Source organism: Astatotilapia calliptera, chromosome 1 (assembly GCF_964374335.1).
Source record: "Astatotilapia calliptera chromosome 1, fAstCal68.1, whole genome shotgun sequence".
Lineage (NCBI taxonomy): Eukaryota > Metazoa > Chordata > Actinopteri > Cichliformes > Cichlidae > Astatotilapia > Astatotilapia calliptera.
Genome location: NC_137422.1, coordinates 9,623,264 through 9,758,819, shown reverse-complemented (window position 1 = coordinate 9,758,819; position 135,556 = coordinate 9,623,264). Strand labels below are relative to the sequence as shown.

The following is a 135,556-nucleotide window of genomic DNA, read 5'->3' as shown; positions in this document are numbered from 1 at the left end:
AATGGTACGTGCCCACATCATTGCTGAACAGCGCTGTCCAACAGTCCTTGTTTCTCCAGAATACATTATTGTGATTAATTACACCAGGTCCCCATTGAATTTGAATGACCTCCAAAAGAGTGCACAAAGTCCTGGTCATGTGACTTCCTGTACGGTGCCCAGATTTCTATAAAGAATGATAAGGAGCCTTATTAGCATAAATGTGAAGACAGAGAAAGGCTTCTAAAACTGGCCAAGGTGTTATATCTTTTATCTGGCAACTTTCAACAGTTTTACCACCTCACACGGAGATACAGCTCGGAAAAAAAGACAACAAAATCATCCAAAAAAAGAAAAATGCTGAACACATGAGGAGGGTGATTAATGCAAATGCTTTACGCGTTGCACAGGAAGGCATAAAGATGGTGGTTAAGGGAAATTTAGTGTGCTCTTCTTTTTTGCCATAAACATCATAACATGCCACAATAAAGCAAACCAGTGCCTTGTGAATAATGACGCTCTCCTGCATATGCAGCCCATGAAGCAATGAGAAATCAAAATACCGGCTCATGCATGTTGTCATATGTGATGTGCAGGTTTGCAGTCCTATGCATAAAACATCTCTATACTGAGAAATGCTCTCAAGAGTTAAAATCATTAGGAGTGAAACAGAATTGCGGATGAATAATGGATTTTATGATTTGATAACCTTCAGATGGAAGTTATAATATTTTAATGTGATGGGTTTGCTTTAGATTCAAGAGTTAGAAAATTCTATTCACCAAAGTATAGGAAAATTGTTCACCCTCTGATGATCAGGAAATCGCAGATGTTTTTAGTTATCAGTGTAGATGTGTACTGGTTGTCTTACTGCTGTAGCAGTTCAATGCTTCTCTTAATCAGAACGGACAGTGGGTGCTGTGAAGGACTGAAGCAGTGACCTTCCATTTGTGCGATTGCTTCTTGCAAGCCCTTGCAAGTCTTCTGCATCATTGATCTCTCTGTACTGAATTTTATATCTTAGCAAAAATGTCTCTGAATAAAAAAAAAATTGTATTGAATAATCAATGCCTAGAGGGCATGGATATATGGAACTCATGAGCATTCTTTAACTGTTTTAACAATAAAAATTTCACCTTAAAAAGGCCTTTTTTGTGACTTTTTCTATCCTGAAATCCTATCAAACCGCTGCCGGATGACAGATATGATCAGGTGGTTGTATTAATCACTACACAGGATCTTGTGTTACAGTCTTTTGTGGCATAATCCAGACTGAGCACCCACACAGCAGCCCTATTCAGATGTCAAAGCAGAAGGCTATACTCACCTTCAAATGGTGACTGAGGCATAAATCTATGTGACAATTAGACAGGCGACACAATTCATTATGTAACAAACTAATCTAGCTGCTCTTTCCAGCAGCCAACTCATTTAATTAATAAAAGTTACGTCTCCTTGGTTATCAGATATACATTCTTGTTTTGGTTTTTTTTGCAGATCTTATGTTACTACTGTGCCCAATTCATCACTAATAACGATTCCTTCTAAATCAGTATTTTTCTCTGTCCTCAGATACGCGAGGTTTACGGAATGACTAAAGACCACCTGGAGGCCTCTTCACCAATCGATACCAACCTCATGGTTGACGTTATCTCCTAAGGAGGGGAGTTGAGATTGATTGTTGTTAAGCACTTTGCAGGATGGAAAGAGGATGAGGACGGATCATAAAACGCCCACGCACACCTACCCATCCCTTTTCAGCCGCAACAGAGTGCAGCCAATCGATAGAAGCAGGATCAGCAAAAACAAATAAATAAATAATATTAAAGGAGTAAATATGTGAATAAACAGGGGGGCAGCAGTTAAGAAAACAAGAAATTGTATCACAAATTACTCGAATCTATGACAGTAAAATGCTAAAATCTTATGTTTTTTATATTCCTTCCAAGCCAAATAAATAAACATAAAAAATTTGTTATTAATGAGGTCAGGTGAATTTTAATTGATCCCTGTAAGACTGATTTTGCATTTTTATGAGTATTATGTAACCAGGGGAGTCTGCGTTGTGCGAGACAAAGAGACTAGAACCACAGATGTCTTTAGAGCTAACCTCTGTGTATTCCTGACATGAGAGAAAGGGAAAGGCAGATCTTCAAATTAAATAACCACGACCCTCCAGCTTCGAATTAATAAAGCAAAATTGGGGGATTAGTTTAACTCACTCAGGAGGTAACAAAAATATGCACAATGGATTATTAGAAAGCATGGGAAGGAATTATGACATCACATTATGGGTAGGAGGTAAAATGGGTACACACATGAATTGGGAGGACTTAATCAGTCCGGTTACTGCTGTGTACTGACAGATTTTGAGTATATAAAAGTATATTTTAGCGAGAGCAGAGCGCTTTACATTTTCAGAGCTTTTATAGCAGCCTTTCAAGCCTCGGTTGTTATTATGTGACTGAAATGACTCTCATTGGTAAATAAGGTGTTTTTTTATAGGCACATGGAGCTTTACTGGAATACCTGAAGAATTAACCAAGAGTCAACATTACATAACTGCACCACCTGACAGTCCTCATTCATGTCACAGCACATTACTCCCGCTGTTCCCGCTTCTAGCAGATATAATCAGCACAGATATCTTAAAATCAGCAGCACATAAACCTGGGGAAACTGTTGAGTACGTTAAAGCTTTAGAAGTCTCTTCACGGCCACGCTGGAGGTCTCAGTTCAGTATTTACATGTTGTCTTGGAAGGGAGACGTCTCTTTTCACTCAGTCGTAGTCAAACGTGTGTTTTACTCATTTGACAACACTGATTTTAAAAAACCATTGATATCCATTATTCATTAAATTGCACTAGTCATTCGATACTGGCAATAAATAAATAAACAGGTGACTACAGTTTTTATTTCTTCTTTTTTTTTTTTTATTGCACTGCTTCACTTATAGTTTGTCTGCACTTGGACACGGCCTACCATGATGTTGGTAGCTCCTCGATTAGCCCTGTGTGTGCTGTTGACTTGGTGCTATTTTGGTTTTAGTGCCTTCTGTTGATGACACACAGTCTCAGTGCAACGGTGTCTCTTTTGCTTGTGGATTAATAAACCCACAGATTTGGCAGTGTTTAATAATTTGAGGACATGAGATTCCCCTCAAACCACCTGTGCTATAAATACAGTGACATTGCTGTCATGGTTGCTATGATTCATATGTTCTCGAGGGGTACAAACCATTTGCGATAGAGAGAGAGAGAGAGAGAGAAAAAAATGACCACCAGTTTAAAAAAACCCCAAAAAACCTCAATGATACATAATGCAGCAAAAAGTATGATTTTGTTATACTGCACTAAATAGAACACCATGAAATTGTTTAATTTGCTCCAGATGGCAACAAATGATTCATTCCTCAGTCATTTTCCACAAGACAGTATGGAGGATATATACAAAGGAAAGATGTTCCCCTTTATCGCCCAGTTTGTTCTCAGACTGAAGCAACACAAGGCATTGGATAAAAAGTAAATCAACAACAAATGCACACAACATAGTACAGGAGCAAAGACCCATGATTGTTTTCTTTTTGCACGTTAGCAATGACTGGATTTGGTTATAAAGCACAACATAAAAATACTACAGCTGTTTTAGATTCAAATAAGTATTTTTTCTCTGTTCTCACTAAATGAACTCTTTAGTTCAGTAAGGCCACGAGAAGCACAGGCACGGCAATTAAACACTCGAAGTAGAATGATTTGCAAGTCACTTAACAATCTGCAGTTTTCAGGAAAAGGAAAAGTGAAGCAAACCTGTCTGTGACAGGTGGGCAATCACAAAGACTCCAAAAAAATAATAATTGTGAAAGCACTGTGCATCTCACGGCTTCTTAAAAGAGTGAGATCATTACAGCTGCCAGCTGCACAAAAATATTTAAAATTAAGTGAGATGGGAAGACTGATTCACAACATGTCTGCCTCACAAAAGTCTGACAGTCTCAATGGTGAGGAGGACATTAAGTTAAAGTAGCTCAAAAGTATCAAATTAAAGTCTGGCATCTTTAAAACTTTGAGCAAAAGATCAAAAAAGAATAATTTGACAGTCATTGGCTTAAACTCAGGTGAAATACACAGAATCAGGCAAAGATTAGGAAACACACTTTAAAAGATGCTTTCATGACCTATTACAGTCAAAACCCAGGATCCCACAGTGAGCCACTATTTTTAGCTTTTTCAAACTTATTTTTTATTTTGATGCCGGAAGCAACATTTTAATATGCTAATACATGTTTTTCCCACTTAATGGCACCAGCTCTTTGATACCGATGCATCCACTTGCAATTAGAATGGCAGGGGCTAAGATTAGAGTCACAGAATAAGAGTAAAAATGGAGCCGAGTGTGCCCTACATCTGTCTGAATTTGTTCACAAGGCTGGTCAGGATAAGGACAACGCTGGGATCCACCAGCCAGAGAGCGCTCACTGGTAATGGTGTAGGTGTAAATGGAGTCATGCTCTGTTGAAAGAGTAAGGCTTGTGTGTTCGTTCGCCTCATCCATCATATTTGAGGGTGTGCGTGTCTTGTCTATGTGGGCAAGGAGAGACGGAGGATGCTCTCCAGCCGGGCCCAGGAGATGGGCTGAAGGGAGGATGACAGATGACGGATGAGGTGCCGTCATGGTTTCCTAAGAGCTCAGTAAGACCTGTCTTCTGGCGGCACGTCTAAATTATTACCTCAGCTTCTCTGCCGTTTGTAGCGTTCAGCCCTGGTCTTGTGTTATTCAAGCAAAGCTGCAGACCTTTAGGTTTTCTAGGCTTGAGAGCTTTCTTTCTCCTTTTTTTATTAACATTTACCTACAGGGAACAACACTCCTCTGAATGGCTCTTGCTCTTTAACAAAATCTGTCAATTTCTATTTTCTGTGATGTTAGTTGCACATTTGAAGGTTTATCTAAAGTGATGAGTTAATACGAAGCATTAAAGGCAGTGCTTTTTTGTTGTTGTTTGTACACAGGTTCAGTGAAAATTCGGATGCCCAAGTCATCTATTTTTCCATTTCTGCTCTGGTGCCAATGATAAGCATATATATTTCAAGATATTTTACCATCACTTGCCAAGATGCATTGCGATATGGATTCAGCAGATGAAGAAGTGGTATGTAAAGCAAATGTTCGTGCTCTTTGAAGAGCTGGTCTCAAGCCAACGTCACTATTATAGAATGCTTGACACAAACAAGCTTTAATGATGAATCCTCCTGCACACTCATTAATTCAAGAGTTTACTGAAAAAAAATCTAAGTGAAATAAATAAAAACATGCATGGAGTGTGATCTGCTGCTTGAAGGCAGACTCTCTTGCCGGGAGCTTGGATAGCGAAGGGCCCCGATCCGTCGAACGTGCGACTGTGGCCCTAGACAGTACAACTGGCAAGGACGCTCACAGAAATGTGAGCTAGACGCACGTATCTGCCAGACACTGTGTGCCGGTGCTGAGTAGGAGCTTCAGCGTGCCAAGTTGATGTGGGAGAAAATAGAGCGCACAATGCTGTCCAAAATACAACAAAGTGGGCCTCTCTTTTTGCTGAGAAATTACACAAATGTAAACTGTCAAAAAGATTTGCATATATTTGCAAACTAAATGGCGACAACAAGTCATTGTTATAGCAAGTGCGGCTTTGCTGCGAGCCCATGGCACATCTGCGGTATCACAGTCGCCAAGAAATTTCAAAACAAATTGCGGAAATGCAGATTTCAGCCAGGATCTGTTTTAACTGGGCACGTGGAAGCTTTGTGTAAGTGAGGCGTGTTTCCAGAGGTGCTTTGTACATATTCAGCACAGTGTTCAAGATGATATGATTCTTTCACTACACAATGAAATATTTAGAAAGAGGATGAAGAGAATGGCCGCAAATCTGTGAAAACTTGAAGTGTAAGAAAATAAAGCCTCTGCTTTCTTTCATTAAAGGTGTAAATGATGTCCTACACCTCTGCGCTCTTTCATACGAAATATCTGCTCTCACTGGCTGTCTTTTACATGGTGACTTTATTTTCTTTAATTACCCAGGCTGATCTGAAAAAGGTTAAATAGTACATAACACTGAACAATCTCTGCAGTCTTACACGGGTTTTGTGCGTGTCTGTCCCGAAACCATGGATTTTCCTCCACCCATTTATATCCTACCTTTGAAACTCTGAGAGAGGTTTTACACTTGCGTGTCGTGGGACGTTTTCACACATTTTCATGAAACCTTCATTATAAAGTTTACTTTCGCCAACTGTGTGAAAATGACCAACTTTTTTTTACAGTAGGCTCGGTACAAAAAAAATATTGCTGCCATATTTTCATATCATAACAATTGTAGGAGGATGATTGTTTGTTTTGTTTTTCCTTTAATATAAACACTTTATTGAGAAATATTTATCATTATGGGCACATCTGCTTTGACAGCTAAGTTTCCTTTTTCAGTTTTCAGGTGGACTAAAAGATATTTGAAGCTCACTGTTTTTTTGGGTTTTTTAAAAAATACATTTAACCCTAAAGGTTATATTAGTAATAAACACCCCAGTTAATATAGTTGTTAAAGATAAGTCATGAAGGAACGGCTGTAACGGCTAAAACGTGCTAATATACTCTATATGGACAAAAGTGCTGAGGCACATACAGATGTGACCGAGGGCTGACAAGCCATGCAATGTGTTAACTTTGGAGTGATCGCAGGGAGGAGACAACCCCACCTAACTCCACCCACTCCTGCTGCAAATGGTGTGCATGATTCTGTTTGAACAAATCTACTGACAACAAAAGCCACTCAGTGCAAATGAAGAGCGAATATATATCCTTCTGAGAGTGGGAAAAAAGAACCAAGAAGAAGAGAAGGGGGGAAAAGCCAATCAAGAGTGGTGCAGATAACTAAATGCTGCTTGTCTAGCTTTAACTGTGTGAGAGAAACACTTGAATAATGCAATTACTACTAGCAACACATGATTTCCTTTGTTTACTTTGACATTTAACATTAATTAACTTAGCTAGCAGAGCAACCTAGTGTGTCCAGCCTTGCTGGCCGAGACCTGACCTAGATGAATGTGCAGTTTGGGGGTTTTTTTTGGTGTCAAATTATTTATAAAATAATGATGATGAATACTAGTTGGAAGAGCTTTCTGTGAATTTTTGTCTAGAGCTCCAACAGACACTGGAGCCACCACTGCCTACAGAAGCTCCTCAGCCATAGAAACCTATGCCATGAAGTTCCCAGGGCACACTTTTTGTGCTGATGTTAATGCCAAAGGAGCTTTGGAACCTGTTGGTAAACCCAGTTTGTAACTTTACATTGTCTGGCACTTTGTGGCCGAGACAGGACTTTGCCATAATACCATTTTTGTCAATGACTGTCTAATATCCAGATGGGAGGAAATTTCACAAACTTACTTATTGCAAAAGATCAGTTTATTTACTATTACCTCCACTGAATTCAGTGAGCTCTTTGAAACGACTGACTCTTTCACAAATACTTGCAAAGGCAGACTGCATGCGTAATTTAGTTTATGTAAGGATAAAACATAACTAGAGTTTCAGTCACAGATGTCTTGGAAGATGTGCTAGCATACTTAACAGGACAGGAGGCCATAATATTGCCAGATAACTGCTTTGAAAATACTTTGAAAAGAATGTACAGACACTACAATTACAGCTGAGAGGTTCAGTTAGGTGACTCAGCTGAAGTGAGCAACTATAGCAGTCTGTATCAGCGCCCTGGTGTCACTCAGAGCAACCAAACCCATCCCACAGTGTATAGCCCCCAATCCCAGAGGAGGCTATGCAATAAAGAACTGAATCAGGTTTTTGTTGCAAAGCATTTGCAAACACAGGTCTTTGGGGACTTACTTGCTTTCAATCTAAAGTGCACATTTGAGGACCTGCAGTTTTGGCATTTCCACATTGGTTTCATTTGGTCAGTAGTGCCTTCTTTCACATTAACAGCAGCTATGTGATTAACAAAACATCGATCTGGCATGCAGTAACATTTGCTGTTGAGAAATCAATTGTTTAATAGATAACTATGGGGAATCACTAGCTATCATTAACATAAAACAGCCAACAACAAGGATATTAGCAACAAGGATAATACATATATTTCCCATCAAGATATTTCAGCACTTAGGTATTAATATTTTATTCCTGTCCACACTTACTGGTTTGGAAATCCCAATGGTGCAGGTGGTGCAATGGTCCAATCATGCAGGCTGAGTGGTGTTTTTTTTCCCCAGCATAAATGGTCTAACCTCAATATGAACATTAAATTCAATACATTAAATGGCATTTGTATTAAAGTGTCTAATGCCTCTCATGTTCACTTTCATATATGAAATGATTCTTCAGGCATCTTATAAGCACACCTCTGGAGGCCGGAGACTTAAACTAGTCTGCCTCAATGTGTCTCGTGATGACACTACAGAGAAAGCAGCTTTATGGTAACAGCTCAGAGGATATCAATTTCAGCCTAGTTGAATAAAATGAGAGCATTTTATAAAATAGAAAAAAAAATCCACTGCAGTGCTTGTGATAATGCAAGAAATAGTTTTCTTCTATTCGTTTTTAAACTGAACTGAAATAGATTACAGCATCGTTATAAATACCATCCCATAAGCAATTAGCAACAACAAGGAACCAGCAGAGGGCAACAAAAAATCATCATCTTCCCAGTCTCCCATTTAGGGCACCTCCAGCAGCTACACTTTATAAAACGGATGCACTGGAGTCAGCCAGGAAGAAAAGAAGAAGAAAAATAAGTAAACAATGTGAGGCAGCCACATGCATATGGGACCTGCATCTGACAGTTAAGCAAGGCAAACATATTGCTGCAATATTGTGCGCAGTAGTAGAGCTGTCAGTTTGCTTAAATCTAAACGCACCAGCAGTGCACAACTAGACTGTGCTGGCTTTCACAAAAGCACAAACTTCAGAAGCAGTTGAGTTGTTTATGCTTTACAGCTGTTTGTTAGTTTCTGTTTTTTAATCTCTCTCAAAAAAAACCCTTTAATTACCACATTTCAATAAATTTGAGGGGGAATTTGGTACATTGCTGAGGCACATTGATTTAAGGCAGCACTGTAAAAAAAACAAAACTGAAATTTTTTTTGTTTTAAATTAACAAATAATGGCACAAGCAATGAAGTAACTTTCTAGTTACATAGGAAATGGCAGACTATCACATTTTTTTTCGCAAAAACATGCACAATGCATATTTGTAACATTTGTTCAGGTTTTCAAAATAATTTCTGCACATACTTTTAAAATTGTAGCATTTACAATTTCAACTTAACAAGCAATAACAACAGTGTAATCTATAATTTCGACTTGGACCATGAGAAACACTTGCTAATACATTGCATACTTAAGCGTGACAACATGAATTTAACTGAAAAAGAAATTATTGGAAATACACCATGTAATATTAATGGAAAAGTGAGAATGTTTGTGGGGCTAGAGTACTCTACAAAAGTCTTGAGCCACACCTCATTTAAATTTTTTATTTTATTATTTTGCTTCCAGGTGGATTTTCCTGAGTTTTTTTGGGTCTTGAAACAATAGTTCTTCAGGATCTTTGAAGGTCTTTCAAAAGTTTTCTTTGGACATTGGCTTGTTTTTTAGCCGAGATCTTGTACCTGACCATTTTCAGAGGAATTGTTTCTTGTTAAGCCATTTAACACTGACCTGTGAATAATTCAAGGACAAAAAGGAACCTAATTTGAGGGATGAACCAGTGTCTACACATAACAGGCAACTTAGCAAAGATTAAATTTGAAATTATATCTTAGCTCTGGCATGAATTGGTGTGGCATTTCAGCCAACATTGTTGAGGAAAAGTCAAAATGAATAGAAATATGAAAGCAGAAAAATACTATCAGACTTTGATTCACCATGCAGTACCTTCTTGAAAGTGTCTTATTGGAAAAGGTGTCATTTTTCAGCATGGTAATGATCCCAAACACGCTGCCAATGCAGTAAAAGGATACTTGGATAGAAAAAAAAACACTGTAACACCGGGATTCCCACATGCCGCCAGGCAAGTCAGGCAACAGTTTGGGCTCCCAAGGCCAGTGGGAAGCCTCAGAAGGCTGACAAACTTCAAGCTACATCAGTGGCAATGCACATTCTGTTTAAACAAACCTAATCACAGCAATGAAAGCCCCTCAACCAAAATTTAGTTATTCATCTAAAAGAGGAAGAAAAAAAAATAAAATAAGAAAATGATTCAAAAAATGAGACAGTGGTGAGTGGCGCAAATAACAGCAATTCATTTTAATGCTAAAAGACTAAATGCTGCTAAACTATCTGGATGACAGACAGTTGAATAATGTAACTTCAACTAACATAGGATCATTTCTTTTACTTACTTTAATTCAACTTTAGTTATCTTAGCTTACAAAAGCCTACAGTGCTTAAATCTGATATCTAGGATTTGTGTGGGTTGAGCGGGTGCTACTGAAGTCAAAGTCTGGACACTGGCAGTCAGCTTGTTAGTGCTGTGTTGTTAGTATTAACACTTCATAATCAATCAGTTCTTGTCTTGTCTTGGCCAATGTTACTAAAATAATAAACATAGTATCTGGTATTTCTAGAATAATGGTTTACTTCTTGTTTTATAAGACTGCTGATGCAGTTTGTGGCGCTGTCAGAGTACTTATAACACACGGTGATGAAAATTGGTTGAAAGGGCTTCTTATCAATTTTTCTCTAGGGTCCCAACAGTCTCTAGACGCTATCAGTCATGGATTGGTCTCCCCAGAGCCTGGACCTCAATATTATTAAAGCAGCGTGGGATCATCTTGAGACAGACATCCAAAAAAGAACTTTGAATGCTAGCTGGAGAGCTATTCATGAAGACTACTTAAAGAAATGATAAGAATGCTTGCATAAGAGAGTTCAGGCTGTGTTGAGGAATAAAGGTGGTCACATCAAATATTGACTTTCAAGCTTGTTAGATTTGTACAAATGCTGTATTTCCATTAATGTTTGCACGTTTCAATAAATTGGTATAAATGTCCATTTCCCTTTTTCCTAGCAAAATATAAAGAAATGACGGGTGGCGCAACTCTTGCACAGTACTGTATACGTGACTGAGTGAAAACTAGAAAAGCATTTCTATTGAAGCAGTTCTTCTGTTAAAGCAGAGGCAGAGACTTTTAAGTCAGAGCAAATGACGCTGACAATGCCTTTGCTGACAGGATTTTTGTTTTTATTCGTCATCACTTGACCTTTACTCATCTTCAGCGTCATTGTGAAAATGATCAATCTTGACCTTTTTACACCCTTCCCATGGAACACTGACACATTCACATTCTAAACAAAAGAAGTACTGTTTAAAAAATAAATTAAAAAAAAGGTAAGCATGTCTGTGCTTTTGTATATTGCCCCATTCGTCTGCCTGCCCCTACTTACTAGTTATTTTGTTGCACAATTTTGCAGTCTGGAAATTTATCTAAGTTACTGAATAAAAACAAAACAATTAAATTGGAAAAATAAAGCCATATCACAGCATACGACAGAATTTTTCAGTATTTTTAAAAATGCTGATATAAACTCAATTTGGAGAAATCTTTGGAAATTCAGGAAAAAATATTTTATTTTTCATCGGGGATCAATTAAAAGAATTCGGAGACTGAAATGATGTGGAACCGGACCCAAGTTGATAGCTCGTTCGTTTAATGCCCCATCTCCAACAGAAAGGTTTAAACATCAGGAATTTGCAAAGAACAGATGTGCTAGTCTGCAGCTCTTCCACGACTATATACAAGGACACAGCATTTTACCTTTAAGGTTCAATGTAAGAAGTAATGTAATAATGTAAGACATCCCAATCATTTCACCAGAGAAAACAATCTCCATTCCTCAGATGTCAGATAAACCCAGTTTTGCTTTGATAATAAAATATGTGTAAAACAATGTATCATCCAACATCTACTTGGCTTGCAGCTCATTTAACCCAGATGTGGAAATAACAAGATTAGAGGCAAGCCTGCCAAATCTCCGCTGGATGTATCCAATCACATTATGTATGAAATACACTGCGGGAATACAGAATATTTCACTAGTGATAGCTGAGATGTGTGGCGGCAGCTGCATAGGCACTCTGTCTTGTGGCTGCTTCTTGAAGCAGGGATGTGCGCCAAGAAGGATCTGAGTCCCTTGCAAATCCATTCACTGGGAATGGTTGTCATCCCTCCAATCCATTCAAATTTGATTTGGCAAAAAGTAGTTTGCATGACAGAACCTTGAGCTTCAATTGGGGGAGGTGATGAGGGGGAGGCAAATGACGCACATGCCCAGGAAGCTAAATGAGTCAGGAGGAGGATTCCCAGTGTTCATACAATACACTTGGTTATTAAATTTAATCCCTCATTTTGAAATGGCAGTTTATTCAACAAGGACATAGCCAGCATTTGTTGTGTAGTGTACACTAAATACACGGAGTGGCAGAATGCAAGAAAATAATAATTAAGGTACAGTATGCAAGTATAGCTTGAATAGTAGCTGTTCTATGCAATTCTGCATTCTGCTATTCTGTACTATGCTAAAAATCAACTAATGCACTGTGATAATTTATTTTAGAAAATTCAACAGGCAAGTGGGGCCATGCTTTTCAGTACACATAGGGTATCCTTTCCTTGTCTTTCTTCACTGAACCAAGTAGCAGCATGTTAAGCAGTTACACAAAGGTGGTTATCAACCGTGGTTTCCCAATCTAGCTATGGTGACAAAGAAGCAGTGTTTGCCGTTTATGATAGCAAACATAGAAAAATCTAGATGCAGCAGAACAGCAGATTTTTACAAGCAAAGAGCAAAGCATAAAATTTGAAAACTAAGATGACTGCTTGTTGTGTAAAGTCCTTCGAATAGTAAGAAACACTATTTAAACAGCACTTTCTTCAAAGTCTATTTATTGATGGCCATGGCTCCGACTGTAATTACAGCTGTGAATGTCTTTAAATAAATGTGTTGTAAGACATTTCCACCCGCCTTCTTTCAACTGCAACCCTGGTGATAATAAACTGTCTTAGACCGAGTAAAGAACAACAAAAAAAGAACCATATTTAAAACCAGTAACTTGCTGACTTGCAAATTTCAAACCTCCCCAAATAGGTCACAAGGGGTTTTTTTTAGAATGATATTGCTATACAGCAAAACTACAGTGGAATAGCCTGAAAACTGCTTGGAGCCAGCAGAAAAAAATAAATGTGAAGAATTAAGTCACCATCTGCCAATAGCTTGTATTTGTCATTCATGCTCAGAGACAGGTGAAGGGTTTATAAAAACTACAGACTTGCTTGGTTCTGTATCCAAGGTCTGAAGAATCACTCTGGAATGGTGACGCTGTGTTCCAGACACCTGATTAGCCAGGAAGAGGTACTTTTGTGTCTTGACTCGAACATAACCTGCTCCAAAGCAAATCAGCTCTATAACATAAGGTAGCAGAAATAGTCCAATAGGTCAACCGCTTTCATAACTTTGGAAAGCCAAGTACCCAGGGTTAAAGAGTTAGAGCATCTTTGCTTAATGGGCGACAGGTTTGTGCTAGAGTTTTGTTGCTGCATCTGACCCCAACTACTATATTATATTATTATAGCTGGCGGAAAGACCCACTCCAGTCATGGTTGCTACTGCTGAATCTCTTGTCAACAACGGTGTATTTGCTAAAACATGTGTCCCTGACAAAGACAGAGAGTGAGGGCATTGTGAATTTGCTGCCTCTGCTATCAAACTAACTTGATCATATAGACAACACATGTTGCAATACACACCCCAAACCACAGACACACAAACAAACTGTTAGGTAATTCATGAATGTACTGAAGCATAGTATTTGGGGCTTTAACGTGCTTCTTTTTTCAATCAGCACCAACCACCTGATTTTCTTTTTTCTGACAACATGTATATATTCCAGAAAACAAAACAAAACAAAGGACTAAGGCTATTGTTTGACTTGCAAGTCAAGACAAGACTTGACCCGAAGTGTTTGGCTGTCTTTTACTCTGTAATTCTATGTGCATTTATTAAACATGCTGATCAGTACAGGGAAAGAGTAAACTGCAGAGGAACATTGCTACTCTTGTAAAAGAGATGGGAGAGGATGCATTAATTGAATTAATGATAATAATGTAGGTAAGACATATTGTGCAGTGTGCCTCAGCACTTTCAAGGAGAATTCAACATCATAACTTTGGCTTTAGGGTCTTCATAAAGTCAATAAGATGGACCTGGTATAATGCCCTGTCAGATTTACATTATAAACCAGCTTGCAGTTTTATATAGCAAGCACTTTATGAGATTAGCACTTTTTTTTTTCTTCATGAGCTGCTTCTGGAACAAAGCACAAGCTGCATTTAGCAGTATTATTTATGGGCTTTTCTTTGTTCAAATGTATATTTCCAGCTTAGATTTAGAATAGAACAGGTTGATGCTTTGGACCCTGAAAAAATCCAGTTGATGAATTTGTGCTGTCCATGACCTGCCAATAGGGCTTTGGCATTTCGTAATAACATTATCAATTAATGATAAGTGTGACTCGTAATCTGTGCTCATTTCTTCCCCCTGTTTAGGCACATTCTAATTATCCATGAAATAAGGGACAGGTGTTGCTGTATGTAATAAAAATAAAAGGCAGCTATGGATTTCTATTAGCACATGAAAGTTATAATAAATTCAGTATTTTTATTGATGATATTTCTAGTCCAATCTTTCCCGTTTGAGGAGGTTTTCAGAGCCTCGGGGAAAAGAACCTTAACTGAAGAGAAAACAAAAGAAGAGTCAAAGCAGTGTTCTCAAAGCCAAAGTTATAATGAAGTCCGCACAGACGTGCAGCTATCTTCTCTAGCTGCAAAAAACGCCCCCCCCCCCCCCACAAAAACCCCCCCCAACTTATTCACAAGGGGTTGCCACAGTGGAGTAGCCTGTATGTATGAATTGGCAGGTTTTAGACCGGATGCCCTTCCTGCCGCAACCAAAAAGGGATTCGTCTCCTCCCAGGACTGAACCAGGGATCTTTTACTTGTTAAATGAAAGTGTAAGCTCAAATATAAAATTATACTGTATAAAAACAGTTGGTGGATATTGTATAGACTTTTATGACTCAATAGAAATCTTTTTTTAGTGGAAGTATACTGCATTGAAATTTTAAATCGGATATCGACTATTTTAATTGTTTCCACCAACCATTTCACAGTTGCTTCTTCCTCATAAATATCGGCTGTGTGGGTAAAATATGGCAATATGTCGTTCTGCATTCTAGACACAATTAGCAAGTTGCCATGCAGTCACCAATTAACCCAACAAGCACAATGTAGTTTTGTACTTTAACCCAACCAAGTAGCAAATAAAAAGAAAGACAGGAAAAAGAGGTCCAGGCTTTTGGGAGATTATGTAACTTTATATTAAATATTCCCTACTGTTTTTTGGTAATCTTTGATAATGCCAAGCTCAGACTGCACACACCACTGGCTCTTGCCTGGCTAGCTGAAGCTGTTTTGCTTTGATTTCTCTAATGATTCTGCCTAAAATGTGATCTAACTCAGTCAAACAGTACTTTTTTTATGTGTTTAAATACAAAAAAAATAAATAAATAATGAGAGGAAGAAGAAAAAAATAAACTGCTTAACTCCTGTATTAGCAACAGCCTTCATCAGACATTTCCTGTTGCTTCTTATGCAACTTGAACATAGGGTGAAGAGAAATTTCAGAGTATTCTTCCCTGCAAAAATGTTTTATTTCATCATCATATTTCTGGGATGTCTTGATTAAACAGCCCTTGTTAAGTCATGCTATAGCATCTCAGCTGGGTTGAAAATTTTTCCAACCATCCTGCTATTGATTTACTTGTGTGCTTTGGTTCATTGTCTTGTTGCATCACCCAGTTTTCTCCTAAGCTTCAGGTCCAGGCTTGCTGCTCTTATGTTCTCTATTCCCCCTGAAAGACATTTGAAAACCAAACCCACTACAACACAGTAAAGTATTCATAAAGCAGAGAACACACACACCCTTTTCCCTGTGCAAGCATTCTACAAATAGACAAATGATTGGATTTAAAGCACATTCTCTAAAGCATTAGCATATCTAAAGTTTAGAGAAAATAATTGCATTTGTGGATGCAAACAGGTTTTTGGGGTTTTTTTTGTTTTTTTTCAAAGCACAAGAAGTTTATTACGTTTATATCGGCAAAGTCAGAGCAGGCAAAAAAACAAAACAAAACAAAAAAAACCCAAAGTGAGGCCTGAGTGAAAGGATTAAGAGAAGAAGAGGGCCCAGAGCAAGAGCTGCTGCTGGTCTGATAACTTTGCTGAGGAAACTGATTCACATTGGCATTTGGCAGACATCAAACCATTACCACTCGCAGAGGACATAAGGAAAAATAAACCGACAGTTCACCCGACACCCGCCCCTTCAAAATATAGCTTGAAACCACAGCACACACTGGTTCAAATATTCTTTTGTTTTTAGAGCTGCAGCTCACATCAGCTACAGCCACTTAACTTGATTTATACATGGCTCACCAAGCTTATTTAGCCAGCTCCCCGAGTTAGTTTATATGGCATTGATGATCAGTAAATTAACCTGATAGAAAGGGTTTATTTTCAGTGCCAACCTGAATAAGCTACAGCACTTTGCCTCGAGTCCTTTTTTTCTGTTAGGTGCTAGAAATGAACGCCTAAAATCCTACACCAAAACATTTAATTGTCTGTGAGCACAGTTCATGTTTGCACTCAGTAATTACTGAATTACAAGTAATGACTCCTTGAAATTAAACAGTGATGGATCATTAAGATCCATTTGGGATTTTTTTTGTCTCTAGATTTAACATACCAGTAATGACTATGGCTCAATATTCAACCTATTACCTTTGTTCATTTTAATGGTTTTTAACAAGTAGTGGTAGAAAAATCAGCATAAGCTTTAAATTTGATTTAGTAATTTAGGACTGACAGCATGCATAGGAGTAAACATGAAACATAAGCCTAACAGTCTCAGGCGTGAAAACAATGATCTTAATTGTCTGTATTTGGAAAATGACCAAATAAATGCAGAATGTCAAGAAGAGAGGAGTCAAAGAATGTCAAAATACTGAAGAGGTATTTCATAGAGTATACTTATATCATACCCTGATCTAAATGAGTGATATTCAAGTGTTGAGTGAGTGACTATGTGCCATGTAGGGTTACAGTACTGAACGTCAATAATGTAAATTCAGGTGACCATTTGGTGTGTCATGAAGCTTTTACTGAAGCTAAAAATCATAAACTCAATTACACTTTAATCAATGAGGAAAAAAAAAATAATTTATGGGTCGAGTGGCACCTCTACAGCACTTGACCTATTAAACATCCTTCATCTGATAGAAAAAGCTGGGCAAAACATAAGGAGATGGCCTGTGTAACAACTTGTGTGTTCTTGAACAGGACTGCTAGCGGTTATACTGATAAATGAGAAAAGGAGTCGAATGATGTGATTTCTAGACCATTCGGCTACAGTCATGAGCCCCTTTAGAGACACCTGTTCAACTACTCGTTGATGCAAATATCTAATTAGCAAATCACACTGCAGCAACTCATGGTATACAGACATGCACAAGACAATCAAGACAAGTTCAAATCGAGCATCAGAATAGAGGAAGAAACATTGTCTGCATGACTTTGAAAGAGGGATGGTTGTTTGCGCCAGACAGGCTGGTCTGGGTATTTCAGAAACTGCTGATCTACTGGGTTTTTCCCCATGCAACCATCTCTTGGGTTTACAGAGAATGGTTAGAGAGAGAAAATGTCCAGTGAGCGGCGGTTCTCAGACAGAAAATGTCTTGTTGATGCCAGAGAATGGCCAGGCTACACATGGGCTAGGCTCCAGTCGTCCAATGACCCTGAACTGGATAAGGACAAGATAGCTAGTTGGGTGGATAGAAAAAATAAGCTCCAAGATCGTGACACTTTGTCAGAAAATCTTATGGTGAAAATTAAGGGGAAAAAAAAAGACCCATGGAAAATGAAATTGAATATTTCACCACTGAGACCTCTAAATACTTGTTTAAAGAAAAAAACCATCAGCAGTTATGATGTGCATTTTGATGTCAAAAATGTTAAATGCCACAAGTGAGATATTGCCTCAGGAGCAGTTGACTGTACCGGCTGGCTGTGATGAATCAACAATCAATACGATAACCTGTGTGAAGCTTAATCTGAAGATAATCTATCCCAATTTTAGCAAAGATTGAAAAGAATTTGACCAATGACTTTGACCCTTTGCTTAGACACTATAGCACTTGGATCTAGAGGTGTTAAGAGACTTCAGAAAAGAATGGGTACCTACACAGCTATGCTGCTTGGCCACCAATAAACTTTTTGAGGGAATTCAAACTGAACCAGTGAGCAAAAACAATCAATTATCTGAGCTTGTTTGATTGAAAGCTTAAAGGTTTCAAGGGTTTGTGCCTTCAGCCATTTAGAGCCAGTACCCCTCAAAAGCCGGTCTTTGTATAAAAGTGGTTCCTCAACAGTTATTGCAAACTTTTTTGTAATGTAATGTCATTTTAGGCCAAGATTCAAGAGAAACACACACAAAAAAGGCTTCAAACAGCACAGTAGCACCAAGATCCAATAAGCCCTCATCTTCACCCTTCAATTACATCCTTGAAAATGGAGCTGATGACACTCCAGTACTTTTGCTATTTAAGGCCTTTTAATACACTTTATAGACACTTAAAAGGTAAATTATTAAATACTAAAACAAATACTCGCTTTGGGACAGAGGTCTTCTTCAGAAGAGATGCCATGATTTGATAACAGAACGTAAAATGTTTGCAATCCAATTATTTTTTTTAAAAATACCTTGCCTTTGCATTTTATTAAACCTAAATGGCCTTTCCTCCCAATACGTATTAGAGTACAAGATCATCCTGGTCACTTACAATACCAGTAGTTCTCTGCTCCTGATCTCTCGGGGACAAGTTCATACTTCATCCTAATCCCTCTTCACCATCAAAAATAAACCTGTATGTGTTTAACTTTGTATTTGTGAGTCAGGTGTCTGTACCCACTCAGCCCCACTTCAGCGTGGTTTAATGTGCCACAGCAACCCCCTGAGCTCTAATATCATCTGAGTCTTTCTTCATATTCTATTCTTAATGCGTCTGTTGCTGCTGAACTTTTCAGGCTGACAGGCGATAAATATTAATAGGAATGCATAATGGAATGAATATTGGGAATTATAATATACATAATATTAGGATGAGCAGTCTGAGTCTATCAAAATGATATTGTCAGATTTCAGTCCAACTTTCACATTGCTTTATACTTTTGAGTTTTTAAATGCGAATGATTTTTTATTTATTTTTTATAGATAAAAATCACTGAACAGCAGCTGCATAGAAAGAAAGAAGTAAAAATCAGAGAACTCATTTCCGTTGAGACATTGTGTCTCTGACATTGTGAGCTTCAGAATGTCATTTTCTGTGTTACAGGCTGGTGTTCGGTTTCTTTTGCAAATGAGCTTACCAGAGATCCTCATTAATCAGTTTTTTTTTTTTTTGGGGGGGGGGGGGGGGGGGGGGGTCTTGGCAGCGTTGGTGCAACACAAAAGAATATTTTTGTTTATGTTTTCTGTACATTTCTTGTTTTCACCAATTTTAAATAAGCCTGCGGCACATTTGACAGTGTTCTGTTTTGAATGAGTGTAGCGGTGGAAACAATGGGATAGTGGCAGCAGAGGGAGCTTGTTAAAAGAACAACAGCTCTGGCTTTCATGAGAAATGAGTATGCCGACGACTGAAGTCATGCTGTGCGAGGATCCGCAGACGCCGTGAGATGCCTGCACACAAATGCACATGCCTGTTCCTGGAATGGTGGTGTGAGAGCGAAACAACGTCCACGGGTACAGAAAGAGTTCTTTCATCCAACATGTGGTCACTTTTGGTAAACAGTGTTTGAGAAAAATGAGCAGCCATTTCTGTCTATGCTGTATTTTTTATAGGTTAAAGATGTGCTTTATTTACATATACAGAACGTCAGGTGTCTCCCTGGGCTTGCATTGAAAAATTAACATGAGAAAGATCGTGTTTTAGAAAGGAAAACTGGATTTTATTTAACTATAGCCGAAAACTTAAGAAACAGAAAACCTACACTTATTTTACACAATTACACATTTTATTGGCTTTTTTTTTTTCTTTTCTAAATCGATTGAAGCAGTCAGTGAAATGCAGCGTGATGTTCATGCCTGGCATACACCGAGACCTTGATTTCAGTCCAGTCAGACTTGAATAGAGAAACATTTGAACCTAAGGACATTGATTTGACAGCTGCTCACTCATGAGTTGTCCCACAGTGCTTCACAGTGTTCCTTCAGATTCTTCCAGATCGCAGGCATTCAATCTCCTTCAACCCTGAATCTACCCTTACCATCAAATTTCATCAAATTTGAAGCAGGCTGGCATGAAAGGCAAATGATTACAATCTGCTCTCCTGATTGAACTCCACTAACCTTTCTGCCACAAATGTCTCTTTGAAAAGCACCATCAAATATCAAACTATTCCTTTTTCTTCCATCGGAAGGGCTGAGGGGTCCAGTCCACATTGCTTCATCTGGACTGCAACGTCAAACAGGTAGTCGTAGCATTCGCACCTGGAAAACACAGGAAAGATGCAACAGAAATTATTAAAACTAATATGCTTTTGCAAGATTATGACACAAAATAAATAAATAAAGCCATAAGCAGAGATGGTCTGACCTTTGCACTTTAGTAGAGGGGATTTGTGCAGTCAGGTAAAAGTCTTAAGTCCTGGAGTCTAAGTGGGTGTTGTACAAATTAGTTGCTTATCACGTCATGTAACCACTAGGTGGCGTTTTAGAGCACCCGCCATTTATATTTTACTGTATATCAAATGTAGAACAAACAATGAACATTTGTATCTCTGATAATGTTTATCACATAATGCCAAATTCCTGTTGAGAACAGGTGAAACTATATCAGTGAATATTGACATTGACAAAATTTGCCATGCTGCCACAGACATGCCTTGCAACAAAACCTCGAAATTTTTACAAGTTAGCATAACAAAAGCTTTTAGATTAAACTAACCAAAGAACAAGTATATAAGATTCAATCAAAATGGGGTGTTATTGTGTTTATTCTGTCACACAGGCCTAGAGAATGGTCAGCAACCATTTGGCAACCAGTCAGGAGGGAAAAGTGTTCATCACCCAGCTGGTTGCATACTGGTTGTTGGGAACAGTGATCAAAGGGGAGGTTTGGACACTAGCATGTGGCTATGGTCACCACTAGATTGGTTGGAATATGCCAACTTGTCGGCAAACAAACAGCTTGCCAAGCAGTATTGAAACTGTTGAAAAATGTGATGAACTGGAAACCGAGAACGTTCACCTTGAAAGTGAAAGTCCATCATGCTCCATCAATTTGGAAAACATTCCCTTGTACTCAGAAAAAAGTCAGTGTCTTGCATGCAAACTATAGCCGACTGCAGGAACTTCTAAAATAATCAGAAACCAATCTTTGAGACAGATTTCACCTGATGAAAGCCAGCAACCACTTGGGAGTACACATTTTTCGTTAGCAACCAGAGGTTGGCAGAGGGTTGCCTTTGTGACTGTGGTCTGAAAATGGCAAAAACCTGTTAAATTCAAAGTAGTGAACTTCCTGTTATATTCAGGGAGTGGTTTCAAAAATATTTCCTTTTTCAAAGCCATTCTTCATGATGGCATGGCGTTAAATGAAAATGCAAATTTTTCATCATAAAGCATCATCTAGATCTGAAGGCTCTTCTGAGTAAGCTGGTAACTGTGCAGGGGCGGGTCTAGCAAAGTGTTGGCAGGGGTCCATGTAGGGCATTAAAAGGGAAAGGGGGGCACAAGGAAATACTTTCTTATTCTCATTTAAAATGTCTCACTTTTAAAAAAATAATTATCTGAGTCTTACAACAAACGATTGATAGATTGATACATACATACCATCAGAACAGTGTACATCACAGTCACAACAGTGTTTGTTTTCATTCAAAGGCTTTATGATTTTTCCTATAATGGCAGGCCGGTCTCTAGTCAAAATGCCCGGGACGATTTTTTTTGTCCCAGTCCAGCTCTGTATGCAGCTCATCTGCAGTCTGGTGTTACCTACATCTTCCTATTCAGAAGGCAGAATTTCCGAGTTCTGAGTACAATCGAAAGCACCACGACTGCAGTTTTTTGTGCTGCATGTAAAAAGCGAGGATAGAATGGCTAGGATAAAAATCAGGCGTGGGATTTCTCTCGTGGAAATGTGCACATTATTTTTTCCTTTCTATTGGTAGGTGGCACAGTGCACTTGTGGCAAGTAAGCAAGCTAGAAGACTGGCAATCTTGCTGGGTATCCAGTTACGGAAGCAACACATTAACAAGAGAATTCTGAGTTAAACCAAAGTTACTTTCCCTAGTAACTAGTTACTCTGAAAGTAACGAGTAACTTGAAGTAACTGAGTTACTTTTGATAGAAGTAACTAGTAATGTAACTAAGTTACTAATTTAAAGTAACTTACCCAACACTGCTCATTAGTGATATGTAGATATGTTCGGGCTATCTTTTCATTAACCACAAGAGGTTTTGGACTGATTGGACAACGTATGTATGACTTACAACAACTTAAAATTTCATGGTGTAAGACAACCCTAATGGAAACTCCAAATCTTAACAATTCACCTTCTACGGAAAGTTTGACAAACTATACTAGAAATGTCAAAAACTTCATCAAAAGTCTTGTTTTGCATATCTTATCATGTTTATAGCAACAAGTGGAATAGTGCAGTGAAATAAATGCTCACATAGTCTTCGCTTTTTCCCACGACTCGCCCCACACATAGACACCATGCCTGCGGACAAGAACTGCACATGAATCTGGGTATTCTTCCATTGCCCGAGCCATCCGGTCTTTCAAGTCCTTCTCCTCTGGTGTATTTTCAATAATCGGCACAACCAGGAAGTCATCATACCTGTGTAAACATGACAAATGACACAAAGGCTGATAACTGCTAAAGTTGTTCCTTTTCACCCTTTTCCCACCAGAGTACAGTCAGATACATGCTCTATATGCTTGTTCTCGGAGGCTGACGCTGCCATCAGCTTGCCAGAATCTTTGATTGGGTGGCAATCAAAAGGAGGCAACACAGTGAGGGTAAATCAAGCTTTGAACTTAAAATAGTTGAGCATGAACCCTGTGAGGAGTTGCTGTTTCTCTTATTTGCATTTTATAACCAGGTTTTAGACTGCTGATTAAACAAAACAACCTCAGACCTGTGCAGCATGTTAAAAGCTAAACAGTTCATCATTTAATATAATCTGCTGCCACCCTATTTCAACAGGGTTTAACCATGGTGCCAAAATTTCCTTCATTCATTCAGCTGTGTGGTTAGATAGCTATCAGTACATAACAATGAACACTGCATAAAAGGTTTCCTGACCAACATCAGGGTTATTGGGAAAGAGATGGCAATAAACATGGGCAAGATGATGATGTATAAATAGCCAACATATTAAAAAAAAAAAAAAAAAAAAAAAAAAAAACCCTCTTCAGCACATACTGCGGTTATGCTTTTCTTAACCCCGACCAAAACAATAAACCAAACATGTTTCCACGGAAAGCTCGCTGAACTACTAGGCAAATGCTGGAAATTTCTACTGCCAGATTGAAAGTACACGAGCTTGTGCCAAAACCCTGCCTTGACTTAATCATTCTCGTTGGACAGGTTTCCACTTCATTTACCGTAATTGTTCTCAGCTCATGAGTTTGTTTGGGATACGTTGGATAACATAAAAATAAATAGTCTATACCAGGGGTCGGCAACCTGCGACTCTTTAGTCCTTCTATTGCGGCTCCGCGTGGTTTGGGAAAATAAATTACAAGTACTTAGCTGAAGTGTATTTTTTGTGTTAGTTCTTTTTAAACTTGTAGTTCTAAATTGGAAGATTATTGTGATTTTGAAATATAAAAATAAAATTATATTTTATTATTTTTCGTCGCTCAAAATAAGTGTCACACTCGCGGAAGCCGGTATACACGCTGAAACGCCATGCATTTACAGAGACTTTCAACCCCAGGCTGGCCAATTATGCACTGCAGACCACGCCCCGCCACACACATTTACCAGGTAAAATAAATATAAGTAAATAATATTTATGCAGAATTTTACAAATATTTATTTTTCATTTTTTAGTAAATGGCCTGTATTTGTATAGCGCTTTACTAGTCCCTAAAGACCCCAAAGCGCTTTACACATTCAGTCATCCACCCATTCACACACTGGTGATGCAAACTACACTGTAGCCACAGCGCACTGACAGAGGCGAGGCTGCCGGACACTGGCGCCACCGGGCCCTCTGACCACCACCAGTAAGCAACGGGTGAAGTGTCTTGCCCAAGTGTCTTGCCCAACGACCGAGACTGTCGGAGCCGGGGCTCCAACCGGCAACCTTCTGATTACAAGACGAACTGCCAACTCTTGAGCCACGATCGCCCCGTTGCATAGTAGCATAGTGCTTTATTCCGATATAAGGGTGGCGGCTCACAGCAGTTTTTGTTTGCTGGATCATTTTAGTTCAGCTGGGTGTCTTTCCTTTTTGTTATATTTCTTTAAGAGTTCAAAATGTGTTCGTTACATAAATAAAATGTAATTTTCTCTGTAGCACTTCATGGATTTCATAAGCAACACACTTTAGTTGTTCACAAAAAGCATAAAGGTAAAAAACAATACATACAGTGTTATCTTCATTTTAGATGTCAAAAAGTATTTGCAGCTCCCAGTGTTTTCCTTTGCATAGAAACCGGGTCCAAATGGCTCTTTGGGTGTTCAAGGTTGCTGACCCCTGGTCTATACGTAGCCTCAAGTTTAACATATCTAGTGTCAACCACTTCATTCAAGTTTGTGTTTCTACTCCTTTTCCGTGACCATATTTGCATAACAACTTTGTTACACCATGAGAAAATAAATAAATAAATAAATGCTTAGAAGCTCGTTGGACTTCACTAATCCTTGCTGCTTGATTACATACCGATAGTTTGTGCCTGAGGTGCCCTTACGAATCCCCTTGATCATCTCCTGGTGTGTTATCCTGAACTCTTTGCCAGGATAGAGCAGCGTTGCCATGACAGCAGCCTTCGAGTGGGTGTGTATAACTGCCTGTGCCCCTGTATTTTAGCAAAGGAAGAGGAGATTTTGATGTGTGAGTGTTGTCTATTGGTACAGTCTTTCGCAAACGATAATTTAAAATAAAATAAAAAGTTGTACCCTTCCCCTAACAATGACCTCAAGTTAAACTATGCTTAAGTTACAACTTAAACTGTAATAGTTTTATGTTGTGGATCTCTTTTAAAGTTATTATAGGGTAGGCTATTTCATTAAAGGTTGGCTTCTTATTACAATTCCTTTATTAAATACTGCTTTCATGAGTCTGAGCTTGTCTGCTTGCTAATAAAATCTGTTCCATATGGAAGACATTTATTTTGTAGACAATCTTGTGCTCGTCAATTCACATTTAATCTCTAAAAGAGAAACCTTTCTGGGTATAAAAACAAACAAACAAAAGGAAACTTGACTTAAAATAAATAAAAACAGAACAAACTTCTTGAGAGTTTATGGTTTTCTACAATTGAATTTTGTTTCCATGACAAAACGGTGTACCCACTTAAGTGAACATAATCACAGCATTTAGTACATGAATCAGGAGCATGCACCACTCCCACATTTCATTTAGCTTTTTAAATTAGAAAACATCTGTAATTAAAGAAGTCTTTTCTTTTTTCTGTGTACTGTACTAAATCATCACTCAGACTAAAAGAACTGCTTCATTTAAAAGATCACTTACAGATCTTTTTCTTTTTTTAATTGGTGTATGCAAATAGTGGCTAACGTGGGTGGTAAGCATTGTGCAAAGAGCGACTAACCTCTCATAGTATAGGCGTTCATAAAAAGTGGTGTGCACTGGCTCTTCTTCAATGTCTTCCAGGCAGGAGGACAGCTGATGTCCCTCTCCTCCATGTCACAAACAAACATATCTTCTGGCTGAAGAACAGAGTTTCAAAACTGTTGATCACTCACATCAATCTGCTCTCTATTGGGCAGAACAAAGTTTCACACCACTTACAGTCTCCTCACCTGGATTCTCTCTTTCTGAACACCTGATGGTGCAATGTAGATCTGGTCTCTGTAAGTTTTACAGCAAATACAGTTAATATCATGAGGATAACGTAGTACATCCTTCTGATGTGAACCTAGAAGTTATTTCTTCATAACTCCATGAGAAACTAAGGGTTTCCACGTCAGAAAAAAAAAAAACTAGTAACTTAAATTTAGAAGGTATTGCATGGCGGCTCAAAATTTGACGTTACTTTTCCATGTTCATAATTCCATCAATTTTGGCACAATCTCCAACACCACTGGCTCAAATGCAGCCCTGAACCAAGACACAGCCTCCACTGTGTTTTACAGATGGCAGAAGACAATGCTGTAGCTGTCCCCATGCATTTTTAGTCCACTTCCTGTATACCACAGCCTTTTTTTCTCCACCCTTTCCCTTTCTTAAGAACCATTTCTGACGAGTCTTCTGCAAACACTAGATGGACCAACTGAGGGCTAGAGGCATCTCCAAGTTCCTGCATCAAGTCTTTGCTTTTCCTATTTCCTAAGGACATGACTCAAAAAAAATGTTTATCTGCTGAATATCATCTGCTTGCATTTTTAAGCCAGCTGCTTCTTTTGTCCTTTACTTGTCCAGTTTACTCAAATTTTTTAAATGACACTGTGCACCATGTGGACATACGTTTTCACTTAATAGCTTTTTTAAGAAATCACGTCACTGGTGCAAAATCACTTTATATTGTACCATCTTTTGTAGATTCACCTAAAGAAATTGGAACAAATGATTTCCAAGACGTACAAGAAAGTCTGTCTCTTGGAATCAAACTATATCCAAGGACAAAAAATATGAAAAGGGGTGGTTCAAGACTTTTGCAATCCAATTTCACTTTTTTCTTTTTCCACCAGTTAAACACAAAGTTGGCTCAGAGTTTGGCCGTTCAGCTGGAGCACTTTATTGCTCTGCCTTTCCATTTACTTGGAACCGTCTTTGAACTGCAGTGTAAATATCACAACTGTTATGTGTGTAAATATCATGTGACATTTCCCTAATACAGCATTCTCTTTGTTAGAAAACCTGGTATTCTATAGCCTTGTTCACAAGACCTGATGGAACAAAGCCTGGAGTGAAATGCAAACAAATGCAAGTGGCAGTGTTAAATAGAGAAACTCAGCTGATTCCCTCAAAATCTCTGAAACAACCTTTCTTTTTGCTTAAATGTTTTGTGCCTTGACATTTCCCAATAGAGTCTAGTAGATGGAACCATTGTTCCCGTCTTTATCTAGCAACAAACATTTCCAGATAGAGGAGTAGCTTATTGATTTTGAGTGCAAGTTTCGGTGAGGCTGCCTCAGGCTGTGAGTCATTTCTGAGTCAAACCAAAGCAGCTGTGAAGAGGAGGGTGGGGGGCAGGAGAAAAAGGCAGAAGAGCTTAAAATTCAGCCCTGCGCTTACAGCAAACAAAAAAACCCCGAACAACAACACACTTTTGTGTAAAACAACACTACTGCATAATGTATTCTGGCTGCCTGATCGATTCAACATTAGGTCCAATACATATGATTTGTGTTGTTTGGTGATATTTTCTTTTTATCATCACAAAATGCACTGAGGTGATAAATGTCATGGCCGTAAATTACCACGGCATACTCCATCTGTAATGACACAAGCCTGCGTCAAATGTGTCCTATTTTTAAAAAAAAAAAAAAAGTCAAACTGAAAGATAGTTATTCTGTCAAACTGCAGGCTTTTTGAGGAATGATCCAAAGTGGAGCTTACAACTGCTCATTTTCTATTTGAATCTAAAGGTATAATCATTCAACAAGATGGAAAACTCTCCTTCAAATCATTTTAGAGTTGCCAGTGTGCATGAAGCTGTGGCTGAATGGTTATCTGGCTTCACTGGAAGTTTCATCAAGTTACCTTGCTGGCTTAAATAAATGTCTGCCATTCCACTCTTCAAAGAGATTTGCTAATGGGAGGTGCTTTCTTTGTAGCTGCCTTCCAAGACAACATAGTTCAAAGATGCTTGTAATAACCTGTCAAAGCCTTCGGTTTGAATTCTGTTTCATTACAGCAAAACTACGGCCTTCTGCTTTTAACCTAGATTCACACACACTGTCAAAACTAATATAACAAACTCCCTATTAGCCTCACCGAATCCTGAATCACTGCCATGCACACACATCCACCAACAAAAAATATTTTTTGGCATCTTCGGCGTTTCCAAAGACATTCGTATTAACGGTGTGCCAATCAGTAATTTTAACAGGAAATATCCTTCACAGATGAGCAACAGAGGATAAGCCTCAACATTTCCAATATTTCACAATGCTCTGCATTGTAAGTTGAAAAAAAATTAAAAATTTACATACGAACCCTTGTTTCAGACTTATCCCTCCACCCGTCCCAGTCACCCATCCCAGCTGGTAGAAGAGCCGACATAACTCAGGAATGAGGACACGTGGATGGTCCTTGTCCTGTAACAGACGCAAAAGTGTAACTTGAGTAACAACAGTTGAACACGTTGCGTCAGCCAGTGTCAAGAAAAGTAAAAACTCATGCACTGCATTTTAAACTTTGAACGCTACAACATTTACACGGCGAACTTCAGTGTCTGCTGATGCTTAAAATTGAACGGTATTTGCACATAAAGATAAAATTAACTAGATATTCACAGATAGGGTGGTTAAGAGCCAGATACTTTTTTCCCCACCTCAATATGAAGCTTTGTTTCCCCGGCACAAAAGAATAAATAAATACCAATTAAATTACAACTACCAGTAGCCTATTTGCTTTTAATGTTATACCAAGATACAATCACTTTTTATTGTAGCAAATCAAGGTTTAGTAATGTGGCAACTACATTAACAGTGGAATTTATGTCTGTAAGCAGTACTTCAAATTGCCATAGCAACAGTTCATAGGAAATTATTTGCATATAAAGACCAAAAATGAAAGTCCTCTTTTTTGACAGCTTTACAACCATATCAATCATGGCAGTTCATACATTAACCTTATTAGAAAAATGACATAAAAATCAGGCTTACAGCATTTTATATATCCATAATGTACATTATATAGATTTAGTTTACGAAGACAAACGTTTTCACCGATTCTTTTAACTACAGCACCCTTCGAACCCTCAGCTGGGCCAATAGATTTTAAACGCGCACATCATTAAGCCGTCTACCTCACTAACATCACGCATGAAGCTCAGCTGTAAAGTTACAACCAACAAACTACTCTCTGCATTGTCACTGGAATTCAGTGAGTGATGCAGAAATATAAATGTGACTGAAACTTGATTCTAAATCTGCTGCCAAGTCTCTTGTACTCTGGAATTGTAGCTACTAAAACACACAGTGCAACACCTAGAAAACCGACACAATCAACTCCTTTTATTAGCCCGTGGGTGAGTCATTTTTCAAACTAATTCAGTTAATACATCCTAAGCTCCAAGGTGTGACTGTTGTATTAGCAAGGATAACACAAAGTGCATCAAAATAATTAACTTCAATTAAAATGTTTATTATTTTATTTTATAATTTTTAGCAGCATTAACTTCCTGTCTTTTGCATTTTACTGTAACAGTTTTCAAATTCTCACAAGTTTTTAATCACCATCTCGCTTAAGAAAGGCATTTAGAAGACTTCAGTTTATACAAATACCTTAACATAAATAAATAAAAATCTCTCATGTCACGCACTACACTTGCCTGCTTTTCAGTGGTCTCTTGACCTGCATCTTGAAAGTCATCGCCGGTGCCGCAAAAAGACGACATCTCCTGTCAAAACAGTTAACGGCATTTAAAAGATGTGTCATAATGTCAACAGAAACTGGGCAACGTAATCGGTAACACTTTATTTGGTGGAAGGAGGAAGAGCGAAGTGATTTAAGGTCAAAAGGGAAAAGGATCAAGGAGGAAGAAGAAAGAATTACAGTTGGACTAATTTCCCTTATTCTTTATTCTCCCACATGTCAGTTTCCAAGAACTGACATGTGGTTTCCTTTGATCAATCTTAGATGCTGAGTAACATGTAAAAGGTTATGCTCCAGCTTGAAATCCCTTGAAAACACATTGTTAAATGTATTTTCCTATTATGCAAGCATTTAGGCTCTTTTCTTTCATTAAGACATAAATTTTCCATGCCTCACTAGATTCAGAACCAAATACAATGATTTATATTGCATTTCAGCACAGGCGAGTGAGAGCAGCATGGCACTGGCATTAATAAATAGAAAGCACTATCATTAGTTTGACGATGAAGTGCGAAGGAGTTTCTTTTATTTGGAGACACATCGTCAATGAGGAAATGAAAAGCAATCAGCAAAGCAGACCATGACAGACAGTCTTTCATATTTACAGCTTCCCATGGTCACACCGTCTGCACGGGCATTAAGCACTGCGTGAACGGTTTGTTTTATTTGTGACTGCCTTTACTTTTAATGGATGATTTTTATTTTTTTTTTAAAGGAACTTCTTAGCAAATCTTTTGCTAAATATTAACACCCAACTAAAACAAATTAACACACTGGTTTAACATAGTTGCATAACCTAACTGTAACTGATGTCTGCAAGCTACAGCTATCCAGAAATGGCTGAAGTTGAATGTTGGATGAATTTCGCAGTGTGGATCACACTAATTACAGTTAACTGTTTCCTTTATTCTGCAGTACAGCACTAAAAGTCCATCTGTCCTGTATTTTTTTTTCCTTTTTTTTTTAAATTTTTAATTAAAAATTTAAAAAAAAAAAAAAAAATTAAAATGGCCAAAAGTTGCTTTCTGTCTTTGCTTCCTACATTTTCACATGGAAAGGTAAATTTATGTCACAGACATTCAAGAAAGAGATAAATAATAAACCTTTATTTCAAGTAAATATATAAGGGATAGGGATTTGTTTGTTTTTTTCCTCCATAGGGGACTTTTACATAATGAGGTGCTTGTTTATTCAAACATTCTTCTATATCACATTATTGAAATACCACAAAAAACACACAGATTCCTATTAAAGACTGTAACAAACTCATTCCACACTGCACAACGAGGAGCTTTGTTTTATGGCTTATCTGAGATTCTAACTGCACTGAAAGAAAGACATAGCGGTAAATAACATAATATACATACATGTTTCTAGCATTTGCGATTCAACGTGCAGTAAAACTTTTGGCTTGCATAGCAGGTAGTTACGTACCGGTCTACTATTACAGAGGGGAAAAGCCTATTTTATGCCACATGCCAAACACTGGCAGTACAATTACTTAAAGGTTGTTGTAAATGTGCAATTCCAGTTTGAGAAATAAATAAATAAATACATATATTTATGGAAAATAAAACACAAAAGGATAAACCTTTAATATATTTTCTATCAGCCTTGTCATTCATTTCTGATATGCAGATTTTCACATCAAATATTAACTAATCCATTATATTCAAGACGTTTATCGTCATATACACCGCAAAACACAAGTGGTTACGCAGAACAATGAAATTCTTACTTTGCAGGTTCCCTTCACACAACTAAATAACAACTAACTAAAATGAAGAATAAACTTAACCCTGAGCATAGAGCATATATAACCACGGCGTACTTTTCAGTTCAGTTTCTAAAATCATACATACTGTCAATATAAATGCAGTTAAAGAACATACGTGGACTTTACATTTCACCTCAAGCATTACCCTGTGCACCACAACTACACAGGTGACTTTTCGGTTTGTGTTGCAGTTTCCAATGAAATACAGGCTGCTTGCTAACCTACATAATATATATTGTCAAGTCGAACATATACCATTTGCTACACTGTGATGAAAACAATAAAATCTGATTTATCCGAGTCAGTTTACACCGACAGGAATAATTAGACAGCGCTGCAGTGCAAAACATAGCTTTGATGTTAACTTTGACAAGTGACAGCACATATGAAAGTCTTCTTCTTCGAGGAAACATATGTTATCGCAATGCTCACAACTCAGCATTCAGTGTGAGAAGATGCTCGTTCATCTCAAACAAGGGAGGATTAGGGGAGTTCATCAACTAAGTTCCTGAGGCTGAGCTCAGTCTGGTTGCACGAAAAGTTTGCAGTTGTACCATTTGTGCTAATAGCTATGGCTAACATGTAGCAGTGACGATAGCTTCGAAAAATGGTTCCCGAAGCGTGAAGTCTCGTCGTCAAACGTTAAAACAACGACTCGTTTACCTCGACTCTGTAAGATCAGTAAAATAAAAGTGTAAAATACACCCACTTACTGGACTTTTGGTGCTAAATCAGTCTGTGTGCGATATCAGCGTTCGGACGTCATCAATACGCGACGTGCACAAGCGCGCGTGCAAATACACAACACCGGATGTGATGGCTCATAAACTTTGGCATTTAAACATTTTCGCAGAGCCATCTGCGTTATACGAGCAGGGGGGAATAAAATAAAACAAAACAAAAAGTATTAACCCTTTATGGGGCACTAGTTGAAATGTATATGTAAATTGTCAATTCTAACTCTAGGCTTGTTTTTTTCTTCACTTGTGCGACTTTTTTCAAAACTGTTTATTTTTATGCTGTAAATCAGGCCCAGTGAAGTTACTATATATGGTTACTCACTAATTTAGGGCGCACTTCTTTTTTTCAAAATAGTGTGTATATAAAAACTATAGGAAGAAACAAATATTTGAAGGAATATGTCTTTATGGACACTTTTTTCTTGACTGACAGTTTGCTTTTCACATATCAAAATGCAGCCCTGTCTAGTTACAGACATAATCTTCACAAATTGCAATAACGTCCAATAAGATATTGTGGCTAAGCATGTATACGTTTTTTCAAAGGTTTATGTTAATTTAAGTTTATTCCCTGAACTGAGTATGCCTGTATATATAAATATAAAGTAGGCAGCTGCAACAGAAAAATTACACACTTTTAAGTCAATTTAAGTGTAAAAATTACACTGCTGTAAGGTCAAAACAAAAAAAATCACACATTTCACTATTTCTGGCTAGAGAATTTTCATAAATGAGTTAAATTTCTCAATGGATCACTGTACACTGATATACAAAGTTGTGACTATAACATTTAGTATGCATCCAATGCATTGTCAAGTATTGTCCTATATCTATCATAGGTTGTTTTGCTTACCAATGTAAGCTTTTTGTGGTAGTAGGAAGGGGTGAGAACCCCATTTGGAATGGGGCATTAAATTAAACCCATAAAAAGTAGAGTAACCATGCCAATGCACCGACATAACAGTTATTAGTCCACACCAGAATATCAAAGTGCAGTTTAATTCATTCAGCACATTTGTACCGGAATCTTTACTATACTATGCTGTGTATAATGTAGTATAATATATAATATGGATATATGGATAATATGGATAACAACTAAGCAAAGATGTGCAAGAATGAAACAAATTTTTTTAAATTACATATTGGTATAAAGACTATACTACATAACAAGGTATATCTGTAATAGTGTGCAGCCCTACAGAGCTGTGAAAATGTAGTGCAAGTCAGGACAGCATCCACAAACATTAGATGTTATGTTGAAAGAAATCTTCTGCCAAAACGTGGGGAACACTTGATTTATGTTGTTGGTCGTTGCTGTTGTTGTTTGGAGACTGTTGAGAGGTGGGGGTTCTCATGTGCAATCCTGCCATCTATACTGTTCTCCGATAAACCCACAGTATCATCAACCCAGGTGATTTTCAGAGAAAATGTATTCATAACAGCATGTTTTTTTCTTAGCGCAACGGAGAGGGAGTGAAAGAGACATGTACTGCTTTATGTAATAACTTTGTTATTGTTCATTACCAATAGCAGGGGTGTTGAACTCCAGGCCTCGAGTGCGGGTGTCCTGCAGGTTTTAGATATCACCCTGGGTCAACACACCTGAATCAAATGATCATCTAAAACCTGCAAGACACCAGCACTCGAGGCCTGGAATTGCCTACCCCTGCCTATAGCATCGTTGTCAGCTATATGGTTTGCCTGTTCAGACTATACAGCATCTGCTACCCTTAAATGCACAACAGTGCCTGTGTTTTACCTGAAGTCAGAAACTTAGAGATTATTTCATAAGAATTTGTGCGCCTAGTCTGAACACGCTATCTGTTGGCTTGAAGCCTTTCCACACAGGCACTCCTCCCTCAGTTCATCCTTCTATCTTGTTGAACTCACTCAAAATCCTATTGTGTATGGGGAAGAGAGACTTCAAAGAGCCCTGTGGGCACTCTGTGAAAGTTCCCACATTGGTCACTTTTTAATCTGTCAGACATCAATGAGGGTTTTCCTCTAGCTGAGGTAAGTGGAGCAGTAGGATTTGTGCAACTGTTACCTAAAAATGGCCAAATAATAAATACATAGATAAATGCTCTAAATGCCATTAGCTAGATATTTGATGATCTTTCCTAAACTGACCCAAAATATACAAGAACCATCACCATGGAAAAAAGGTGGCAATAGGGAAGCTTGAAAATGCAAAACTACACATGCCATGTCTGTGAGTATCTTTTTATCCAGCAGTGGTGACAGAGTTCACTGTCATGGAGTATAGGAGTGATGATATATGATATATGATATATGTATTATGTCATAAGGAACGGATGTACACTGTATTGCCAAAAGTATTCACTCACCTATCCAAATCACTGGTAGTGTTCCAGTCACTTTCGTGGCCACAGTATTTTAATGGGAACGAAATATCTAACAATAATATTATAGTATAATATAATATTGCCAAGCAAGCTAGAAATGTATTTGAACAACAAGGAAAACAGAATTCCAACTTAATTAAACCAAAAGGATAACATGTAAATATGATAAGATAAAAAAAAACTTGTTCTGGGAATTTATTTTACATTATAACCAAGTATAATCTTTTTTCTTTTTCTTTTTTTTTGACTGAGGGAATTGTTTATACGCTGGCATAATTCCTCCATGTTAAACAAGATAAAAACATGATTACTGTGCTATGCTACTTATGCATAGAAATGTATTCTATGCATAAGTAGCTTTTCATTTTCATTAACCTAATCCTATATATGACCAAGCAACAGTAAAGTCAGACTATCCAGTAGGGTTTATTTTTTATTTATATTTTTTAATAAAGCAGAAAGCCTGTGAAAGAAAAAAAGAATCAATGGATCAACTTGACTTTTGTGACATATATGAACAAGCACTCATTGCTTGTTTGCTTTAAAGCAGTACTTCTTCATAAGGTGAAATAAACTAATATACAAAATTAACTTTTTGTTTATGGTCATTTAAGATTTGGTTGCCTAGTTGTGAAGTATGATGCAATTAAATGCTCCTACCGTTCCTATATTAAAGTAAGCACAGATGTTCTAATAATCCACCTCTGGGTTTTGGAGCAGTGTTGTTATGCTATTATAAACAGAGAAGCAAAGGAAACAGTTTAAGTCATTTTTAATAAAATCATCAATCAATCACAAAAAGTGATTGCTTGCGTTGCTTTTAAGTTGGAGTATAACCACAATGCAACCAGCGATGCGTGAAAAAATGCAAAAAAATGTGTCACAAACGAGTTGACTGATTACACCATCTGATTATTTACAAACTCTCACCAGTTCTCTGAGGATGAGTGCAGTAAGCCAGCGTTGTAACGTGATTGGAGACAGGTTCCTTCCCGCCAGGTGGGAGCAAACGTGGCTGCCCAGAGGCTGAGCGAATTGCATGCTCAACCTTTGGTTGAGCCATTGGTTGCTTGCACTACTTCCACGTGGTTGCCAGATGTGAAAAAGTGCAAACCAATCATTAAGATGATGCCACCTATTTTTACTCTTGTGTGACTTTGCCACGAATAGCAGAGTTTTAGACAGTATCATACACAACATGTATTTAATCATTAGCATGTCTCTTTATAAGAAGTACTTTCACTCGTTCTTTTTCCAAAAGGGTCATCACAGTGGCATAAACTTTACACCAAATGTTCCTGATGCTGTTTTCCCAATTCCCAGGTTTGGGTCTCTGTCCATAATCAAACAAAGGCTCGTTCACTCGTAAAGCAAATGTGTTAACCACTACACCACAGAGCCATAGTGTTTGTATGCTTTACTGAAAAGCATTGCTTAAAAACATAATCTGTCCTGTCTTTAAAGGGAAAAAATGATAATCTCTTACAAGAAAATACATATGATGAAAACACCTCAATAGTTTTTAGGGAATTCTGCTGATTAAGAAAACATGAGGAAAAATCTCTGCTGCATTTTAAAAAGCCTGAGCCAGTGGAGCAGAGGTTTGGAAACAGGGTTCCTACGTGAGACCATAATAAACAAGCTTTTTACACCAAGATCGAAATATCTTTCAAATGCAGATAAATAAAGCAGCAAAAGAGCAGACAACTTCAGATTTGTCCAGACTTGGCTCCCTCACCAAGTTATGAGAATCTGAAAATTTCATCACGCATGGCCCCCGCAGTCTTTGCAGTGCAAAAAGAATATTAGAATAAAACACAGTTTGCCAATAAACCTCATACCAACTGTGAAGCATGGTGTTAGAAATTCTATGAGTTGGAGTCTCTTTGATTTCACACAAACTCCTGGCAATGTTGGGACAATCAGTTGAGGATCTTGTCAGCAGCTGTCCTTTCTCACATGTAGCTCACAGCTCACAGATAGTCTGCTTTACACGCCTGGATAGAACCCGCAGGAGGCAGGACACATGACGCCCACTCGCTCGTTGTGAATTCACTAAATGGACAATTACCTGGACTATTTTTACATGGGTTCAATTAGACATCACACAGACTTTGAAGTTGTGAGCTGGCGAGGGGAAAGACCGTTTAATGTCTGAACCAACTGAGTCTGACATTTGCATTCTAACATACAGCTCTGCTGGGTAATGTCTGTGGTTTCAGGTACTGGTCCGTCAATGATTCATCTATAAATTAGGCCTCATATCAAAGAGAGCTTGAAGATAATGCGAGGCCATATTTTTAAAGTATTTGACTGGAGCTTTCAGCAGAATAATGATCCTGAGCACACCAGCAACCAAGCTACAACAAGAAACATTTTTGAATCACACTGAAATGTTGTGGGATATTTAAAACCTTTAGTACATGCAAGAAAAGAAAAAAAAAGGGAAGGAGGAATGGCTGAAGATGTCAAAGTCAAAGGTCATATTAAAGATCTATAAGATAGTATGTTTGTTAAAGGGCCTGTCTCTTGATTTTATTTATTTATTAACCCTTTAAAACCGGTCAGAGTGGGCACGCTCCGTTTTGCGTAACTATTTTTAAATCCCGGTAGCACTGCAACCACGTGAGCGAGCGCAATAAATTTTTTTGCATATGAAACCAGAGGAGTTGTACTTACATCTTATGCCATCAGCTTGTCCTCGGTCACGGTTTCCTTCCACATATAGCTTTGCTAAAACTGCATAAAAAGCGCTTGCAGCAACAAAAACATAATATTCCAGAAACTCGCTTTGCCGAGCCGATCAGCTGTTCATAACACTTCCTACATCCATCAGCGTGAACTATCGCATGTCCGCCATGACCTGCCCGGAACCGGAAGTGACGTCATTTTCGCGGAAATGTAGTTTTTTACCATCAAGGCCTCATGAGCCTATACTGGTGTTTTTAAAAGTTATGTTTGACTTTATGACTTTCTGTGTCGTTTCTGGGATGCTTAGGACTCATATTGCACTGCTGGAAATAGTTTATTTTGATGCATATGCTGCTTTTTTGCAAATTTGCACTATAATATTTATTTTCGTTTTTCCTGCAGTGTATAGAAATTGGTGTATTTCAAAAATAAAACTATGAAGACACTCAAAATAAATTTCCTGTGGTGGGAAACTAGTTTGTGCAACTTTTTTGTATTTACAGTTTTGAGGGATACGCCTCTTAAATTTCTCTAACTAGAAATATATGTTAAAAAACAAAAACGATTTTCAATTTTTTTGTAGTTTATTGCACTTTTTTGCAATTTATGTAATTACTATGCACTTAATGCATGCATATTATTAAAATTTAGGCTGTAATGGTTGTATTGATGTATAGCAACTTGAAATGCTCCCAAAAATGGCTCTACAACATGTAAAAATATAATATAAGCTCTGGCGGACTTGGTTCTATGGTAGGTCTTAAGGGGTTAATCAAATATTCCTTTTGGTGTACCGACAGTAACAAAGTGGACTGGCTGTTTGTTTGTGCAGTTTCCATGATGTGATGACTTTTCCCATGTTACTTTACAACTTAAAGGAGCGGCACCCTACCTGCAATTTTTTTGTTTCATGCCAGGTAATGTTTTATCACATGTTCAGTGAAGCACATAGTCGGCCAATTGCATGTTCAGCACAAAAAAATAAAAATAAAAATGCCTGCCTAAACAGAAACAAAAACACCATTTAGTAATTTAGAACAGGTTATATACATGTTCCTTTTTCTGAAACATTTCTGTACGTCCCTACCTAAATAAAACTACTGGCTGGTTGATAAGGAAGAAAATTATTTGGCAGAGTCCCATTCTATCTGCCCTCCAGTTAAACTGCTTTCCTTCTTGTTGCTTCCAGGCAATATGGGGCATCTCTGAGGTTGGAATGTCATCCAGATAGGGTCACAACTCATAACTGTGTACTTCCTCAGAATTGTTAGCAGGTCTGATCTGTTTTCCAGCGAAGATTAACCCATATAACAGAATTCCAGTCCAGAGCTGAACAAGGAAGTAATGGTTAGAACAAGCAAAAGATTTTTTTGTTGCAAGAGAAATGTGAAACGGAAGAGGAGAATGTCATTGCCTTCAATATACGGCACTGTGCAAAAGTCTTGAGAAATCCATCATTTCTTTATGAGCAATGCTTTAGTGAAACTTGCAAACATTCTTGGAAATACCGGAAAACTGGACAGTAAGGTGAAAACTACACCTGTAGATCAATACTTGTAAACCTACAATAATTTGAACCAGCCAATCTGTGAGAGACACATGGAACTGTTCACTCTGGTGGCTCAGAGACACTGCCCAGTGTTATATAAACAACACAGAAAAAGGTGATCTGCAGTGTGTCCAGCGGACATCAGCAGCAGAAGCTTGAAAGTCAATATTTGGTGTGATCAGTTTTATTCTTCAGCACAGTCTGAACTCTCTTAGGCAAGCTTTCTTGTCATTTCTCCATGCTTTCTGAAGAACATTCAAAGCTTTTCTTTTGATGTTGGCTACCTTTTGTTCCCTTCTAGGTAGATGTTCCCACACTGCTTCAGTAATGTTGAGGTCCGAGCTCTGGGGAAGCCAATCCATGGCTCATATTGTTTCACTGTGTGTGTTTCTATCGAGGTATGCTTTTACTGCATTGGATGTGTGTTTGGGACCATTGCCATGCTAAAAAAACCCACATTTTTCTATGTACAGAATTCCATTAATTTTGACAAGATCTCAAACCATGACAGAGCTGAGAAGACATTCACTGTAGTACCTCATTCCCGACCTCCCTGATACATGCTGCAGATGATATGAGCCAACAATTTCTCATTTGGATTCATCACACCATGGCTTTTTGAAAGCACCCTTCCACTGAGGCCACTTTCTGATGAGGCTGCAGTGAACAGTAGATGGATCAACTGAAGAACCAGTGAAAACATTGTTCTGTTTTCATTTCCCTAAGGACATGACTTTTGCATCTACTGTATAGAAATTGTTTTTAGACCTGACACTTTTTCTTTTGTCATATGCTTCTCTAGTTACCTCAAATTTTTTAGAGACAGTTGTAGAGACTCATACTCTGACTATGATAGGCCATTGAAAATCTCCTTTCTGTCCCGGCTAACAGATGGATCCAAGTGCAGACAAACACGGGAGGTTCAACGTTCCAGCACCGACTACTCTGTGCCGCAGCGTTAAATAGTCCAGAGGGACGCTGCCTGATCAGCAACAGGTGTAGTAATCACTGCTGGCGGGTGGGCCAAGGGTGAGAGCCCACAATGAGCTCCACCCAGGCAAGCAGGAGAAAAAACAGAACAAACTTGTGGCCAACATGAGCAAGCCAGAGAGGCACAGGGACCATGACACTTTTTGGTGCATAAATCAACTATTAAATCAAAGTCGAATGAAAAAAATAGGAAAAGTATTATTTTTTGAAAGATTACTTTTAATAAAGTGAAGTTTAAAATGTGTTCTTTGCTAGGCTTTCTGTTATGTGTAGAAACAACAGTTGTTCATCCATTTAGTTGGGTAACTTTTTTATGCATGAAGGATTTCACAGATCAGTCTTAAGTGGCTTGAAAACAAAAAAAATGGTAAAAGGACTGGACAGAAAATGACTGAAATAGTAATGTCCAAAGAAAAACTTTGAAGCGCCTTCAGAAAGCCTGGAGAATTATTTCTCATGGTCATTTTAAACAGTATTTTTTATTTTGATGAGCATGTACACATAAGCAAAGTTTTTTTAAATTTTACAAATCTTAAATTCACAAAGTACATTTTTATTTATTAGGTTTTTTGTTTTGCTTTGTTTTGTTTTTTAGAGCTCTTCTTCAGTTGATCATATTGAGCATTATTGTTCTTTGTTTCCCACCATGGTATGTTAAATCCAAACACAGCGTTGAAAGCTCTGACTTAAAATAAAAGTCATGCAATCATGGTTTTAATTTAAAATACAATCAGTAGTTATGTATAAGCGTGTGGTCATGTCTATACAGTGGAATTACATGCAGAGTTATTTATGCATAAAAGTTTTAGAAACATCCAGTAAATATAGTTATTCCATTTCATCCATCCATTTGCTTCCGCTTATCCTTTTCAGGGTCGCGGGGGGCGCTGGAGCCTATCCCAGCTGTCATAGGGCAAAAGGCGGGGTACACCCTGGACAGGTCGCCAGTCTGTCGCAGGGCTAACACACAGGGACAGACAACCATTCACACTCACATTCACACCTAGTGACAATTTGGATTAATCAATTAACCTATCCCCACAAGCTGCATGTCTTTGGACGGTGGGAGGAAGCCGGAGTACCCGGAGAGAACCCACGCAAACACGGGGAGAACATGCAAACTCCACACAGAAAGACCCCGGCCTGATGGTGGAATTGAACTCAGGACCTTCTTGCTGTGCGGCAACAGTGCTAACCACCGTGCCACCGTGCTAATTCCATTCCATTTCAATTAAACAAAAATGCTTATGGAAATGAATTTGACAGTTGCAGTGTGTAGGTCACTGGGTTTGAATGCCTTGGGATTTTGAAGAGGGGAACAATGGTATGAAACATGATAACAGTAAGGCAGAGGGAACAAAGAATGGTTGCTAATTGGTCTGCACAAACCCAGTGAATATGCCACTTGAAAAAAGCCATGCTGTTTTGTAAGTGTGCTACTGTTTGTCCATTCATGTATCCCCACCCCAATATTAAGGGCTCCTTTAATATTGTCTTAAGGATGATGAAACCCATAGTTGGCTTTCATAGGTGTGCTTCGTTTTCCACATTTTGCCATTGCTTCAACTTCTCCAGAATCCTTGGGCAAGATGCTAACCTCAAGTTGCACTCAGATGGATACATATTTGTGTGACAGAAAACCCTTACATAGAAAGAGCATAGAAAAAAGTGCTGGTGTGAGTGGCTGAATGAGGTAAAGTGCTTTGAGTGCTCTGATAGAGTAGAAAAGCTCTATATAAGAACCAGTCCATTTACCATAGCTATAATCTGAAAGCTCAAAATACTCTTAAAAGTTCAACTGAACAATTTAATCGTGACTATAGTTCTACCAAACTATGTGAAAGACTAAGGCTTCCATGCATTGTACCTCATTATCATTGAATCACTTGCACCGTCTGGTTTGTGTTTTAGCCTGGTGATTCTTCCTACTGTGCATCATAGCTAATAAATTGTGAAATTCCATTCTTAACAGTAACAGAAACAAGCCTCTACTGGGTGTGGAATACAAGTCTGGACAAGAGCTCACCCACACACGCTGAGTAATTCATGACGAATGTCACAACTTCACGAATGCGCCAGAACACCTGAGGCAATAGTCTTGCTGTGACGCATGCATCAATTTCCATCAGATACCAGCATATCACAAGTGCTATTATATACAGCACACACTGCCTGCAGGAAGGTGATATTCAGCTGAGATTGTAACAAAAATCTTCCTAGTGAAGTCAAAAATTGGATATTAAAACTATGAAACCAGGCCAACAATGTATTGCCTTGTTTTGTTAAAATGCCAGGCTTCTTCTGTGACATGGTTATGGAAGATAGAATGATAAGAAAGCAGTGATAAAAAATGATGTGTTGTCTCATGCATCTGTAGAACTGCACATAATGTATCATTTGTCTAACTGAGTCTTGAGCAGTTTCCAAGCCTCTCTTCTGTCATCAACAGATTTTTCCATTTCTGTGAAGGCTTTTTTACATGGTACCCAGAGTTTCACCCGAGTTTCCCTATTATTCAACTGCTGGTTGGATTGCATTACATAACACCCGAGCAATCAGTAATGATCCCTTGTATGTTTTTCTTTTCTCTTGCATGCTTCTAGCCTGCATTACCAGACATGGAGAGATGTAATCTTACACTCATACACTCCTTTCAAACAAAGGCAACAATGGCTAACTTTATTAGGCTTTTAACAGATTCAAATGTGTCAGAATAAGTTCCCGTGTGTATCTTTCTTGTTAAAAAAAAATCCACATGTCATACTTAAATATAGGTCAATTAAAAAAAAAAATTGCACCTACCCCTTTAGTGACAGGCTCAGGTCCTTGCAAGTATTTCATGCAAACTGTATTTTTCCATTTCTTATATAATCTTAGTAGGTTTATAGATTAGGATACTGATACTGTTTTGACATTTGGTGCATATGTTTGTGCAGCACTTTCTTTCAACTTTTTCTGGCCCCTGTTAAACACCACAGAAACATAACAGAAACACATGGACTACTACACACTAAAAAATGTTCTTGTTTTGCCTTCATGTGATAAGCCCTGCAATAAATGATAACCAAATCCCATCATGCAACGCATTTGTTAGAACTTTCACTAGGCAAGGAAAATCCTGAGCAGGAACTTTACATTGATGTAATTTTGACATGAGTGCTGTGCCTGAGGGAGAAAAAAACCGTGAGAAAGTGGATAAGGAAGAAGGCGAGTCAAAAGGTGTGTCTGAGCTCTTGTGTGTTTCTGTGACGCTAGCTTTTGTGCTGTTATGACCTGCTGCTGTATAAAAAGGCAAAGGCATGATTTATCTGGCTCAAAGTATCAGTTCACTGTGCAATATAGTTCCAGCTGACTCTTAGTTACTTCCAATCCTTGATTTTAGCACCTTTCTCTATTATGAAGATGAGGAATCTTCTTTTGGGAGTTCTTCTGGGACTCCTTGCTGCTGTTCATTCAACACCTGTTAATAGTAAGTGGTATTTTTTTTAATAAGTATTGTAGTAAATTGTTTTTAGCAGAATTTTCAGCTTTTTTATTTCAATGTGGATTTGTCTTTGATAGTTAAACTGTAAAAACAACCACAACAAAGCTATTTATTAATTGATGATGAATGATGCTGTATAAAAAAGATTCCATCGCAAGATTTAGGAGCAAAGGGTGTTCTGTCTCAGACAAAGTAATTCCTTTATATCAACTGAAAGTTCACCACTTCCTGTCGAGCCTTTCTCTTTACCCCGTGAGTCAGCACTCTCCTGCTACTACCTAAATCTCTTTATATTTGAAGTATGGCACTTCCTTAACGAGTCACATTTCATTGTTAGTGCACAGGTCTCATTGGCAGAGCTCAATTAAACACAGAAGTCTTTGTGAAATGTTCTGTTCCAGGAGGTGCATTAATGAATTTGTCTTGAAACCAAAGATCAGCGAAGAGCTGTTACACATGTAATCTCATAGGGAACACCAGAGCTGAATGTGACTGGGCAGAAATGTAGAGTGGAGATGTGTGATTTGAGCTGAGCCGCTTTCTTTCATTCATCCTTCCTTTCTTTCTGTATAAATCTAAACTATACATCGTTTCATTGGTTTACTTACACTATTCCATCAGTGTATAAGTGGCATTTAACAACATAAAGCATTTTAAATATGGGCTACAAGGTTAAGGGGGACCTTTGGTAGTAGAACTGCTAACAACTCAATTCATGCTCCAAGATACTGATAATGTAAGGTCTACTTGAAAAATACCAAGTAGTTGTAGATGTCAGGTAAATATAAGAATGAATTAACTTATAAAGTATCTTAAAATAGAAATATTTGAGAAAAGAAGCAATTAAATAAAAATTTAAATGTTTTCTATTCACCAGCGATTATAATGGTTTACCAGAAGATTTGTGACTTCCTTCCTTTGTGACACAAAATCCTAACAATGGCTTAATACTTTTTGAAAGACAGAAAGCAGTTATGTTGGCCTGGTTTATTTGGCTTGGTATTAAAACTGATGCTTTGATGGAGCTGTCTCTCTTTTGTTAACACACTAATACACGAATAGTCACCTAGGTTAATTATTACTGTCTCTCACCACACCTTATCAAAGCGGGTCACATAACAAGCTAACACAAGACTTTGGGCTGAAGCAACATAAGCTCTGTGTGGTCCTTTTGTGTTTAACAAAGCTTGGTAACTTTCCTCCCTACTCATTTCAGAGCCAGTAGGTAAACACTTAAGATGATACATGGATTTTTTCCTTTTTCTTTGTCCTAGCTGTGACCCAGAACCCTGCCAACCCTGATGCAGGCTTTCTTGAGGATGCCATGACGGAGGGGTTCATTGTTGGTCCATCGCCTACGCTTACAACTGAAACACCCAAAATAAGTGCCACAGTTCAAGCATCACAGACACCGGTTTACAACTCTGAAGATATGACCGAAGGAAGTGCTGCTGGAAAGATCAGTGACATCTTAACAACGTCCATCTCACCTCATGAAACCACAACGCTGAGTATTTCAAATGCTCAGACCTCTGGATTCATAGAGAGTGCCGTGAATGATGGCAGTGGTTTAGGAGAGAACAGTGACGAATCACCGATCGCCTTCACACTCGATACCACAACAACGAATGCCACAAATGCACCGACTTCTAACTCCACAGACAGTTACATGTTTGAGGGGAGTGCTGTCGAATCAACAATACCCATCGCACTTGATACCACAACAGCAACGCATGCTCCGACGTCGGACTTCACAGAGCATTACATGTTAAAGGGGAGAGGTTCAGGATATACCTCACCTTCCCTCTTTAGCCATACCACCACAACATCAGTGACAAGTGAAGACCAGTCAATCAACACTTCAAACAACAACGTCTTCTCGCAAACTACTGATCCTACTGTCTCTACCAGTGACGTCACAACAAACCCGGATTCTGGTTCAGGGTCTGAACTGGTTTCTAAAAGCACCACTATGACATCTGGCTCGAGTGTAGAAACTAGCACTGTATCATCAATACTATCAAAACAAAATCGAAATTTTCAGCATCGGGAGAACATTAATAAAGGTAAATATTTTGTAATTAACAATAAGTACCTGTATGTTAAATTGTTGTGGTGTATATGGAGGGGTTTACAATTCTATTTTTATGTGCAATTAGCACCACAGACACAGACGCAGACGACAAACACTGAAACGACACACAAAGGACACGTTACACCTGGTGAGTCAGACAAAAACCACACTTCTGCACAATTAATACATGAATAACACTCATTCCACCTTTATAACACACCTCTCCCATATGACCAGATTGGATCATCATCCTTGGCTTTATCGTTGGTGTTGCAGCACTTGTAATACTCTGTGTTGCCATCGCAACCAGACACAAGTAAGACTCATATGTCAGAGAAACGAACAACATATCTGAGTAGATCTTCTCAAAGCACAGAATTTTAATTAATGTTTTTTATGTTGCAGGTGGAATGGACCAAACCAGGCAAATCTGACAGTGGCTTCAAATAACCTCTCGAACCAGAAGAGGGAGCGAGAGATGGAGACTTTCCTGCCTAATGAGAAACCCAAGGAGAATGGACATTCAGGGGAGTACACTGTCATTCCCCTGGAAGATGTTCCAGAAAATGGTCCCTCATACTGAGATCCAGAAACAAACCCTCTGAAAAACAGAACCGTGAGACTGTGTTTCAAGCACAATAATTTAAAAGAGGAACAAAATTGTCCAAACTGCGGAGCAAAAGGGGATTTGTGGACTCTCACACCTCTGATTCCTGTCTGAATGACAACAATATGTCTTTTCTTTTTTCCCCCACTGACTTTGAAAAACTTTGATGACACCTTTATAGCTGCAGTAAATTTTGATTAGTCTATTTATTGCATTATTACGTTTTTTTTCTTTCTTTTTAAATTTTTAAATTATGTGTTGGTCAGGTAAAGTGTGGTAATGTCATTTATTTCAAATGGAGCTAAACTCTCTACAGTGTTTTTTTCCCAGTTTTTCTTTGTAATTCACGTGGTTTCCTTTTTTCCAGCTGGCCTTTTTTTTTTTTTTTTGTTAAAAGTGTCATTTGTTACAAAGCTATTTTCTGTAATAATCTTATTGAAGACTGTGTTGTGGACTGTAACTTATATTAAGCTGCTCTGTTGTTTTTTTTGTGGAATCTTGGAGTACTGAATGGTACTCAGGTCACTGAGTCTAGTTCCTCTTGAGAGCCTGCACAGCACTTCAGCAGTGGTAACATGCACTTACTGAACATTCATATGCTGTACTGCATCCTGCCTCCTATGAGGAATAATCACAATGGTAGCTCATCAATAAACATTTATTTGCTTACAATAATCTTTACACACATGCATTGAAACATTTATACACTTTCGGTCCATTTTTCAGACGAATATTTTTGCTCTTGTGATGTGATGGTGAAGCACAAATCCCTTCACTCTTACTTCCATTTAGCCAGTCAGAGCTTAGCATGATGATGAATGTCAGACACAAGAAAATATTTAATGCATTCTCAGACAGACATGTGTACAGAATCCCAAACAAAGATACAAAATAGGAGTTTAATCATCTAAAGATGGTACAAGTCTTACATCTTTATAGAAAACACTTGCTATGGTAGGCCAGTTGACTAATAACATATCATCAACTAAAACAATGACCAATAATAAATTAAAGAAATGGAGAAGCATAAAGAAAATCAGTGACAAATGACTGGCTTACTGCAGTCTTTCCCTTTAGAGATACCCATATTCTCACATACTGAAAAACCCCCATAAGCTTGCTCAGAACCCTTAAGCAACCAAATATGCAGTGGGTCAGTAACAATTTGTACCCACACTGACAAATAGTGGACTTTTTTCCCAGAAAACAATTTGCAATCTTTCTTAAAAACAAACACATGTAATGGATTCTTTGTTAATGAATAACCCTAAGGTCACAACCTATTGAGATAACTAATGGCCCGTTAAATAAATAAATTAGCATTGTTCTAGCATAACTGCAAAGTTGTATATCATTATGGTCATTATATAAATTTTTTAAATAGCAAAAACCATTATGATGACAAAAATATCAAGTCTATACATTTGATTTGTACACTTTTTACCTAAAGAGAGTATATACACAAAGTGCAAGCAGGCACTTTTATTTATATATATATATTTATATAAGCTTCTGCTTATATGAAAAAGAAATGAATAATCCAGTTTCATCTAGTTTTGAACACCAGAGTGAAACTCACAAACATGTACATACTGAGCCAACATCCAATGACCTTGTTGTTACAGCGTCAGATTTATGCGAGTGCTGGAGGCAGAATTTAGTGTGCACTTGCTAAACAGACGTGACCATAGCTAATTAACTGTAGGTGTAATTACAAGCTTGTTATTTCTATCTAAATCTGTTTTGTAGATGCTACAAAACCTTGTGAAGAAGGCCCAGCCATCCTCACTCACAAAACTTCTGTTACTCTTTTCTATTCTAGCGCGACAATCCATACTAGCTTTCATCCAGAAATGCTTCAGTGATCATGATCATACTAACTGCACTCTGCAGGTGACATCATCAAGGCAAGGTTGTCATATAGTAAAGAAATAAACGGTTTGAAATAAAACACTGGACAATGCACTGGTCTGTTGAGAGTTTGAGAGACATCCCCACTTCTTCTCATTAAACCTCCAGTTTTTTGTTCCTTTTCTTTTCGTTAATCTCCCCCACTCTCTGTCAGAAACACACTCGTACACACATGATTTCTAGGACACAGCAGACTTTTGATTATTAACAGAAACTCAGTTATCCATACATTAAGGACATACATACAAAAAACAAAGAAACAAACATATGGATAAATAACTGGGAGGACACCCTTTATGTAATCTATTTGAGCTTTACTCTCAGCAACACATTCTGTACTTTGTGTTGCTACATTTAGAGGCCACGCTCTCTGCTTTTAAATCCTAATCTTCACTTATCAGCTCTGACCTTGTGTGTGACATCAGGGAATAATCCCATGAGCTGAACAGTCAAAGGTGATTCAAGGTTTAACTGCCATGACCTTTCTCTGCAATTCAACAACAAGACACTCTTTGCTTTGGTTTCTTTTCTTTTCTTTGCCATAAGCTTACAAATTGTGAAACCGCTGATGGTATCAACAATTCAGCAATAAAATCTGTCAGATTCTGATGCCTTTTATATCACATGCTCCTCGTATATAAGTTAAGCAGCAAGGCCATCAGTCACACACCCTCCTTTAAGCTACAAAGAAAATGGTTTGGTACAAAAGAAACATGACATGTTGCACAGAGTAGAAGAATTTGTTTGCGTTGACAGGACAGGTAGCTTGCAGCAGCACCAAGTAAGGCCCTGAGTGTTGTCAACTGAATGTTGTCTCTACAAGTGCATGGAAGTTTATTACAGTTTGTGCAGAAGTTATACAAACACAAGATCTGATCTAGGGTGAAGATTTGATCCATTCAGTTACCCAGATGGATAAAGGTATTTTCAAAATCTGTCCGACTCCTGTTAACCTCCCCTTAATGCTTTCTTTTCTTTTCTTTTCTTTTCTTTTCTTTTCTGTCTTCTTCTTAATATGATTGCTTTTTGTCGTCGCTTGTATTTTTGCAGTTGTGTCGGCAGAAGGTAAAAGTAATACTCATGTAAGGTGCAGCGGCATCTGAATCTGCTTTACCCGCATTTCCATGGGTCTTCCTCAACAAGAGAGAATTCTGCAGTGTTGCCATTTTTGCCCATGGTGACCTGTAAGCAATTATCAAGAACAACTAACTGTTGTGACCAAGGCACTGTTACTGACAGACTGTCAGTGGTTGGGAGCAGAGAAACCATTGCTTCATTACATGTTGGCCATTGACCTTGGGGCTGAGTTTAGTTAGTCCCCGACAGACAAAAACACGTTGTCATGCAGTGATAGACAAGTACATTAAGTCATTTTTCCAGAGTTGGCCATGTATTTAATGGATTCTCTCCCCAACCAAATTACAATAATGATATTCATCACTATACAGGCAATGAACGTGAATAAATTTTTTTTTCTGTTGTTTGTTTAGAAATCTAGCTACAGTATAGACAGGAGGCATGAAACAGGCATTTCTTAAATGAATGCATCACTTTGGATGATTGATGATGATATGGAAAAAACAGCAGTCTTTATGTGTACCACTGGCTAAAATCACTTTGAAAATATGGTTAAAAATGTAAGAACTAATAATTTGGTCAGGGCTACCATAAATACATGTCCAATTAAGTAAGCAAATGAAATAAAACAGAAAAATATGCCACATGTACGAGACAATGAATTAGATTAGTGTTGAGCCTTTAAAATAAACTGATTCAGTTTTTATAAACAATAAGAACAATGTTTGATGTAGAAGTGAACAAATTTTGATAAACCTGGTATCACAAAAACTGCTTTTTCATATGATCAACAGGTGAATAAATAAATATAAAAAAAATATTTATTTAGCTTTTCACCACTTTAAAGATGACATTTTTCAGTCAAGAATGACTTTTACTATTCACACAGACACCAATATGCCAACATAGGAAGCCACAGAGAAAAGAGTAACAGACACAAAAAGAAAGACAAACACACAGCTGGGAAGGATGCGCTACATACAGGTCTCTATGTCCGTTAACGTGAAATGTACCTTGCAGTCGTCTATCAACACTGAGTTGTGGTGAGCGTACATATTCTGGTTGGTGTTATTTTCAAAGAATGATTGTGTCTTTGCCATCTCAAAGTCGTCCATCCGGACCTGCTGGGCGTCAAAGGAGTCAAGCTCGTCTTTGGAAAGGTGGTACACGATGCCTGCTCCATAGGAGTCCCCAACCACATTAACAGAGGTACGGAAACGATCCCTACATGTTAAAAAAAACAAAAAGAAAAAAGCACTAGATGAATAAAAACACCATCCATGCATGCATCCATCAATTGTCTACTGCTTATTTGGGGCCAGGTTGTGGGGACAGCAATCTAAGCAGTGACACTCATATCTCCCTCTCCCCAGCTACCTCCTTCAGTTCTGGGGGAACACCGAGGCATATACAGGCCTGGGTCTACCCTGGTGCCTCCCTCGGTCCTCACCCAGGAGATGCCCAGGAGGTATCCTTGTCAGCTCAAATCACCTCAGCTGGCTCATTCTCGAGGAGTAGCAGCTCTACTCCGAGCCCCTCCTGAATGACTGAACCAGCCAGCCTTCATAGAAAGCTCATTTCCTTACTTGTATTTGTGATCTCAGTGTTTGTGACAATCCAGAGCTTGTGACCACAGGTGAAAGTTGGGACGTAGAGCAAATGATAAATCTATAGTTTTGCTTTTATGCTCAGCTCTCGCTTCACAACAATGGACTGTTACAGCAGCACCAATTAGTTTGTCAAATTTCTGCTCCTCTCTCCCACCACTTGTGAACAATACTCCAAGATTCTTAAAATACTCCATTCCTTACATAAAATCACTTTATTTTGTTTTTAGGGAGTTTTAAATGATGATTCATTTTATCAAGGGAAAAAAGCTAAACCTAAACCTAATTTGGCCTCTATGAGTTCCATAACAGTTCCCCTTGCTAAATCATGAATTAAATGTGATTAACCACATTTTTGGTAAAGCAGGGTTCAGTTTCACTAGTCAAACCGAGGCCTCATTCCTGCCACTCCTGATAAATCAAGAAAGCTCATAAATAAAAGCCATGATATAAAGAAGCAACTTAGAAACAAAGTCACTGACACCTATCAAGAGTTCCAAAGCCATCTCTAAGGCTTTGGGACTTCAGTAAACCACAGTCAGAGTCATTATCCACAAATGGAGAAGACTTGGAACAGTGCTGAAGCTTCCCAGGAGTGGCGGGCTGACCATAATTACCCCAAGAGTGCATCAACCACTCTCTCAGGAGGTCATAAAAGAACCCAGAGCAACAGCTAAAGGACTACAGTCTTCATATGCCTCAGTTAAGGACATAGTTCAAGTTGCAACAGTGAAAAAAAGGCAAAAATGCCATACATGGGAGAGTTCCAAGGCGAAAAACGCCTGCTGACCAAAGACAACATAAAAATCATCTTGATGGAGACTTAAGAGAAAATATTCTGTGGACTGATGAGATGAAAGTCTTTGGAAGCTTTGAATCCCATTGCATCTGATATAAAACTAACACAGCATTTCATAATGAGAGCATCATACCAACAGTTAAACATGGTGGTGGAGGTGGTAGTTTGATGGCCTGGGGCAGCTTTGTTGCTTCAGGACCTGGACAACATGTCATAACTGAACCATGAATTCTGCTCTCTACCAGAAAAAACAGGAGGAGAACGTATGGTCCATCAGTTGATGCCCTGAAGCTCAAGCTACCTTGAGCAGCACCTCTGAATAGCTAAAAAAAAAGAAAGAAAACAACCTCTGAATGCAAAATGAAGGCTCTGGAGTGGCCTAGTCAAAGTCTGGACTCTTTAGATGCATTTAGATGCTTTGAAATGATCTTAAACAGGCGGTTTATGCTCAAAAACCATCCACTATAGCTGAATTAAAATAATTCTACAGGGAAGAGAGGGCCAAAATTCCTCCAAGGCAATGTGAAAGACTCTTGCTGTCAAGGGTGGCAAAGCCAGTTATTAGGTTTAGGTAGGTAGGTAGGTAGATTTGGATAGCTTTTTTCTTCTTAATAAATGAAAGATCATTTTAAAACTAAACTTTTACTCCAGTTATCTTTGTTTAAATTTGTTAAAGATTTGAAATGCTGAAGTGTGACAAATCCCCCCAAAACAAACAAACAAACAAACAAACAAACAAACAAACAAACAAACAAACAAACAAACAAACAAACAAACAAACAAACAAACAAACAAACAAACAAACAAACAAACAAACAAACAAAAAAGATCTAAGGAAAGGGGAAAATACTTTTTCATGGAGCAAATGTGTAGGTGCTAGAACTTTAGACATTTACTGTGGTTATGTGTTTTCTGAAACAATACAAATATTTCACTGTGTGACTCAATTAAATGGTTTTTCATTAAATAACTTAAAACCATAACAACCACAGTTATAACAGTGATTACACATGTTAGAGGCCAGTAAAACAGGCACTCTACTCTTTTAATATTAGCAAAAATGTGTACATACAAATAAAATGATTACTTTAGCACATATGCTCGGGAAATTTACAAAAAAAAAAGATTACTTATTTGACTACACGTGATAATATATAGCGGGAAGGATTTGTCCTTATTATTGTAACATCTAAAACTGCTTACATAAAATTTAAAAAGTAAGAACATTGAATGGTGTTAGAATATGTCTGCATGCTTTTGTCATGATAGCAGTGTTGATGTGGCGCTCACAGAAGCCAGTCGACAGCAACCAGGAGGCTGATGTCCTGAGTGGGCAGCCCTACTGCTGTTAGGATCAGAAGCATGGTCACAAGTCCAGCACTCGGGATACTAGCTGCTCCAACACTGGCCAAGGTAGCTGTCATGCTAAATAGGAGAAATTTTCAAGTGTAAGGTTTTAATACACACACATCCTTACTATCTGTACACAGCTAACACCCTATACTATCTCTACAAAAGGTTTTATGATGACAAAAGTATTTTGATAACTAAGTATTGAAACTGGGAACTGTAAGAGTGTACACTGTCTAAGTAAATTTAAACCACAACCTTATTCTACACAATGACTTTTCCTGTAAAGTGAAGAGGGATAATGCAATAAAAGAAATAATGTGTTTTAGTAATTTGGACACCATGTCCATAGGACAAGCTTTTACAAGAGTGTGGACGTTCTCCCCTGTCTCCCCAGTTTGGGTTGAGAAATGGTGACTGTGTAGGCTACAGCATGACTGACAATGCTTTTATACTAATCAAAGAACAGAGGGACTCCTTGTGTCCTATGGATAGGAGGACTGTAGGCTTACCTTACGGTAACAATCTGGCCCCAGTCGAGGCTGATGCCATTCATCTGAGCGATGAAGATGGCAGCAACAGCCTCATAAAGTGCTGTGCCATCCATATTGATTGTAGCTCCCACCGGGAGGACAAAGCGTGTCACTCTCTTGTCAATGCCCAGGTTTTCCTCTAAGCATCTGAACGTAACAGGCAAGGTACCAGCACTGTGGCAAATAAAACAAGACGAAGCTTGTTAATATGACATGAGAATGAGATTCAGCTTGGAAATTGTGCACCCAATTTGACACTATAAACGTGTAGGAATAAAGAACTCTGCAACAAATAATAGACTGTCTGTTGAGAATTAATTTGCCTGAATCACTCTTTATATTCCATTGATTTTTAAATTTAATTGCACCATTCTTCCATTCAAAATGAAAATAATTTACTCCAAACTATGGTAATTTGATTCATATAAGGTCTTTCAGGCGTTTTACTTTTGAAAACAATCAAAAACTTTAACTTGTTTGAATTTAAGACAGAATATCATAGAAATAACCACAGCTGTGACTCCAAACTTGCTTGGCTTCTTTCTTCTAAGGTTGTGGAATGGTGAGCTGGAAGGAACTGGGAAAAAGCTGAGCTCACCTCTGTAGAGGGAAGCGTGTATCTGGTGCCATTAATAAAACATGGAGATATTCCATGTGGAGGCAAAGTGAGAAAGTGTTGCTAGCAAGCTAATTCCATAGTTATCACTCCAAAAAAACGGTTGCCCTGATTATTTAGCATCTGTGATGGAGTATTTACAAAAGTATTTATAAAAGCATATATCACATTGAAAAACAAAGCCTGATTTCTAGACAGGGATACTGTGGTCCTCTGAGGGTCAAGGAGTCTGAATTCTACAATGTTCAACACAAACAGATGCAAAATTCCCCATACCTGGACGCTGTTCCCAGTGCCGTGACCCAAGCCTGGAATATTCCCATGAAGAACTTGTAGGGGTCTTCTTTTACTATTATAAAATATATCAGTGGAAGAAAAATTCCTCCATGTATGATAAGGCCCACTATCACAGTAACCATGTACATTCCCAGTTGTCTTGCAACCACCTCCAAGTCAGCAATAGAGATGATTTTTCCACAGATGAGGCAAGCAATACCAACAGGGGAATACCTGAAGACAGAGTGTGTATTTTGGTTACAAATATGTCAGGCACAGGAAAATATAGTATATAGCATTCATGTCTGTGAAGGTTCTCAGTCATCCAGGTCATTGTAGTCAAATGAGCTTGCAAAGAAAAGCGTCTGGACTTCTTTAAGTTGCTTGAAGACGTTTCACCTCTCATCCGAGAAGCTTCTTCAGTTCTAAGGTCAAATGGTGGAGAGTCTGGTGAGATATCTGGGACTCTCCACCATTTGACCTTAGAACTGAAGAAGCTTCTCGGATGAGAGGTGAAACGTCTTCAAGCAACTTAAAGAAGTCCAGACGCTTTTCTTTGCAAGCTCCTTTGACTATATAGCATTCAGCTTAGATCCTACAACAAGTTGCTTCATGCTGTACACACATATATGTATATATATATATATATATATATATATATATATATATAAAAGAGAATAAATTGTTAGGAATAGGCAACACAGTTTTGCTTTGATTTAGCAGCATGTTGTTATTCAAGTGGTTTGATAGTGTACAAGGCAAGGCAAGGCAAGGCAAGGCAAGGCAAGTTTATTTGTATAGCACAATTCAACAACAAGGTGATTCAAAGTGCTTTACAGAGACATTAGAAACAAGAACAAATAAAAAGCATGATACAAGGCTCCTGTATTTACTCGAGAGTCTCTTTTCAAGCTTTAATGTTCCCCACAATAGAAGCTTTAGGCCAATCACTGGGCTTTTCAATCCAGATAATGAAAGTATTAAAGAGCAAAAATACTTATTATGGAAACCAACGCAACCTGTTGAAATGCATTAGGAATATCCCTTCAGGGAGTGGCGTTTTAGTGTTGGGGGCTTAAAATGGAGTGGGGTGAACTGCAGGTGGGGGGCATGTACTTTTAAGTTCTGATAGCTTTTTTCTACCTTTTAAAAATTGGGGCCTGCAGCTGTTTTAACCTTGTGTGGAACAGTGCTTGTGATGAACTGAACTTACCACATAATTGCACCAACGAGCTTCATAACAATCTCATTGAGTACGTTGAAAAACTCCAACATTAGCTTGGCCTTTTCGCCCATTTTCCCCATAATAACTCCAAAAGCAACAAAGAATCCAATTAAACCTGTAAGACACGGAATATGATAATTTAGTATAAATTAATAGAAAGTTAATCATTTTACTTGCTCGGAGGAAGAATTATTCAGACATATTACTAGACAGCAAAGCAACATTCTGCTATGTACAATACCTAATTTTAGAATATATAAAGTACATTTGTATGTATTGTAGACTAAATCTAAAGTGACAGGCAACCAATCATTCATTTTAAGTACTGTACAGAATGAAAGGCTGTCCTAGGTGTTGGGAATGTTCAAAATACCAACTAGAGCATTTAGTTATAGCATTAATGAAATGAAATGCAAACTAAATACAAATTAAAGTGTGTAAAGAAAATTCAGCCAATGTAAAGTTATAAGTCTTTCCTAAGTTGGTAATAATGTTAATAAACATGAGCACAATGGAGAGGGAGACACCCTACATTAGGCGCCCCTGGTGAGGAGCTCAAAAATCTGTGTTTGCAGACACAGATGCCAATCGATGCCTTTGTGTTATCTGAATGTTTCCCTTTGATGATGGAACTTTTTTTTTAAACAGAACTTTTGTTTTACATCAGTAACCCTGCTAAGTGATTCCATTTATGCACTGGGCGTGCTTTCAAACCTACCCAGGACATTCATCCCACTCTTGAACTGAAGTGACCTTTTGACTGTGAACTGCGGAGGTGCTCTGGTCCTGTTAGTGGGTACTGGTACTTTGGTGGTTACTGTCTGGATCTGGACAGCAAGCAAAGAAAACAAGAATCAGTTGGAGGAACTGACATGTGAATCACATTTTTGCGGTGGACGAAGACCATCTGTGAAACTCCTACCTGCTGGAAACAGGCCTGCACTAAGTTCTCTGGGAAAAGATTTCGGATGAGATCAAATAAAGCATCCACACTGGACACATCGTCGTTCTTCTTTCCCTGTCCAAGATTGGCCCTAAGCTTGGGGTTCCCGGGATGGATGGCCAGCACCAGGACCACTCCTAGGACAGCCGCAATCACCGTTGTCGACATATAGTACACCATGGCCCTGGTGCCTAGTCGCCCACTGGATTTGGCATCCAAACCAGCTAGTCCTGTTGGCAAAGTATGTTTTACAGGATATAATAATATTTACTCAGAATGACAATAATGAATCAAAATAGGCACTAAGATGTCATTAAATTAATCTGTTTAAATTAATCGGCTACTGTAACCAAATTGCTAAAGTCCTTCCAATAAGAGCAGCATGTGGCATGTGAGCTCTAAAGTCCACTTTCAGATACATTAGGATAACATACAGATGGGAAATAAATCAAGTGATTTAGAAATATTAAGTATGAAGTCCAGCAAGGAGTTAGGTCACAGAATGCCATTAGAACAGCTCAGCTGTGCTGTGACAGTCTCAAACTCTGAACTTGCCAATGATTGATGTTTAAATGAGTGCAGTAAAGAGTGCCATCTAGCATGACATGTTTTCATCATAAGATAAAGGTGAGGACTAAGTAACCTTTTACTGATGGATGCGACTGCGGTGGCAAAATCAGGAGGTGTGTAGGAATAAAGGGTTAATGTTCTTACTGTAAAACTGCCATTTAAGTATGAGCAAACTTACAGTGCTTAACAAATTTATTAAACCAAGTATCATAAAACTAAGAAATCACAAATATTTCAGACATCTGTAAAAAAACACATTTAAAACGTAATAATTATATTGCTATTTGTTAGGCAAACAACAAACTGAATTTGTGTTTTTCTACCCGAATTTGAGCCAAACTTCTCTGAGAAGTCTGACATTATCAAGCATAACATTCAACCAATAAAACTAAAGTTTGCTTTTTAGGAATGGAAGTAAATAAATGCATCTTGATATAAAAAAAATAATGATAATAATCATGTGCTTTACTATTTTCTGTATGTTTACTAAAACACTAACATCAACAAACAAATTATTAGATTTTATAATTAAAAATATAATTTGGATTTAAGAGCATGCACACACTGACGGATTAACCATTATAGAAACATAAAAACTCATTTGATTTATTGGTATTGCTAGTTTAAAGCAGCTGTGGCCATAATAAAAGCACCGTATCAGTCTGAGAGAACACATTTTGCAACTAAAACTAAAACTTAGGGAAACATAACTGCTGTAAATAATGATGGGGTGTACAAAAAAAGACATTGTGCCACAGAACTGAATCTTTTAACTAGAGACTGATACAGTATCAGTTTGCTAGTATTATTTGCTAATATATTGGTCAGCAATATTTAGTTTTCTTAAAAGTAATTTGATATCTCATGTTGTAACCTCGGATATTTTTGAAATGAATAAATATAAAGCTATAACACAACTATAAGGCATAAAAAGGTCAAACACAATCCTATATTACAGTCATTCTGCTCAGCTTGTTAAAAAAACACCTGGCTCACAGGGAACTTACTGTAACTGTGTCTCTATGCTTCACACCAATGCGACTTTCAGCTCTATTTTTTTCTTTGCACAGTAACAGACTGTGGCTCATGCATTCACTAAAAATAGATCCCAGTGTAGAAAAACAGTAACACCTGTGTACTTGTGCAGTATGAAATCAACAAAATCTGTTCTGTGGCTCTTTTTCCTCCCACTGCTCCCCCCCCCCCCTTTTTCTTCTTCTTCTTCTTTTTTTTCTTTTGCCAAAATGTAAAAAAAGCAATTTTAAGATCATTTTTTCCCCAGTTTACCAGGAAAAAAAATACACCCACTCTCACATCTCTGCTGTTGCGACTCAACTCCAAGGTAACAAGTAGCACCGTTGACCTCATTTCACGACAGTTGTCAGCAAATTCAGCAGAACATCGTATGTTCGAGTTACTGTGCCTCACCCACCTGTGACCAGACTGGAAACAACAAGAGGCAAAATAAGCATCTTCAGCATCCTCATTAGGATCTCTCCAGGAAAAGCAATGATCATTATAACATCAGGAGGGAGAGGTGATATGTGCCGCAGAAGCATTCCGGAGATGGAACCCAGAAACACACCTGAGACAACAAATAAAAAAGAAAAAATCAAACACAGAGCCAGTCATTTGTTTAACATCACCTGTCCTCCCACAGTCACTGTGTCATAGTATTACTTGTAGAAAGGTGATAAAGTGTGACAAAGTGTGAAAAATCAGACTTAATAAGGTTGCTTATTTTTCACCTTACAGCAGCTAATAAAGTAATGACACCAAAAATGTTATCACCTTGACTTCAGTCTAAATATTTTTCCAATTACCGTACATCTGTAAAAAGTTTGCAGGGAAAAAGCTCCAAAGGATGACATAAAAGTTACTGAAGCTTGTAAACTATTCTTCTTATACACTGAAATTACGTTTCAAAGTTAGTTCCTACTTTAGCGTTTTGCACGGCAGTCTAAATGCAATACAACCTAGGCTGTCATGGCTGCCTGCTAGTTTAACATCAAGAAAGAAGCTGTGAACATTTATGCATTTAAATGGCACTCAGGAGCACACAGTGAGAGCACTGATAGAGCAAGAATTAAAAAGGGAAAAAAATATTGGCTGCTTTTTTTACATTGAGTGGAGGGGATTTTTTTCCCTCTTTTTCCCCAAAGGTGATTTTCTTCTAGAAATGCAGTAAAGGTCAACTGCAGCTGCTTCACTGGTCGGAGCCAGGTGTTGCCATTCTCCCCTGACTGCGTAACCTCGGGGCACACGATGAGAAACACCTGCCTCTTATCTGCTCTAACAGCTGATCAGATGTGGGATCAACAACAGGAGGTTCCATTGAATAGAATTGTATTTATTTATTTAATAGGAAAGGTATTGATTTGTTTAGTTGGATTTTGTACTAAGAAGGTCAATAGACTCTGTGTACTTTAATGGGGACTTCTAATCAGAAAATATCTGTGAATGATGTTAACATGGCACCGTGCTTGCGGCGTCTCTTGTTTGTTTAGTTGTTTTTCAATATTTTCTTTTTGCCTAAAATTTCCTTTACAGATTGTTCTCAAAAAGTGCACAGTACAGTTTACGATAGTTCCATTTACACAACACAAAGCTTTTGCAGCATGAGGAGAACAGTGATGGCTATGACAGTCGAAATATCCTATAGCTTTTTTTTTTTTAATATTCTTCCATCACGCACCAAAACATTGGTCTCATAAGAAAAATGGAAGGAAGAAGTTCCTTCTGTACTCTCTGGGCAGCGTTTGGCAGTTGACACACAGTGATGGATTGGTATGTCGACATACCTTGCATGATGATCCAGATGAATCTAAGTTTGTGTAAATACCATCATGATGATTACACTACCTATATGTATTTTAATAAGTTCCCTGTCATAGAAGAGCCCAATAAAACAGACTGGAAAAAAAAAGATCTGATAACATTTTATTAACCTGGCATCATACCTTACAGGATGTGAGGCTTTATTTGCTTTTATTTATTTATTTATTTATTTATTTATTTATTTATTTATTTATTTATAGGGTCACTTCACAGGCTATAACAACTGCTGGAAACTCAATCCTCATTGCAGATTTCTATCGTTGCCCTCCTGCTGACAACACCTGCACTTTTCCATCTGCACTTGGAAACCTGCCGTTCATCTAGAACACAATTTCTCTCACTCTGTTTTAAAATCACCCATGAAGCATGTATCCAATAGGGACAGTTACAGTGTTTTTTCACATCTGTAAGCTAAAGGTCTTGGACAGCCTAAAACTGCACAGTGTAAATGTAACCATGAATAAAAGCATATCGTGGAGGAATGAATGTAAATAAATAACTTACCAAGGATGGTGAGAGTGAGAACCATGTTCTTCATAATCTTATCACAGAGGGTTCCACATGGATTCTCAGGTGGGTCTACCCCTGGTCCCAGATGGCTCTCATCCATCCTGACCTCAACTTGCTTCTGCATTTTGTTGGCACTGGAACAGGTAAAGAAGGAAGATGTTATAATAATAATTGAGACCCATCATGACATCTCCGCCACACTACTTTGTTTTTAGTGTAAAGCAGAACAAATGCTTAGTAAACAAAACTGCATTGATTTGTAGCTAAGAGAACACATAATCAATGTTTAGATTGCACTCAGATAAATTGTAATTATAGCTGAAATGCAGGAACACTCAAGTGCGATGTCCGCACGTGTTAATGCAATCTCACATACTGAAAATATATAAAAACAGTAGTGTGTGAATAGATGAGAAGGCACGAAATGTCCTTGGGCAGGTTAGTTGAAAGCCACTTAAAGATAATGCTGTTGTCACTGTACTAGCAACTACTGCTAATGCAGTAACGGTCAGCACAGATGATGATGGGCTCTATGAATCTCACTGTCCCCCCATATCCAGTTGCTCCTCATTGCAACTGATTGACACCGTAGAGGGGGCTCATGCCCATCTACTGTATACACTCAAGTTTCAACAGCCAAAGGAAGTTGCAGTTAGAAGAAGTAACATGAATACAACCCAGTGTGTTGCAGGTTCAAAATCTGCGAGGAAAAGCTGGCAAAATAAGGAAGAAATTGTGCTTGTAATTGATATTACACTTCTGGACAAAAGCACTGGGTCACCGACACACTACACCCACAGGAGTTGCTCAGTCATGGAAACGCATACCAGAAAGCACCTGATGCACGGTTTTTGTGCTGATGCTAAAACCACAGGAGGTTTTATTAGTCTGCATTCAATGAGTCACCAGAGCTGTGGCGACTTCACTGTCCACTATGTAACTCCGCACTCTGTGTGTTCTCCTGCTTTGCAGTAAGACCACTCACAGTTAACAGAGAGTATCTGGCAGGGAAGAAATTTCACAAACTGACTGTTTGCAATGGTAGCATCCTCTTATGGTAACTCACTCAAATTCAGTGAGCTCTTTAAAATGACTCATGCTTTTATAAAATTTGTAAGGGCAGACAACATGGCAAGAGGGTTGGTTTCATCACATGGTAGCAAGAAGACTCAAAACACCTGAATTCAAGGACTAAGCCCAAGGGTGACCCAGTATTTTTGTCCATAGAGAGTATGCTGAAATACTAGCTGTTAAGAGAACAGATGGCTGGATGGATTGATGCTTCTATGCTTCTGACATGTTTCTTGGTTCGCCTCTGCTGATCAGTCTCTTGTCTCCGGGAGCTTTTCTATGTGGAGTATGAATGTGCTCCCTGTGGCTGTGTGGGAATATTCTAGTTTCCTTTCACAGTTGGAAGACATACATACTGAGTTAAATGGTGATGCTATTCTGGGTAAAATACTACCTCTATATTTAATTTAAACAGAGAGCAATGCTCTGTTTAAATATATGAGTAACTTTGACTTGAGGTTTAAAGGTGTTTGAGTGGTCAGCAAGTCTAGAAAAGAGCAAGTGGCTAGCTAAGTGCTGGAGTTTTCTGCAGCTATTGTATAAAAATACAAAATGTATATATTTGCTTCACTGATTCATTTTTAGTTTTGAGGATATTTTCTTGGACATGGTGCTTTGTGTTAATTTCAGATAATGAGCTCATCCATCTGACTATGTACTTCTTTATTTTACTACCTTTTGATGCCTCTGAAGCAACAAGTATCTCAGGTTTGCTGTGGTCTGGAGTAAAGCCTCTTTGACTTAAAGATCAACTCTCAGCTGTACAGCCTTTAAATCCTGTAGAGCACAGACGTACACAGTTATGCAACAGCGCGTGCCTGTGTCATTTGGGCAACCATGACCTTGATGACACGAACAACTGGAATGATGTTTTAAAACAATAAACTCTAGAAAAATCCCTTTTCACCTATTAGTTAAAGTATTTTAAATATCCTGCAGATGAAAATTCACGGGTAACAGGAAAGACAAAGCTTCAGTAATGTGTCATATATGTATATCTGCTAAATCAATAGCATATTTGATGATTCATTATTTAAAAAAACCCTTCTGTCTAAGACATGTAAGTGGGCAGGGAACATGCAAGGTAAGGACAGAACAACTGCCAAGTCAATCATGCCTGTCTGATACACTGTGCTCTGGCATTAATGACATGTAAGCCTTTTAAAGAGGATAAATTTAGCACTTCAGGCATTCAAGTGATTGAGTTATGCAACAGACAAGGGCTTCCCAGGAAAAGTCAAAGTGTCACCACTACCTACCTAAAACTGTTATGCATGCATGTGAATGCTAACTTAATTTATAGTTTGGTATTCAAAGCGAATTTCTTCTTTTCTGCAGAAGGAGAAAATCAAAAGCACTGGACAAATAATTGGATGTGAAAAATGAGTAAGCAGGGTTGGACAGTGACCTCACAAGTGAAAGGTCTTCTGGAAAGTGCAGGCTAGGTAATAATTTTATGCTTTTACCATTAAAAGAAACACACCCCTTCAATGTGAGGTTGATTCAGAGCGAATTGAAGAATAGAACAGCAACAATGAAAAACAACGTTATCTACTAAAACATCACCAAGGACAGCAGGTCTACTGTAGCTGTACAACAGACAAAAGATTGTCCTTATAGCTTTTGTTTCTTAAATGCACTTACTGTATAATGCATCAAGCCTGTGCATAAAGTTGCATGATCCTTTGGAAAGTTTCACAAAAATTGCTAAAAAACATATGAAAAAGTATTTTGAAGACACACCGTTCACTGCCGTTACTCATCTCATGAACTACCACCACATCACTACATCCTGCGAATTGTGCTTACCAGTTGGTTTGTATGCTGCTCGAAGTTGGAATTGTACTTGTAGAGAGGCACTACACAACTACTGACTTCAGTGAAAAAATTAACAAAATCATGGCTCATGCATTGGTAAATCCTCCAATCAAAGCCCCCCAAAAGTATGTTTTTCTCCCTTTACACAAAAGCACCTTCAGTGCTTAAAATTCTGCAAATGACTTCCTCTTTAGCAATTGATGTACATCCACAATCACAGATGCCCGTTCATTCAGCTGCAGGAAGGTGCATAAAGGTGACTAACCTGGAGGTCTGACAGAAGCCTCCCAGACAGGAGGGGTGGAGTCACCTTGCTAAGATTAGCCAGAGAGTGGAAATCCTCGTCGCCATCTTTATTTTGTCCCTTCTATTTTTGCGGTTTTTTTTGTTTTTGTTTACTTTGTATTTGAGACAGAAAGGTTGCATGTATAAGTCCTTGGGGCAATGCAAATATGCAAAGTCTATTCGAGAGTATATAATTAATACTTTCAAATTCAGGGGCTGCACAAATACCATTCTGTACAACCCATTTTACTCATAATGACAGTACTGTAGATTTCATCATTCAAAGCCTGCTTTTCATGGCTGACACCTTTCATAATAGGAATACTTCACAAGCTCTATTAACCAGTTTTTTAAATGTAAATGTACATTTTGGTGGAGATTAGGTAAAATCATAAGCATGGCCGTTTTACATAAGCAGTGCTGCTACCGTCTTTTCCCCTTGAAATTTTCAGCTTCATATGGCTCATGCTGCTATGTATTTATATCAGGTGCTGCATTTAATAATGGCTAATCAAATGTGGCCCGCTTATTAGTACTGCCTTATGGCTTGTTGCAAACTGATTTATTTGTAACATGATTTCGCTTGAATGTTAATCGCATGCTTCATTAGTACATTTGTTCAATTAATTGAAGGGTTTATGTCAAATTCTCAATTAATATTAAGCAAGAAGTTTAGAGTAAACAAAAACTTCCAAATTAGTCAGCAAAAAAGCTTGAAGGAGAAGTCATTTAGCAGAATAACGCTGGTTTATTAGAGCATAAGGGAAAAACTGATTGCAGCTTTCGTGTTATTTTCATTTTGGAATATTTAATCAGACACAAATTAACACTCGTGTTTGAGTAAGATTTTGTGTCTCTCGTCAATTTTAAAGGCAGTTTTAGCATGCAGGGAGCGTCTGTCGGAGTCACAGCTTAAAAACAACAAGACTGAGATGATTGTATGACTTTGTTGAAGGAAAAAGTAAATCAAAGTAAATTAAACCCTATATATGTCTGTTATAATCCAATAACATAACACTGAATGTTTCTCTAATTCTACCGTGTTTGAATCAAGCAAACTTAGCATAGCAACAGCAGCAGCAGGTTATGCGTTTATTTGAGGTATCTGCAGAAGCTCGTGTGTTTAACACAGCTTCGACATTGATTGGCCCCAGTCTGATTGTTCTCTTGCTGAAAGTTCTTTTGGTCTAACAGGGTGACATGAACATGTTACATGCACTCATGTAACATGTTCAGGACTCCAGCCTTTATTTTAACAAATTAAAAAGAAAGATAGAACAAAAGTGTTGGAGTGATTGACTTTAGGTGGAAAAGATGATTACAGAGATGTGCATGATATCAGAGGAGCATTTTAACAACTTTGATAGTCGTCACACTGGCGAGAATCAAAGGAGATTTTTATTCAAAGGCTACATAGCTGTTCTAAGAAGTTGGCCTATTTTCCGCGCAGTTTGCAGAGTTGCTGGTTATAAGACAGAGTGAGGATTCCAATTACGGAGCTGCTCTCAGAGCATGAGCAAGGAGAAGAGATGGAGTCAGAGCACATGGCAAAGCATTTGTTCGTGCAACTCCGGACCTAGCCCCGCCTTTTTCTCCTCTCAGCAACAAGCCCGCCTCATGCCGCAACACCTGACAACACAAGCCACGCTTAGACTGCAGGTGTCTATAATTAACTAATCTGTCCTGAGCCGCCCTAATCCAGTGCACATACACACCGAAATGGATCAGGCACACTTGGAGAGCAAGTCTTAAGCTGTCATAGAATAAATTTCATAAAATCATTAAGATATCTTCTTTGAATTCCACAGCTAGATGGTAATATTATCAGATTTAGGAAAAATAATAATAGTAACACTCACTAATTATAAAAAAGAGCAAGCTAAGAACACCAAGCCCCACCCTTATCACAACTACTACTGCCCCTTCCAATCTACACAAATACCAGCCATTCTTACATTTGCAATCACTCCTGACTGCAGTTTGCAGTGCAGACGCTGAATTTCACCGCAAATAACCACAAGTCTGATTTTATTTTTAATTGTAATATTTGGTTTTGCAATTTAATGACATGCACGTTAAAATTCAAGCAATTCCAAGTGTCTACTATTTGCATTCAGATGTGCAAACTATATTTGTGCTGACCTCAGCTATCTAAAGACAAATTCAGTAAACCAAATGGCCATTTTATAATTGAATAAATGTTTAACTGAACAACTTATTGTTTGATGAGCAATAACATCAAGTGCGTAAAATTTAGAACAGCTGTTTCTTTTAATCTGATGAAAATAAAGCAATAGAATGGTGTGCACAGCTTGTAAGAGAATTACTATCAAATGGTTTCCTTATTGGTTTAATGTTCATTAGTTAATCAGGTAGCTATTGTGCATATAACTGAAGAGGATAAATCAAAGCCCAGGAACTGTGGGTTAGGGTTTAACAGTAATTGTTGTTGTCGCTAATGGGCCACAGAACGAATGGCACAATGAGCTTTGGAGTATTTATATTCAGTTGCAAATGTGCAACACAAGATGCATGAATGCTCTTTTTATGTTTTTTTCTGGAGTCTGCATGGAACATGCAGGCTTAGGTGGTGAATTGAAGTTTAAGGTCCGAGCAGAACACCAAGTTGGTTCATCATCAAGTGATGAAGTGTGAGATCATGGGTATATACTTTGTCATGGATCCCAATTTCACTGTTCAGTCAGGCTAACAGTAGCAGATCTGATCAAAAAGTAGACAATTACATCAGCAAACAGTCTGTATTTATTTATTTTTCACCCCAATCACTCTTAAAGTTTGGTTGAATGGGTATTATGGATAAAGCATGGTGGCAGCACGGTGGCTGGTGGTTGCAGCGATTAGCACTGTTGCCTCAAAGCAAGAAGGTCCTGAGGTCAACTCCACCGCCTGGCCAGGGTGTTTTTGTGTAGAGCTTGCATGTTCTCCCCATGTTTGCGTGGTCCTCTCTGAGTAATTAACTCCCACAGTCCAAAGACATGCAGTTAGTGGCATTAGCTTAATCGAGGATTCTAAACATGCCCATAGGTGTGAATGGCTGTCTATCTTTCTGGGTTAGCCCTGCGTCAGCTTGGTGACCTGTCCAGGGTGTACCCCACCTCTCACCCTATAGTAACTGGGATAGGCTCCTGCCTCCCTGCGACTCTGATGAGGATGGGTGGATGCGAATAAAGTATGCTTTTAACTAAAACCAAAGTCATTGCTACACAACTTATAATAGGACCCCTGCTAGTATGTTCTCATATTTACGGGACATATTTTAAGCAAATTAAGAAAGGAGGAATAATTGCCTCTTTTTTTCTTTGTAAATGCTACAAGGTCAAAGGAATACAACTTTACTGTAGTGCTTATTTCTACAAAACACACATTAAGTGAAAATGAGTAATTTCAGTAGGATTTTTTTTCTTTTTTCTTCTTGGAAGAAAATAAAGTCCTGTACAAAGACTAAATGTCTCATCGAGACAGATGGCATTTTTACTGAATCACATTGCAATGTCCGAGATAGATATGCAGAATCTGTTCTATTCAGAGAGTCAGAGGAATACTAAATCAAAGCACTTTATTTCTTTTATGCACCAAGAAGAAGTAATGAAGTAAGTTATGTTTTTTATTTGTCCTTTGAATTTTCCTTTACTATTGTGTATGGTTTTGCCTTGACCACTCATTTGTATTCTGAGCATTTTCAAACTAATAACACACACAAAACAGTCACCACGGTGTTCTGAAAAATAGCTTTGACACTTCAAAGATATAACAGCAGCACGAGACTTTAGTGTATAGACACCGCCAATCAGTCACGTCTGCTCACATCCTGCAAATACTTTTATCAAGAGATTCTGTGTAGAGAGCAAACCAGAGATAGTCTATGCAAAATGTTCACTTAATATCGCAAAACATGACATCTGAGAAATCCATCTTGTTTAAAATATGTGTTGTAAATAAATAAATAAATAAAAATAATAACTTAAATCAGTTCATGATAGTTTACTACTGTAACATCCTCAATTGTAAGTCATGACTGATGGACTTGATGATTTATTTATTATTTGTTTTTTTTTTTAACAAAGACATGTATATGCCTCCAAACTGCAACAAGCTAAATGTCATATAGAGTGAGTGTTGTCACTGGCTAACAGCAGCCCATCATGCTTTGCATAAGTATGGATTGCAATCATGATTTACCACTACGACTGATGATCATATTTCAGTGATGATTTTAATGACACGTGTCTCGTAAGAGCAGGATTTCAGTTGGATCCGAGCCAGGGCTTTACTCCAGCTCCTGATTATGAGAGTTAATTGCTCTTACTTATGCAGGAGATGTACAATTAAAACATTTCAGATCGGATAAGGGGCTCTTGACTGGCTCTGCCATCATGCTCTCCACTTCAGAATGAGAAGCAGAGGAGGAAATGCTGTTTCTACTCAGACTCGTTTCACAAAGTCCACTTTTCCCTCATCGCACAAACTCAGGCAAAATAAAGCTAAATTATGCACATGCGCTTCTTTCCTGTTCTACCAGGCGTTGGACAAGAAGACTGATATTATTTTTTTTTGTCACTTTGCATTCAGATGCTGAAAGTGTGTAGTCTGGCACTAGATGCAACTGGCACTGATAATAAACAACCCATTCATTAGCTCCAAAATCATAAGCATACCATGTGTCAGGTTTTGTTTTGTGCTTTTTTTTTAATAAGGAGGCATCATGAATTTAGGAGCTGATGAAAATGACTTACACCTCTTCCCACGCTGCACCGGTGTGACGTGTTTTATAGACAGTGATGACATTTTCAGTATCGCATCTGGTCTTTTAAAATCATTTCAACATCTGCTACCAACTGCACAACTGAAGCTCACTTATAGAAAACTGGGGAAAAAAATCTAAAATGAGTGTTTGCATCTGTAAATTATAGTATGGCACATGTCAAAGTTCCTCTTGGTGCTTTTCAGCCTTCCTGTACTCTCTGTGCCTACTGAGAGTAATTGCACTTTTAAAGGTTAACAGTTTCCCTTATGCCTGGGGTCCTGAATAGACAAATGGAAGAGTTGGAATTTTAAGCCACCAAAAAGATTTTAACTAGGCGAAAGACTTAGAGGAGGTATTGATTTAATTGTAGAGTAGACAAGGTAATTCTACCCATTTATGAAATGATTAAAAACAGATTATTGTTTCATAACCAGCTCGCTTTTCTTTGCTATTGTTTTTTAGTAAGTCAGTAACTTCTGCAGATGCTCATCCGAAGCATCCCCATATCGTAGCAAAGAAATGAGAGATGAAGCTCTGATCCTTTTGCATCTGTGGAACTTTAGTTAGGTTTAAATATACAGTAGCTGAGCGTCACCTATAGGAAAAAGATGATGAAGTTCTCAGTGATTCTCAGTGAAGGCTACTTAAATCTTTCTTGAAAATTTCACACACAGCGTTAAGAAACAGGAAGTCGCTACTCTGAATGGTTTTAATAATGTAGAGTGTTTTGCAATCTGCTTCAGCTCGAATGTGCTTGGACATGTAGTCCCAGACAGGAAATCCCTGACAGTTGTATCTTCAGCTTGATCTTTTACCTGTAAATGTCATGGCATTTACAAGGGCTGCCAGCCAATAGAGAGTCCTTTAATAATACTAAAACAAATGAATATTAAAAACTAATAGAAACTAATGTATAACAGCCATCGAAACTACTGAAGCCACCCTGGACAGGTTTGGCAGTCAGTCACAGGGCTGATTTATAGAGACAGACAGCCATTCATGCTCACATTTAGACCTACCTTTACAATTTAAAGCTGCCAGCCAGACTTCCATGTCTTTTAACTATGCCAGAAAACTAGAAGAAACTGGATAAAACCAAACCCAGGACAGGGGGACATTTTAAGCTGCATATATGAAGGCTCCAGTCTGCCAGGACCCAACATAAACGGGCACTGTGTGCAGAATTTAAGGTATTTGCATGACTGCGTCCAAGTCTTCTGTTGCACCAGTTGGAGGATTTTTATGTATTTCAGCGTATTTTCATATTTAATCAAATACTGCCACTTTGTTAAAGGCACTGGCATCTCAGAGATGTGCCCAAGATATTTCAGCATATTCTGCGTAGGCGTTGGTGCAGTAAACCAGGTCTTGGCAATAGTGAGATGGGTCTGACTCCAAACTCATCACATTTGGATGCTTGTTGAGCAACCCCTGGCATCATGTTTAAACACACTTTGTGGCCTTGAGTGCAGAAGAAAAAGGGCACATTTAAACCTAAACCACTACTTCTTAAACTTAACCTGAATGAAGAACAGTTTAGTTAAAGCTGTAACAGCAGCAGCCACATTTCCCTCCCTCCAATGGTAATATACTAAAAAAAAAGTTGATAAATATTTTAAACCAGACTATTCTACAGCACTTTTGACCAGGGCCCACTACTGCTTCGTCACCCTTATTAGCTTACACTCCCTGACAGAAGAATTTAAAAAAACACTTTTTTAAAATTAAACTAAAAATAGAAGTGGGATTTGCAGTGTAGCCCTTTGGGATATCCTTCTGAACGTCATCCCCTTGCAGCCCTGTCTCCAGTTGAAGAATGTGGTGGGAGTCAATCGCACAGAGCAACAAATCTTTAATAATGCACAGTTGGCCAAAAGCAAGCAGTTTTGCATTCCTCTAAGAAACTGTCAGCTACATAAAATGCATTATGATTTGTTCCTCTCTTCAGATGTGAGATGTAAGTGATTCATTTTGTCTTTTAAATAGATATTTGTTTGTGGCTTAATTCAAGTCTTTGTGGATGGATGATTTTCACTGGCTAGGCACTTTGTCAGTATCCACTGCTGACCTACAACAAACAATTGCCCTAAGAGCAGATGTGGGAATACAACCAAGCACCAAACATTACATTTAAAGTATACCTAGGACTCTGTCACAGCACTAAAAAAAAAAAACAGTTTGCAGATTTTTCTTGCCAAATAGTTACAGACAGCTTACCTCACTGTGACCAAAAAAGAACTTTTCCTGACCTTGAGTGGACTCCATATGTAGTGACTTGTACACAAACCTGCTTTCCAGTTATATGCCTATGAAAATTTCCTGTAAAACAAAGGAGGGTGTTGTTATTCACCTCTCCTCTTCCTTAGATGTAAAGTGCTCACCTGTGGAAGTCTTCTCCTTGATACATTTATCGCCTTTCCTGCTCAGCTTCCTTGTAAATTTCTTTAAAACTGAAGCAGCATCAAGATTCTTTGGAGAAAAGGTAGCTGCTTCAGCGGGATCCACCTACTCTAAGGTATGGAAATCCAAGCAAGCTAAACAAACACCCTGCACATGCACAGTGAGCACACTGATGCACGCACAGAGGGCTGTGGATTTGAGATTAGAGGTCAGTACCTCCTCTCAGGTGTGGCTGTGGTGTTCTCTCTTTTAAAGAGTAACAGAAGAGCAGACTTTCCACCCATTTTTAGCCTCATGACATCATACAGTAAAATGGAAACCTTGGGAGACCTGTGACATTGCAAAACTCAAGGTTTCCAGTTAAATGTAAATAATAAGAGAAGGGGCTATGAGTGCATTTGCAATATTTGTTGTTGAGTAGGGTGGGTTTCTCGACAATTTCTGAATGAGCAGTAGATTCTTTTATGCGTTACTGTCTAAGGCATTATAAATAAGAATATTGCATTTTCTCTGGTATCTCAAGATCAGAACTGCAACCATAAATAAGACGGCCAGCAGTTGCTTTAATTCTTGCAGTTCTCCCTGTAAGTTGCAGAGACCAACTACTGTGCTGCTCACTGTTTAATTGGCCAGCCTGAAAGGTGTCCTGCACAAAGCTGTACAGAGCACAGCGGATGTCTGTGTCTCAGGAGTAAGAGCTAAGTTTAGCAAATCCTCTCAGTGTGTTTCTCAATGACAGCACATGTTGGACGGTCTTGCAGAGAAACTCACGAATGCATAACCTTACATGCCAACATGCTGCAGACACACAGGCACTGCTCATAGCGTATGTGCTGTGACAGATACATGCGCACACAGTGTGCTTCCATGCATCTGGACACATGCACAGATTGTAAATAAGTGCAAATTCAGGGAATTGTTTCTCAGTGTATTTTCAAGTACTGATAATGATGACGTTACTAAATTTCAGCTACGAAAAAAAAGCAAACAAACGCCTATTTGCACAGCTACACTCATCTTTAAGATGGTCAGAGGTATTGAGCCTTAAGTTGGCAGAGATTCAGTAACTTGTCAAACTTTACTTGGGTGAAGAGAGCGAACAACAGGGTGGAGATTGTAACTGGGCTCTTTTGCTTTGAGAGACGCATTGAAGTAGCTCTTATTTCAAACTCCTGATTTGTGAGTCCATTTGAGTTTTGAGACAGACTCTAGAGTTTGATCGAGAGAAACATTTTCTTAAAATGATCTGTGAATTACAAAAAATAATAATAATAGCAATTTCTTTTTTGTCAGTGATAATGCCAATAGCATGATTATACGCTACACTATAACCAAAGGCGCCAATATTCTTACCTGTGACAGTCAAATAATACTATTTAAACATCAGAAAGTATCTTAACCCTCTCTGCCTCTGGTATCAACACAGCCTGAAGGTATGCCTTTTGTCATTTCTCCCAAGTACATCATTCTATTATTCAATTTTTTATGCCTGCCAGTAGAGCAGGGCGATATGACCAAAAATATTTATCACGATATACATTTGAAAATTTGCAATAACGATATAACTGACGATATAATTGACACTAGACAAAACACTTTACAACTCCACAACTTTATTAGTGCAAAAAAAAAAACATCAATGTATTTTCACTTAAACAAGCAGCTGTTTTTTAAGTGCATTAAAGTTATATAAAAAGTTTACAGTGCAAATGCAAATTCCTTGCTGACAGTTTAACCAAAAGGCATTTCCAGTGGAAATTGGCCGACATATCCTCAGCATAACCACGTATAATATCCACAAAACTTAAAAAGAGGTTATACACACGTAATACGGTAATACTATGTTGAAGCACAGTACGTATCACTCCGCAGAGGCTCCTGCCTACGATAGCCATAATGCTCCGACAATCCATCAAGCGGTGCGGGTTCCTAGCTTAGCAAAGTCGTACTAAAACATTTGACAGATTTTCGTGCGCCGTGTACGACATAAAATTATTTCGAGGTCAGTAAACACAACCAGAATTCATACATAAGGCACACAGGATTATAGGGGGCACTGTCGATTTTCAGAAAAATCAAAGGATTGATTTTAAGTGTGCCGTATTTTCCAAAAAACACAATAATAACGACGGCCCGCTAGCATGCTCTACCAAAAATAGTGCTTTGTTGTTTATCTGACAGACGAAAGCCAAACCAGTTCCACACCACTGAAGTTTTACAAACCAATTGTGGTTCATCTGTTTCATTCAACGATTCGCTTTCTCCCTTCTTGTTCTCCGTCATCACCATGCTTTTTCTGCCATGTGCATATGAAAACAAAGGCCCTGCGCATTTTACCCATATTCTATCGTGATATTTTATTTTCTTATTGTTGCCCAACATTATACTGGTATTACTGTGAACGGTATGATATGGCCCAGTCCTAGCTGCCAGTCAGTTTGTTCCTGATAAGTTAATATAGGCTAACTATTTCATTTGCAATTGAAATAATTCTAAAGTACTTTATAATGACTGAAACAATGTGCAATAAAAAAAAAAATAATAAAATAATGATAATAACAATAACAATAACTTTATTTTTGGAGCAGTGTGTTTGAAAAAGTGCTCATACGTGTCAAAACGTATAAAAACACGAGCATATATCATACACTCCTTCCTGTCACACACTTCCACACATTAGATGTGAAAAACAGCCAAGAATATTGGGTGAAAGATTAAGAAAAACCTAGGAAAAAAAGAGTTATCAGCAAACAAAACACAGATTCAGCCACCTTGATAGGGTAGGAAGGCTCAATCTGTGTGCAGATGCAGCTACAACCTTAAAAATGTGGTGGCCAATGGTTATAAAATAAGAGCATGGAACAGTTAAAAGACCCATATTCAGAGAGGCTGATAGGTGGAATTGGGTCTCAGCAGGATTACTGTATATTTGTTTGTAATTAATGAAAAATAAAAATGAATTTTGAATTTCACTGGAAGACAGTGATGTTAGTTTTTGTTAGCAGCCTACTTGGTATGTTCTGGACCAGATGAAGATGGGAGGACTGCCAAATGTGAAAAGTAAGTGAAAGTAGTCAAGAAAGCACTGGATGAGCTTTGAGATATGAGATTCAATTTAAATGCTGGTCAAAAGTACTCACAAGGTTCTTTGCAGATGGTTTTTGTGTCAAATTGTGTGATACAATTATTTAAACACAATTCATTTCCTAGTTGTAAATAGATTGTAAATATAACACAATTAAAGTTTACTTGAAATGGCAAAAAGTTAAATGATGCAGAAATACACATTTTTAATGCATATTGTGCAATTTATATTGTAGAAAAGCATGTTACATGTTTCACACAATATACTTTATAAATCAACTAGCTTTACTAAAAAAACAAAACAATAACTGCTTGGAACTAATGTTTTAGATGTCAATAATTACATAACTACCCGTGTTTTGAGAATAAATAGGTCAACAGTTGTCTGTCTTTTTTATTACAGCAATTTATTCTTAGAAGCATGAGGATGTGTTTTATATGGGAGTGATCGCTGCAGGTGCAAACACATAATAGAGTTCTAACGATCACATGGTAGTATAGGAAGTAGGTATGCATTAGGTGCTTAAAACCATTTTAGTTTAGTTTGTTTTGCATAATTAGCAGCACTGAAATATACAGAACTCAGATTTAATTATTAACATTGCTGAAATTCTGCCTTTTATAAGATTGTACCAAAAGCACCTATTTCACATGTTGCTCTATCCAGTCTTGAAAGTTTGCAATTTGTGTGTGAACTGTGTAACTCGGTTGGTTGCAGTTGTTTTTCTCAAAAGATGTTGCTCTCTCTAAACCAAGCAGCTGCCAGCCTGCACTAGAGGCTCGGTGAGTATCCTCGTGACCTGACAAGACAGCCCTTGTGGATGAAAACACAGCTGGCATGGTTGTGATGCCTGGAATAACAATTGGGCAGGCGCTCTGAGGACTGAACGGTTTGCTAATGACACACAATGAATTGTCACTGATCGCTGTGGTATGTGCCCCTCCTTGAGCAAAATCTCTTTCACAATGAGTAACATCAGTCAGCTCAACAAGTTTTGTCAGGCTCAAGGTTGCAGAGTGGCCCAGGTGCCTCGGATTGCTTGGTAAAATCCACCTCGCGGTGTAAGCCTCCTGCGCAGTCACCTCCCCTCCTTGCGTTTTGGGTAGACACACAGGCAACACGCGCTCTCTGATCTTGGCCTTGTCTTTTAGCTTAAGCACAGCCACATCAGAGTCTGGTGAGGAGAAAAAATTTGGATGGACTACTATCTCTGAAACCTGCTGGGGCAGAAAGAGAAGATGAGGGAGAATTGGAAGTTAGACTACTGAGTTGCATGCCAAGTTTTGTTGTTTTTGGAATACACATCAAGATTAGATTATATGCATGCAAGATGTGCAGAACCAAAGAAAATATAGCTGCATTCCATGTAAGCTTTAAGTGCATATCAAATATGCACCTTATCCACTTTATACCTTTACAAACAAATATATATCCAACTTCAATTTAATTAAGACTGATTTTTCTTTTTCTTTTTTATCAACTGTTGTGCTGCAGAATTTATAAGCATTTCTGCACTTTATGACTTACAAAAAAAGAAAAAACTAATGTAAGACCACATATTTATGAGCACTGTTTGGTCATTTTCAGGCCAAATGGTGGCTTCTAGGTTTAATGTGGGGTGAAAGTGAAATGACCATTTGCCATATAACCTGACCTGCAAAGGATTTACTGATATAAAAAGGCATTAATGAATATTTTTTATTTGCATATTACATGCTCATCCATTTAGACTGCATTGTTTAGGCAAGTTTAAACAGTAAAAAGTTGTCATGCATATGGGACTTTACCCTCAGGTGGTGCTGGCTTTTCAACACATCCCTGGGTGTATGGTATTGCTTGCCTATGACAACCTTCACATGTTCAGGCTGAATGTGCTGCTGCTTGTTCTTGTCTACCACACACTGAGCCACCACCAGGACTCTATGCTGGGCGACAAGAGCTCCACTGCAGGCCAGGAACCAGAATGTGGACTCCTCTGAGGCCCCCTGCTGGTCTGTTATGATCCTTCCAGGGGACGTGTAGGTGCTCACAGTGTGATCAGGTGGTGAGCGGATATAAATGGCTGCGTGCCACGGCCACTGAGCGTCGGAGAGGTTGTGTCTGCTGAAAGCGTCAAATTTGCCACAAACTGTGACATCAGAGAGGACAAAGAACAGAAACGTATTAAATTTTACAGTGCAGATGTGAAAGTGGCTTTAAAATTAGAATCTAGCCCTTAAAAACAGACAGACAGGTAAGAATGATGATCAGTTGACTTCCAGAAATGTCAAAGAATTACTTCAAAATCAAAATAAGTCTGCGTAATTTTTTTCTTAATAAGATGTCACTGTGACCAAGATGATTCATTTAAAAGTGTCGTGACTCGTGTAACTGCAGAAGAGTCACAAAATTGCAATATAAATGTTACAGAATGAATCTAATATCTGCGGTAGGTTGCTTCTGAACTCAAACAGATCATCATTATTTCGTTTTAGTCAAACTACAATCTTTCAGGTGTAAGAGCTAAGTTCACACATCAATTTAGCTTACTTAAGAATATACTTCTGAAATTTGCTAACAACGCTGGAATGTATTGGTCAAGAAGAAAAATAAAGCCAAAAAGTGCAGTTCCTCAAATGACCACTTTAGGTTGGCTTTTTAAAAAACCCACCAAATTCCTACCATTTGTTTTTGGAATCATGTTATGAAGCCTCAAGATGAGTGTTTCCACCATCACCATCTTTGTTGCAAAAAAACTTGATATTATGAGGAAAGGCTAACGGGTAATGTGTGGTTAAAACTGGTTAACTATATGTAACTAACAGCCTGTCAGATGAGTCTATTCCTCACTTGTAGTCAGTGAAACTAATACTTTTTCTGTACACAGAAGTACAAAAGTACACATTTGTCTTGCATGCAAAAGATCCCTGGTTTGAGACCAGGAGGAGACACAGGCTAACATACTCCTGGTACTGTACCAGCCCAAAACCAGGATAAATCAGATTGTTGCTTCAGGAAGGGCACTCAGCATAAAAGCATGTGCAAAATCAAACATGTGGCTCCACCTGCTTTGGTGACCCTTTGCAGCTAAAAGTATCATCTCCATAAGCACGAGTTAGCTGGTATTTGTGTCTGTGCAATGTACCAATATGGTGTTTTATATTTCTCTGTTTTTTAAGAGAGATTTCACTTAACAAGCCAAGCGTAAACTTTTGCTGATCTCACCTGGTGAGCAGGAAACATAGTGCCCACTCCACCTTCCAGTCTTCAGACAGGTGCGTCGAGAGCTTCCTTTGTTTCGATAGAGAGGTGAAGCACACTTGTAGTCGATGCTAGTGTAAACTGGGTGAAAACCTCGAGGTATCTCAGCCAAAGAGGTGTCATCATTTTTCTCTCTGGACAATCCACCGGATGTTAGTGGAATAAAGCCAGCGGACAACAAATCATCCACGCTGTATCTGGATGAGAGGTGAGTCTGGTCTGAACGCTGTCTAAAAGAAAGAGATAGTTTGCCTTTAAAGCTCATCTTTTCAGTGTGATAAGCATTGTGAGTTTTTATACATATACATACATCTTGTTTATCTTTTATTTACCCATATACAGATTTGCTTATTCATTGTTTACAAACTGATATTTCCAATATTTTTTGAGCCTCCAAATTCTACCAACGTGCTCCCACTCATGTCCTTTCTTATTTTGTTTTAGAGCTAAATGACATTTCATTTTCAATGTGTGGATTTACTCAATCATAAAACCAAGAAGAGAATAACCTATGTTTGCTTCAAGTTCTACTAGTGCTTAGCATCTGGGACACAATAAGGGGCATAAATGACTTCTTCTTTCACATGCATGCTACATTGCTTTTTTTGAATATGCTGCACTTAAGTGCGCGATTCTGGTCTTTGAAGCACCCATGGCATGAATATGAGCAAAATTCAAAGATGTGTCAGGGCAATACACCAGATAGCTACATAAACTGCTGTCACTGCTATCAAATCAAAGAACAGGGAAGAGGAAAGTCTGTCGGATTGTTCAGTTTTTTTCCTCACAAAGTAAAACCATCACAGCAATTTGTATAATGACAAAGTAACATAAAAAAATCCAAAATAATAACTTTAGGTGTGCAAAACTCATACATACACACATATAACATTACCTTAGCAATAGGTGTGGCTTCACAACACTTTGCCGTACAAGTTCAGAAACTCTGGGCTCTCGACAGACTGTGAAGGTAAATCAAGCAGGTGGCAACAATAAGTAGATGTGTATGTAAATGATTCTGCTTAAAAATATCAGGGACTTAAATACTGTAGTGACAAACACATAAGAATGTCTAATCTTTCTTTATAAACTTCCCAGTTTACAATATATTACAATGTAATACTCTATACTCTATTTTTTTTTCCTCATGTAACAACGAGGAGGAAAAGCAGCTACAACCTAAATCTTTCTTCCTTTTTTTTTTTTGAAAACTATTACCTCTAACACACTTTGGTGACCTGCTACTCCAGGATCCATTAGAGAGACAGGTACTCTGGTGGTTTCCACTTAAAATGTAGGAGGTTTTACAGAAAAACTCAATTGTCTCAGCACCTCCAGCTGAGTCAAGAGCAGGTCTGTGATATCCGTGGAGCAGTTTGGGTGGAGGAGCGCACTGGACCAGGCTTGTTGGACCTGTATGCAGTTGAGACAAAAGAGAGAAAAATGTATTTCCTAACTGTCAATAATAGTGTGCAAACACTATAACAGAACACAACAAGCACCATGGGAGGAGTTAAAACACACAAGAAAAACCTTTTACACATGAGGGAGCAGTGCCACTCCATGTGCCATTAGGTAGACAGGTCCTCTGCTGCATGCCAATCAGCCTGAAAGGTGGATGGCACCGGTAGTTTACCAATATGAGCTCCTCTTCTGGACCATATACAGGCAGCAGGTATCCATTCACTGGTTTGTCTGGTGCTGCGCATGCTACATTCTTGATGGCTGACACTGTAAAGAAATTTTCTGACTGTGATAAATGAAAGATAACACTGAATAACCAATAAACATAACATTTATAAGGGTGCACATTATTATATTGACATAATATAAACAGCTAAAGTAACTTATATCTATCGATAGATAGTATCGATCTGTGTAAATCTCTTAGACAGATAGATAGATAGATAGATAGATAGATAGATAGATAGATAGATAGATAGATAGATAGATAGATAGATAGATAGATAGATAGATAGATAGATAGATAGTAGGGGTGCAACGATACTCGTATCGATATTGAACCGTTCGATACAGTGCTTTCGGTTCGGTACGCATATGTATCGAACAATACAAAATTTGTAATTTATTTTATCAACTTTCCTTCTGACAATGCTGTCTGTGTTGAGCGCTCAGTGAATCTGCGTTCGACTACTCCGCCTAGGCTGCACTGTCGAACGCAGATCCACTGAGCACTCAACACAGACAGCATCGTCAGAAGGAAGAGCGCAGGGCAAGCTAGCGAGACAGAAGTTAAGCTCTCCTTGCAACATGGCAAATTGAACCTTCCCCACCCTCATTCAGATCTGGCGTTTGGAATTATTTTGGTTTTCATGTGACGTATGACCCTGAAGGTAAGCGCGTCATGGACTAAAGTAAAACAGTATGTTGGATGTGCCACGCAATGCTCAATTACATGGGTGGGAACTAGTGTGTTAGCGCAGTTAGCTTGTTAACGTGTTGGCCGTCTAGCCCCACGCACGGGGCGATCAGGGGTAGCTCGTTAACGGAGATTTGCCGTGTTGTGGCGTTAACGTCATTTCAACGAGATTAACGCTGACAGCACTAGTGGGAACACAACGAATATGACTGCACATTTACGCCGACATCATCCTAGTGCAAAGACAAGTGGAAGCAGACAAAAACAACAAGCATGCATGCTACAAACTTTACCCGAGTCATTTAGACAGCCGTTAGCACATGATTCTCCTTATGGAGACCTGATATGTTTAATATTGTGGCGAGCTCAGACAAGGTGGAGACAGAGGTATCGTTTGGTCTTGCTTCCCGTGAGCTAGCTAGGGAGCACAGCCGTTTATTGACATCTGCAGAAGAACACTGCCGCTAGCTAACTGGGGTCCGTTCTTCGTACCTTGCTTACTACATCCAAGATCAAATGACACATCCAAGATCAAATCATCGCGCTAACTTTGAGCTCGCTATTCCGGTTCTCCGAACACACCTGTTGTTGACGATTAGTATAGCTGGATGAAGTAATGTGAGATCACTGGGTGGCTTAACAGGGGCTACGCATCGATAGTAGAAACATTGATCGGCAACCGTTTGATTGGTCGGCGAAAATGTCGAAGGAACGCGCTCAGCATTTTTCGGCAGCAGAGCAAGAACTCTTGATTGAGGGATTTCAGGAGTTTCAGTTTAATTAAAACGCAAGGGAACACTGCAAAGGCTGCAAAAGCAAGGAGAGAGGGCTGGCAGAAAGTTGCTGACAAATTAAACTCGTAATTTATTAATAATAATAATAATAATAATAATAATGGATTGGATTTATATAGCGCTTTTCAAGGCACCCAAAGCGCTTTACAATAACACTATTCATTCACTCTCACATTCACACACTGGTGGAAGCAGCTACGGTTGTAGCCACAGCTGCCCTGGGGCAGACTGACAGAAGCCAGGCTGCCATATCGCGCCATCGGCCCCTCTGGCCAACACCAGTAGGCGGTAGGGTAAATTTATTATATTATATTATATTATATTATATTATATTATATTATATTATATTATATCCTCTTTCACATTAGAGCCACGACAGGACCCACCAGAACATGGGAACAAGTAAACGTGAAATATAAGAATATCCTACAGAATGGTAATATTTATCACTTATATTGCTTTTAGTCTCTTGAAAAGAGACCCTGAAATAAACTGTTTGTTTGTTTATAACAGCAACCAAGAAAAGGGCAGAGCAAAAAACGACAGGTGGTGGTCCTGCACCCCCTCGTCAACAAGTTGGTTAAGTAAATAATACCCTCACGGGAAAATCGATATCTCTCTATGAGCACACTGTCGCGCTGAGCTAAAGGATCCTGTCTGTCCCGCAATATACGCTGAATTCTGAGAACTCTCCATATCAATCTTGCACCTTCCACAATGGGTGGCTCGCGTATACGGACAGGACATGGCTGCGACAGACTTCCCAAATCCACCTTCACTTTTATAGCCATGGTCTCTCATCCTGATTACACGAAGTAATTTACTATTACTACTCTAAAATATGAATTACATCTGTAATAATCAAATACATGAAATAGAATGATTAATAGTACATTTCCCTTTTTTTAGGAAATGACCTGTATGTATCTGTATGGAATCAATAAAAGAATCAAATACTGCATTATCTTTAGTTACATTGATACTATTTATTTATGGTAAAACAGTGGTAAAATATTGCTGTTGCTTTCGTATACATGAAGCGGACATACCTGAGTGGCCGCGATCTAATCCTGTTTACATAAAGTAAACCTGCTCCCGAGCAGGTTTATGCTTACGGATCTGTTGCTATGACAGCAAGTCCCGGATGAGCTTCGGAGAACCGAACGATCCAAGATCAGGCGAAATCGTCAACAATTAAATCCAGCTAACTTACTTAGCAAGGTACGAAGAACGGACCCCTGCTCAGCGCAGCAACCACACAACAACAACACACAGGGCGCCCTCTGACCCCGGAAGGACACACCGTCGCAGTGAGAGGGCGTCACCTGTCACTATGGCAAGATAAACAAAACATAACTGTACAAACAGAACCCCGAACAGCCCTGACCCGCTACATAGCCCCCACTTAAGGGGTCAGTCGTCCTTGACGACCCCATTACCCCACAAAAAGTCCTGCAAATGTCCAGGTGCCTTCTTTTGGCGCACTCGGGTCAGAACATGGGGTGCCACCATCATCCCACTTCTGACACCAATGTGGTGAGCTCAGACAACGAGGAGACGGAGGTGTCGTTTGGTCTTGCTTCCCGTGAGCTAGCCAGGGAGCACAGCCGTTTATTGACATCTGCAGAAGAACACTGCCGCTAGCTTACCACAAAACAGAAAAGTTAGGACAAATCAGACTATAAGGCAAAAAGAAAGTGCAGCTTTATGGTTTCTTGGACAAAAGAATTTCTGTGGCTGCAATATGACGAGCTAAATAACCAGGGCTGCACATAAGTGTTTGCAGGTGCGCATTCGCTGTCAAAATAAAATAAAAAATACGCGCACAAGATATGAAGTTGCAACGCGTGTTTGCATACATAAGATTTTCTGGAGGAGGACAGACATTTGTTTAGAACTCTTAAAGATGTCGAAGAAGCAAGCTCCTTTAAGCAATTACTTTGGTGTTCCTCCACCTCCAAACAAATGTCAGAAGGAGTCCGAACCACAAAAGAAGCGCGTATTCTCGGAAAAGTGGTTGCAGGAGGTGAGCTGGCTTCAAACAAATGATGAACGCACAGAGATGTGGTGCAGAATGTGCCGTGAAAATCCCACTCTAGCGGACAAAACAGGGCCTTTTAAATGGACGCAAACGCGCGTTGCAACTTCTTATCTGGTGCGCGTCTTTTATTTTGACAGCGAATGCGCACATGCGAACCACTTATGTGCACCCGTGTAAATAACATAATGTTCTGCCGGGTGTGTTGTTGGTTTTCTCTCGATTTCTGAGTCGACAAGCGCCTTTGTTACTGGGACCAGTCATTTTAAGAAAGGCCCCCATTAGAACCCATGAGAAATGCAAGAAATGCATTATTGCTCAGTCTGCAATATCTTTCCCAGAACAAACACCGATTGCAAATAACATACTAAAAATAAACCTGAAAAATCTGTTTAGAACAGCGTACTATGTTGCAAAGAGTGAACTACCACTGGCACAATTTAGCAGTCTTTGCAAACTTCAAAAAGCAAATGGCGTAGTTCTTGGTTCCACTTGCCTCTTACCCGTGACTTCAGTGGAAATTTCAAATTCAGGATCTGACACAGACTGATTCATGTCCTACACAGTTCTTACAAGTTCATAGAAATTTCTGTTCAATTAGAACCAAGTACAGTGGGGCAAAAAAGTATTTAGTCAGCCACCGATTGTGCAAGTTCCCCCACTTAAAATGAAGACAGAGGTCAGTAATTTGCACCAGAGGTACACTTCAACTGTGAGAGACAGAATGTGAAAAAAAAATCCATGAATCCACATGGTAGGATTTGTAAAGAATTTATTCGTAAATCAGGGTGGAAAATAAGTATTTGGTCACCTCAAACAAGGAAAATCTCTGGCTCTCACAGACCTGTAACGTCTTCTGTAAGAAGCTTTTCTGTCCCCCACTCGTTACCTGTATGAATGGCACCTGTTTGAACTCATCATCTGTATAAAAGACACCTGTCCACAGCCTCAAACAGTCAGACTCCAAACTCCGCCATGGCCAAGACCAAAGAGCTTTCGAAGGACACCAGGAAAAGTATTGTAGACCTGCACCAGACTGGGAAGAGTGAATCTACAATAGGCAAGCAGCTTGGTGTGAAAAAATCAACTGTGGGAGCAATCATCAAAAAATGGAAGACATACAAGACCACTGATAATCTCCCTCGATCTGGGGCTCCACGCAAGATCTCATCCCGTGGGGTCAAAATGATCATGAGAACGGTGAGCAAAGATCCCAGAACCACACGGGGGGACCTGGTGAATGACCTGCAGAGAGCTGGGACCAAAGTAACAAAGGTCACCATCAGTAACACACTACAACGGCAGGGAATCAAATCCCGCAGTGCCAGACGTGTTCCGCTGCTGAAGCCAGTGCATGTCCAGGCCCGTCTGAAGTTTGCCAGAGAGCACATGGATGATACAGCAGAGGATTGGGAGAATGTCATGTGGTCAGATGAAACCAAAGTAGAACTTTTTGGTATAAACTCAACTCGTCGTGTTTGGAGGAAGAAGAATACTGAGTTGCATCCCAAGAACACCATACCTACTGTGAAGCATGGGGGTGGAAACATCATGCTATGGGGCTGTTTTTCTGCCAAGGGGACAGGACGACTGATCCGTGTTAAGGACAGAATGAATGGGGCCATGTATCGTGAGATTTTGAGCCAAAACCTCCTTCCATCAGTGAGAACTTTGAAGATGAAACGAGGCTGGGTCTTCCAACATGACAATGATCCAAAACACACCGCCCGGGCAACAAAGGAGTGGCTCCGTAAGAAGCATTTGAAAGTCCTGGAGTGGCCTAGCCAGTCTCCAGACCTCAACCCCATAGAAAATCTGTGGCGGGAGTTGAAAGTCCGTGTTGCTCGGCGACAGCCCCAAAACATCACTGCTCTCGAGAAGATCTGCATGGAGGAATGGGCCAAAATACCAGCTACTGTGTGTGCAAACCTGGTAAAGACCTATAGTAAACGTTTGACCTCTGTTATTGCCAACAAAGGTTATGTTACAAAGTATTGAGTTGTATTTTTGTTATTGACCAAATACTTATTTTCCACCCTGATTTACGAATAAATTCTTTACAAATCCTACCATGTGAATTCATGGATTTTTTTTTCACATTCTGTCTCTCACAGTTGAAGTGTACCTCTGGTGCAAATTACTGACCTCTGTCATCATTTTAAGTGGGGGAACTTGCACAATCGGTGGCTGACTAAATACTTTCTTGCCCCACTGTATTTGAGTTGATGATTGTAATTTTTATAAAATGTTGTAATTTGTTTTTCAACAATTTTTTGATTAATGTTTTGTTTCCTTTACAATATTATACTTTAATGTATTATATTGTAAAGGAAACAAAATAGGAAACAAAACATCAATCAAAAAATTGCTCTCTTTTTTATTCGGGCTACTTAAATTTATTTTGGGCTACCAAAAACTGAAGAGTCCCTGCCCGAAGGGCTACCAGGGATTTTGAAATTTTGAGAGCCCTGAGATATATTTATTTTTTTAATTACTTTTGTTTCAGCAACATTAAATTTAAAAACTGTACTTTTGAGTTAAAATATATATATTTATAATTTTAATAAATGACAAATTAAAAAGGCATGAACATTTTTTTTGTATCGAAAAAATATCGAACCGTGACACCAAAGTATCGAACCGAACCGTGAATTTTGTGTAGCGTTGCACCCCTAATAGATATAAAGATAGATCTTGTAGGACTATGAAGCTCAATGTTGCACTAGAGATTATTACTAATAATAGGGCATCTTCTGCATACATGAAAAAAAATCTTAAATCATTCTCTGGATACGTCCCTCTATTTTTTTCCAACAGAATTATTACTGAAGACTGCCATAACTCTCATTCATGCCGTGGTGCTTTGATATGTTGGGATTAGGAAACCACAGTTGATGCCCAATGAGGGAAAAGACTGTATAAATGGGACTGAAGTTAGATGCATGATTTGCTTTAAAGGCGGTAAATGGGGCAGAGAGGAGCAGGTATGATAAATCTGTGTCATTGACTGTCCGTCTCACATCACTGCCCTATGAAGGAGGCTGCACAGACACAGATGAAGAGTGAAAGTAAAGGTACGTCGACGAAATGTGCTGCATAGAAACAAAATACATGAATAGTGCCATGTATTTGTTATATGTATATCATAAAACAGACGCTATCAGTCCTAACAGCTTTGTACAGGTCTGCTGTAACTCTTCCCTCTAATTATAATAAAAAATGCTTTTTCTCTAATTTGTTAACTGCCTGTGTGCACACTGAGCCTAACACATTTGTATTGTTTGTTTTGTATGTGGATTACATAGAGGAAAAAAACCCTTCACACAGAGCATACGCTGACTCATATACCGTGATAACAAAATAAAAGGCCACGTATCGTAATGTAATGTAATCCAATATAAATCCAGTCTGCCTCCATGGACAGGCTTTAAAACATTATTGTGACCAATTGTATTACGCTGCATTATAATGTTACGTGTTTGTGTTATATTGTCTGTCCTGCGGCAGTGTGTATGCATTCACATTGCTTATGATTAATACCTACCTGAAATTTTCTGAAATGTAAGAACAAAGCCATCAAAGTTATTATAGCCATCAGAGGTGAAGAGAATGTGTAGGAAGTTCCCGGAGCTTTTTATTGGAGGAGGTAACTGATCCCCACAAAACCGACCAATCACAGGAGAAGTCAGGCTGTCACCATCACGGACCTCGACGTAATCGTAACGACAGCTGTGGTCAGACTCCAAACTCAGCAGTGAAAATCTGCAGCAAAACAATACAGAAATGATGTTTGTCACCTGATGTGAGTTAATCCCCATGCCAAGTCTGATGTATAGCACGTTAACAGGACAGATATAAAGCGGGATGAATGAGTTATACTAGTTAATGGCAATCCAAAGTATAGATTTGAAAGAAATTTCTATATCTTATGTTAATGTTCTACTATGTATTTTTACTGAAAAGTACATTATTTTCCCAAACAAACAAAATGATACCATTTGTTTTGTAACTGTTACCCTGCTTTGAACCCAAGAATGTCCTCACTCTAAAGTACGCTCATCTCCAGCTCTTTTATTATTCCAACACAGTCAATTGCAACCGCCAGATTGCTTGACTCTCTCCTGTATCATCTGCAGCTCAGCAGTTCTTTATTACCTGAGGTCACATTGATCCCTTCTGAGCCTTTCAAATAGAGACTTAACTAAATCTTTTCTCTTTGATCAAATCATGTGCCTTCAGTGTTGAATGATTTTCATATCAGATCTTTGGAAAAGTTACCTACCTGAGCTGGATACTGCTTCCCCTCTCCATTTGCACTATCCATTCACATCGAGCATTTGTTGGGTAACTCTCCAGGGCTATGTGACCCTGAGCTCGCTGAATGATGCCTCCACATGCTACCAACAAGAGAACTATAATTACTTATACTTATACCCATTAAATGTGTACTTATCTCAGTGGCACTGAGCATTTTGACTGTTGCAAGCTAAGCCCCATAATTTGACATGCTGTGTAAGAGGGCAGATAATACCAAAAAAAAAAAGGAAAAAGAAATATACATATATGTGCGTGTGTGTGTGCGGGGGGGATTCGGATGGTTCTGATTATCATCATCATGCTGCTATTAATGCTGTTAAGAAAAAGAAAGACGAGATACTAAAGCCATGTTGAATTGATGTTGACCAGTCTTCGCTAAGGGAATGGGGTTGTTTAGAATTTTAAAAAAATATCCCAGAATAAGATCATTCAGTCTATTCAAGGAGTTGGTCAGCCTGTGTAGAACATTCTGTAAAAAGCCTGTGTAAGAGAGAGATTGCCCAATGTCCAAATGTCTTCTTTTGTGTAACTCAGAATGTTAGAACATGACAGAATAACACCTGAGTGGCAATTTCCCCAACGCCATTAAATGTAGAGAATGGAAAAAGTACCATGTGAGAGAATAGGAGTGGCAACTAAGTAAACTTTTTTACTTTGCACTAATATCAGCTTCATGTTGCACTGAGTCTCACACTACAGTTGGTCTAAATTATTACGTGGTGGTTGTTGTTGTATCTGTATCTGTAGTTGTGTATATATATATATTTTTTAAAGTAGTATTCATCCATCTTTTTATTCTTTTTGTGAACTTGAGCTCTAAGTAGACACTAGGCTGCATACAGTTGTAGGCAAACCAATAAAAAGCACTGTCGCCACCAAATGTCCATAATGTGTATTGCAACGAAGGTTGTGTCATTTTGAAAATTCTTAACCATAGATCTGATTATTAAACAGCTTTTCCCGTATATCCTTTGCTGCATACATGAACTGTACATACTTTGGAGATGCTAAAGATATTTATTTTACATTAAATGGTGGTGATGTTTCCTCTTGATGTTTTCTTCCCTTTACACAACACTCTGAGCCACAGGATGTCATAGGGTACCAGCATCTCAGACAAAAACAAAGGTTCTTATGTTCCTTGGAGACATGTATTAAGTAATTTAATTAATTTAATAAAGTAGTTTACTAAAAGGACAAGGTCTCAAGGTTATTAGCCCTGCGACAGACTGGCGACCTGTCCAGGGTGTACCCCGCCTCTCGTCCTATGACAACTTGGATAGACTGCAGCACCCTAACGCCTCCTCACCGCAACCCTGATAAGGATAAGCGGATAAGAATGGATGCATGGATGGATGGATGGACGCCTGTTATTCAGTCATAAGTCACTTTTACATTTTTTGTTTTACCTGCCTTTCAGCAGAATTGTTGCATTTGTGGCAACGAGCACTGTCAGCATCAACTCTAATGAATTGTAACTAAGGCCAGGGTCTGTCAGTGTGTGTGTGTGTGTGTGTGTGTGTGTGTGTGTGTGTGTGTGTGTGTGTGTGTGTGTGTGCTGCACAGTGCTATTCAGCATCCTGTACACAGCTTCTTCTACAAAAACTGGGCTCTGAGTAACAAAAAAGGAGAATTGAGGATTGTTTTCATCTTAGTCCAAAGAAGAAATAGAAGCGGTGAGATGAAATATCATTATGCACATGTTTCTGCTTGGCATTATTCGCAGAGCAGCTGTCTGTCTCTTAATATGATTGCATGTATTTGTACTTCTGTTGTAGTAAATAGTGTTAGCTACTTATCATGTATGCAGGGGGATGAATAATAGGACTTCTCTGCCTCACTGTTCCATGTAAATGTCAGATCATGAATATGATTTACTGGGTTAGTGCTCATAACTGGTATCCTGGTGCACATCTTATCACAGTCACAGAGAATGGAGCCCTTTGGCCAATAAAGAAAATAATTAAGTCAGTTTGTGTCTTAGTTATTTCTTTATTGGTTGTGATAGTTCTTTTTAGTATTTTTAGAGTTATTTGAATGAATTTATGTAAAGTCTTCAGGTATGTATACAGTTTGTATGCAGTGTATTCAACTGAGCACTGCAAACAAGCCGGATGGTCCCACTCTTCTTTAACCCAGAGGATAACAGCGTCCATGTTTTCCTAAAAGAATCTCAAATTTAGATTCATCTGACCACAGAACAGTTTTCCACTGTGTCTGTGAAGTTTTCCACTGTCTATTTTAAATGTGCTTTGATTCAGAGAAGCTGGGATCATCTTCACATATGTCTTTAACCTGTATCTGCAGTTGGCACAGTGAACTTTGATTTCCGGAAGTGTTCCTGTTGTGTGTTTTTAATGCACTACTGCTGGGGGCCAGAAGATCACAGGCATGCAATATTAACTTCTTGATCTTATATCTTATGCACAAAGATTTCTCCAGATTCCCTGAATCTTTGAATGGGATCTTCTGACTCTTTACAATTTTACAATGAGCAACATTATTTTGAAATTGTTCCAAAATTTGCAGATTAAAGTTTTTGCAGACTGGTGAACCTCTGCCCATTTCAACTTCTGAGAAACTCTGCCTCTTTAAGATGCCCTTTTTATACAGATAAGTATAAAAAAGTGAGAGTACAGACTCTGTCAGGGATGCTGTCTTCATACAGAGTCATGTTACTGACCTGTAGACAATTAAACTAACTAATTATATAGCACGTCTCCAAGTATTTCTTTTTAGAACCAGTTACTTTTCCAGCCTTTTGTGGCCCCATCCCAACATTTCAAAATGTGCTAATCACTTTTGTGAAATAATAACTCATCAAAGTTTAAATATTTGATGTCTTCTATCGTGAATAAAGTGTGGATTCATGAGAGGACACATTATTGCATTCTGTTTTGATTTACATTTTACATAGCATCCCAATATTTTTGACTAAATATAAGACACTACACTGGCAAATGTGACATAAAATGAAAATCCCTTAGAGAAAAACAACCTGGGATTGTAAAAAAAAGATCAGCACTGCACTTATCTGTTCATTTTCACTTCATAATGTAGGCTTTGCATGATCTCTGTTTTCCTATCAGCAATCACATTTAAGAATATGATTCATAATATTAGACATTTCTGTAGCTTGGTCAGGCCTCACAGGAATACTTCATTAAAGCACTTACTCACTTTTACAATCCCCTCCACTCCAGCCTTGACGGCACTCAGTACAATACTTCCCATTCACGAAGAAGTCATCATTAGCTCTCCATGTTCCATTGTTGCAGGTTTTACAATTCTCAAATAGACTGCAGCCTGGAGAGAGACAACGGCAGAGCAAAAAGTAATAATCGAAAACATTTTTTAAGATAAATTGGAACTCCTAGTCATTTGCAGTATACCACAACAGCTCTGATATTTTTTCACAACAATATATCATGTAATATGTTTTGTTTAGAAAAAACAGAAAAGGACAAGAATTTACCTGGATGAACAATACAGGGGTCACATTCATCCAGGACATTGCGGCAGCAGGGAACAGTGTAGCCTACCCTTGTGCCTTTTGATGGACACCGACACTGGATCAGGTGGTACTCACAACACGGGCGACACATCACGTTCCACTGAGAGCTCGGGCAGTTGTCTCCCCTCAGGGCTGTGAAGGAAAAGGAAAATATTTAGATTTTAAATCTAAGAGCTGCCAGTGGAAACCTCAGCATAAGTAAAATAAGTAATCGTAAATTATGTGTTTGTGATTGTAGAAAAATAGTCAACAGTACCAACAAGTCCCTTTCAAATATCGTCTGATGAGGCAGATCAAACTTCCAAGAACATATCACATGACGGAATGGCACCATATTGATCTTTTACAGCAGGTAAAAAACATCAAAATCAAACAGGGCTATACGAGTATACAGTGTGTGTACACCAAATCTCAGTTTGCCCTTGTTTAACCTCCTAGGACCTGGCATCCACATATGTGGCCATCACATTTTGACCAAAATACTAAATTTTGCTCTACAAGGGCCTGATATCCACTTACGAGGACATTATACTGCTACTGTTCTATCGAAATTTTAAACAAATATCCTCATATGTGGCTCTCATTTTTCTTAGAAACAAAAATTAGGTAAAAAAAAAATAGGTAATTTTGTTTTTACATTCATCGATATGCCCAAAGATCAAAGAGAAATTAAAAATGCATGCTGTGGAAGAGTTTGGGTCTTAGGAGGTTAAACCTAGTGTCACATTGATGCTGATCACATTGAGCAGCTTGAGAACGATCCAAATACATCCCAAAATCCAATTTATGATGCTTCATTTGGAGCACTAATGAATATACCTGCTGTGTAATGGTAGTTTTCTCTCAAACAGAAAACTGCAGTCAATCAGTGAACATGTTTCTCAGGTTATAGCTCCCAAAGGGCAACAAACAATTACAGCTTTCCCAGGTTTAATTCTACTCACAAAGGCAAATGAATTCAACTGTAAAAGTATCCCAGCTTTAGTCACTGGTATGCCTGATATCTGTATCTGTGTACGTTTTATTCTTGTTTCAGTAAGCCACACTGAGTGCATAGCATGAAGTGACTGAAGTCTCAGATGAGCAGAAGAAGTGACTCATAGTTATAAAATAACTCCACAATTAGTCAGCAACTCAGTCAGCTGGCTTATTTCTTGTTAAAACTTTTTTTTCCCCATAAAGACACAAAAGTTCACAAAGACGGTCTCATTGGAATTTCAGAATCAGAATATAATGTATTTTACTTACCGTGTGTCCAGCCCATTAGACACAAACTGAGATTTAGGAAGAGGTGGAAGATTAGGGGGACGCTCTTTGTGAGGAAAGGAAGCATGGTGGCTGCCAAACAACAAGAAACCTCCCGAGAAACTCCAAGAAAGGAGCAAAAGCTTGATGATATCCACAGTATCCTGGTCTGTCTGAAGTGTAACTGGCTATAGACGATTCATTTTCCTGTGTTAGCACGGTGGACGGAAATCTTTAACCCATTCCTTCCGTTGTGCTCTCATCTTGTGAAAGATTGCATTTGGTCTGAAGTTGTGCACAACTGTACTGGGTCTGCAAGCAGTTCCTGTTCCTCTCCTCTTGTTATGAGTCCGGTGTGTGCGCTGAGTAAGAATGGAAAAATATTGGCAAAGGTAGTGGAAAGTGCATTTAGTGGGAATAAAAAGACGATAATGAGAAGAACAGCGGAAAGTGATGAAGAAAGTGCAGGCAAAAAATATCCATCAAGTCCAGTGAGGAAGGTTTTTAAGGGAATCTTTCTGAAGCTGCAAGTTAGACACTCAAAACCAGTTGTTTTTGCACAGAAACACTTCATGATACAATTGCAGATTTTCATGTGCATCGACCCAAATGCGTTTACTGATAGTTCATCATGCACCAGCTGTCATACTAGACGTGACAGCTTCACAACATCTTGGAAAACGAATAACAGATGTACTCTCTAAAGTTGTTATGAAATGTTTATGTGCCTGAAGCTATGAGGCTGACAGCTCATCACCGCCTACTTTATGTCCAAGGTTTCTTTTCCATCGCCTAAGCTTTTAGTATTTCCATATTTAAGTATCTGTTTTCATGCTTTCCCTTACAAGCAGGGCGTGAACAGACAATTTGAGACTTTAAAAGACATGAGGTAAACTTGTTGTGATACCTAATATTCTAGATATTACAACAAATTTAACATTGCTATTAAATTCTTTTTGTTCTTTTTTCTTTTTTTTCTAAACGAGTTAGAGCATTGAAATTATTCATCTTGAAGATGTGGATGGTGTTGCCTTTCACTTCTTTTATTTTATAAATAACAATAACAAAAAAACATGGTTTCATCACATATGTTGATATTAAGTTGATCTACAGTACTTTGCATAGATTTTACATGTCATGTTTGAATGTTTTATGTTCCTTTTAGTCGCTGTAATGGTTTTTGTATAGTTGTCTGTGGGACTTTTCTGTTGTTTTTTGTTAAAACGTTAAATAGACTGGCCTAAGAAAAGCTCAGGAGAGATAGCATTGGAAACTTTTAAAATTAAAAATAAGTAAACTACGCTTTTATTTTTGAAAATCTAACTCACTGAGGGGTTTTATTTTGAAAATCTGATCCATTTCGGATGATCAAATTTATTTTCTAAAGTTAACTTCGGGTTTTCTAGCTTTACAATTTCACACCATTAAAGCAAACAGTTAACATTTAATATGTAATTTGAGTCTTTTATTTTGTAATTCTGAACATCCTGTAAGTATGCCTCAGCTTTTAGTCTTAAAAATAGAAATGTGGTAAATTGACACATACTTACACAGGACGTTTCTGCTCTAAATCAGTGTTCAAAGTGCGTTGTACTTCTAACATGATTCACCGAATTGCTTACATTCATAATTTTTTTTTTCTATGCCCAAGCGATTTTATCTAACATTCACACAGTCGTAAGTCGTAAAATGGCTGCGCGTCAGGCAGATTTGGACCCAGACTCAGGACCCCTGACACAAGGAATTAACTTCAAACTCAGCTATAGTCCTGGAAAATCACAGGAAACAACCCAAAACATACACAGAACAGGGAATTAGCAGAACAAACTGAAAACCTGAAACCATGTCACATAACCACGAGGGAGGACACAACAAAGGGAAATGCACGATTCAGACAATAAATACACACCAGATACCGAGTACAGGAAACAGGTGAGAGACGAGCTAACACTAATCACAGAGGATGAGGCAAGGAAGTAGAACTAAATACAAAGTGAGATTGACAGAAGAAATTACTGGTACAGAGACAGAAAATCAAACAGGAACATTGGGAGTAGCTCAGTTCAGTATCTGGACCAAGACATGCAGAACAGAGGAGCTGGAGATCCAAACACCAACCTTTCAATTGGTAGCCGACCAGCTCTGCTTTCTGAGCTCTAAACTGAAGACTTTTGTTTTTAAAATCTCACTCATTTTAAAATAAACTGGTGGCTTTTAATTTGAAAGTTTGAAAGGCTGCTGCTCCCTATTGTCACTGTTTTCTATCGTTCATCAGCATATCTGTGTATAAGGCAGACATGGGAAGCTTTAAAGTGTAAATATCAGCTTAAATACTTGGAGTTGTGATGATTTGCCTTTAAACTGAAATATATCAACTAAAGTTAGATAACTTACTCAAAAATATAAGCATTTCTGTTTCCCACACATTATGTCTAACCTCAAACTTGCAGCCAGTCAGGGATGCTGGCAGGCTGGAGAATAAATAACTTTAAATTGGCTGAAATGTGTCAAAGTCCATTTCAAGCAGCTCCATGTATATCAGTTATTTTGAAGATCTAAGGCTTTAACAACTGGTTTGGCTTCACATCCAGTATATGCTGAGATTTGAAATGTCTGAGACTCTGTGGTGTCAAGGTTATCATGGATGACACATCCAATATTTAATGTTGCAGGTTGTATATATCGTTAATGTATTATATTAATTTTCATAGAAGTGTTTAAAAAGAGAATAAGCTGGAAATACACGTATATCCAAATAAGCTACACAGGGCTATTGTCTCTATAAATGTGATTATATTTAGCTTAATGAATCAGGGCTTTCTCTTATAGATACATTTGCACGACTTGATGCACTTGTGCACAGTTTGGTCCAGTCAGCAAAAAGTTTGTCAACATTAACATTTAGTGAATTAAACTCATGCTGATTCTTATATTAGTTCTACGAGAAGGCTGCCACACAGCCAACTCACAACAAGTTTGACAAGCTTAAATTTCTTGACAGTAGGAGTTATTCGATAAAATCCAGTTCATCTTGTTGCAAAAGCAATGTAATGAATCTTTATTTTTATTCTTGAACATATTTCCAGTCTTACCTAGCCCGTTACTGAGCCTGACATCTCAACAGCCGTGTAGGTTTCATTTAAAAGAAAGAACTGAATTATGTAGTGCACCTGTAAAGTACCTCCCAGGTTTTCTGGCAGTGAAACTGGCCTTTACAGCTCCGTCTCTTATATTATATTATCCTGTGGTTACATGCCATTTGACTTTCTGAAGCTTCTGTTCTCTGTCCGTGACTCAACATCTTGACTGGTACATTGACTCAAATTTTAAAATGACACCACAAAATTCATTCTGTGTTTGCTGGGGATTAAACGGTCCTTGAGCGGCCTTTGAGGAGTCTCTCATGATGCAGAGAGCTTTCTTCTTGCATTGATCCTTGAAACTGGTTTCCAAGTAGGGGAGTGAGATCCTGATGACCCCTTCAAACATCCTCACACACGGCAAAATCTTCGTGTCAGTCACCATGCAACTTATCAGAATGCTCTCAATAGTACTTCAGTAAAAGATGGTGAGGATTGTGTATATATATGTGTGTGTGGCTGCGCGTGTGTGTGTGGCTTCAGCATCTTAAGTACGTGCATCCTCTACCTAAGTCTCCTTGGCCAGGCGTGTGGTGTTGAGTTCCACAAGAGAGCGTCTCTGATGTAGACAACCAGGAATTTTGTGCTGCTGACCCTTTCCACGGTCAAGCTCTTGATTTGAAGTGGAGCATGCTCAGCTTTTGTTGTGTCCACAATCAGGTCTTGGGTTTTGTTGACACTAAGAGACAGATTGTTGTCTCCACACCACACCAGCTCCACCACTGCTCTGCCAGATGTTTCATCCTGTCTGATGATGGGTTTTATACTGCTGCATCAAACTAGACGAGCTGATTTGTGCTAAGAATTTGGCAGTGCAGTCGTGTGTCACCAAAGAGAGCCTTGAGGCGACTGTTGGTGTGATTTGGTATTTGATATATACCAAATATGTTTTTTTTTAAAAACTGAATTGAACCTAATTTAACTGAACATGAAAAATGATCCCCTACCCCACCCTCTGCTAGAGTTTCAACTGAGCCTGGTCATGCTAAATCCTTGGCTATCCGTCACTCTGTCTTTACAGCTTTTTGTAAGCAACAAATACGAAAATCTCAATGGTTGTAATGACCCATCTCATTTTAGGAAAACAGATTGGACCTCGCTTACATAATATTCCGACTCCTTACGGAATTAAAAGTGAAGGGGCTGTGTTAGCTTTTATTGCATGATGAGAACCTGTTTCTACACGTCATGGTTTTTGATGGAAAACATCAAAGTAGCAATTAACTCTGCCATCAGTGAAGTGACAACCACTATTTGACCACCACTTTGAGCAGACAGACATGAAGAGGCCTGAGTGATTTCTTATGATACGTGCAGCCTTTGAAGTGGCAGTCATTGCTGAAGATTTTTTCCTCATTCTGTCATGTCAAATCTGACCTAGAGAGAAAGAGATGAGGAGTAGGGGATTATGTATTCCGCATTATGGCACAGTTATAAAACTTTCATCAGTGCCACAAGGCCAAACTCACTGTTGAGATGAGTTCTTGACATCAGAGACCAGTGTTTTTTAGCTCATGTAATTACGCACAGTGCTCTTTCAGCTATTTTAGCCCTCTGTTGCTCAGAGAAATATTTCATTTGGACGTCAAAGACTGTCTCATCCAACCCCACTCCGACATCCACTGGCCTCCATCTTGTGACAATAACCAAACTACCCAGTGAAACACAGAGACCTCTCACCATACACAGTAAAAAGGATTGTGGAAGACATATGATCGCGATACACCAGTTACATGAACCTTGCTGTTAATGTCTTTACCACAAGACTTAAAGATTTCATTTACAACAAAATTAAAACTGCAATAATACATTTAAAAAATGTTTTTGGAAGAAAATTCCTTAAATACATGAGACATATTGATCAGTATGCCTCACATATTTAAAGAGTTATTCATTTGGAGCATTGAATGCTAGGGTTGGGGACTGAATTAGATGGGTCCTACGGAGTACTAATTCATATGAAGTCATTCAGTGCCAAATTTCAGTATAAGAGGACATCTAGGCTAAGAACTACAAACACACATGGCAATGGCGGCAGCTGTGGGCCAAAAGCAGTCTCATCTGTGGTAATGCTTTTTAAAATTCAACACAGACAAAAATCTCTGCAACATTTGTAATGCTAAACTGAGCTAAGCTAAACTGAACTTTTTCCACTTTGTTAGTTGATGAAAGCACTTACATAGGGAAAGCACAGGAAAAAAGTGTTTGCATGAATGGGTGAATGAGGCAAGCTGTATAAAGTTTCTTTAAGTCCTACAAGTAGAAAAGTGCTAATTAAGAACTAGTCCATTTACCATTTCACCAAATTTATTATAAGCATGCCATTCAAAATAAACACATTAGTTAGGATAGTCTGTTAGTATGTAACCATCTCACTATAATGATTGTAGAGTGCGAATTAATGTTTTTACCCTAAAGCTTGACTTAGACCTACCTACATAGTGAATGGAAACTATTTTTGTCCCTACACTGCAGTCTTCCACGGCGTTGAAGTCATTGTGGCATTTGTTGATCCGACGTGGTTACATAGAACGTTGACGCATAGGATTAAAATTGGGTTCCAGTTATGCCGTAAGTTAAAACGTATATTTGACGCAAAGTATAATTCATATGTCACTCCTCTTAAACGCGTTAATCAATCTGGGGTACCATGATTATCAGCATCTATATCTCTTCAGGGAATTGCAGTTTAAAAAGAAGAATAAATATTTTTATTATTCATTTTTGGGTGTTTATGAACAACCATTTTTCTATCTGACTAAAAACAGTCATATGTATTAGTGATAAAAAGAATAACATTGTAGACTAACTCACATGTCTGTGTTTTAATGCCTTAGCAAAGCAAGCAAGCAATGCAGGCCTGACAAAAAGTAACCAATGATAGTACATTACTTTTTAATACTGCACTATGCAAACACTATGACTGTGACTTCAACATGACCAGTATTGTCAGAGAGTGACCAAGGCAGCTGAGGGGTTGCTACATGGAAGGTTCAACACAGCCAGGCTTTCTTTGGCTCGACAAAACCTAAATCCACAGCCGGTGATATTGTGATGGCGATTATCAACTTTCTCCATTAAACTGGGCCTTCTGCTTTAGGATCTGTGTGTGCCCACATAAAAAGGGGTGCTTCACGTGCCACATTACTCTTTGTCAAAATAACCCTGCACCCGCCAGTCCTTTTACTATCAGATGTTTTGATGACGATAAAATTGTGATAAAAATGTATAAAGAATAGAACAAATAAAAAAGTAAATCCAACTCTGCTGTAACTAAGAGATTAATGCTGCATAAAATTGTTAATCTTGAGATTTGCCACGCAGAGTGATGAAATTAACATTTTAATTCAAGCTAATATATTGATTTTAATGCTGAGTGCACTGTTGGTGATGCTGTTTATTTTTAACATGATAGTTGCACTTTAGAGTTCAGAATCTTTAAAGTGGGTAAATTTAAACATTAATGACTACTCATTGTGTTCAGCTCTGACTGTCCCATACAAAGGCGCTGTGAAAATCGCTTTAGTTTCTCAGCAGATCAAAGGAAAATGTGTTTTAGGTGAACAGATATTCTACTGCATGACTTTTTAATTTTGGGGGAGCTTTAGGGTCCCTATTAATATATCAATCATAAAATTTGACACCCTGCCCCCCCCCCCAAACAGATATTGGTTTGTTGCTTCAAGACAACACTGTGCAACAAGGGTAGTCAAACACCAAGTTATTCTATAATAAGCTTTATTATTACAACAAGGATGAACAAACAATAAATAAACAATGTAAACATTTCACAGAACAATAAAACACCAAAATACATGCAACATTTGACCCTAACCCCATGCCCATGCGCATGCACACACACACACATACACACACACACACACACAAACACACACACGTTGTGTTTCCATCACATCTGGGGACTTTACATTAACTTACATTTATTTCCTGGAGACTTATCCTGACCCCACCCATCACAAGTCCCTGCCTGAACCTAACCCAAACCTTATCCTAAACCTAACCTTACCCTAACCCTGACTCAAGCCTTCACCCTAAAATTTAATGATTTTCCTTGCAATTTGTCCCCATAAAGTAGGCGAGACCTCACAATGTTTGTAAACAGATTTGTGTCCCCACAACAATAAATAATACACGTCCACACACACACACACACACACACAATTACTTTACCAACTGACCCCTAAGCGCCCAAGTGTCCCTGAAACCTGATTCAGGGATCCACTACTTCACTGTCACTCCCCGAAAGCTCGCTGTCCTCACTTTCTGAGGACAGAAAATGCACATTCCCTTGGTTTCCTTCAATAAAAGGTTTTTATGTCCGTGTCCTGTAATCACCAGTAGATTGTAAAGTAAAAAACATTGACTATGATCATATAAATGCACACAAACACATCTCTACACACATATGCTAGTGCATTTTATTGCCTGAAAAAAAACTAGGCTAACAGCACAGTGTTGCCTTGAGGCAACGAATGAAAATTAAGTTTTACTGTATAAATAAATTTTAAAAAGTAGAACAAACAATCAAATATGCTTCTTAACATATTCATGCACATACAAATATTTTTATATACATTTATTTCACTATAAACATGTAAAATAGTGATCTTTATCTTACCTCCTAATGGGGATGCCTCTCATGTACTGCAGCTTGCAGAAAGGGACCCCCCCCCCCCAAATGAAAGTCACACCACCTTCAATTCATCATTTTATTGGAAAGAGATGTGCCTGGTAGCATTAGTTGAGAAAAAAAAAAAAACTTTTTTTTTTTTTTGTGAGGCATGAAAATGTGGTTTGCTGCCTTAGGGCAACGCTACGCAGTAGAGGGTTAGGGCGAAGTACCGAAAACATCAGTATTTTTTGCATCATCAGCTGAATGCATGCAAGTTTCAGTGCTAATGTGATGCAGTCTTAGCGGCTACAGCGTTACAGCTGGGCTTCATCCACGATGTTGGTAACAACTTTCACATATAAAGCATACTGGCCCAGCAGAGAGTCTGTATAACGCAACATGCTGTAAATAAAGAATCGGTGAAAGCTCAAGACTCTAAACATGACTTGCTCCCATCTAGTTTATGTATTCAGCATAAGTTACCATGGTGATTTTTCCTGGTGAAAAGAGAGCCACCTTGATAGAAGGTAGAAGAAAACAGACTTTAAGCTCTACATAGCGTTGTAGCACACATCTTTGGTGTTGTGTTTAAGAATTTTCAATCAGAAAATATTGACAAATTTTGTAAGAAAAAAACAAAACATAAATTTGTTATTTTAAAATAAGTAAAGTACTGAAAAAAGGTTATTGAGAGATACTAGAGAACTATGTAGATAAATAAATATACTGAAAATGACTAAAGTTCATCATATACATTTAATAAAGAAACATTGTTTTATAAGAGTCATTTCTTAGCTTTTATTCATTCATATCAAATAGCTTTATGTTTCAGGGAAACTTCTCCATGTGCCAAGAATCAGCCACATTAAGTGGAAGAAAATATGTCACAATGACTGATCTTCTTTCCCATGTCCCAAATGAGCTACTGACATGACAACCAGGTTCATTTATCGCACAGGGAAGTGAAAGGGAAATGAGGAAAATGAGGCTGGCCTTTAACATTTTCTTAACAAGTGTCACACAGGAAATGATGTCAAAACTCAAACTTTACTACATTTGCTCTGGACTTTTGATCTATGGAAAATGTCTGTATAAAAATTAGTGGTGCAACGGATCAAAAATCTCACGGTTCGGATCGGATCACGGTTTTAAGTCACGGATCGCATCAATTTTCGGATCAGCAAAAAAAAAAAGAAAAAAAGAAAAAAGACAAAAATTGAACATTATTTACTTATTGAAGTATTTTTTTTTTCATTCCACGCAATTATTAAAAAAAAAAAATGGTACAATATAGGGAGTACAGTCTTTGTATCTACCACTCAATTCAATTTTATTTATAAATCTCCAAATCACAACAACAGTCGCCTTAAGGCGCTTTATATTGTAAGGTAGACCCTACAATAATACATACCGCTCATTATATCGTACTCTGCTGTGATATAATGAGCTGTCACGGTCACGTAGCTTTCCGTTGCCCTGGAGGTCCACCCATTTGTAGTAGTTAGGGCAACAGAAGATGCCTGGGACAGTTCAGCCATAACTTAAATCTTCTCCTGCTCATACATGCTTGGAACGATCTTGCCACTAAAGTGGACGCGAACGGGATATCATAGTTTAAACCCCTTGTTTTGCACGACGGAATACGGCCTCCAGTCTGCAGCTAAACACCCCAATAGCTTTTGTAATAGCTTTAGCCCGGTCGGACTGGGCAGCAAAGGGCTGCTTAAATACCGCAAACTCCTCCGCTCCTCCACTTGGACCGCTAGCGCTGGCCATAACTATAGCTTGACCCACCACGCGCACCATACACATACTTTTTTTTCTTCTTCTTTTTCGAATCTTCGGATCACGTGCGTACCAAACCGTGGAGTGGGATCGGTTCGGATTACGGATCAACCATGATCCGTTGCACCACTAATAAAAACTATACATTTCATTTGTCAACTGTAAATCAAAAGAGTACATGTGAAAACTATCATTTCATTAGCAAAGAGACCATAAATTACAATCTTTCATTCTGTTAAACTTAAATGCTGCGATGATTTTATGACACCTTAAAAAGCGAGATCACAAATTATAAAACCTTTTCAAGTAGCTTCTTTTGAATAAACCAGGTGCAGTTATAGTAAACTGTGGCATATGAAAATACATATTCACATATTCAAACAGGTCCTTTTCCTGATCTGCTTCACATTTGTTTGGAAATGTGATTATGAAATGAATATATCTCATGACAATATTTACTTTTAATTTCCAGTATTATTTAGTTCAAAAGCAAGTAGTAAATGGTGTACAGTTCAAAACTGTAACAGACTAAAACATTCATGGACTGCTTTCCTTAAGGATAAAAAAGGCCTGTAGTAGATCAATCAGTTACACAAGGTTTCTGATTACCTTGTCCCTCACATCTTCAATAAACTTCAACAAATTACCAATTCCCCTAACCTCTCGACATTTGTCACATAAAAACAAACAAAAACAAAAAGACAGGTTCCACAAATATCATAATTAACTTACTTTCCTTTTTCCTCTGGAATAAAAGTTACTTCCTTTGTACTGTCACAACATTCTCAGCCCACATAGATAAAACGCCAAAGTTTAATAACTTACACTGCTTGGTTTTCTTTATCCCCTGAAAGCAATTTTTCCTTTGCTGAGTCCTGAGGGACTGTGTTGGGACTCTTCTTCATTTCTAGACTTTTTACCCAAGTATAAGCAGACGAACCACCAAGAACCATCATGTTACTGGTCCACCACAGCAGGGTTTTAGTGGAAGAGTTGTACACTACTGCGATGACGGTCTGTGCACAGGCCTTTGCAGTCCCTGAGACATTATGCGTGAGCGGGCTTGTATATTTGATCTGGAGCCCTGTAACATAGCCTATGGCAAAACCAAACACTCCTCCGAGAGTCATCATTCCCCAAAAGCTGATGTCAGTGAGACGGCTGAACTTGATGAGCTGGCCCAACTCTCCGAACACAAGGATGAGAGGGAGGAAGAGGACGCAGGCGTTAATGTTGTTATAGTAGGACAGTTTCCAGATGTTTCCATCCAGGGCAGGCATTACCTTCTTAGTATAGATGGCATTGAGAGAGACGCAGGCGCTAGCCAGCACCCCAAAAAATATGCCTGTCCAGGAGAGGGACCCTGTGATGCCTTCCTGGTCCACACCAAGCCAGAAACCACCTGGAAAGCACAACATACAATCAAATATTTTAAACACTTAAATATCTAGTATTTCATTTTTAATCTACACCCATTCAGTGTAACCCTATCCTGTCACTGTAACACTGCGTGTGGCAAAAAAAAAAGCCCAGCTCAAAACAATGTGACAAAGGATGGAAACTGCACAGTCTTAGGGTGATATGAAGTGTTGCAATGTTTATGAATGTTAACATACACGAGGTATGAGTGTATGCATGTGATCAGTGTGAATTGGGAGGGTGAGATGAGCAGAGAAGAGCCAATGAGAGGTTCTGGTAAGGCTGTTTCATGGTGCCTTAAGTCCAGCCTGTTCAGGTGTGCTACATAAACTAGGTCAACTCCACCCACCAGTTTCCTGGAAGTGATTAGAACGAGAAAGCCAACATGGAAAGTGAGCCCTGTGGCTGTCACATGTGGTACAGCTCTGCACACGCACGCAGTTTGTGTCAGGAAACAGGGACACACCAGGGAGTTTATTTCCCACTTCCAGGTTATTGTAGAAACTGAGTTTCTGTGACAACCTGACCTACTTCTAAGGTGCATGAAAAAAAATATAAAAAAAGAGAAAAGAATGTAATCTGACAATGTGAAAATTCCATGACAATGCCCATTTCTAGGCTATCCCAGTATGGAAACATTTTGAATAGTATAGTATTAACACTATAACTTTTCCCTCCCTAAAATTTGATGCAGTTCTCTAAAATCGAGTATTATCCAGGCTGTATTTACAGCACAGCAAACTAAAAACTTCTATTGGCCTGCAAACCTTCTGAGTGTTATATTTCATATTTTCTTCGTTTCATACAGTTCTGTGCAAAAGTCTTAAACAACCCTTCATTTCTTCACATTTTGCAAGCGAAATGTAAGTAGGTGCAGAAAATTTGCAAAGATTTGCACATGGGTCACCATGGCAGGCCTGAACTGTCAAATCATAGCAGGGCTCTAGAGTGCGACCAATTTGGTCGCAAATGCGACCAAATTTTTCAGTGGTGCGACTAAAAATAAATATTTGGTCGCACAGGTGCGACCAACTGTTCCGGTAACAAAAAAAAAATCTCTGTAACTCTCCGTGTGGTCAACAACAGACACACATTATGCCCCTATCGTGGACTAAACCAATCAGAGATAGTCAGGGGCGGGACCTCTCTGATTGGCCGTGGTCCAGTTGAAAGTGCAGGTGGAAGAGAGAGGTGAGTAGCTTGAATAAAGCGATATCAATTCATTAACGGATTCCACACAAAGACCTAAACACGGAGCGGACCCAACACATCAGAATCAGCTTCGTCTTTCTCGGCTTTCTCACCCGACGGCCTGAACACGGACACGCTGTCGGAGCTTAGCGATTCTTCGGGTCCGCGCTGTGTTTACGTCTTTTTGCGCTGATTCTGAGCTGCAGGTTTTGCCTCTCTCCAACCAAAATTCACCGAGCCTGCAGCAAAAGAAGCAGCAAACTGCGCTTCACATTTGATCAATGTCGTCATGAATTCCCTCTGACTTTTGCTGTTTTGCTTCCACCACGATAAAAATCACACTTCCTGCACAGCTCTCTCTCTCTCTCTGTACTTCAGGAACAGTTTCCCGTCTCAAATCTGTTTTCTGCATTATTCATTCGCTTATTACCCACCAGTCTAGCGTTGTTTACAGCGCTTTTTCTTTTTTCACTTAAATGACCTCGGACAAGAAAGCCTAATTTCTGCTGTTCAATACTGAAGAAATTTAAATTTCTTAAAATTATGCAAAATTGCACAATATTGCAGAATATTTTTAAGGTTATCTGTTATAAAAAGCCAGACCAGGAAAATCTCCTTCATGTTTTCCTGTGTTTTATTCTCAGTTACTTTCACACAAAGGCATCTGCTGTGATTTTCACAATTCTGATGAAGTCTCATGTGTATCAGTACTGATAAATGATCAGAATTATAATATTTCTGACTGTCTGAGGCTAAATTGAATCAAATCAGGACTTTGAGAACCGGAATTGAATGGATTATAGAAATCAGTGATGATACTCAGCCCTAGTGAGCAGCCTAGGCCTGAGAGAAGTGGATGTACTGTAGCTGTGGGTAATAAGAAAAGATGAAAAGAACTATTGATAACTTTTTTGTTAAGTTAAGGCCTGATCTGTCTGAAATTCATAGCCAGTGCTCTGACACGGTGCCATCAATATTTGAATGCTGAAAAAGCACAGTGTATCCAGAAAACACATTATATGCTGCAGTAAATGCACTGCCCAAGTGTCCCCTCTCCCCACGGCCTTTCAGCAGCAGACAGCAGCAAACAGGTTGTCAGAGGAGGCCAAGATGATGATTAAGTTTTTAACATTTTCTACAATATTGACAAAGCACTTTAAGCACAAGTTTGTTAGTTAATAATTTAGAAATTAATATTGTCTGTATGGACTTCCCCCCCCCCAAAGAAAGTGCACATGTAAAACTGCGGTGTTAAGCGATGCGGTTGAAAAATTTGAGTGCGCCTAACTTTTGTGCCGGTACGCCTAAATTTTTAAAGTTAGGCGTACCGGTGCGCCCATGTCAAAAAGTTAGTCTAGAGCCCTGCATAGTATGGCAGTGAGTTTTAGAGAGGAACGAAAAAAGCTGCCTGTCAGCAGCTAGTGAGTAGTAACAAATGCTTTGTCTTTTGAGATGTGGCGAGGTACGATAGACGTATTCCAGGCTAGCAGTTATCCATGAAATGAAGGTAAAATTTTCAGGTTCTCCACTCACAGCACCGTCTTCCTGTTTTTACTTTTGTTGCTCCCGCCTCATAAACGTTTGGCCAATATGCAGACTGAAAATTGTCACGTGATTTGTAGTGAAGCATTTCGCTTGGAGTTTACAAACTCACGAACTGATTCAGACCAGAGTAAACGAATTACAGCTGAGAAAACGCTCTATTTTAAAAGTGAGATATAGATATATATATAGTCAGTATTATTATTATTATTATTATTATTATGCAGAACCGAGTGTCCGTTTCCACCACTGTTGGTGTCATTTAGCTTTCTGAAAGGAGAAACTAAGTGCAGACTTATTTACAGCCAGTGACCAATTATCACGTGCAAATCATTATAAGGAACATGTCAGGGTAAACGCACCTAATATGATCCCACAGCACGCCAGAGCCCTGAAAGACGTGGTTTGTTTCAGGATAATGTACGATAACAGCACATTGAAAACTGTGCTCAGAGAGCGGCCGATCGTGTAGAAAGCCACCCCGAGATGTTTCAGGCACAAGTTGTTGAAGGTGATCATGCCGATGAACACGATGGACAGCGGTAGGACCTCCCGGGACAGCTTCACGTCAAACCTGACCGAGGGGAAGTCGATGAGTCGGGGGCACATTTTTGATAGCAGCTGCATGAGCCAGCAAAGTGCCACAGTGACCACACACTGATAAAAAGTGACGAACAACGGCGCGTCCAAGTCTTTGTTGTCCAGCAGGTGATTATTGAGGAACACCATCGTTATCGAGATAAACCAGTATAGCGCAACCACAGCTGCTATTCTCACTGCTCGAAATACGAAAGTCTCTCTGGATTCGTCCCGGTCCATCATTTCAGAACCGCTCAAAGCCATCCTCAAGATGCTGGAGCGCTTCAGCTGTGTCCTGTTCATGAGTGCAGATGAAGAAAACGAACCTGAGTAAAAGCTGGGACATTTACATGAGCTAATACGCCGCTCAAGACCAGCAAACTGACTGTATGAAAAAGCCAAACATGACTGCTGTTTGGTCAGTGCCGTCATCAAAGAGATTTCCGATCTGATCTTTTCAACATAAAAGCCCAATTCAAGCCTGTCAGAAATCGTTTCGTATTCCCATTAAAAATACTTTGCAAACAGATTTTATGTTTTACTCTGCTTTAACAGGCTAATTGCTAATCTTTGGCTTCTGTTGTTAAAAAGTGAATACTGTAAATCGTCATTATTGTATTCTCTTCTTTCATTAAGTGAACATTTGCTCTAAGCTTTACGTTTACTTTGAAAGGCTTCGGCTCCAACCGGAAGACTCATTAAGCGCCACAACTTCCTTGTTTGAACGACCTCTATTTAATTTAAAGACATGCCCAGTTTGTCCCTGCCAAACAAACAACTGCCAAAAATCTTTGTATGTACAGGACATTTGGCATGTACTTACATACTGTTTTCAAAACTGTTAAACTTATGGCCAAAACAATAACACAATGCAAAACTTAAAAAGACAGCAAAATTCAACAGCAATATTTTATTGAAACATATTTTAAATCTAAAAATGCAGTTTAACCAGCCACAGCTGATTCTCATTGTAGATGAACATCTACACAGGTGTTACTCCTTCAATTTTTCAACTCCTTCAATTCTGGCATGCCAGAAGATTATTTCCTAGGTGTATTGCCCTAGATGACATAAGATGTGATATGGATGAGAACCTGTGGCCAAATGGAGAAGACCGAGTAGATTAGCATTACTATTGTATGTGTATCAGTGGATGGTGTGTATACAAATTCTTGTATTTTGGGATTACTTAGTGCAAAAAAATAAAAATACATAAACAAATATTAACGAATTCTGCATGATGTCTGATTCATTCCAGTAACATATATTGAAATTATAAAGAGAGATGTGTCCTTGTTTTACACAAGAAAACACTGTGTAATGCTACTGTTGTGTTTACATACACTGCTAAGATGGTGAAGGGTTGCTTACAAGGGGGACTGAATATGAACATATACTCAGTTACCAGTAGGGGGCTCTGTGACTAAGGATGATGGAAGGAGAGAAGAAGTGAAGTGTATGGTGAGATGAAAAATGGCGAACTACTGCTGAATATATACGTTCCATTACAAACCAAGCCGTCTCCGTTCTTCTGTCGAAACACCACAAATTGGCGACGAGGATGAGTGCATCAGTTCCGAGTCCACGGAGTCCACCATCTTTTCTTCCACATGTGGGTGAGCCGCCGATTCCATTTACTACATGGCGGAAAATATTCGACAATTACATGCTAGTAATCAATGCCACGGGAGACGCATGGCCGGATGCTAGGAAACGCGCTGTTTTGCTACACTGCTTGGGCCCGGAGGGACAGCGGTTATTCTACACGTTACCGGAGCAAGGTGATACATATGCTGACGCCATGAGCACACTGGAGAAGCACTTTGTGCCGAAAGTGAATGTCGTGGCGTGCCGTCATACATTCAGACAGCGTATGCAACGAGCGGATGAGACTGTTTCTCAGTATGTGGTGGCTCTGAGAGCATTAGCTTCATCTTGTAACTTTGGACAAATGGAAAGTGAAATGATAAGAGATCAGTTGATCTCCAATGCTCATCTCAGCGCTGTGAAAGACAAACTGTTACTGGAGGATGAACTCACACTGGATAAGGCTCTAACTATTGCGAGCCAGGTAGAAGCAGCAGTCAAAAACGCTACTCTACTCTCCACACCCGGCTCGTGTCCGACCGCGCCTGTTCAGACAGTCGACGCGGCAAATTCCCACTCTCACCAGAGGAGAGGACCTCGCCCCGCTAAAGGCTGCACTCCAGACCAACGCAAACGGGGAGGTTCAAAGCAGCAGCAGCGGAAGTGCTTCAGGTGTGGTTCTCACAAGCACTTAGCTAATGATAAAAACTGCCCGGCTGCTTCTTCAAAATGCAATAACTGCGGGGAAAAAGGACATTTTGCCAAGGTATGTAAGTCGTCAGTCAGTGAAGTGAGAGAAGTAGTGGTTCCAGAATTGGCAGTACTGTGCGTGCAAGATGCTAAAATGATGGCAGCTATTCAAGATAAGCTTACCTGCACTGTCGACATTGAAACTGTACAAGGTGGCTCTAAGACAGTAGAGCTGATAGTAGACACTGGAGCTTCTGTGTCTATTCTGCCAGAAACTATCTACAGACAGTATTTTGCAGACTGTTCACTGGTGCGACCTAAAGTCAAACTAGTTACTTATGCTAAAGATGAGTTGGCTGTGATGGGTTGTCTGCCTGCATCAGTTGCACTGCATGCACAGAATGAGAAAGTTCCTGCTTCCTTCTACATTGTCAAAGCTGGTTCCCCACTATTAGGCCTCGACCTCATTAGAGCACTGAACGTCTGCATCGTCGGAGGCAAAGTGGACCGTATTCAGGATGAAACTGCAGATGAGCCGGATTCGTCTAACCAGAAGTCTGCTGTGTACAATGTTGATCCTATTCCACCAGCTCAACTTGGATGTGTTAACGGGTTCATCCATAAAGTACAGGTAAACAACAATGTGCGGCCTGTACGCCAAAAGCTGAGACGCCTGCCATTAAGTGTACGTACAGAGGTGTCAGCAGAACTCTCTCGCTTACTCAAAGCTGGCATAATTGAAAGGATCGATGCAGCTGAGTGGGTGAGTCCTTTGGTCGTGGCCAGAAAGCGAAAAAAGGAGTTGAGACTGTGTGTTGACCTTCGTGAACCCAATAAGAGCATTATTGCTGACTGCCATCCTCTTCCTCATATGGAGGATCTGTTTTCTGACTTGGCAGGTGCCACTCACTACAGCCAGATTGACCTCAGCTCAGCATACCACCAATTACCTTTGCATCCGGAGAGCCGCAAGCTGACTGCTTTCATCACTCATGAGGGACTGTTCCAGTTCACATGTGTCCCATTTGGCCTAGCATCAGCACCTTCGGCGTTCCAGAAAATGATGCAAACGGTCCTGAAAGATCTGCCTGGTGTTCGCAACTACTTGGATGACATCATCGTCTACGGAACATCAAAGGAGGTGTATGATACACGCCTGCAAGCTGTTCTCCAACGTCTCAGAGATGTCGGCCTGCAGATTAATGCTGGGAAAAGTTCCTTCTGCCAGTCACACATCACATTCCTGGGCCATGTAATCTCAAAGGAAGGCCTACGTCCAAGCCAACATCACCTTACTGCTATTGCTGAGGCTCCTGCTCCAAAGGATATGGCTGCATTGCGCTCGTTCCTGGGTTTGTCATCCTGGTTCAGTAAATTTATTCCAGATTATGCTACACTGGTGGAACCACTGCGACAGTTGCTGAAAACAGACATGAAAGTCGAACTCCAGTGGAACGAGGCAGCACATGAGAGCTTCAGTAACCTGAAAAAACTCCTTCTGGAAAGTCCCGCACTTGCCGTCTATGACCCTGACTTACCTGCTTTTATCACCACAGACGCATCAGACTATGGGCTAGGCGCTGTGTTGACACAGTTACACCCAGATCAAGTGGAGCGGGTTGTGGCGTTCGCCTCCCGAACACTGTCTCCTGCTGAAAGAAAGTACTCCACCACAGAAAAGGAGGCGTTAGCCTGTGTCTGGGCGGTGGAAAGGTGGCGTACATATGTATGGGGCCGCAGATTCACGCTTCGTACTGACCACCAAGCTCTTACTACCCTTCTCAGCACCAAAGGTATGAACAGAGCGGGCATGAGAATCGCACGATGGTCTGCAAGGCTGATGTGTTTTCAGTATGATGTGCAGTACCGTCCTGGTGTTCAGAATGTCATCGCAGACTGCCTCTCACGGGTTCCCCTGATGTACTCCAGCACTGACATTGATGCTGAAAAAGACCTTCTCTTGGAGATAGCTGAAGTTTCTCCTCTCTTGACAGCGACACCGTTGACGGATTTTAAAGCTGAATGTGAGGACTGCCCTGACCTTTCTCTGCTGCAACAGGTTATCCGCTCAGGCTGGTCTAAGGTGAAAAGGTCTCTCCCACCTGAGATACAGCCGTATTTCCTGGTGCGACATGAACTTGCTGTGGAATCACCGTTGGTTTTCCGGGGGACACGTCTGGTGGTCCCAAGGTCCCTGCGGGAAAAGGTGATATGCCTCGCACACGAAGGTCACCAGGGCATAGTTCGCACAAAGCAGCGGCTCAGAGAGCTTTACTGGTGGCCATGCATGGATACTCAAGTCCATGCGATTCTGTCATCGTGCTCAGTCTGTCAATTGTGTGACAAAACGGCCAAAACTGCTCCTACTCCCTTACAGCCGGTTCAGTTTCCAGATGGTCCCTTTCAGCATGTGGCCGTTGACATTGTTGGACCTTTTGACCGCGGGTCGCAGGACTGCAGGTTTGCCATCACACTGGTCGATTACTTCAGCAAATGGCCAGAAGTAGCCTTTACTTCATCAGCTACTACAGACACTGTGATTAGGTTCTTGTCTTCAGTTTTTGCACGGGAGGGAAACCCTTGTGAGCTTACCACAGATAATGGACCACAATTCACTTCATCTGCCTTTGCTGATTTCCTGACGGAAAGGGGCATCAAGCACATCAGAACAAGTGTGTATCACCCTCAAGCGAACGGGTGTGTTGAAAGATTCAACAGAGTGCTGAAGGACTGTGTTCAGGCTGCACAGGTGTCCCAGAAGCTGTGGAAGCCCGCCGTGACAGAGATGCTACAGAATTACCGTGCTACAGCTCATGCAATGACTGGAGCAGCTCCGTTCCAGCTTCTCAGAGGGAGACCCATGAGAACAAAGCTAAATGTCCTGCCGTTTCCCAAAGACACAGGACAGTATGACCAATGCAGGGCCAGAGTCTCTCACCAGCAACGTAAGAGTAAACGCTACACTGATGCAAAGAGGGGGGCAAAACCTCCCCAGCTTGTGGTCGGTGACAGGGTGCGGATACGTAAACCTTTCCGAGTGGGGAAGGGAGAGAGACAGTTCACTGATCCACTGTCAGTGCAGCAACAGACTGGACTGAGCACCTTCATCTTGAGTGATGGAAAGAGATGGAATGCAGCCCGTCTCTCACTCTGCCGCACAGAGAATGCTGAGCCGTTGCAGGCTGGTGACGAGGTTGAAAATAACACAAGAGAAACTCCTAAAAGACCTTCTGTTCCTAACAGACTGAGACAGTTACCAGCTTGGACCAAGGATTATGTTATGAAATGAGTTTAAAAAAAAAAAAATGAAAAGGAAAAAAAAAGTGAAAAAAACACGCTTGAGCTGTTGGGTGCTAATGTTAAGTTCCATACTGCTAGTTTTGAGGTCCAAGTATAATAGAGGATTGATTTACTGTGATTTATTTGTGAGTTTTGTGACTTAAGGTTGTTAAGTTACTACAGTAACCTTAACGGTACAAGTATTCATTATAAAGGACGATTTAGGCACCATAACAAGATTGTATGTTAAGATCACGGGTATAGTTCAAACACCCAGTAATGTTATAAGTGAAATAGGTATTGAAAATGCTGTCTGGTTGCAAAGTTTACTACTGATAATGTTCTGTGCAAATAGTAATGTTGCCATACTAAGTAAGTAATACTGAGGTAGTAGAATTCTGTGAGAATGAGGAGAGATGTTGTGTTTACATACACTGCTAAGATGGTGAAGGGTTGCTTACAAGGGGGACTGAATATGAACATATACTCAGTTACCAGTAGGGGGCTCTGTGACTAAGGATGATGGAAGGAGAGAAGAAGTGAAGTGTATGGTGAGATGAAAAATGGCGAACTACTGCTGAATATATACGTTCCATTACAAACCAAGCCGTCTCCGTTCTTCTGTCGAAACACCACAGCTACATGTTGTTAGTGTTTTTTAGCTCATTGTTTTGTGGGTGACAAAGTGTGTTTGTCGACTGTCAACCTTAGTGTTCTGGAAGAATGAGTTTATTTGAGACCTGAATAAAGTGTTTTGGTAGTTGTAGTGCATTTTGAATGTGAAATGAACTGCTTTGCCAAGCTGAAGGTCAGTTAGGAGAATTGTGTGAAGAGTTTTGCAAAAGTGACCTAAGTATTGAGAAATGTGTCCTAGCGGCTGTAAAAAACTGTAATAGCACCAGTTATTGTGCTGTGTTGTTTTCTGAATCCTGACTGATGTTGGGAAAGAACTGAATTTTTGTCCAAAAAGTCTTTCAATTGTTCACTAATGAACTTTTCTAGAACTTTTGCTAGAACACACAATTTAGATATGGGCCTGTAGTTATTAACATCTGAAGGATCACCTCCTTTCAGCAAAGGGAGAACATAGGCAGATTTCCATATTACAGGGATCTCACTGTTTGAGAGGCTAAGATTAAAAATGTAAGTTATTGGTTCTGCTATAAAATCTGCAGCCAACTTAAAAAAATAGGGATCAAGTTGACTGGTCCTGCAGATTTATTTAGATCCAACAGATTTAAAGCCCTGTGGACCTCAAAAACATTTAGTGGAGAAAAACTGAAGGGTTGGACCACAGATTCAGTTTAAACGGTTGCAGAGAGAGCCTCTTGTTGATTAAGCTGTTTTAAATCTGGATATAAAGATTCAAATAGAGATCCTGAAGAAACAAAATGCTCATTAAAGCAGTTTAGAATGTCACATTTCTCTGTTAAAGTGCAGGAGTCTTTTACAACAAAAGTTGGCATCTCATTTGTAGTTATGTCCCCATAAGAAGATTTTATTATTTTCCAGAATTTTCTAGGATCGTTCAAATGTTTAGTAGTATTTGAAAGATAGAATTCTGATTTGGCCTTTTTAATTAAGGAAGTAGAACAGTTTCTGAGCTGTCTAAAAATCAGCCAATCCACTTCGGATTTAGTTTTTCTGGCCTTAGCCCAGGCAGCATCCCTTTTTTTGAGTAGACTGGAGAGCTGAGGAGAAAACCAAGGGTTGTTTCTGCATTTTACTCTAAATTTGCGGATGGGGGCATGTTTATTTATAATTTTGATAAAAGTATCATAAAAATAATTCCATGCCAGCTCAAGATCAGTTGTCAGGTAGATTCTACTCCAGTTATAGTCCCATAAATCATGAAAGAAAGCTTGCTCACAGAAATGCTTAAAATCTCGTTTAAAAACTATTTGTGGCCTTGATTTTGGGAGCTTCGATTGTCTGACTACAGCTACCACACAGTGGTCACTGATATCATTTGCGAAAACCCCAGTGTGAGAATATTTATACGGCATATTAGTTAAAAATAAATCAATAAGTGATGACTTTTCTGGGCATTTAAGATTTGGACGAGTTGTGCTGTAAATTAGTTGTGTGAGATTATATGAATCACACATGGATTTAAAACTGTCTGAGGCAGAGGACAACTAGTCCCAGTTGAAATCTCCGGCCAGCACAATTTCATTAAAATCTAAAGTAGATAGTTGTTCATTAAGTGAAACTAAAGCCTCACTACTAGCTGAGGGGGATCTATAACAGCCCACAATGGTAATAAAATAGCCCTTGAAAAGTTGGAGCTTGAGGGCAAGAAGTTCAAACTGTTTACAAACAGATACCGATGAATCGACAGTAACATGGAATTTGCTTTTTACATAAATTGCAACACCGCCACCCTTTCTGGGGTGGTCGCAACGGAAAAGATTATAGCCCGTTATTGCAATGTCTTTGTCAGTAATTGATTTAGTAAGCCAGGTTTCTGATAATATAAGAATATCAGTATCTAACTCTTTCATCCAAATTTTCACAAAATCAAGTTTGGGAAGAAGACTTCTGAGTTTTAAAATCACAAGGAGTACTTAAGCATTTGCAATCTGGACCGGGATTAGGTTGCACATTTCCAGATAAAAGAAGCAGAAGAACAATAAAACATTTTCTTTTCACAGATTTTTTTTGTAGGATTACAGACTGATTTCTCTTAGTGCCCAATCTCTTTGGGGGGATGAGAGGATTGGGAAATAAACCAGTGATATGGAATGAATAAATCAGTTGAAATGAGATCTCTGCTGATGATCATGTTTGAGAAGCTTCTAAAAGATGTAAAATCCCACCTTGTTCCCTTTGAGAGGAGTAAGAAGTATGGTGTCTCTTGCTCCACAGACTGTTCCTGCACCTCATGTAGACAAAAATCTGTCAATAAAAGCAATAAAGGAAAAAAGGCTACTGAGGATAACATGCTGACTGATAGATAGACCCGGTAGACCTGTGGTAGAGCCTGGTTGTGGCCTGCTAGGTGATAGTGGAGCCTGGCTGTGGGCTGATGGTGGAGCCTGGTTGTGGCCTGCTGGCTGATGGTAGAGCCTGGTTGTGGCCTGCTGGCTGGACCAGCTAGCTGATGGTGGAGCCAGGTTGTGGTCTGCTGGCTGGACCAGCTAACTGATGGTAGAGCCTGGCTGTGCGGCCTGCTGGCTGATGGTGGAGCCTGGCTTGGTGGCCTGCTGGTTGATGGTGGAGCCTGGTTGTGGCCTGCTAACTAGGGTTGCCAACTCCCTGAAAAATAAATAAGGGACACCTCGTGGCCAGGGCCAGGCAACCCAGTTCACCCTTCCCAGTGTGGTGAATTTTGTCGCTCTTTTTTTTGTGTGTGTGAAATTATTTTTTAACCATTTGACTTGAATTTGATTTAAGCAGATGCATATTCTTTGTGATATGACCATATGGGAAACAAATGATCATTTAGCCATTTATTTTTAGCTCAAAATGACAACATTAACACAGTAAAACAGGTCTCTTTCTTAAACAGAAGCCTGTCATGCTTAACTTTTGAGAATATAAGTAAATCTTTCTTTAAAAGAACTCTGTCCTGCTTAACTTAAAATTATATGGAGGCACAACTTGTAGAACTTTGGAAAGCTCATCCGAGCCTTTTCGATGTGGCATCACAAAATTATCACGACCACAACAACCGTGAAAATAGTTGGATTTACATTGCTGCTCAATCACAGCTGCCTGATCAATGTTTTTCATTAGCAATTTAGCAAAGTTGAAGGTGGTGGCGTGTGTGTGTGAGTGAAAGACGGAGAGGGGGAGCGACAGATTTTCTGTTATAACCTTCATTTTATGGAGGCACAGTGTGAGCACTCAGGTCGCATCAGAGCATCGGGCGGTATAGTGTGAGACCCTGCACGTGACCTACCAACTTCTAACCCCTGCGAGTCAATCGTGCAGTTTGAGCAGGAGCTGAATAACGTGACTGAAAAAAATCGCACAGTGTCTGCCCAGCTTTAGGTGTACTGTCGTCCGAGACTTGCACCACAGTGTCGGCGTTTGTTTCCCTGTTGGCCATGCTTGTTGTTGTGGTCATCTGTTGTCTTCCGGTATTTTCTCCGCAAGCGACCTTTCCTCAACCAATGAGATGAGCGGTAATCTGAATTGTCATACTCGAATTGTCATAAGTGTGCTGTCAGCTCATTGGTCACAAAGCAGGAGAGGGGCCGGGAATTATGTTTTCAAACAAAGCGTTAATTCCATTAACATTTATAGACTACTTTTAATTCTCACTGTATTACGGGACAAAGTGCGTCCCTTATTAGCTCAATACGGGACGTGTACTTTTGTTTCGAAATACGGGACGATTCCGTTTTTTAAGGGACGGTTGGCAACCCTACTGCTAACTGATGGTAGAGCCAGGTTGTGGCCTGCTGGCTGGACCTGCTAGCTGATGGTAGAGCCTGGTTGTGGCCTGCTAGGTGATAGTGGAGCCTGACTTTTGGCTGGTGGTGGAGCCTGGTTGTGGCCTGCTAGCTGATGGTAGAGCCAGGTTGTGGCCTGCAGGCTGAGGGTAGAGCTTGGTTGTGGCCTGCTAGCTGATGACTATTAATTGTTCTTTCCCTTCCCACATACTGTCTATCTGTCGCTCTGCTACTCCTCAGGCTCTCCAGGTGGCTCTGGCTGAACACCAGGGGGATGTGAACTACCTGACTTCAGCTGTGGAGCTGGTCTTCCACAGCAGTGGCAGCCATGTTCCCCATAGTAGCCTGCTCTCTTTTATTTTTTAATTAAAATATTAAACCTGTAAATAACAAAACGTCATACTATATGTTGTTTGCCAATTAACTAGGGTCTAAGGTACAACAACACCTGAACTATCATCTTGGTAGAGGTGCATATATCCAAGCATATCCTCTACAGGCTTGCTGGAAGTCCAAGCACAGAGACAAAAAATGTTATTTCTTAATACAAATGAATGAAGTCACCATCACCCAGTATTCATAAGTGAAGCCAATTTATTTATAAGCACTTTTAAAAGTAACAAGGGTGGACCTGTGCTGCACAACTAATAGGATTAAAACAGAGGAGTAATCACATAAGGGGCAGTGAGTAAAGATGTGTCCACATGTGGTTGTTGGTGAAATCCAAGCCTATAGATAAGGGATGTCAAACTCACTTTGCATCGAGGGTCACCTGCAGCTCACTTTGATGATTAAACATTGATTGAAAACAGTGACTATGGTTGCCGGTGTCTCTAGCTTCACATGTCTGAGAACAGAATCACCAATTACCAGAGTTTGACCCGGGTGTTTCGCTGAGTGGGGAAAAACGGTTAGACACATGAACAAGTATCATTACTGCTAAAGGAGGCCGAGGAGTAACTAAACATCTGACACAATAAGTAGGACAGTGCAGGACGGACAGGTGAAGTAGCCATGGTGATAGTGAGTTAGCTACGAGCTAAGCTAAGTTAGCGAAATAGTACACACACAGTGAGTGAATACTTTGGTAGTGAGTACACAGAAAGTGTGCTTTGTATGAAACACATGAAGATTATACTATGAAAAAAGAATGTATTTAAAATAGGGATGCACCAATACCGATACTGGTATCGGGTATCGGGGCCGATACTGTAAAATGTGTGTGTACTCATATTCGTAAAAGTTAACCGATACCATGAACCGATACTAACTTATTTCATTAATCAGAGGGTGGATTGTCATTTTTGTTGTAGTTTTTTAGATTGGCCACTAGGGGGACATCTCGTGCTAAACAGGCACAGGGTTAGACGAGTGAGACTGGCAGCTTCAGATTAAAAAAAAAAGAGAAACTGGAGGCTGCTGTAGCTAGGCTAAACAAAATGTCAGCAGTGTTGACCGGAACAGCCAACTTTAACTCAGGTTTTGGAAAAGCAATGAAAAATGTCAATAGAAAATCCACGGGCAGTTAAAATAACGGAGGCTCTGACTCATTTTATCGCTCTGGATGACCAGCCATTGCCGGTCGTGGAAAACATAGGATTGCACCATCTTCTCAGCATACTCGAGCTGCGATATGAAATTCCCAGCCGCCGACACATCAGGGAGATAATGGTGCCAAAACTTTCTAAAGAGGTAAAGACAAGCAGTGTGTGCGCGATGTCAGTCCTCGGTTTAACGGCACAGTGGACTGATGATCCACGGGCAGATGGGGAGTTCGTTCGTCAATGCCAAATACTTTTGTTATTTTGTTTGTTTGTTTACAATATGAACACTCTGCAACAATTTAAAAGTTTATTTTATTCTCAAACCTAATTTGTATTTATTTTATTCCCAACAGAAGTATTAATTTATTATTCTTAAAGCTTGAGACAGTGCCAATAGTTCAGTGATATTTTGTTAAATTACAATGTGGAGACTGCAATAATTTAACAGAAGTGTTTATTTTTCACTTGAAATTTTTTTGTGGTCATTTTTATTAAGATATTATTATCGGCAGAGAATAAATAAAACCTGTCTTCCAATTCATTGCATTTGTGTGTATGTGTGTGTGGTAGAAGTATCGGTTTTTGTACTCTGTATCGGCAAGTACTCAGATCCAAGTATCGGTATCGTATCGGTTTGAAAAAATTGGTATCGTTGCATCCCTAATTTAAAAGTTTTTAATTAAATTGCTAAGCAGATAAGCTACTCAAAAACACCACCAAAAACACAGCAGAGAGAGCAAACACCAATATGGCATGATTCAGAGTTGTAGCAGAAGTCAGGGGTGTGCAGGGTGAAGAGAAGACGGGAAAGCTAGTGTCCTGTGTATCGGGTAATCTCGGGGTAGTTTTGTGAAGTGCCTATTGAGGCTTGCTTTGGTTAAGTATGGAGTGAGATTCGAATTCGCCAGATTCTAAATAAATTGGGCAACCAAACACAGCTGATTCCCCCATCACATTGTGTTGTGGAATTGGATTAAGTCCCAGTTACATACTTACTTGAGCATTTCTTCTTCGATGGAACCAGCAAGAAAGAGAAGATTTTCCCCAGTCTGGCAACATTTAGATCTCATTTTGTGTCATTATCCAGATGTACATAAGCATGATTACACACTTAAACAATCATACCAAAACTCTGTCCTGATAGTTTCCACTTTCTCTTTTATATCAGACATACTGAGAAAATATTCGGGATAAATAACCATGAAAACAATTTATTTATTAAGTTTAGAGGTTTTCACATCACATCATTATAATCATTGAGCCTATTTGACTTTAATCGTCCACTTGATGGCGCAGTAGAGCCAATGAATCATCACAATGCTTCGAACCATGAGTCGACCAGTTGGATGAAAAGCTTCAGTTCATCACAAGGCTTCATCTCACCATCACTAGTGTGCAGGCAGGAGTGGTGAAATGGAGCACCCAAAGTGCAGACTCCGGAGACAAACGTGAACTCAAACAGCTTTAATGCTGAACTCAAACAGAACAAAACTAAGACTACGTTCACACTGCAGGCGAAAGCGCATCAAATCCGACATTTTTGACCCTATGCGACCCATATCCGATCATGGTATGACAGTGTGAACAGCACAAATCCGATATTTTCAAATCCGACCTGGGTAACTTTCGTATGTGGTACTGAATCCAATGCAAATCTGATGTTTTAGAAAGCAACTGTTGTTTGAATGGTCATGTTGCATTAAAGCTGTCTTTTACATCACTGACACAAGACAGACGCCAATTATCAGCGCCCGAGAAGACATCAAGAACGCTTCCTGGGCATCCAGTGTAGATGTTAGTGAAACTGTTGGGAAGACAATGTTGAAACATGAACATTTTATTTGTACTTCATAATCTGCAACTATCCTTTGAAGCACCGCTCTTCCCTAAAACAGCAATAAGGATATTTATTAGGCCATATGTAAATAACACAATAACTTTATAACTTAAAGCATAATTGGGAAACAAAGTCCAAAAATCTTTATAGGCCATCAGTCAAACAATACTGTTTGGTCTGGGTCTAAACAGAGCGCATTGTGTGTGACATCTTCTTTTGCGCATGCAGACCACTTTGAGGGTTCACACGAGAGCGCGTTTGCTGTCACATTTTATTTGTAGTATGAACAAGCAGACAAAAAAAAAATCAGATTTGATGAAAAAGTCAGATTTGATGCGCTTCCGCCTGCAGTGCAAATGCCGCCCAAGAACCCAAATAACTTACATAGGCAGCCAGAACACACAGCATATACAATGGCAGATCACAACACAGACAGCGAGAAACACGGGGCTTAAATACACAGAGGAGCAATCAGGGAATGGGAAACAGGAGGGAAACACAGCTGGGGCAAATCAGGCCTAACGAGACAGGGGAAGCAAAACCAGACACATTAATATAAGACATGGACCTTCAAAGTAAAACAGGAAACAAATAGGTACAGACTTGACACAGGGATACAGCAGACAGGGGAGACAGCAACTATGGATCACAGACAGAAAACCAGAACACAAAAACTCTAACAAAACCCACACAGAGAACCTAAACTAAGAATAATCCTATGACCTATAAGGCAAAGCTAGAATATAATGAAATAAACAAAAACAAAGAACCAAAAACAAAAAACACTGGGTTGTGGTGAGACAGGAATGGAATCTTGCCAGAGCTGGATTCGGCATGCTAAAGGATTCGTTCCTCGTTGCCTTGGAAGGGAGCCCATAGCATGTAATGTGGATGAAGTCCTGTGCCTGACCCAGCACAGAGGCGTAATGCTGAGACAGGATAAATTATCTGAATATGCTGTAAAAATATATAATTTTTTAATGTGCATATAACTTTTTTTACTGCAGTTCTTTTTTTTTTCTTTTCTTTTTTTACAGTCTTTTCTGATTGCCTAAGCACATTTTTTGTAACTGTTGGCTATTTTTGCAAACCTCTACACACAAATAAGAAAACCTGTCACCCATTTATCAAAACATTGTAGTTCTCTTGCAAAAGTGAACACAGCTGGATTAACTCTTCACACCTTCGTAAAAATGGTGTTTCCGTATCAAACAGCACACACAAGCCATCATCTACTAAGCACACAACGCGCCAACTGCACACTGATGGCTTTTGCTTTCTCTGTGTACAGATGCCAATTTGAGGTCACACTTTTGTCATAGGTCCATAAACATAGACGGATCCAAACTTCAAGTACTGGTGTTTATTTACACACGTCAAAACAAACACAAGTGTTTATTTGCAAGTCAAAACAAAATAGTAATTTCACTGAGGAAAAAAAAGAAATCAGTCTACATCGTGTTGTCTCTCTGGATCTGGCCACAAAATTTTGTCTACATCACATGCAATGTCCTCTAGCCAAAGGCACTGGGGAAAATATCTTCTGGAATTTTACATCTATGGTATTGTTGTGTTTCTCATTAGAATATGGCAGTGCTACAGATCTTAGTGCAAAGTGACTGTACTAACCGATTCTCATTTCAAAATGTCCTTATGATCTTGCTACAGTGTAGCGGCTCGAGTTAGGCTGAACCCGTTGGCCAGCTTCCCTCAGGGTCGCTCCACGGTTGATTACATGGTCCACTATTGTAGCTCTGATGTCATCAGCAATTCTATTTCTTACTCTTCTTACCCTTCCTCCCCCCCCCTCCTCGTCCTCCTCTTGCTCCTCCTTGTCGTTCTCTTCGTCCTACTTCTTCACCTCCACGTCCTCTTCCTCGGCCTCCTCTACTTCTCACTCTTCCTGCTCCTTCCATTGTACTCCACACACAGAGCTTACCTGTGTTATAGTGCTTTGGCTGATTGCAAAGTGAACTAATTATCTAAAAAAGTTTTCACATGTGGCAGTGTGCCAGACAGTTGGCAAAATAGTGTAAATAATAGCCATAAATGTGTATAGTTTTGCTAGGAGTGTGTTGATCATTTGGGAATTGAGTGTAAAGCAGTGAGTTGTGTTTACAGTTCTGCAAAAAGAGTGCTGTGCAGAGGATTGTAGCTACAGGTTTGCAAAGTGTGTGTTACAAAATGGCAAACTGAGTGCAAAGCAGTGTTTGTGCTTTTAGTTTTGCAAACTCAGTGAGTGGTTTTGCTATAAGTATTAATAGTTTTAGAAATTGTGCTATAGGATTCACAGTTAGTGTTTAAGCATTCAGAAAAAACTGTATTCTGTTTCTTACTCTTCTTACCCTTTCTCTTTCCCCTCCTCGTCCTCTTCTTGCTCCTCCTTGTCCTCTTCCTCTAACTTCCTCTAACCCTCTTGCTTCTTCACCTACACGTCCTCTTCCTCCAACTTCTTCACCTCCACGTCCTCTCCTTCGGCCTCCTCTGATTCTCACTCTTCTCACTCTTACTGCTCCTTCCATTGTACTCCACATAGACAGCTTACCTGTGGCCTGTTTATAGTGCTTAGGCTGATTGCAAAGTGGACTAATTATCTAAAACACTTTTCACATGTGAAAGTGTGCCAGACAGTTGGCAAAATAGTGTTAATGATAGCCATACATGTGTATAATTTTGCTAGGAGTGTGTTGGAAATTTGGTAATTGAGTGTAAGCAGTGAGTTGTGTTTAAAGTTCTGCAAATAGAGTGTTGTGCAGTGAATTGTGCCTACAGTTTTGCAAAGTGTGTGTTACAAAATTGCAAACTGAGTGCAAAGCAGTGTTTGTGCTTTTAGTTTTGCAAACTCAGTGAGTGGTTTTGCTATAAGTATTAATAGTTTTAGGAATTGTGCTATAAGAATCACAGTTAGGGTTAAAGCCATCAGAAAAAACTGTAAAATGTGAGTACAAGAATAAATGAATGAATAGATAAATATTATTTTCCAGCTATCTCACAGTGTTTTGTATTTATTTTTGTAGTGTCTAATCTTTGCTAAGTTGTGTTTGCACATTGGCTGGTTTTGTGTGGCTTTTGACAGTAGTGGTTGATTTTGAGTAAAGTTCAAAAAGTTTTGGGTCAAACGTTTGGTTTTGCAAGACAAGTTAAAGGTTATGTGAGTGTAACTTGAATTTTACACTTTGTGTTTAGTGTTTTGACACAAAGAGATGAGATTTTAGGAAATGTGTTTTAGCAATTCAGAAAAACTGTAATGACAAGTACATTCCTGTCAGGTGAGTTCCTGTGTTCAGACTCTCACTGGACCTGAGTCATTACCTGTTACACTTGTGTGTTGCCTTCCTTGATGACTCTCACGTGTGCTGCGTGGAGGCCTCTGTGCTGCGGGCAGGCTGTATTTTCTGCTGCAACATCTCAACAGGAAATAATAAGACTGGTGATCTATTCATATCAGTAACATCGGCAGGTTTCTAGTGCAGGAAGTAATAAATTCAGCCCTCGTGTTTGCACTACAGGTTGCTTTCATGAGTATTTCTGTTTTTGTGGTGGGGGGATTTTTCCTCGTTCCAATGATGTAAACAAAAACATTCATTGTGCTTTCTACAATGGCTAGTAATCTTTTTGTCCTACTGTTCATTTACAGTACAGGAAAGGTTTTGTTTGGTTATGATTGTTTTGCAAGAAATACTTCAATTACAGTGGGGTAGTCTTGATTAAAATGTTATATGAGAACTGTGGCACCATGTGTGACCAGATATGGGCATGTAGTCATCGCCAGACTGTCATCAAACGTGAAGTTTGGGACAGACTGGACAAAGTACACTTTTAGAGATGAAAATCTTATGTCCAGTGGTAAATGATCAAAATTCCACCACAAACATGGCTTTGACCAAGATGTCCCTTTCTGAAGTAACCCCAACAAGTTCCTGAAGTAACCAAATGGAATTTAACCAGTGACCTCTCACTTTGCAGGCGAATGTGTAAACCAGCGATGCCTGGAAAACACTAAAACTGTGCCAAAATGCCATTTTACATTTAAAATGATGGACTTCCAGACTTCCTCTTTGGATTGGGCTCACTGAATCTGTGTGTAATACAGTTTTTTCTGATTGCTTAAGCACATTTTTTGTAACTATTTGCTAATTTTGCAAAACTCTTCACACAAATAAGAAAACCTGTCACCCAATAATCAAAACATTGTAGTTCTCTTGCAAAAGCAAACACAGCTAGATTAACTCTTCACACCTTCGTAAAAATGGTGTTTCCGTATCAAACAGTACACACAAGCCATCATCTACTAAGCACACAATGCGCCAACTGCACACTGATGGTATGAATAAAAAACACATCTGGCTTTTGCTTTCTCTGTGCACAAGGTAGGCCATGTCAGTCTGAGCTCATACTTCTGTCATAGATCCATAAGCATAGACGGATCCAAACTTCAAGTACATCAAAACAAACACAAGTGTTTATTTCCAAGTATAGGATTATTTGCAATCGCCATAATGACTATATGGGTTACTTGGTCTGCAGTGAACATGCTTCCTCTGCCCCCAGCATCTGGTCATCTAGCAATTCTGTAAAGTAACAATTTCAGTATTTTTACATCAATGGTATTGGTGTGTTTCTCATTGGCATATGGCAGTGCTACAAATCTTTGTGCAAAGTGACTGTACTAACCGATTCTCATTTCAAGATGTCCTTATGGTACTTGCTACAGTGTAGCGGCTCGAGTTAGGCTGGACCCGTTGGCCAGCTACCCTCAGGGTCATTCCACGGTTGATTACATGGTCCACTATTGTAGCTCTGATGTCATCAGCAATTCTATTTCTTACTCTTCCTACCCTTCCTCTTCCCCCTCCTCATCTTCCTCTCCCTCCTTCTCGTCTTCCTCTTGCTCCTCCTTGTCCTTGTCGTCCTCTTCATCCTACTTCTTCACCTCCACGTCCTCTTCCTCGGCCTCCTCTACTTCTCACTCTTTCTGCTCCCTCCATTGTACTCCGCACACACAGCTTACCTGTATTATAGTGCTTAGGCTGATTGCAAAGTGAACTAATTATCTAAAAAACTTTTCACATGTGAAAGTGTGCCAGACAGTTGGCAAATTAGTGTTAATGATAGCCATACATGTGTATACTTTTGCTAGGAGTGTGTTGGAAATTTGGTAATTGAGTGTTGTGCAGTGAATTGTGCCTACAGTTTTGCAAAGTGTGTGTTACAAAATTGCAAACTGAGTGCAAAGCAGTTTTTGTGCTTTTAGTTTTGCAAACTCAGTGAGTGGTTTTGCTATAAGTCTGAATAGTTTTAGAGATTGTGCTACAGGAATCACAGTTAGGGTTTAAGCATTCAGAAAAAACTGTAAATGTCATACACGTATTTCAAGCTGTAAATAAGCTGTTAGAAGTTCTACTAAAGTTTCTAAAGTGTTGGTGTAGATCCATTTCCACAGTGCCAGTGACTTTAAAAAAAAGTTACATTTTACAGTACATTTTGACCTGATGTGAAGAATGCAAAAAATTTCATTAGTTTGGAAGCATGTTTGATATATTACATAGGTGTCAAACTCTGGCCCGCGGGCCAAATTTGGCCCACAGCCTAATTACATTTGGCCCACGAAGCCATACCAAATTATTATCAGAGCTGGCCTACTGGTATTATACAGCTAATATATATATTGTTTAGTATTAAGCTTTGCTTGTTCCATATTCAGTTTTTCAGCAAAACGTGTTTGAGTCCATAAGAAAAGATTCATTCTTATATCTGGAGGAAGATATTTTTTCAATGAATATAAATGTTAGCCCACAACTTTGTTCCAGTTTTGAATTTTGGCCCACTTTGTATTTGAGTTTGACACCCCTGATATATGATATATTTGCCTGACCAATAAAATTTTATTATTATTATTATTATTATTATTATTATTGTTGTTGTTGTTGTTGTTGTTGTTGTTGTTGTTGAATGGGGCCTTTCCCCTGTGAGTGGCCAGCTCCCAGCTAAAATGTGGATTTTGTGCCATCTGGGCCCTGTTTCAGGAAGCCGGTTTAGTGGAAAAACTGAGTAAGTATACCCTGAGTTAACGAAAACTCTGGGTTTTCGGTTTCACAAAGCGAGTTCAGCTGCAGCCTGAGTGAGTCACTATGACGACACACTCCGTGAAGCTAACCTGCCCCCTAGCAGGTTTACTACAACTAACCCTGACTGTCTCCGCCCCTTTGTCGGAAACCTGACAGTAGGAAGTGTCGGACATGGCGTGCCACTTCCTTGAAGAGCCAGTAGATCGTGAAGCCCAAATTCTCCGCAGAGCTCTCCGCCGGGAGAGAGTGATCAGAGCGCGTTTGGACATTTTATCATTTCCTGATGATTTTCTGTGCGAACGTTACCGTTTCTCAGCACAATCTATAATTTATTTGGATAACATCCTCAGGCCATATATTACGCATGTGACACATCGCGGACATGCTCTCAGTTCATTGCATATTATTTGTATTGCACTTCGGTTTCTTGCAAACGGGAGCTTTCTGTATAATATTGGTGACGCTGAGCACGTTTCCAAGGCTACCGTCTGTCGGGCAGTCAGGAATGTTACAGTTGCACTGAAACGTCTCCTGTACTCGTTTGTGGTGTTCCCCGGTCACAGACCCACAAGATTTATCAAAGAGGGATGCCACAAAATTGCAGGTATCAGGATGACCAAAACTTAATTTATGATGTGGTGATACTTGAACTACTACTTAAATTGCACATTTATTTTCAGGGTTCCCAGGCGTGATTGGCTGTACAGATGGCACTCACATTCCAATCATTGCTCCTTCAGTAAATGAAGGAGACTATGTGAACAGGAAGTCTTTCCACAGCATTAATGTACAGGTACATAGTTCCCTGTAGCATGTCAAACTAACAAATTATTTCATTATAGTAATGGATGCTAATTTGTGTTCTCTGCACTGTGAAGATCATATATGATGCTGCCAACATTATCACAAATGTGGAAGCCAAGTGGCCAGGCTCTGTCCATGACTCACAAATATTCCATGAATGTACACTGAGCACAAAATTTGGACATGGTGAGTTGAGAATACTTTAAAATATATAAAGACCAATTGCTTCAGGGACATTTGAACTGAAGTGTACCCTTCTGTCTTAGGAGAGTTCACTGGCTACTTGCTTGGTGATAGGGGGTATCCATGTTTACCCTATTTGCTTACCCCTTACCCTGACCCTGAACCGGGCCCACAGCAGCGATATAATCTGGCTAATTGCAGGACAAGAGCCAGAATTGAAATGACTATCGGAATGCTTAAGGCCCGGTTCCAGTGCCTGCAAAGACTCAGGGTCACCCAAGAAAGGGCATGTGACATTATTGTGGCATGTGTGATTCTTCACAACATTGCCACAATTAGAGGAGAACACTGTCCTTCTGAACCAAACAGCAGTGATCCAAACCATGAACATCCTGACCCTCCCACGGACATACAAGATGGAAGAGCAGTCAGAGACACCATATGTCACAATCATTTCTTTTGACCCATCACCTCAACATGTTGAAAGAAGAATAAACAGATTTTTTGTTCAACTGGCTTTATTGGTCGCCTGTATTTCCTGTACACAAAGTATTAAAAGATGTAAACCTCATAAAGTGTCTCTGTTGCTTCCTCCTCTGTAACAGCTGTCAATGTTTCTTCATTATTTTCCTGTAGTAAAGAAATAAACAACATTGCTGTTCTACTGTAAACTCATATAATCTGTGGAGTATTACTCACAACTGCATGTTGGTCTGGCTCAACAGGAGGCTGCACCAGATGCAGTACACCATCACCATCAACTGATAGAATATGAGGTTTATACAGGTCACTTATAACTTACAAGGGACCAAATGGCAATTAACAAACATACCAAGCACCTTACACTTCATTGTCATTATGCTCTCAAAGACAACCAAGGCTGAGGGAAGGCAAAATCAGTCGGAAAATAACTTCACTACAAAATAATTCATTATGGTAAAGAGTTTATCAAATGAATGTGTCGCACTGCAAAGGTGACTGTGAAGAAAGGATGTATGCACATCATGTATTATTTTGAATTTACCCCTTATGTAGGCACTTGTGTCTTGCGGGGTTATTGACTCAGAGGATGTCCCCGCAGAGATGCCTTCGGCCACAGGGCGCCCACTGTTTTGGCTGAGGGCCAACTGCTCAGCCTCTGTGAGTGGTGGTGGTGGAGGACCCCCACCTGTTTTTCGGGCCTCCGCTTTTTTTCTGTTGGCTATAACGGGCCACATTTGAGCATACAGAGTAAGCAAATATGTACTTGTAATGTGCTCAGATAATTTCAATAAGTGCTTACAGAAAGAAAATTAATGTAGCCTCTAACTGCAATTGATTTACATGGGACAAACAGACCAAGCACTATGGCTCATAATACAATTACACCTTACCTGTTTGGACTATATTTTTATATTTCATTTTTACTTGCTGCCAGGCACGTTTGGGGCCTGTTGGGTTGCACCTGCGCTCACATCACATCACAAAATAAAATGTATATGTAGTGGCAATTCCTTTACTTTTGTAAGATCAAACGTCCCACAACTTAAAGTCCACAAGCCACTGCTGCACTGAGGTAATATTTCGTACGCAGGCAAAAGAAGTCCATTGTCCAAACCTTTTAGTTGAGAGTTTTGGTTTTGGTTTATTTATCCATTTGGCAAGCAATAACAAGATCCTTCCTACTGCTTCTCCTGCTCTGGTAAAAAACCATAGGCCCACCCCAATGCATGCTGGTCCTATACCAGTCTCTTTATTTATAGAAACAAAATGGCCCTACAGCTCTTACTGACTAATTTAACAAAATAACAACAAACAAAACAAATCATTTCAAACAAAATATTAACCGACAAATAAACCCCAAAATATAAGTAAACTAACAACAAACTTTAACTAATTTCAAAAATAAGAACAAAAACAAAAATAAAGAACAAATAGCTCCAACAGTATAAAATAACAAATAAAATAACATATGATAAAATAACGTGTTAAATGGGTGGAAATCCCTCGATCAATGTTTAAATTAACACTCACGCATTGACTCTGTCGGCTATGTTTTGCCATGCATGCTTTTGCAGCTGTGGCTGTGTTACTTTTTTCCGCGGAATTTGCATGTTATCGGCATATGCTGCCATCAGAATTTCGGCCTCAAGCGCTGTGAAATACATTGACCGCGCCTTCTTTCCCTCCGTCTCCATGGTGACTCGCTTAATCTGTGCTCCGCTTATCAGGGCTTTATGTATCCTCGTCCGCGCGCTTCACTTGGGGTTAAAGCAACTCCGCGTTGACTGAACTAATTGTTATCAGCCTTTCTGAAACGGAATATTCCGAGTTGGACAGTTCGGGGTTACTCAACCGTGAGTGTCGTTTTTCACTCTGAGTTTTCCAAACCGGCTTCCTGAAACAGGGCCCTGGTGGTCAGGATTTATAAGGTCAGTGCTTTATCATAGCTTAAACTGTGCAGGGTAAAGGCCTCAGTTGCTGGGAAAAGCACAGGGCCCTGTTTCAGGAAGCCGGTTTAGTGGAAAAACTGAGTAAGTATACCCTGAGTTAACGAAAACTCTGGGTTTTCGGTTTCACAAAGCGAGTTCAGCTGAAGCCTGAGTGAGTCACTATGACGACACACGCCGTGAAGCTAACCTGCCCCCTAGCAGGTTTACTACAACTAACCCTGACTGTCCCCGCCTCTTTGTCGGAAACCTGACAGTAGGAAGTGTCGGACATGGCGTGCCACTTCCTTGAAGAGCCAGTAGATCGTGAAGCCCAAATTCTCCGCAGAGCTCACCGCCGGGAGAGAGTGATCAGAGCGCGTTTGGACATTTTATCATTTCCTGATGATTTTCTGTGCGAACGTTACCGTTTCTCAGCACAATCTCTAAGTTATGTGAATAACATCCTCAGGCCATATATTACGCATGTGACACATCGCGGACATGCTCTCAGTTCATTACGTATTATCTGTATTGCACTTCGGTTTTTTGCAAACGGGAGCTTTCTGTATAATATTGGTGACGCTGAGCACGTTTCCAAGGCTACCGTCTGTCGGGCAGTCAGGAATGTTACAGTTGCACTGAAACGTCTCCTGTACTCGTTTGTGTTCCCCGGTCATAGACCCACAAGATTTATCAAAGAGGGATGCCACAAAATTGCAGGTATCAGGATGACCAAAACTTAATTTATGATGTGGTGATACTTGAACTACTACTTAAATTGTACATTTATTTTCACGGTTCCCAGGCGTGATTGGCTGTACAGATGGCACTCACATTCCAATCATTGCTCCTTCAGTAAATGAAGGAGACTATGTGAACAGGAAGTCTTTCCACAGCATTAATGTGCAGGTACATAGTTCCCTGTAGCATTTCAAACTAACAAATCATTTCATTATAGTAATGGATGCTAATTTGTGTTCTCTGCACTGTGAAGATCATATATGATGCTGCCAACATTATCACAAATGTGGAAGCCAAGTGGCCAGGCTCTGTCCATGACTCACAAATATTCCGTGAATGTACACTGAGCACAAAATTTGGACATGGTGAGTTGAGAATACTTTAAAATATATAAAGACCAATTGCTTCAGGGACATTTGAACTGAAGTGTATCCTTCTGTCTTAGGAGAGTTCACTGGCTACTTGCTTGGTGATAGGGGGTATCCATGTTTACCCTATTTGCTTACCCCTTACCCTGACCCTGAACCGGGCCCACAGCAGCGATATAATCTGGCTAATTGCAGGACAAGAGCCAGAATTGAAATGACTATCGGAATGCTTAAGGCCCGGTTCCAGTGCCTGCAAAGACTCAGGGTCACCCCAGAAAGGGCATGTGACATTATTGTGGCATGTGTGATTCTTCACAACATTGCCACAATTAGAGGAGAACACTGTCCTTCTGAACCAAACATCAGCAGTGATCCAAACCATGAACATCCTGACCCTCCCACGGACATACAAGATGGAAGCGCAGTCAGAGACACCATATGTCACAATCATTTCTTTTGACCCATCACCTCAACATGTTGAAAGAAGAATAAACAGATTTTTTGTTCAACTGGCTTTATTGGTCACCTGTGTTTCCTGTACACAAAGTATTAAAAGATGTAAACCTCATAAAGTGTCTCTGTTGCTTCCTCCTCTGTAACAGCTGTCAATGTTTCTTCATTATTTTCCTGTAGTAAAGAAATAAACAACATTGCTGTTCTACTGTAACCTCATATAATCTGTGGAGTATTACTCACAACTGCATGTTGGTCTGGCTCAACAGGAGGCTGCACCAGATGCAGTACACCATCACCATCAACTGATAGAATATGAGGTTTATACAGGTCACTTAAACTTACAAGGGACCAAATGGCAATTAACAAACATACCAATCACCTTACACTTCATTGTCATTATGCTCTCAAAGACAACCAAGACTGAGGGAAGGCAAAATCAGTCGGAAAATAACTTCACTACAAAATAATCCATTATGGTGAAGAGTTTATCAGATGAATGAGTGGCACTGCAAAGGTGACTGTGAAGAAAGGATGTATGCACATCATGTATTATTTTGAATTTACCCCTTATGTCGGCACTTGTGTCTTGCGGGGTTATTGACTCAGAGGATGTCCCCGCAGAGATGCCTTCGGCCACAGGGCGCCCACTGTTTTGGCTGAGGGCCAACTGCTCAGCCTCTGTGTAGTGGTGGAGGACCCCCACCTGTTTTTCGGGCCTCCGCTTTTTTTCTGTTGGCTATAACGGGCCACATTTGAGCATACAGAGTAAGCAAATATGTACTTGTAATGTGCTCAGATAATTTCAATAAGTGCTTACAGAAAGGAAATTAATGTAGCCTCTAACTGCAATTGATTTACATGGGACAAACTGACCAAGCACTATGGCTCATAATACAATTACACCTTACCTGTTTGGACTATATTTTTATATTTCATTTTTACTTGCTGCCAGGCACGTTTGGGGCCTGTTGGGTTGCACCTGCGCTCACATCACATCACAAAATAAAATGTATAAAATAACAAATAAAATAACATATGATAAAATAACGTGTTAAATGGGTGGAAATCCCTCGATCAATGTTTAAATTAACACTCACGCATTGACTCTGTCGGCTATGTTTTGCCATGCATGCTCCCTTTCTTTTGCAGCTGTGGCTGTGTTACTTTTTTCCGCGGAATTTGTATGTTATCGGCATATGCTGCCATCAGAATTTCGGCCTCAAGCGCTGTGACATACATTGACCGCGCCTTCTTTCCCCCCGTCTCCATGGTGACTCGCTTAATCTGTGCTCCGCTTATCAGGGCTTTATGTATCCTCGTCCGCGCGCTTCACTTGGGGTTAAAGCAACTCCGCGTTGACTGAACTAATTGTTATCAGCCTTTCTGAAACCGAATATTCCGAGTTGGACAGTTCGGGGTTACTCAACCCTGCGTATCGTTTTTCACTCTGAGTTTTCTAAACCGGCTTCCTGAAATAGGGCCCAGGTGTATTACAGTTTTTCTGAACTGTTAAAACACTAAACCCCATTGTAAAAACTAAACTGTCAACTATGAAAACTCTTTCATCAAATCAATCCCACAGTTGCCAAAATCTAAACACTATTCATCTGGTTAGGACACCATTTGCAAATCTCAGTCTCCCATTTACCAAAACTCTAAACACAAAACACACTTAGCAGTGTGGTGCACTTGTTGTCATGTGAAGGCTGTGTGCAGGCAGGAGCGGTGAAATAGAGGACCCAAAGTGCAGACTCCGGACACAAACGTGAACTCGAACAGCTTTAATGCTGAACTCAAACAGAACAAAACTAAGAATCCAAATAACTTACACTGGCAGACAGAACACACAGCATATATGATGGTAGATCACAACACAGAAAAACTGTGTCCCTGCTGTACCTATACTCGTTACACATTAAGGATCACCAGTGTTTTTCATTTAGGCAGCGACTGTCCTTCTTCTCTCACCCGGAGAATTCTTCAGGCATCTTCCCGCCTTTGATAAATGCCTATCTGGGATAACCACATGTATTCAGGGTTTCTTTACAGTTTTTGCCCGTTGCTTGAACACTATAAACCCATGCTCAGACTAAAGTAACACAACGTGAAGCTTTTGTTACCATACCTCAAACACATGTACCCATACCTTAAACAAAAGCGCTGCTTTGCACCCCAGTACCAATTATGCAACACTCCTACTCCTTTATGCAACACACCTACCCCTTTATGCAACACACATGGTCCTGCATGCTACACTCTATTTCATACATAAGACACTTCGCTCACAAAATGAAATCTCAGGGTGCCATTCGGAAAACACATGTATCCAAAATACAAAACACATCGGGTAATTGCAACCACTCAAATACACACCTGAAGGCACGTACTTGCAAAACTGAACACCAATTAGCCAACTACAAAAAGCCCTCAGCGTAGCCATTTCAAGAACTTTGCAAGCATGGATGGAGGGAGAGCAAGAGGAAGAGAAAGAGGTAGAGGAGGAGGAGGAAGAGGAGGAGAAGGCCGAAGAGGCCATGAACGGACCCATATTTCTGATGAAATAAGAGCAACTTTGGTGGACCATGTCATCAACCATGGCCTGACTATGAGGGAAGCTGGGCAGAGAGTCCACCCACATCTAAGCCGCTTCACAGTGGCATCTGTAATACGAACATTCCGACTAGAAAACAGGTCTGTCTTCACCTCCATACCTTCTGCTCTACTCAGATGGTTTCATAGCACTGTTCTACAGTATATCACATTACCATATCAAGTGTACGGGGTGCTAATGCTCCTTTTGCAGCCAAAGTGGCTGATTCCTTATATTGAAGTACAGTGTTGTACAGTGGATGACACAGTACATACAGTAAAGTACTGTAAGAAAAATAAGCAAACCGATGACAATATGTGGTTGTATTCCTCCAGAATGACCCGAAGACCTTCTGGGGGAGGACGGCAACGCCTGTTCACACAACAGCAGGAACTTGCCGTTGTGGACCTAGTGAGGGCAGACAATGCCATCCGTCACCAGGTTTGTGGTGATATGGGATCATGTCAGTTTCCATCGGGCTGCTCTGGTCTAGGCCTGGTTCTCCAACCACAATCAATTTGAAGTGGTATACTTGCCCCCTTACTCACCATTTTTAAACCCTATTGAGGATTTTTTTAGGCTTGGAGATGACGTGTATATGACCGCCAACCACATGCCCGCATGCCTCTTCTGCAGGCAATGGAACAGGCCTGCGGCGACATTCAGGTGACAGCAATCCATGGATGGTTTCGACATGCAAGAGGATATTTTCCCCGGTGCCCAGCGGGAGAGGACACTGCTTGCGATGTTGATGAGGTCCTGTGGCCAGACCCCAACAGACGGCGGGATCCATGAGCCCACTTATGCACAATTGTCATGGTTTTTTGTGTTTACAGTATAGTGTTTTTTCTATTGCAGTATTATTGTGTTGTGGGTTTTTTTTTTTTTTTTTGCTTTATCTGAATTCATGGTACTGCGATGTACAATATTGAGTAGGTCTATTTGCATTTTTGGTTGTTTGGAAATGTGTCTCCTGTAAATGTGCCTTCTGAATACACAATGGAAATCAAGGACTGCAGTGTTTTATGTAAAGAAGACTAGTGTGTTCCCCCTGATCTGTAAGTGTTTGCATATGATGCAAGTATGTGTCATTTTGTCAACAGAGTTACATTTTGACAGAGGAATGTCAGGTTTTGACAGCAGAGTTTAGGTTTTGGGAGTGGAGTTTCATTTTGGCACAGATGTGTATGGTATATTTCCCAGTGTTGTGTCGTGTTTACTTGTGTTTAGAGTTTTGGCACAATGAGCGACGTTTTGCCAAATGTGTTCAAGCAATGGGCAAAAACTGTAATATAATGTTCTTCAGCTTCTCTACCTGCTGTCTATGTGTTCACGCTTTGTTGCAGTGACCCGATGCCACCTAATTTGCGCGCCAATGGATGATTAGAGTTAAATGTTTAAGAGTTAACCTTAAAAACATTGGTTTATAGACAATGTTCCCTGGCACGGTCTCTGCGCACAAAAAATCTGCGTTGTGCACAAAATAAAATCTAACCTGAATTGAAATTAAAATTAATACTTTAACAATTCTATTTTGCAGTGTTAGTCAGTGACTGGCTGCTCCCGTGTGGGATTAGAACGATGCCACCTTATCCCATAGTCCAGCCAATAATGCGATTCACAGTGGTATATACGCAGCCAATCACCGTCGTTGACAGGCTATGACAGCGTCCTTATGTGCCGACACCGGTGTTTTAGCTGGCAAAGCGGCGTGGCTGATGTGGAGTGAAGCCACGTTACAGTTTTTTCTGATTGCTTAAGCACATTTTTTGTAACTATTTGCTAATTTTGCAAAACTCTTCACACAAATAAGAAAACCTGTCACCCAATCATCAAAACATTGTAGTTCTCTTGCAAAAGCAAACACAGCTGGATTAACTCTTCACACCTTTGTAAAAATGGTGTTTCCGTATCAAACAGTACACACAAGCCATCATCTACTAAGCACACAATGCGCCAACTGCACACTGATGGTATGAATACAAAACACATCTGGCTTTTGCTTTCTCTGTGCACAAGGTAGGCCATGTCAGTTTGAGCTCATACTTCTGTCATAGATCCATAAGCATAGAGGGATCCAAACTTCAAGTACTGGTGTTTATTCAAACACATCAAAACAAACACAAGTGTTTATTTCCAAGTATAGGATTATTTGCAATCGCCATAATGACTATATGGGTTACTTGGTCTGCAGTGAACATGCTTCCTCTGCCCCAGCATCTGGTCATCTAGCAATTCTGTAAAGTAACAATTTCAGTATTTTTACATCAATGGTATTGGTGTGTTTCTCATTGGCATATGGCAGTGCTACAAATCTTTGTGCGAAGTGACTGTACTAACCGATTCTCATTTCAAGATGTCCTTATGGTACTTGCTACAGTGTAGCGGCTCGAGTTAGGCTGGACCCGTTGGCCAGCTACCCTCAGGGTATTGTAGCTCTGATGTCATCAGCAATTCTATTTCTTACTGTTCCTACCCTTCCTCTCCCCCCTCCTCATCTTCCTCTCCCCCCTCCTCGTCTTCCTCTTGCTCCTCCTTGTCCTTGTCGTCCTCTTCGTCCTACTTCTTCACCTCCACGTCCTCTTCCTCGGCCTCCTCTATTTCTTACTCTTTCTGCTCCCTCCATTGTACTCCGCACACACAGCTTACCTGGATTATAGTGCTTAGGCTGATTGCAAAGTGAACTAATTATCTAAAAAAGTTTTCACATGTGAAAGTGTGCCAGACAGTTGGCAAATTAGTGTTAATGATAGCCATACATGTGTATACTTTTGCTAGGAGTGTGTTGGAAATTTGGTAATTGAGTGTTGTGCAGTGAATTGTGCCTACAGTTTTGCAAAGTGTGTGTTACAAAATTGCAAACTGAGTGCAAAGCAGTTTTTGTGCTTTTAGTTTTGCAAACTCAGTGAATGGTTTTGCTATAAGTCTGAATAGTT

At 39.4% G+C, this 135,556-nt stretch overlaps 5 protein-coding genes and 4 long non-coding RNA genes across 10 annotated transcripts; 4 read left to right on the top strand and 5 right to left on the bottom strand.

The window, feature by feature from the left end:
* Positions 1–20,063: 20,063 nt before the first annotated feature.
* apip (APAF1 interacting protein) lies at positions 20,064–32,512 on the bottom strand. The gene is made up of 8 exons (XM_026160792.2): positions 32,376–32,512; positions 29,842–29,910; positions 28,503–28,603; positions 26,144–26,192; positions 25,933–26,050; positions 25,041–25,176; positions 22,817–22,984; positions 20,064–20,626 (listed from the first exon to the last, which is right to left on the bottom strand). The coding sequence occupies exons 2-8, from the start codon at positions 29,905–29,907 to the stop codon at positions 20,527–20,529; spliced, it is 738 nt and encodes a 245-aa protein (XP_026016577.1). The 5' UTR covers positions 29,908–29,910; positions 32,376–32,512; the 3' UTR covers positions 20,064–20,526.
* Positions 32,513–43,215: 10,703 nt separating this feature from the next.
* cd44a (CD44 molecule (IN blood group) a) lies at positions 43,216–46,841 on the top strand. Its single transcript, XM_026160723.2, has 5 exons — positions 43,216–43,470; positions 44,760–45,551; positions 45,645–45,707; positions 45,797–45,875; positions 45,965–46,841. The coding sequence occupies exons 1-5, from the start codon at positions 43,398–43,400 to the stop codon at positions 46,140–46,142; spliced, it is 1,185 nt and encodes a 394-aa protein (XP_026016508.1). The 5' UTR covers positions 43,216–43,397; the 3' UTR covers positions 46,143–46,841.
* LOC113017402 (excitatory amino acid transporter 2) lies at positions 46,811–70,925 on the bottom strand. Of its 2 annotated transcripts, none has more exons than XM_026160577.2 (11): positions 70,742–70,925; positions 60,416–60,555; positions 58,506–58,658; positions 56,483–56,733; positions 56,279–56,387; positions 55,549–55,675; positions 54,336–54,569; positions 53,423–53,617; positions 52,851–52,985; positions 50,168–50,378; positions 46,811–49,259 (listed from the first exon to the last, which is right to left on the bottom strand). In XM_026160577.2, the coding sequence occupies exons 1-11, from the start codon at positions 70,765–70,767 to the stop codon at positions 49,188–49,190; spliced, it is 1,653 nt and encodes a 550-aa protein (XP_026016362.2). In that variant the 5' UTR covers positions 70,768–70,925; the 3' UTR covers positions 46,811–49,187. The 2 variants fall into 2 exon arrangements, with proteins under 2 accessions (XP_026016362.2, XP_026016424.2); XM_026160639.2 differs by lacking the exon at positions 70,742–70,925 and adding an exon at positions 63,302–63,566.
* Positions 70,926–73,313: 2,388 nt separating this feature from the next.
* On the bottom strand, positions 73,314–91,709 carry pamr1a (peptidase domain containing associated with muscle regeneration 1a). Its single transcript, XM_026178713.2, has 11 exons — positions 91,377–91,709; positions 90,090–90,260; positions 89,795–89,920; positions 86,580–86,694; positions 85,842–86,059; positions 78,619–78,816; positions 78,304–78,498; positions 77,981–78,047; positions 77,050–77,315; positions 75,633–75,973; positions 73,314–75,062 (listed from the first exon to the last, which is right to left on the bottom strand). Exons 1-11 carry the CDS (start codon positions 91,459–91,461, stop codon positions 74,487–74,489), a joined length of 2,358 nt encoding a protein of 785 aa, XP_026034498.2. The 5' UTR covers positions 91,462–91,709; the 3' UTR covers positions 73,314–74,486.
* Positions 91,710–101,161: 9,452 nt separating this feature from the next.
* On the bottom strand, positions 101,162–106,109 carry slc35c1 (solute carrier family 35 member C1). Its single transcript, XM_026160494.2, has 2 exons — positions 105,446–106,109; positions 101,162–102,333 (listed from the first exon to the last, which is right to left on the bottom strand). Exons 1-2 carry the CDS (start codon positions 106,092–106,094, stop codon positions 101,753–101,755), a joined length of 1,230 nt encoding a protein of 409 aa, XP_026016279.1. The 5' UTR covers positions 106,095–106,109; the 3' UTR covers positions 101,162–101,752.
* An 18,901-nt stretch (positions 106,110–125,010) lies between these two features.
* On the top strand, positions 125,011–126,571 carry LOC145430342 (uncharacterized). Its single transcript, XR_013910872.1, has 2 exons — positions 125,011–125,860; positions 125,946–126,571. It is a non-coding gene; the product is annotated as an uncharacterized LOC145430342 (long non-coding RNA).
* Positions 126,339–128,443, bottom strand: LOC145430354 (uncharacterized). The gene is made up of 2 exons (XR_013910889.1): positions 127,079–128,443; positions 126,339–126,684 (listed from the first exon to the last, which is right to left on the bottom strand). It is a non-coding gene; the product is annotated as an uncharacterized LOC145430354 (long non-coding RNA).
* Positions 128,444–129,249: 806 nt separating this feature from the next.
* On the top strand, positions 129,250–130,146 carry LOC145430328 (uncharacterized). Its single transcript, XR_013910848.1, has 3 exons — positions 129,250–129,374; positions 129,460–129,571; positions 129,652–130,146. It is a non-coding gene; the product is annotated as an uncharacterized LOC145430328 (long non-coding RNA).
* Positions 130,147–132,079: 1,933 nt separating this feature from the next.
* LOC145430322 (uncharacterized) lies at positions 132,080–133,630 on the top strand. The gene is made up of 2 exons (XR_013910811.1): positions 132,080–132,721; positions 132,956–133,630. It is a non-coding gene; the product is annotated as an uncharacterized LOC145430322 (long non-coding RNA).
* Positions 133,631–135,556: the final 1,926 nt, after the last annotated feature.

Coding starts and splice junctions, on each gene's coding strand:
- apip (XM_026160792.2), bottom strand. CDS start 29,907: ATGTCGTCTTTTTGCGGCACCGGCGATGACTTTCAAGATGCAGGTCAA. Junction 22,985..25,040: donor ACCTCAGGCACAAACTATCG/GTATGTAATCAA, acceptor ATGTTTACACAG/GTATGATGACTTCCTGGTTG. Junction 20,627..22,816: donor TGGGAAAAAGCGAAGACTAT/GTGAGCATTTAT, acceptor TGTGTTTTCCAG/GTGCGAATGCTACGACTACC.
- cd44a (XM_026160723.2), top strand. CDS start 43,398: ATGAAGATGAGGAATCTTCTTTTGGGAGTTCTTCTGGGACTCCTTGCT. Junction 43,471..44,759: donor TCATTCAACACCTGTTAATA/GTAAGTGGTATT, acceptor TCTTTGTCCTAG/CTGTGACCCAGAACCCTGCC. Junction 45,552..45,644: donor TCGGGAGAACATTAATAAAG/GTAAATATTTTG, acceptor ATGTGCAATTAG/CACCACAGACACAGACGCAG.
- LOC113017402 (XM_026160577.2), bottom strand. CDS start 70,767: ATGTATCAAGGAGAAGACTTCCACAG. Junction 60,556..70,741: donor CAAGGAGAAGACTTCCACAG/GTGAGCACTTTA, acceptor TACCTGTTCCAG/TGCCAACAAAATGCAGAAGC. Junction 56,734..58,505: donor TGTTTCCAGTCTGGTCACAG/GTGGGTGAGGCA, acceptor CTTTGCCAACAG/GACTAGCTGGTTTGGATGCC.
- pamr1a (XM_026178713.2), bottom strand. CDS start 91,461: ATGCTTCCTTTCCTCACAAAGAGCGTCCCCCTAATCTTCCACCTCTTC. Junction 86,695..89,794: donor GAGTGGAGGGGATTGTAAAA/GTGAGTAAGTGC, acceptor TCTTGTTGGTAG/CATGTGGAGGCATCATTCAG. Junction 78,499..78,618: donor TGCTCCCTCATGTGTAAAAG/GTTTTTCTTGTG, acceptor AACTGCATACAG/GTCCAACAAGCCTGGTCCAG.
- slc35c1 (XM_026160494.2), bottom strand. CDS start 106,094: ATGACGGCACTGACCAAACAGCAGTCATGTTTGGCTTTTTCATACAGT. Junction 102,334..105,445: donor GTGCTGTGGGATCATATTAG/GTGCGTTTACCC, acceptor TGTGCTTTCCAG/GTGGTTTCTGGCTTGGTGTG.